We start from the raw sequence: 136,083 nt of genomic DNA on the forward strand, positions 1-136,083 counted from the left end.
TCTCTGCCCACATGAGCTTAGAGTCTAGAGTGGGGGAGAGGGTCATTAATATAAATAGATAAATTACAGATTTGTACACAGGTGCTGTAGGGCTGGAGTTGGGGAGAACAAAGAGAGCAAGTCAGGGTGATGCAGAAGGGAGTGGGAGAAGAGGAATGGGGGGCTTAGTCAGGGAAGGCCTCTTGGAGGAGATGGGCCTTCGGTAAGGCTTTGAAATGGGGGAGAGTAATTTTTCACCAGATTTGAGGAGGAGGATGGTCCAGGCTAGAGGCAGGATATGGGCAAGGGCTCAGCAACCAGATATATGAGATCAAGACAAAGTGAGAAGGTTGGAATTAGAGGAGCGAAGTGTGCCAGCTGGATTGTAGGAGGAGAGTAGTGAGGTAAGGTAGGATGGGGCAAGGAGATTGAGGTCTTTGAAGCCAATGGTGAGGAGTTTTTGTTTGATGTGGAAGTGGATGGGCAAACACTGGAGTTTTTTGAGGAGTGGGGAGACATGTCCTGAATGTTTCTGTAGAAAAATGATCCCGACAGCAGAGTGAAGTATGGACTGGAGTTGGGAAAGACGGGAGGCAGGGAGGTCAGCCAGGAGGCTGATGCAGTCATCCAGGTAGGATAGAATGAGTGACTGTATTAACGTGGATGGAGAGGAAAAGGCAGATTTTAACAATGTTGTGAAGGTGGGACCGACAAGATTTAGAGATGGATTGAATATGTGGGTTGAATGGGAAGGAGGAATCAAGGATAATACCAAGGTTATGGGCTTGCGAGACAGGAAGGATGGTGGTACTGCCTACATTAATGAGAAAGTCATGGGGAGGGCGGGGTTTGGGTGGGAAGATGAAGTGCTCTGCTTTGGACATGTTCAGCTTGAAGTGACAGGAGGACATCCAAGTAGAGATGTCTTGAAAGCAGAATAGATGAGAGACTGCAGAAAAGGAGAGAGATCAGGGCTGGAGATGTAGATTGAGATATTCTACTCTCCCAAGTGCCTAGTAGAGAACACCGCACACAGTAAGCGCCCCAAAATACGGTTGAATAATGAATGACTGAAGGTTCAGCGGTGGTTGAAGGAATCAGTTGAGCTCTTCCAATGTCAGAATGAAGAGCGAGCCATGAAGGAGGTTCAGAACAGCTACTTGAGGGGCATCCACATCCCCGTCCCCTGCCCCGCTGTGGAAGCGGGTTGGCGACCAGATTTGCGCACCTCGGGGCTTTTGTGGGCCAAAGGCTTCTGAAACCGAGCATGGCGTGGTGGCTACAGCCCGGGCCTGGGAGTCAGAAGGTCATGGGTTCTCACCCCCGCTCCGCCACAGGTCTGCTGTGTGACCTTGGGCAAGTCACTTCCCATCCTCTTTGTCTCAGTTACCTCATGTGGAAAATGGGATTAGATGCTGTGAGCTCCACATCGAACGGGGACTGTGTCCAACCCGATCTGCTTAGTACAATGCTTGGTACATAGTGAGTGTTTAACAAATGCCACAGTTTATTATATTGTTGTCGAACTGTGCATTCCAAGCGCTTAGTACAATGCTCTGCGCAGAGTAAGCGCTCAATAAATACGGTTGAATGAATGAATGAGGGACACCGTGGGGGAAGGCCTGGGCTCCCGGCCGCCACGAGGGGGCGCGCGCTCGCACTCCCGACTGCCGCCCAGGTCCCGGAGAGGAGGCGCAGGGAGCCAAACGTCCTCTAGGGGGCGCGTCTTCTTTTCCCTCACCGGAAGAGGGAGCCAGGCAGGCGGCCAGGTAGGCGCTCTAGCCCGCCGCTCCCCCCGTCTCGGTTGCCGCCAGGGACTCTGCCCAACCTAACATAATAATTACAATGTTGTATTTGTTAAGCGCTTACTATGTGTAATAATAATAATGATGTTGGTATTTGTCAAGCGCTTACTATGTGCCAAGCACTGTTCTAAGCGCTGGGGTAGATACAGGGTCATCAGGTTGTCCCACGTGAGGCTCACGGTTAATCCCCATTTTACAGATGAGGTAACTGAGGCACAGAGCAGTGAAGTGACTTGCCCACAGTCACACAGCTGACAAGTGGCAGAGCAGGGATTCGAACTCATGACCTCTGACTTCCAAGCCCGGGTTCTTTCCACTGAGCCACGCAAGACCACTGTTCTAAGCGCTGGGGGAGATACAGGGTCATCAGGTTGTCCCTCGTGAGGCTCCCAGTCTTCATTCCCATTTTCCAGATGAGGTCACTAAGGCACAGAGTTAAGTGACGTGCCCACAGTCGCACACCTGACAAGCGGCCGAGTGGGGATTTGAACCCCTGACCTCTGACTCCCAAACCCGTGCTCTTTCCACTGAGCCATGCTGCCTCCCCCGATTAGACTGTAAGCCCGTCAAAGGGTAGGGACTGTTTCTGTTACCGATTTGTACATTCCAAGCGCTTAGTACAGTGCTCTGCACATAGTAAGCGCTCAACAAATACTATTAAATGAATGAGTGAATGAATGAATAAATGCCGTGGTGCACGGAAAGGGGTGAGGGTGGATTTGACTTGGGGTGACGATGAAGTCGAGGAAGGATTGCTGTCCGAGGTGGGGTTTTGAAGTTGGCGAGGACCGCGGAGGGAGTCCCGAGCCCTAGGGACAACCGAGCAAGGGACTGGACGTGGGCAGTAGGAGAGCAGAGTATGACCAGGACGTGGGCTTGGAGGAGCAGAGCGCAGGCAAGGGAGAGCCCCGTTTGGACCACCCACCCTCCGGCCTGTTTTCCGCGGCGTCCGAGGCCTCCGTCGAGAAGAGGACCGATCGGAAGCCGCCGGCTGCCAAGGTTTATTTGCTGCCCAGGTGGCCCAGGGCGACCGGGGCCCCGGGGCTGGGGATCAAGCTGGATCGCAGAGGCTCGCAGAACTTCCAGGATGGCCACCTGCTGCCGGGTGAGCCGAGTCTGCCGCAGGAGGTTGGCGTGCAGACTGTCTGGCAGGCCCTGGCGCCTCCGGCAGCACGGCCACGGCTCCTGGGGGGCCACGGGGCCGGGGGAGGGCAATCCTTCTTACGAGGCGGCCATGCCCACCCCTGCCCCCGTACAGCCCTGTCTCTCAAACCTGGGTGACCCTTCTGCTCCGGAACACCTCCTCCAGGGGCTTCCCTGATTGATCACTCCAACTCCCCCACCCACCAGCACTCCCATGACCTGGCCTGACCCCCACCTCTCCTGGGCAGGCTGGGTCAATCTGATGCCCTGAGCTTCCCGGGGGCTTGGTTCAGGGTTCCCCCTTCAAAACCACTCTCGGGGATGGCTTCTGGGGAATCTGACTTCTGTCCGGCCCGTATGGGGTAGGTATGCCCCCCTTGCTGAGGCAGGGGACTCGACCTGATGCCCTTTGGGGGTTCCCCTGCCGTGCAGGTCCCAAGTGACCACCTCCACACCCCAGGCAGGGGGCTGACCGACCCACGCCCACTGGGCATTACCTGGCAGGAGCTTGGTCCCCGGGCGGGAGATGGGGGAGGGAGGTGGAGGGAGCTCGGGGCCAGCCTGGCTGAGCGCAGCATGTTGGTGGTTTCTGCTTTCCCTTTGGCTGGAATGAAATGGGGGGTCGGAGGGTTGGGAAGGAGGTGGGAGCATGGGAGAGAAGGGGGCCTGTGGGGAGGGGCTGGAAGAGGACTTGGTGAGGAAGGCCCTGGGGGGAGGGATGGGGACGGGCTTCAGGGAGGGCCCTGTGTAGAGCGACATCTCCCCCTCGCCACCCGCAGTAGGTTAGAGGACCCACCTCTCCTCTGGGCCGGGAACCGGGACGCCTGGTCCATCTGTAGGGCTGCCACCTGCTAGATGGGGTTAGGGCTCTTAGGGAGAAGCAGTGTGGCCTAGTGGATCGTACACAGACCTGGGAATCAGAAGGACCTGAGTTCTAATCCCAGCTCTGCCACGTAATAAGGAAGGCATTTGTCAAGCGCTCACTATGTGCAAAGCACTGTTCTAAGAAACTGGGGAGGATATAAGGTGATCAGGCTGTGGCACGTGGGGCTCCCGGTCCTCATGCCCATTTTACAGTTGAAGTACCTGAGGCCCGGAGGAGTGAAGTGACTTGCCCACAGTCACATGGCTGACAGGCGTGAGAGCTGGGATTTGAACCCATGACCTCTGACTCCCCAGCCCGTGCTCTTTCCACTGAGCCACGCGGCCCCACGTCTGCTGTGTGACCTCGGGCGAGTCACTTCACTTCTCCATGCCTCAATTACCTGATCTGTAAAATTGAGGATTAAGAGTGGGGATTACGAGAAGCAGCGTGGCTCAGTGGAAAAAGCCCGGGCTTGGGAGTCAGAAGTCGTGGGTTCTAATCCCGGCTCCGCCACTTGTCTGCTATATGATCTTGGGCAAGCCGCTTAACTTCTCTGGGCCTCAGTTACCTCATCTGGAAAATGGGGATGAAGATTGTGAGCCCCATGTGGGACAACCTGATTCCCGTGTATCTCCCTCAGTGCTTGGCACATATTTAGCGCTTAACAAATACCATCATCGTTATTACTGGGAGCCCCACTGGGCCGTGGACTGTGTGCAACCTGATCGGCTTGTCCGATCAGGTCCTTTTGACTCCCAGGCCCGGGCTTTATCACTAAGCGCTTAACAAATACCATAAAAAGAGGGCTGTGGACGCAGGGGCCGTCGTAAGGCAGTTTTCCGGGGACATATATGTAGAGGAGGTACAGTATTACTGTCCTTTTTCCTCTCCGGGAATGAATGTCCTCCACACACACCTCTGCCTGGACCACATTGCCCCCAGGGCTGCAGCAAAGAGCTGCCACCTTCTCCAGAAAGCATTAAGAATGATAATAATAATGTTGGTATTTGTTAAGTGCCTGCTATGTGCAGAGCACTGTTCTAAACGCTGGGGGAGATACAGGGTAATCAGGTTCTCCCATGTGAGGCTCACAGTTAATCCTCATTTTCCAGATGAGGTCACCGAGGCCCAGAGAAGTGAAGCGACTTGCCTACAGTCACCCAGCTGACAAGTGGCAGAGCTGGGATTCGAACCCGTGACCTCTGACTCCCAAGCCCGGGCTCTTTCCACTGAGCCACGCTGCTTCCTGAGTTACCCTCACCTTCCCCAGGCCTGAGGTTCGCCTGGGCCCGTGTCTCCCTGCGGCTCAACCTGAGAAGGGGGAGTAAGGTTGTGGGTTCAAATCCCCGCTCCGCCACTTGTCAGCTGTGTGACTGTGTGCAACTCACTTCTCTGTGCCTCAGTTCCCTCATCTGTAAAATGGGGATGAAGACTGTGAGCCTCACGTGGGACAACCTGATGACCCTGTATCCCCCCCCAGCGCTTAGAACGGTGCTCTGCACATAGTAAGCGCTTAACAAATACCAACATTAGAAGGCCTGTAGCAACTCCCAGCATGGTTTGGGGGGAGCAAGGGTCATTTCCCCCACCACCCACGCTTGGCCCGACTCCCCGTCAGCACGGGGCCAGAGGTGAATGAGGCAGACCCTCGCCCCTTCCCCGCCTCCCTCCTCGGCCTGGCCTGTGGAGAGGGATGAGGGGGAAGAAGAGCAGGGCACGCCATTGGCAACCTTCACCTCTCCTCAACCCAGCCCTCTTTTCCCCCCTTTCCTTTCCCATCCCCTCAGCACTGTACTCGTCCGCTCAACTGTATATATTTTCATTGCCCTATTTATTTTGCTAATGAGATGTACATCACCTTGATTCTATTTATTTGCTATTGTTTTAATGAGATGTTCATCCCCTTGATCCTATTTACTGCTATTGTTCTTGTCTGTCTGTCTCCCCTGATTAGACTGTGAGCTCGTCAAAGGGCAGGGACTGTCTCTATCTGTTACCGATTTGTCCATTCCAAGCGCTTAGTACAGTGCTCTGCACAGAGTAAGCGCTCAATAAATACTATTGTATGAATGAATGAATTTATTGCTATTGTTCTTGTCTGTCTGTCTCCCCCGATTAGACCGTAAGCCCGTCAAAGGGCAGGGACTGTCTCTTACCGATTTGTCCATTCTAAGCGCTTAGTACAGTGCTCTGCACGGAGTAAGCATTCAATAAATACTATTGAATGAATTTATTGCTATTGTTCTTGTCTGTCTCCCCCGATTAGACTGTAAGCCCGTCAAAGGGCAGGGATTGTCTCTATCTGTTGCCGATTTGTCCGTTCCAAGCGCTTAGTCCAGTGCTCTGCACATAGGAAGCGCTCAATAAATACTATTGAATGAATTTATTGCTATTGTTCTTGTCTGTCTCCCCCGATTAGACTGTAAGCCCCTCAAAGGGCAGGGATTGTCTCTATCTGTTACCGATTTGTCCGTTCCAAGCGCTTAGTCCAGTGCTCTGCACATAGGAAGCGCTCAATAAATACTATTGAATGAATGAATGAATGAATGAATGAATGAACCACGGCCTAACGGCCTCCTCAGAAGGAACAGCTCGCTTCTGCGCAGGCGCGCCCTCACGGCCTCCCATTGCGCCTGCGCCGCTCCTTCTCTTGCCCCTCCCATCCGGCCCGGCCCCGAGGGGCGGGAGGACGCAGGAAGACGCCCGCCGATTGGTCGACGCGGGTTCCGCTAGATGAGACGGGCGTGGTGATTGGCTGGGGCCGGGAGGGGAGGGCGGGGGTCGCGCGTGTGCCGGCGCGGCGGCGCAGACGAGGCCTCGAGGCCGCCGCTCCAGAAGGTTCCGGCCGGTGGCTGCTGCTCCTCCTGCTCCGCTGCAGCTCCGGCTCCTGCTCCCCCTTCCCGCTCCCCGCCATGATGGGCCACCGCCCCGTCCTCGTGCTCAGTGAGTCCCCTGCACCCCCCGGGCCGCCCCTCCCCCTCCCCGCACGTGGGCCGGTCCTTGCTCCCTTTTTTCTTGATATTTATTAAGCGCTCCCTAGGTGCGCAGCCCTCTTCTAATTGCTGGGGTCGACAGAGGGTAGTGAGGCTCACAGTCTTCCTCCCCGTGTCGCAGATGAGGGCCCCGGGCAGTGACTGGCCCACAGTCACCCGAGTGGTCGGGATTCGAACCCATGACCTCGGACTCCCCAGCCCGGGCTCGTGCCACTGAGCCCCGCTGCTGGCCTTGCCCCGGGGGCCCGATCCCACCCCGCCGTCTCTGTCCCCCTCCCCAGGTCAGAACACCAAACGCGAGTCCGGGAGGAAGGTCCAGGCCGGGAATATCAGCGCCGCCAAGGTAAGGACAAGGGTAACGGTGTCTGCTAGGCGCCTACTCTGTGCTAAGCACTGGTACCGCCCCAGCCACCTCCCTGTCAACCGTTCTTCCCAACCCCCCCACCTCGCCAAGTCCAGGCTGGGAATATCAGCGCCGCCAAGGTAGGATAACGGTGTCTGCTAGGCGCCTACTCTGTGCTAAGCACTGGTACCGCCCCAACCACCTCCCCATCAACCGTCCTTCCCAACCCTTCCACCCCACCAAGGTCCAGGCTGGGAAAATCAGCGCCGCCAAGGTAAGGATAACGGTATCTGGTAGGCGCCTACTCTGTGCTAAGCACTGGGGTACCGCCCCAACCGCCTCCCCATTTTTACGAGATGTTCTTCCCCTTGACGCTGTTTAGTGCCATTGTTCTTGTCTGTCCGTCTCCCCCGATTAGACTGTAAGCCCGTCAAACGGCAGGGACTGTCTCTATCTGTTGCCGACTTGTTCATCCCAAGCGCTTAGTACAGTGCTCTGCACATAGTAAGCGCTCAATAAATACTATTGAATGAATGAATGAACCGTTCCTCCCAACCCCCCGGCCACGGACCCCGCCCCAAGAGGCCCGTCATTTATTCCTTCAACTGTATTTACTGAGCGATAACTGTGCGCAGAGCGCTGTACTAAGCGCTTAGAAAGCACAGTTTGGCAACCGATAGAGACCATCCCTGCCCAACAACGGGCTCACAGTCTAGAAGGGGGAGACAGACAAGAAAACAAGTAGGGGCCGGCTCCGTCACGACGGTCTGGGGACGTGCCCCGATCGCTCCATAGATGGTGCAGGACCCTTTATTCATCTCCCCCTCCCAGCGCCATACCACTCACATACACGTATGTGTTTTCCTTATGCGTATTAATATCAATCCTTTCTTCTAGGCTATAAGCTCGTTGCGGGTAGGGAATGTGTCTGTTATACTGTAGTCTCCCAAACGCCTAGTGCAATGCTGTACACACAGCAAGCGTTCAATAAATACGATTGAAATGGAAAAAAAAAATGATCCCGCTGGGGCTGACGGCCTCATTTCTTCCCCTACCACCAATGCTGTCCGCCTTTTCCCTCACAGACCATCGCAGATGTGATCCGGACATGTCTTGGGCCCAAGTCCATGATGAAGGTAGGACCAGCTCTCAGACGACACCCCCCCACCCCCCAACTATCCTCCTCCCACCCCCGGGTGACCCTCAGCCCCCCGTGTGACCCTGCTCTCTTCCCCAGATGCTCCTGGACCCGATGGGGGGGATCGTCATGACCAATGATGGGAACGCTATCCTGCGAGAGGTGAGGTCCCTTGGGGCTCGGAGGGGGGCCTTGGTGGCCCAGTGAGAGTTGGGGAGGGGGAGGGCCCCAGAGGACATCACCAATCTCAACTCCCCCCCCCCCCCCCCCCACCAGATCCAGGTCCAGCACCCGGCGGCCAAGTCCATGATCGAGATCAGTCGGACCCAGGACGAGGAGGTCGGAGACGGGACCACGTCTGTCATCATCCTCGGTGAGGGAGCGGGATGGGGTGCCAAGGGGGAGAACCGCTGTTAGGGAAGGGCACGGAGCGGGGTCGCTATTTTCGGGCTCCAATCAGTCAGTTGTATTTATCATGCGCTTACTGTGTGCAGAGCGCCGTCCTAAGCGCTAGGCAGAGTACAATGTCTCCAGGGAGTGACCGCCTGCATTGAGGAAAAGCAAGGTGTAGCAGAGCACGGGCCCGGGAATCCTAGAGGGTTGTGGGTTCTCACCTCGGCTCTGCCGCTTGTCTGCTGTGTGACCTTAGGCAAGTCACTTTACTCCCCTGGGCCTCAGTTGCCTCCTCTGTAAAATAGGAATGGCGACTGAAGCTGTGAGCAGGGGCTGTGTCCAACTAGATTTGCCTGTATCCAACCCAGCTCTTAGTACAGTGCCTGGAACGGAGCGAGCGCTTAACAGATACCTCTAATGTCATTACCGTTATCATTCTTGTCACCCGCCAGCCGGGGAGATGCTGTCAGTGGCGGAGCACTTCCTGGAGCAGCAGATGCACCCGACGGTGGTGATCGGTGCCTACCGCAAAGCCCTGGACGACATGATCAGCGTCCTGCATGACATCAGGTCCGGAGGGCCGGCGGGAGATGGTTGGGGGGCGGTGGCCCGGGGAGGACTGGGAAGCATTCCCCCTAGCAGGCGGGGGGCCCAAGTCTCCTTCGGCCCCTGGAGCGCACATCCCCTCCGGCTCCCAGCTCCCCCGTGGACGTCGGCAACCGGGAGAAGATGCTGAGCATCATCGGCAGCGCCATCGCCACCAAGGCCGTGGGCCGCTGGTCCCCCTTGGCGTGCGCCATCGCCCTGGACGCCGTCAGCACCGTGCAGTTCGAGGAGAACGGCCGCAGAGAGATCGACATCAAGAAGTACGCCAAGGTGGAGAAGGTAGGTGCCGCCCCTCCGTCCCTCCGCGCGGGGGCCGGAGGGGAGACTGAGGCAGAGCTCTGTCCCCTCACCTGAGCGTCCCCCATCCTGTCCCCAGATCCCCGGGGGCATCATCGAGGACTCCTGCGTCCTGCGCGGCGTCATGATCAACAAGGACGTGACACACCCGCGCATGCGGCGGCTGATCCGCAACCCGCGCATCGTGCTGCTGGACTCCTCGCTCGAGTACAAGAAGGGGGAGAGCCAGGTGGGGTTGCGGCCATGGGCGGGTGGGGGCCGGCTCCGGAGTGGGTCGACCGCCGATCCGTCTGACCCGTCCCGTCCCACCTCCACCTGCAGACGGACATCGAGATCTCGCGGGAGGAGGATTTTGCGCGCATCCTGCAGATGGAGGAGGAGCACATCCAGCAGCTGTGCGAGGACGTGATCCGCCTGCGCCCTGACGTCGTCATCACGGAGAAGGGCATCTCTGGTACCTCCCCGCCGGCCTATCTGCCGCTTTCCCCCTTGCTCCCGGTCGGCCTGCCCGCTGGGCCTCCCTGCTTCCTGCTGTCCTGACAGTTGTCCCTCCCGCTTCTCCATCTGGTTGACCGCTCCCCACTTAGCTCCTCCCGGGTTCCCCCTACTTAGTGTTGTCCTGACCATTATTCTCCTGCTCCTCACCATCCTGACTGCTCTCCTCCCGCTTCCCCCTGCTCCTCACCATCCTGACTGCTGTCCGTGCTTCCCTCTGGATCCCCCTGTTGGCGGCATCCTGACGGCTTCTCCGTGCCTTTTGTCTTGGCATCAGACCTGGCCCAGCACTACCTCATCCGTGCCAACATTACCGCCATCCGCCGCGTTCGCAAGACTGACAACAACCGCATCGCCAGGTCAGCGGGATGGGGAGCAGGGGGGCCTCAGGAACAGCAGCCCGTGTGTAAGGCCTGAGGGGAGGGAGGGTTCCCTAGCAATCCATTCGCTCAGTCGTATTTGTTGAGCGCTTACTGGATGCAAGTCACTCTAAGTAAGCATTTGGGAGAGTACAGTACAACAGAGTCGGTCGATGTGTTCCCTGCCTCTAAGGGGCTGATGCTGTAGAAGGGGGGAGTTGGACACTAAAGCGTATTTCAGATAAGGGCATAAATGCTGGGTGGGAGAGGGTGGGCTGAATATTCAGTGTTTAAAGGGTACAGATCCACGTGCATTGGTGACACAAGGAGAAAGAGTAGAGGAGGTGAGAGCTTAGTTGGGGAAGGGGCCTCTTAGAGGAGTTGTGGCTTTTAAGAAGGCTTCGAAGGTGGGGAGGGTGGTTGTCGGTCAGATATGAAGCAGGAGTGAGTTTCAAGCCAGAGGGAGAATGTGGGCGAGGGGTCAGCGCTGAGACAGATGAGATGGAGGTGCAGCGAGCAGGTTGGCGTCAGAGGAGTGAAGTGTGCGGGCTGCATTGGAGTGGGAAATCAGCCGGGGAAGGTAGGAGGGACGAGTCCATTGAGGTGCTTTAAATTAAAACCAATGATGGGAAAGTGGTTCGGGCGGCAGGGTGAAGTAACTAAGTCCTGGAGTGGGGAGAGACAGAAGGAAGGGAGGTCAGCAAGGAGGCCGATGCAGTCGACAGAGCAGGAGAGGATAAATCCTTGGATGAATGTAGTAGTGGTTTGGAGAGAAGAAGAAAAAGGGGATTTTAACGATGCTGTGAAGTTGGTTAGTACAGTGACTGGCCCATAGTAAGCGCTTAACAGATACCATTATCACTGTTAGAACTGATGTGATTTAGAGAGATGAGTTGAGGGTAATGCCAAGGTCATGGGTTTGGGAGACCAGGAAAATAGCACCGTTGTCCACAGTGATGGGGAAAAAGGCAAGAGGATAGGGTTTGGGTAGGAAGATGAGCTCCTCTGGGAACCTTTTAAGGTGAGGCGTTGGCGGGACCTCCAAGTTGAGATGTCCTGCAGGTGGGAGGAGATGGTAGACTGCGGAGAAGGAGAGAGGTCGGAACTGGAGAGGAAGATTTGGGAATCGTTTACTTAGAGGTGGTGGTTTGAAGCCCCGAGTTCTCCGAGAGAACGGGTGTAGGTGGAGAAGAGAAAGGGACCTAGAACCGAACCTTGAACGGCTCCCACGGTTAGGGGGTGGGAGGCAGGGGAGGAGCCCACAAAAGAGAACGAGAATGAGCGACCGAGGAGATAGGAGGAGAACCAGGAGGGGACTGTCTGTGAAACCCGAGTCGGATGATGTTTTAGAAGGGGGTGGTCCACAGTGTCGAAGGCGGCCGAGAGGTCGAGGGGAATTGGGATGGAGTAGCGGGATGCCGAATTGTACATTCCAAGTGCTTAGTACAGTGCTCTGCACATAGTAAGTGCTCAATAAATACTACTGAATGAATGAATGGAGGCCATGGGATTGGGCAAGAAGGAGATCATCGGTGACTTTGAGAGGACGGTTCTGGTGGGGCGGAAAGGGCGGAAGCCAGATGGGAAGGGGTTGAAGGGAGGAATGATAGGAGGGAGATGGGGCAATAATGAGGGAGCCGGGGAGCAAGGGAAGATTTTTTTAGGAGAGACGTGAGCACGTTTGAAAGTGCGGCGAGGGAGCCATCGGAGAGGGCTGGGGTCCCGTGGACAGCGGCCCTGACGGGCGGGGGTCCCGGGGCCGGAGGGCGAGGGTGCCGGGCAGAGCGGGCCTGACGGCGCAACGGGCGCTACGTGCAGGGCGTGCGGGGCTCGCATCGCCAGCCGGCCGGAGGAGCTGCGGGAGGAGGACGTGGGCACGGGCGCCGGCCTGTTCGAGGTGAAGAAGATCGGGGACGAATACTTCACCTTCATCACCGAGTGCCGGGACCCCAAGGCCTGCACCGTCGTGCTGCGCGGTGCCAGCAAGGAGATCCTCTCTGTAAGCCACCCGGGGACATTCTGGGATGGGGGCTACCCCTGGGGAATTGAAGCCTCGGGGTCGCCGGGCACGTGGCTCTGCTCTCACTGCCCTTTCCCTCGCCCTCCCCCACCACCAGGAAGTGGAACGCAACCTGCAGGACGCCATGCAGGTGTGCCGCAACGTCCTGCTGGACCCTCAGCTGGTGCCCGGGGGCGGGGCCGCAGAGATGGCCGTGGCCCACGCGCTGACGGAGAAGTCCAAGAGCATGACGGGCGTGGAGCAGTGGCCCTACCGTGCCGTGGCCCAGGCCCTGGAAGTCATCCCCCGCACCCTCATCCAGAACTGCGGCGGCAGCACCATCCGCCTGCTCACCGCCCTGAGGGTGAGGCCCGGCCGTCTGCCCCCGCCTGGGGCCTCGGGGTCCCTGGGGGGGCGGTTGGGGGGGCTCCCGCACCAGCCCTGACAGCCCCTCCCCTCTCCCCCACCGCAGGCCAAGCACACCCAGGAAGGCTTCAGGACGTGGGGAGTGGACGGGGAGTCGGGCACGTTGGTGGACATGAAGGAGCTGGGCGTCTGGGAGCCGCTGGCCGTGAAGCTGCAGACGTACAAGACGGCCGTGGAGGTGAGGGGCCCGCGGGACCCACGGCGGGACGGGGCGGGGGGAAGAGGAGGCGGGGAGGGGAGGGCCGCCCCCGCCCCCGCCCCACTGACCCTCTCCTCTCCGCTCCCGGCCCCCAGACCGCCGTGCTGCTGCTGCGCATCGACGACATCGTCTCCGGCCACAAGAAGAAGGGGGAGGACCAGGGCCGCGCCGGCGGGGCCCCCGATGCCGGCCAGGAGTGAGGAGGGACCCCCGGGAGCCCGGGTGGGCGTCGCTGCCGGTTGTCCGGAGCGGGGCGGGAGTCACCCCCTCCCCCTCAACGCAAACACCCCAGCCCGCATCCCTCCTCCCTCCTCCCTCCCCTGCCCCCCGCATCCGGTGATTAAACGTGAATTGTGTTTGCCAGCCGTGCTCTGGTGTGTGATCTCTGCGGGGGGCTCCCAGATTCCAGCCGCTTCGGTTTGAGCCCCAACTCTGCCTCCCCCATACGTCCCGCTCCCCTGGCCGGCCTGGGGCTCTGGAAAGTCGGCAGAGGACCCCGGGGGCTCCCGTCCCTCGCACTCCACTCCCCCAGTCCAGGGGTCCAGGCTCCCCTCCGGCCCGGGTTGTCCCATCCTCCCTCAGCCCTTTCCACTTGAATCAGTAGTAGAGAACGAGCATGCGCCGTGTGTGCGCAGAGCATGGTCCTGACCCTTTGGGAGACTACAGTACAATTAGCAGACCTGATTATGCCCTCAAGGAGCTTACAGTCTAGCCGGGAAGACAGGCCCAGGACTAGAGAAGATAGGAAGGCGCAGTAGAGCATTAAGGGACGGACGTTACGTCGATGCCTACGGTGCAGGGGGAGGGTGAGCGTGTACCCAAGTGCCTCCGTGTCTTGAAAGGACCAAAGCGGCATGAGCAGGGGGTATAAGTACCATTATTATCAGTGAAACAACTCCTGTGGGCAAGTCACTTAACTTCTCTGTGCCTCAGTTCCCTCATCTGTAAAATGGGGATTAAGACTGTGAGCCCCACGTGGGACAACCTGATTCCCCTGCGTCTACCCCAGCGCTTAGAACAGTGCTCTGCACATAGTAAGCGCTTAACAAATACCAACATTCTTATTATTATTAACTCCTCTTCCCACCCAAATTCTGGCCTCCCCCAACTTCCCCCTCATGGTAGACAACACCACCATCTTCCCTCTCTCCCAAGCCTCATTATTATTATTACCTCAGTACTTAGAACAGTGTTGGGCACCTAGTAAGTGCTTAACAAATACCAACATTATTATTATTACTCCAGTGCTTGGCATCTAGGAAGCGCTTAACAAATACTATCATCATTTATATTGTCATTATTACCCCAGTGCTTGGTACAGTGCTTGGCACCTGGGAAGCACTTAAATACCATCACCTTTATAGGTATTATTGCCCCAGTGCTTAGAACAGTGCTTGGCACCTAGGAAGTGCTTAACAAACACCATCACCTTTATAAGTATTATTATCCCAATGCTTAGAACAGCGCTGGGCACTTAGGAAGCGCTTAAATACCATCATCATGATTACAGTTATCATTACGCCAGTGCTTAGAACAGTGTTGACACCTAGGAGGCGCTTAACAAATACCATCATTATTATTAGTTATTACCCCAGTGCTTAGAACAGTGTTGGCACCTAGGAAGCACTTAGCAAATACCATCATTATTATTAATCATTACCCCAGTGTTGGGCACCTAGGAAGCGCTTAACAAATACCATCATCATCATGGTTATCATTACCCCAGTGCTTAGAACAGTGCTGGGCACCTAGGAGGTGCTTACCAAATACCATCATTATCATTACCCCAGCACTTAGAACAGTGCTGGGCACTTAGGAAGTGCTTAACAGAAACCATAACCATCATCATTATTATTATTACCCCAGTGCTTGCAACAGTGCTTGGCACCTAGGAAGTGCTTAACAAATACCATCCTCCTCACTGTTATTATTATTATTAATAATACCCCCATGCTTAGCTCTGGGCACCTAGCAAGCGCTTAACAAAAACCATAATGGTCATTATTATTATTATTAGCCCGCTGGGCACCTGGGAAGCGCTTAGCAAATTCCATCATTAAGCCGCGTGGCTCAGTGGCAAGAGCCTGGGCTGGGGAGTCAGAGGTCGTGGGTTCTAATCCCGCCTCCGCCCCTTGTCAGCTGTGGGACTGTGGGCAAGACACTTCTCTAGGCCTCAGTGACCTCATCTGTCAAATGGGGATGAAAAGTGAGCCCCAAGGGGGACCACCTCCTCACCTTGTATCTACCTGTGGCCGAATTGTCCATTTGTCTGCACATTTGTCCATTTCAAGCGTTTAGTCCAGTGCTCTGCACATAGTAAGCGCTCAATAAATACTCTTGAATGAATCCCCCAGCGCTTAGAACAGTGCTTGGCACCTAGTCAACGCTTACCAACTACCATCATCAGAGTCATCATTACCCTGGTGCTGGGCACCTGGGAAGCGCTTAGCAAATAATAATAATACTGGTATTTGTTAAGCGCTTACTATGTGCGCGCTGGGGGAGATCCAGGGTCATCGGGTGGTCCCACGTGAGGCTCCCAGTTAACCCCCATTTTCCAGATGAGGACACTGAGGCCCAGAGAAGTGAAGTGACTCGCCCCCAGTCGCCCAGCTGACAAGTGGCAGAGGCGGGATTCGAACCCGTGACCACTGACGCCCCAGCCCGGGCTCTTTCCACTGAGCCGCGGCAGTGTAGTATCATCAGGAAGAGCCGCCCCCCCGGGACTGGATAATGGGGAGCGGCCCCTTTAAGGCCCCCCCCCCCCCGCCCCGCATCGCCCCTCCCCCCTTCCCCGCACCTCCCCCCCGTCAGCTGGGCGGGGTCACGTGTGCGGACACCGCATGGGGGGCAGCGAGGAGGTCGGGGGTCATGGGGGTCCATCGCCTCCCCTCCTCCTCCTCTTGCTCCTGGTCCCAGGGCCGGTCCTGGCCGCAGCCCCGCAACCCGGGGAGCCCCGCAACGTAAGACCCTCCCCCCCCCCCCCCGGGGGACCCCCGGGGTCCGGACCCGCCCCTGCGGGACCGGCCCACCCACTCGGAATCCTGATAATACCGTTGGTACTTGTTAAGCGCTTCCTCTGTGCAGAGCACTGTTCTAAGCGCTGGGGGAGGTCCAGGGTCATCGGGTGGTCCCACGGGAGGCTCCCAGTCTCAAGTCCCACTTAATAATAATAATAATGTTGGTCGTTAAGCGCTTCCTCTGTGCAGAGCACTGTTCTAAGCGCTGGGGGAGATGCAGGGTCATCAAGTGGTCCCACGGGAGGCTCCCAGTCTTAATTCCCATTTAATACTACTAATAATCATGTTGGTATTTGTTAAGTGCTTACTCTGTGCAGAGCACCGTTCTGAACACTGGGGAGATCCAGGGTCGTCGGGTGGTCCCACGGGAGGCTCCCAGTCTTAATTCCCATTTAATACTACTACTAATAATAATAATGTTAGTATGTTAAGCGCTTACTATGTGCAGAGCACTGTTCTAAGCCCTGGAGGAGATACAGGGTCATTGGGTGGTCTCACAGGAGGCTCACAGTCTTAAGTCCCCTTTAATAATAATAATAATAACAATGTTGGTGGTAGTTAAGCGCTTACTATGTGCAGAGCACTGTTCTAAGCACTGGGGGAGATAAAGGGTCATCAGGTTGTCCCCCTTGGGGCTCCCTGTCTTCATCCCCATTTTACAGATGAGGTCACTGAGGCCCAGAGAAGGGAAGTGACTTGCCCACAGTCACCCAGCTGACAAGTGGCAAAGCAGGGATTAGAACCCATGACCTCTGACTCCCAAGCCCGGGCTCTTGCCACTAAGCCACACTGCTTCCCAATAATAATAACAATGTTGGTATTTGTTAAGCGCTTACTATGTGCAGAGCACTGTTCTAAGCGCTGGGGGAGATCCAGGGTCATCAGGTTGTACCACATGAGGCTCCCAGTCTTAATCCCCATTTAATAATAATAATAATAATGTTGGTATTTGTTAAACAGTTACTGTGTGCAGAGCACTGTGCTAAGAGCTGGGGGAGATACAGGGTAATAATAATAATAATAATAATGTTGGTATTTGTTAAGCGCTTACTATGTGCCGAGCACTGTTCTAAGCGCTGGGGTAGACATAGGGGAATCAGGTTGTCCCACGTGGGGCTCACAGTCTTAATCCCCATTTTACAGATGAGGGAACTGAGGCACAGAGAAGTTAAGTGACTTGCCCACAGTCACACAGCCGGCAAGTGGCAGAGCTGGGATTCGAACTCATGAGCCCTGACTCCAAAGCCCGTGCTCTTTCCACTGAGCCACGCTCATCAGGTGGTCCCACGTGAGGCTCCCAGTCTTCATCCCCATTTTACAGATGAGGTCACTGAGGCCTAGAGAAGTGAAGTGACTTGCCCACAGTCACCCAGCTTGACAAGTGGCAGAGGGGGGATTCGAACCCATGACCTTTCACTCCCAAGCCCGGGCTCTCACCACTGAGCCACGCTGCTTCTCTACTCACCATCATCGTGACGGCATGTGCTCAGCGCTTAGGGGGCCAAGCCCTGTGCTAAACGCTGTGGCGGGGGCGGGATTCGAAGCAGCGAGGTTCCGTGGCAAGAGCCCGGGCTTGGGAGTCAGAGGTCATGGGTTCTAATCGCCGCTTGTCAGCTGGGGGACTTTGGGCCAGTCGCTTCACTTCTCTCAGTTCCCTCATCTGGAAAATGGGGAGAAACACTGGTAGCCCCACGGGGGACCACCTCATCACCTTGGATCTCCCCAGCGCTTAGAACAGTGTTTGGCACAAAGTAAGCGCTTAACAAATACCACCATTGTTATTATTATTCGATCGTATTTGTCGAGCGCTTAATGTGTGCAGAGCGCTGTACCGCAAGGATACGGCTTGGCTTTAGTGGAAAGAGCCCGGGCTTGGGACTCAGAGGTCGTGGGTTCTAATTCCAGCTCAGCCACTTGTCAGCTGGGTGACTCTGGACCAGTCGCTTCACTTTCCTGGGCCTCAGTTCCCTCATCTATCAAATGGGAATGAAGACTGTGAGCCCCCCACGTGGGACAATCCCATTACCTTGTAATTACCCCAGCGCTTAGAACAGTGTTTGGCACCTAGCAAGCACTTAACAAATACCATGGTGGTTATACAAGGGCATCACACTGTCCCACCTAGGGCTCACAGTCTTAATCCCCATTTTCCAGCGGAGGTAACGGAGGCCCAGACTTGCCCAAGGTCAAACAACAGACAAGTGGCGGAGGGGGGATTAGAACCCACGTCCTCCGATGCCCAAGCCCGGGCTCTTTCCACCAAGCCCCACTGCTTCTCAGTGATGATATCCGTTAAGCGCTTACTATGTGCCAGGCACTCGGTTGAAAGAGCACGGGTGTGGGAGTCAGAGGTCGTGGGTTCCAATCCCCCCTCCGCCACTGGTCGGCTGTGCGACTTAGGGCAACTCGCTTCACTTCTCTGGGCCTCAGTGACCTCATCTGGAAAATGGGAATTAAAACTGCGGGAGACAACCTGATTACCTTGTATCCCCACCCAGTGCTTAGAACAGTGCTTGGCACAAAGTAAGTGCTTAACAGATACCGTTGTTATTATATGCATTTGGATGGGTCACCTTTGGGCCGTTGATACTCCTCCCAACCTCAACCGCACAGCACTTATGTCCAGAGCTTTAAATTACAAATTATACATTATTCCTATTAAAGTCCCTCTCTCCCTTTAGATTCCAAGCTCGTTGCGGGCAGGGTATGAGACTGCCAACTCTGTTGTATTGTCCTCTCCCAAGCGCTTAGTACAGTGCTCTGCACAGACTAAATGCTCGATATATACCGATCGATCGATCGATTACTAAGGGCGGAGGAACCAGAGATGGCCGGTGGACTTGTATCGATAGGTGGTGTCGATTGAGCTCTTGCTGCGTGCAGAGCACTGTCCTAAGCGCTTTGGGCCAACGCCGTACAATAGAGTTAGTAGATACGGCCCCTGTCCGCAAGGAGTTTACAGGCAAATTTACTCAGGTAAATTTACAGGTAATTTACCAGTAAATTGTGAATTTACTGGGGAGCTGGGAGTTAATGGGGGACGGCTTGCCCAAGGATTCAAGGAGGGGGGGGTCTGGCGGATTTGGGGAGTTGCAGGCCGAGGAAGAGCATGAAAGGGGACAAGAGGCGCAGCAGCAAGTGGCAGTGAGACGGTAAACGGGGCGGGCGGATACAAAATTTGGTCTGGAGCAGCAGCATGGCCTAATGGCTAGAATCTGGGCATCAGAAGGACATGGAGCCCGTTACTGGACAGGGGTTGTCTCTCTCGGTTGCCGAATTGTCCATACCAAGCGCTCAGTACAGTGCTCTGCACATAGTAAGCACTCAAATACGACTGAATGAATGAATGACACGGCTTCTCCTCCCGGCTCCGCCACTTGTCTGCTGCGTGACCTTGGGCCGGTCACTTCACTTCTTTGGGTCCCAGTTCCCTCATCTGTAAAATGGGGATGGAGACAGGGAGACCCGTGTGTCCAACCCGACTAGCTTTTATCTACCCCGGCTCTTAGTATAGTGCCTGGCACGTAGTAAGGGCTTAACAAATACCGCTATTATTTTTATTATTATTATCTGATGGGCTGATGTCCCATCCGGCAGGTGACCCTGGAGCTGAGTCCAGGCTGGCCGGGCCCCGGTCCTCCCCCGAACGTCCTGCACGTGCGGGCGGCGGGGACGCAGTCGACCGTCCACGTGGTGTGGAGCAGCGAGCGGGGCGCTCCCACGGGGCTGCTGGTGGCCACGGACCGGCCGGACAGCGTCCTCCACATCAACTGGACCCGCCTGCTGGGCCCCGACCCCGCGGGGGCCCTGTCCGTGCAACCTTCCGCCTCCGTGCGCTTCGCTGCCGTCCTCCTCCTGACCAAGGTGTGTGCACGCGGGAGGGGGCGGAGACGGGGATGGACGAGCTGCGGCCTGGGACGGGGGGACCGGCCGGGGTCAGTCGCTCAGACCTATTTATTGAGCGCTTTACTGTGTGCCGAGCCCTGGACTAAGCACTTGGGAGAGCCCAGTAGAACAGAATCGGTAGACACATCCCTTGGCCGCAATGATCAGACTGTGAGCCCGTCCTTGGGCAGGGATCGTCTCTGTCGCCGAATTGTACATTACAAGCGCTTAGTATAGTGCTCTGCACTTAGTAAGCCCTCAATAAATACTACTGAATGGTCGAGCTGACGGCCTACAACGGGAGACAGACGTTAATCGAAATAAACGAATTACAGATAGAAACGTAAGTGCTGTGGATCTGGGAGTGGGGGATGAATATTGAACGCTTACTGTGTGCAAAGCCCTGGATTAAGTGCTTGGGAGAGTATGGTATTCATTCATTCATTCAATAGTATTTATTGAGCGCTTACTATGTGCAGAGCACTGTACTAAGCGCTTGGAATGTACGATTCGGCAACAGATAGAAACGATCACTGCCCAGTGACGGGCTCACAGTCTAAACAGTACAACAACAGACAGACGCATTCCCTGCCCACAACGAGTTTACAGTCCAGAGGGGGAGACCTCCATTACCCAGCGCTTAGAACGGTGCTTGGCACATAGTAAAGCGCTTAACAAATACCATCGTCATTATTACTATCGGTAAATGAATGGATCCGGACCCAAGTGCTTAGTAGAGTGCTTGGCGCACCCTAAGTGCTCAATAAATACGACCGAATGAATGAACAAGTGCTGGGAGTGGGGAGGAATAAAGGGAACAGTCGCCGCGCCAGGAGGGAGTGGGAGAAGAGGAAAGGAGGGCTTAATCAGGGAAGGCCTCTTGGAGGAGATGGGCCTTCAGTAAGGCTTTGAAACGGGGGAGAGTGGTCGTCCGCGGGCTATGCCTGGGTGGGGGGTCTCTACCTGTTGCCGAATTGTTCCTTCCAAGTGCTTAGTACAGTCCTCTGCACACAGTAAGCGCTCAATAAATCCGATTGGATGAACGGGGGGCCCTCACCGCCTCTTCCCTTCTCCCCCACAGCTGTTTGAGGAGGCCAACAGCTTGGGACCAGGCATCTACCCACCGTACCCGCTGACCAACTTCTCCTGGGACCAGCTGGGCCCCACCCTCAACGCCTCGACCCTGACGGCCACCTTCCGCGGGCGTCCGGCCGCCGACCCCGCCGCCGCCTTTGCCCGGGGCAGCCTGGCCCTCCGGGTAGGATGGGCGCGGGGCCGGAGCGGCTGGGCCGAGAGCGAGGTCGGGAGGTGGCGGGGCGGGGGGCGTCAGGGTTGTCTTTGAGGAGAGGCGGCGTGGGGTAATGGAGAGAGCCTGGGCCTGGGAGTCATATGGACCTGGGTTCGAATGCCACTATGCCACTTGTCCGCTGCGTGACTTGGGGCACATCGGTTCACTTCTCTGGGCCTCAGTTACCTCGTCTGTCAAAGGGCGATGAGTGTGAACCCCATGTGGGACAGGGACTGGGTCCCACCTGATTCACCTGTAATAATAATGTTAATAATAATGTTGGTATTTGTTAAGCGCTTACTATGTGCAAAGCACTGTTCTAAGCGCTGAGGGGATACAAGGCCATCAGGTTGTCCCTCATGGGGCTCACAGTCTTCATCCCCATTTTACAGATGAGGTCACTGAGGCCCAGAGAAGTGAAGTGAGTTGCCCAGAGTCACCCAGCTATCAAGTGGCGGAGCCGGGATTAGAACCCACGACCTCTGACTCCCAAGCCCGGGCTCTTTCCACTGAACCACGCTGCTTCTCTATCTACCCCAGCGCTTAGAAGGGTGCCTGGCACATAGTGAGTGCTTAACAAGTACCGTAATAATGATGTTTATTACCATCATCTCTGGCCGTCCCTTGTGCCCCTCTGCAGGTGCGGGCATTCGCGGACCACGGCCGCCCGCGCCTCCCGCCCCGCCTCCTGCACGTGCCCGGGAGCTGCCAACTGCAGCTGGAGCTGGACGGGGTCGCCCCCCGTGGGAACCGCTCGGTCTTCGGCCTGGAGGTGCTGACCCTGAGCCGCGGGCCCGGCCCCCGGCCCGGCCCCCTGCCCCGCCTGGAGGAGCTCAGCTCCATCGATGACGAGTACTCGCCCGCCGTCTTCCAGGTCAGTAGGTCGATCCTATTTATCGGGCGCTTACCGTGTGCGGGGCACTGGGCTAAGCGCTTGGGAAGCAGCGTGGCGAAGAGGATAGAGCATGGGGCGGGAGTCAGAAGGACCTGAGTTTTAATCCCAGCTCTGCCACTTGTCTGCTGCGTGACCTTGGGCATGTCACTTCACTTCTCTGTGCCTCAGTATCTCATTATAAATGGGGATTAAGAGTGCGAGTCCCATGTGGGACAGGGAGTGTCCAACCCGATTAACTTGTGTCTATCCCAGGGCTGAGACCAGTGCTTGGCACGTAAGTGCTTAACAAGTACCGAAATTATTATTATTCTTACAATATAACAATATATCAGGTACATTCCCTGCCCACAACGAGTTTACAGTCTAGAGGGGGAGACAGACATTAATACAAATAAATGACAGATAGGGACATAAGTGGTGTGGGGCTGGGAGGGGGCATTAATCAAGGGAGCAAGTCAGGGCGATGCAGAAGGGAGTGGGAGAAGAGGAAGGAAAGGTTTAGTCAGGGAAAGCCCCCTATAATAATAATAATAATGGCAATTTTTAAGCACTTACTATGTGCCAAGCACTGTACAAAGTGCCGGGATAGATAGACGATAATCAGGTCCCACATGGGGCTCACAGTTTAAAGTAGGAGGAAGAACAGGTATTGAATCACCACTTTCCAGGTGAGCGATCTGAGGCACAGAGAAGTTAAATGACTTGCTCTAGGTCACAGTGCAGGTGCAGGGCAGAGGAGGATTAGAACCCAGGGCCTCTGGCTCCCAGGGCCGTGTCTGTTCCTCTAGGCCATGCTGCTCCTGTCGGCTGGGCCGGGACAGAGGGATTCCAACCCCCGGAGAGCTGGAGGCCCCGGTGGTCCGTCTTCCTCTGCGCCCACCTCCCGGCTCTCCCCACACCCCGCTCCTCCCCGACCCTCCTTCCGCCTTTTTCCACAGCTGGTCCGTCTGCTCTGGGGCTCCCCCACTTCTGGCTTCCTCCAATGGAGGCCCGTGGCCTTCTCCTCACCGGGGGCCGAACGAGGGGGAGCCCTGCCGGCCCGGGTGGACGCCCCCAGCCCTGCCACGGGAGAGACCCCACCCTCGCTCCTGCTTCGAGCCTTCTTCGGCCCGGGCCCCTACCCAGACCTCACGGCGCTGAACCTCTCCTGGGGAGGGCCCGAGGGGGCCGCCTACGAGGACCACCGCTATCTCAGCTGGTGAGATCCAAGGGGCGAGGGCGGGGAGCTGGAAACAACGTGTGTATGTAGAAATGGGTCTTGGAGGAGGGAGAGAGATAAAGGGCAGGGTTGGGGGAGTGGGTGGGAGGGTTAGTAGGAGGGGAAGAAATCTGGGGAGAAGGGGGCGGGGGTTGAAAGTTCTTCCGTCGCCCTGCAGGTCAGCTCTCTTGGGTGTGGGCGCCCCCCCAGCTGATGACTTCTCCCCCCTGGTGTTGGGGATCACAGCCACGGCCCTGGGAGCCCCCGTCCTGCTGCTCTTGGCCGGGGGGCTCGCGTTGCTGCTCCTCCGCCGTCGCCAGTCCGAGTACGATCTCATCAACTGAGGCCCCGCCGCAGAGGCATGCTGCTTTTGGCCTCCATCTCTGCCAATCTCTGTGACTCCCTGGCCTTTCCCCTGCTCCCCTGGGCTAGGACAGAGGGGGTTGGGGGGAGGAGGGGAGGAGAATCCAATAAACTTTATTTTTTCACATGGCTCAGTCTCTGCCTCTCTGTGGGAATAATAGTAGTAACTGTGGTATTTGTTAAGCGCTTACTCTGTGCCAGGCACTGTGTTAAATGCTCAGGTGGATACAAGCAAATCAGGTTGGACAGTCCCTGCCCCACATGGGGCTCACGGTCTCCTTCCACATTTTACAGATGAGGGAACCGAGGCCCAGTAAAGTGTCTTGCCCAAGGTCACACGGCAGTCAAGTGGAAGAGTGGGAATTAGAACCCATGACCTTCTGACTCCCAGGCTCGTGCTCTAACCACGATACCATTACTCTGCCTCGATTTCCTCTTTTTGTCTGTCATCTCTTAAGGGGGCATCCACATCGCTAGCTCCTCCTCCCAGCCCGGCCCAAGTGAGCATTCTCTTAACGACTGTGCCCATGTGGGCCCTTTCAATCATCACCCCCTTGGTGGCTGGAGGTGAGGGGTGCCTCCACACAGGTCACCCCTGCAGTATCCGCCCCCCACTCAGACTCCCACTTTTGTCAGACTTAGCCCAGCTCAGGCTCCCCAGGCAGGTATGCAGGCAGTTGGGGGTGCCCTCTCTTGGCCCACACCGGGGGATGTCACCAGCTGCACCCAGGATGGGGGAGGTGGGCATTAGAACCCCAGACCTGCCCTTGTGATATTTGCTAAATGCTCACTATGGGCAGAGCACTGGACTAAGGGTGAAGGCAGATACAGAAGCCAGATCTCTCACAGTCTCCTCCTTATGAGAAGTGGGCAGGGAGAACAGGTATTGGACCCCCATTTTATAGATGAGAGAATGGAAGCACAGAGAAATTGGGACTTGTACTTGACATACAGGCCATGTTTCCCCACTCCGGAAGACCCTCCAGTGGCTGCCCATCAACCTCCATATCAAGCAGAAACTCCTCACCACCGGCTTTAAAGCAGTCAATCACCTTGCCCCTTCTCACCTCACTATTTACCTACTACAACCCAACCCTCTCACTGTACTTTGGTCTCATCTACCTCCTTGCTGACCCCACACCCTCCCTCCTCAAATCCGACAGATAATGACTCTCCCCTCCTCTTCGAAGCCTTATCGGCGGCCCATCTCCTCCAAGAGGCCTCCCCTGACGAAGCCTTCTTTTCCTTTTCTTCAACTGCCTTCTGAGTTGCCTTGGCTTGCTCCCTTTATACATTCCCCCCTCCCACCCCTCATGTCCACATCTGTCATTTATTAATGTCGGTCTCTCCCCTAGACTGAAAGGACTGTGTCTTTGTTATGGTACTCTCCCAAGTGTTTAATACAGTGCTCTGCTTGTATTAAACACTCAGTAAGTACTTTTGATTGACTGACTTGCCTAAAATGACACAGTGGGCCTTAAGCAGAATCTATTATAAATAGGATTATATTATATTCTATATTCTATTATAAAAGGGGCTGGGGGGCGGTCTCCTGCCTCCCAGTCCTCTGCCCCTTTCACCAGGTGGTGCGGCTGCTGCCCTGCCTGCAGGTCAGGAAAGCCAACTAGGGCCCTGCTTTTTTTTCCTCTTTAATGGTATTTTTTTTGAAGTGCTTACTATGTGTCAAGCATTGTTTGAAGCACTAGGTTAGATACAAGTGGATCAGGGTGAACACAGTCCCTGCCCCACATTGGGCTCGTAGGCTACGTAAAAGCAAGAAGGACTTTATCCCGGCTCTGCCACTTGCCTACTGTGTGATTTGGGCAAGTCCCCTCACTTCTAACTGCATTACCCCATCTGTCAAATGGGGATTAAAACCGTGAACCCCATGTGGGTTAGGGACTGTGTCCAACCAGATTTGCTTGCATGTAGTGCTTAGTGATGTGACTGGCACATAGGAAGCATTTTAATACCATCATTCTTATTATTTAATCCCCAATTTAAATCCTCAGGAAAGTGAGGCATAGAAGTGACTTGCCCAAGGTCACACAGCAGGCAAGTGGTGGAGGCAGAATTAGAACCCACATCCTCTGACTCTCAGGCCTTTGCTCTTTCCCTTAGGCCACAATGCTACTATTTAAAAAAAATTGAAGATAAATAGTCCCCACCTTTTTTTTTTTTTTTTTTTGCAATCTCCCATCTCCTCCAGCCTCCAGCATATCCCTCCATGGATATGCCACAGGCCCAAGCTCTACCTGTCCATAACTGATCTCATTTCTGCTGCCTGCCTCCCTCCTGCCTCTCATTCAACACCTCCACCTTCCTGCCCTCAAGCCTGCAACCTTGGTATTCTCTTTGACCTGTCCCTCTCTTTCAACTTCCACCTCCAGTCTGTCACCACATCCTTTCCCTTCTTCCACTAGCTCACATGTGGACTCTACCCCTTTCCCTCCATCCAGACTCGGGCAAGTGTTTGGGATATCCCAACCTGATTAGTATCTCACCCTCTTTTATGGTATTTGAGTGCTTACTATGTATATACCCAGCACTTAGTACAGTGTCTGGCACATAGTAAGCACTTAAATGCCATTATTATTATTATAACTTAATCAGGTTGGACACAGTCTATGTCCCACAGGGGCAGCTCAGTCTTTAATCCCCATTTTACAGATTTAACTGAGGCACTGAGAAGTTAAGTGAGTTGCCCAAGTTCACATAGTACTTAAGTGGTGGAGCTGGGATTAGAACCCAGGTCCTTCTCACTTTCAGGCCCATGCTCTTTCCACTAGGGCCTGTTAAGTATTTAAGCATCTAATAAGTTCCAGGCACTAGGGTGGATACAAACTAATCACTCTTGCACCTGGTGCTCACAATCAATCTCTATTTTACAGGTGAGGTAAGTGAGGCAAAGAGAAGTGAAGTGACTTGCTCAATTTCACAAAGTAATCAGAAGGCAGAGCTAGGATTTCCCCAAAGTTAGTAGATCTTTAAGCATTAAGACATTAATAATAATATTGTGGTATTAGTAATAAGAAGAATATGCTATTTGTCAGGCACTTAAATGCCAGGCATTGTACTAAGCCCTGGGATGGATACAAGCAAGTCAGAATGGACACAGCCCCTGTCCCATGTGGGTATAACAGACTCAATCCTCATTTTACAGATGAGGTAACTGAGGCACAGTGAAGTGTTGTGACTTGGCAAAGGTCACAGCAGATGACTGGTGAAGCTGGGATTAGAATCCATGACCATCTGACTCCCAGGCCCGGGCTCTCTCCACTCCACCACCCTGTTTCTCTGTTATTTTTATCAGCTCTATCCTATCAGCTCCTTTCTCACCTTACCTCAGCTCCCACCCTTCATTCCTCTCATCAAGTCAACCCATTCACCTAGCCTTGTTTCCAGCTCCTGCTGTTTATCTCTTGCTCACATCCTCCCTTCTGGCAGAGTTCCCACCCCAAACCATAGGCTTGTTGTAGGCAGGGAATGTGTCTGGCATACCGGTACATTTTGGACCCTCCCAATCACTTAGTACAGTGCCTTGCAGACAGTAAACACTCCATCAATACAATTGACTGTCTGTCCTTTCCTTGCACGTGCCCCCAATCTATATACTTGCCCCTCTGAACTCAATCCCCCCTCTGAGAGCACTCATTTAGCGAGCATTTACTGTATTCATTGATATTTATTGAGTGCTTACTGTGTGCAGAGCACTGTACTAAACGCTTGGGAAGTACCAATTTGGCAACAGAAAGAGTCAATCCCTACCCGACAACAAGCTGTCTAGAAGGGGCAGACAGACAACAAAAAAGTAGATAGGCATCAATACCATCAAAATAAATAGAATCAGATATATACTCATTAATAGAGTAATAAATATGTACAAATATACACAAGTGCTGTGGGGAGGGGAAGGGGGTATGCAGAGCACTGTGTATTAAGTGCTCGGGAGAATGACAACAACTGAAATTCCCTGTGCACAACGAGTTTATGGTCTAGAGGGGGAAGCAGACATTAATATATAAAAATAAATGACATATATACACAAGTGCTGTGAGGTTGGGGTGGGGTGCATAAAAGCAGCAAGTCAGGGTGATGCAGAATTGAGTGGGAAAAGAGGAAAGGTAGGCATATTCATTCAATAGCATTTATTGAGCACTTACTATGTGCAGACCACTGTATTAAGTGCTTGGAATATACAATTCGGCAACGGATAGAGACAATCCCTGCCCATTGAGAGACTCACAGTCTAAACGGGGGACACAGCAAAACAGAATGCAATAAAACAAGACATCATCAAGATGAATAGAATCAAGGAGATATACACCTCATTAACAAAATAAATAGAGTAATATATACAAATGAGCACAGTGCTGGGGGGAGGGGGAGCAGAGGGAAAGGGGGAGCTCAGTCTGGCTTAGTCACAGAAGACCTCTTGGAGGAGATGTGCCTTCAATAAGCCTCAAACAGGGTAGAGTTAGGGAGGACTGAGGAGGGAGAGCATTTCAGGCCCAAGGCAGGCAGGACTTGGGTGAGAGGGTGGTAACAAGATAGACGAGATTGAGGTACACTGAGAAGGTTGGCATTAGAGGAGCAAAGTGTAAGGGCCAGGTTGGAGTAGCAGAGCAGCGAGGTGAGGTAGGAGAGGGCAGGGGGATTGAGAAACCAATGGTGAGGAGTGTGATACCGCATGCCCAAGCCAGGGCAATCGACTACGACTACTTTAGGTAACTATACTCAGGTGTGTAAATTCTGTCATCTCCCTAGCGCTGATCTGCCTTGAAGGGCTTTACAAGCAGATATTTCAGGCTCCAGACTTTACCGCCTGCGACTTAAGCCTTCACTCCTTTCCACGTCCACTTCTTTCTCCTAGCAGCCATTGACTCAGGTGCCCATCTGTCCCCACTACTAGATGCCAAGCCCCTCAACCAATCGAATTTGAGTGCTTACTGTGTGACGAGCACTGGAATAATCACTTGGAAGATGTTTACTAGCTGTAGTCCTCTCCCAAGCACTCAGGACAGTGTGATACCCACAGCCAGTGGTCCCAGAGTTCTCTGATCCCCAAACCACCCCTGAAGGCCCCCTCCCTGACAAAGGATAACAGCTCAAGTCACACACACATGATTTATTCCATAACAAATATGGTTCAAATATGGAACCAAAGGGGAAACAGATGAAGGATTAGGGGGAGACAGATGTAATGGGTGGGAGTCAGAATGCCACAGCCTTTTGACTCTTGGCATATTTTCTCCTCTCCACAAATGGAGGGGGTTCTCCTTAGTGACCCCTCCCCTGCTCCTCCAGAAGGGGATAGACACCCACAGCCCTGATCTACTCACTCACACACACACACACACACAGCCCTATTCTTGTGCCTGGACAATCACACAGCCCTACTCCTGACATTGCTTCCCCTCTTAGTCCCCCCCTCCCCCATTGTCAGAGGGGAGGGTCTGGACTCAGTGGGCCAGAGCTGGGCAGGGGGTCTGCAGACCGGACTGCAGGGAGGGCTTGGCCTGTCTATAGAATTGAGGGCCCCAGGCTTCACCCAAGCCCTGCAGGCGGGTCCAAAATCGGCCGAGTCCCTGAGCAGAGCCCTGGCCCCTGAGTCCAGAACCCTCTCCCCCTGAGAGAGATTCCTCCTCCTCACTTCCTCCCATGCCCACTCTAGCCCCATAGCACGTGTGCACAGAAACACACACACACACACACACACACACACACACACATCCCCTTCCAGAGGAGCCAAAAATGACGTCAGGAGCTGGAGCCCATCAGTATTTGGGGCCCCAAGAGCCAGCATTGTCTACAGGTGTGAGGGCACAAAAGTGGCTGGAGAGCCGCTCTTCCACTGTCAGCACCTCCTAGACATCACTTGTGGCTACTCAGCAGTTTCAATTCACCACTTCCCTAGGGGAGAGAGAGATGAGCGGTGGTCCCCTGGGGGTTTCGTAACTGGGGGCCACAGGTACGGAGCCCCAGTCAAGGCCGGGGGAAGCCCAACCCAATCAGACCAAAGGCCCATCAGGGCCCCCCCGCCGCTTCTGGGTCTAGCAGTTGCTCAGGCTGTGGGCCTGCCCCAGGGCAGGGGCACCACTCTTTGTATTAGCAACTGGCATCTGCCCTGGGAGAAACTACGGTGGTCTACTGGCAGGGCTGGTCTGCTGGATGATCCGCTGGCATGGCTGGGCACAGCTGGTCTGCTGGATAGTCCGGTGGTATAGGTGGTCTGCTAGCATGGCTGGTCCACTGGATGGTCTGCCGGTACTGCTGGGCCTGGGCAGTCTGCTGGAGGGTCTGGAGGCATGGCTGGTCCGCTGGCATGGCTGGTCCGCTCGATGGTCCGCTGATCCCCTGGATGATCCGCTGGTACGGCTGGTCCCCTGGATGGTCCACTGGCACGTCTGGTCCCCTGGATGGTCCGCTAGATGGTCCGCTGGCACGGCTGCTCTGCGGGCATGGCTGGTCCGCTGGCACGGCTGGGTCCGGGTGGTCTTCTGCCAAAGCTGGTCCACTGGCCCTTGGAGACAACAGGAAGAGTGGCCCAGAGTTAGAGAGAGGGCCCAGCACCCCTTTCCCATTCCCGGACCTAAACTGCTTCCCCACCACTCCTTCACTCACCCCAAAAGGCCAGGGCCCCTCTCCCCAGGAGAGCAGAGAAATGGGAGTCGAAGCCCCAGAGAAAGGGATGGTTAGAAGGGTGGGGTGCTGGGACTTAGCGGGGAGGGGGCATTAGGCCAGGAGGGGTTTTGGGCCCCTTGGCCCCTCCCTCCCCCCTTGCAGAGATAGCAGAGGCCGCCCCCGCCCCGCCAGGAGACTCACCTGGGAAGGAGTTGTCCAGCAGACTCTATCCACCTCCACCACGCGGGTCCGACTCTCTGCCGGGAACAGTGGTCCAGGGCCGACAGGGCTGGGCACTTGGTTTTGATCCCCTTGCATGGAGCACAGCTCAGGCCCAGTCCCTCTCCCCTGCAAAAGCCCACTACCCAGCAGGGAGGAGAGGCAGTCCCACTCCGACCCCAACCCCGACCTGCCCGGCAGGGGGAAGGGGTCCGGCCCAACCCCCCTCCCTCTTGGCGGCCCTTGGCCTCGGCACAAGCCCCCTCCATCCAACGGCGGGTCCCCCTAGACCTTCTACCAACAACTACAATCCCTGCCCTGCAAGGGTTTCCACTCTGCTGACCCTCATGGGGCCCCCACTGCTTCATTCAGTCCTCTTTATCGAGCGCTTACCGTCTGCACAGCACTGAACTAAATAAACGCTTATGAGTACAAACACAACAACCGCCCTTTACTGCCACAGGAGCTCTGTCATTTCATGTCCCTGCCCGGAGAGTGGGGTGGGCACGGAGGTCCTACCCTCGGGGTAGGCCCAGACAGGGGCATGGCCCTTTGGGGTTGGGGGCCTGCACGGCCAAGCTCAGGTAGACATACAAACCCAATGCCACCCAGCCTCACCCACGCGTTAACGCTCAGTTCGGAGCCAGGGGGGCAGGGGGTGGAAATCGAGGCTGCGGGGCAGCGGCAGGCATATGCCCTGCTTAGGAACTTCGACGGCGGGGCTGCAAGATCCGGAGCGACGGGTGGTTCGTTCATTCATTCATTCCATAGTATTTACTGAGCTCTTATTAGGTGCAGGGCACTGGACTAAGCGCTTGGAAAGTACAATTCAGCACATAAAGACGATCGTTGCTCACAGTAGGGGGTCGGGGGGAAGAGACGGATATTACAAGTAACAGGCATCAATAAAGAGAATTATAGTTATACGCTTATACACCTTATGGAGGGAGTTGGGGTGATGCTGAAGGGAATGGGAGGTAGTGGGGGGCGGCGCAGGTATGGGGGGACACCTCTCTGCCCAAACGAGCTTCCAGTCTAACCGGGAGGAGGAAGAGGAGGAGAGGGGCCACAGACGCAGACATGGAGGCAGAGAGAAAGGGAGAGCCACCTGTCTCAACTATCTACTTTGCGACGCCCAGCACGGTCCTCCCTAAGCTTCAATCATCATCAGTCAGTGGTTTTTACTGAGTTCTTACCGTGTGCACAGCACCGTACGAAGCGTTTGCGAGAATACAACGGAGAAAGTAATCATTGTGGCATTTGTTAAGTGCTTACTGGGGGAGCGGGATACAAGTAAATGAGGTTGGACGCAATCCCTACCCCACATTGGGCGCCTGGTCTTAATTCCCATTTTACAGCTGAGTTAAATGAGGCACAGCAAAGTGAAGTGACTTGCCAAAGGTAATACAGCAAATGGCGGAGGGAGAATTAGAACCCATGACCTTCTCCCTCCCAAGTTCTATCCACTGCACCATGCCTCGGAACTAGGCTTCCCCCCCACCCCCACACACCTTAAATAACATCCAACTCAGAAGCAATAAAACATCAATATCCCTATAGTCAATGCTCCCCTCCCCAGACCCACACCCCACGACCCCATAAACATCAGAACCCTCCAGCAGCAGCAGAGTCTCACATTCGACCCATCAGTATCAACCCCTGCCCCCCAAAAGCCATCAATTATTTTTTCATTAGCAGTCATCATCATCCCAAATCCACAACAGCTGTGCCAAACCTCTAAAAAAGAAAGAACCCAGGAGGGAGTCAGCTAGCATAACTCCCACCTCACTCACCAACTGCCGGGAAGAAAGTGGGCAGCCCAGCTCTCGGCACAACAGCTGAGTGAGGGGCTTCATTGGCCCGGGACCCTTATATGGGGCAAGGAGGAGCCCAGCAGCCTATGGGGCCTTAAAGGCACAGCGCTTTGTGGCCCAATTAGGGGCACATGGGGGAGAGATCAGGTCCCTGGGAAAAGACAGCGGGGTCAGGGCCAGAAGAAGCTCAACTGTATATATTTTCATTACCCTACTTATTTTGTTAATGAGATGAACATCACCTTGATTCTAATTATTTGCTATTGCTTTAATGAGATGTTCATCCCCTTGATTCTATTTACTGCTATTGTTTTTGTCTGTCTGTCTCCCCCGATTAGACTGTAAGCCCGTCACAGGGCAGGGATTGTCTCTATCTGTTACCGATTTGTACATTCCAAGCGCTTAGTACAGTGCTCTGCACATAGTAAGTGCTCAATAAATACTACTGAATGAATGAAAAGAAGCAGCAGGGATTTAGGGGTGAGGGTATGGGGAGGGGGGGTTGTAGGATTGCGGGGGTCCACCCAGATCAAACTAAAGCTGCTCACCGGGGTCTTCACCTGCTCCCCTCCCCGACCCCTCCGCTTCTCCCCTTCTCCCTCTCCGTCCTGGGTCACCCTGATATAATTATGGTGTTTGCTATGTGCTTCCTACGTGCCAAGCACCGCTCTAAGCGCTGGGGTAGATACAAGGTCCTCAGGTTGGACACAGTCCCTGTCCCACGTGGGACTCGCCGTCTCAATCTCCCTTTTCCAGAAGAGGGAACCGAGGCTCAGAGAAGTGAAGTGACTTACCCAAAGTCAGACAGCGGACAAGTGGCGGAGGCGGGATTAGAACCCACTACCTAGCCCTAACACTTGGATTTGCAGCTTTTATTCTTTGTGATCCTCCGCTGGGCCCCACAGCGCCTCAGCCCTGATGCATCCTTTATCTATTTCTTTCTTTGTAGTCCTGTTTTTCCTCTCCCCCTCCCCCAAGACTGTCACCTCGTTTTGGGCAGGAAACACGTCTACCAAATGTCTCACCTTCACAACATCGCCAAGATCCGCCCTTTCCTCTCCATCCAAACGGCTAGGACGTTAGTACAATCACTCCTCCTATCCCGACTGGATGACTGCATTCCCCCTCCTTTCTGTCCTCCCAACCTCCTGTCTCTCCCCACTTCAGTCCATACGTCACTAGGATTATCTTTCTACAGAAACCTTCTGGGCAGGTCAGCCCTCTTCCTCAAAAATCTCCAGTGGCTGCCTATCATCCTCCGTATCAAACAACAACTCCTCACTCTTGGCTTCAAAGCTCTCCATCCCCTTGCCTCCTTTCTCTCCTTCTCCATCCCAGCCCGCACACTCCGCTCCCCTGGTGCCGCTCACCCAAATGGGCCTCGTTCTCACCTGTCCCACCAATGACCCCCGGCCTACGTCCTACCTCTAGCCTGGAACACCCTCCCTCCTCAGATCTGCCCAACTAGCAAATTTCCCCCCTTCAAAGCCCTTTGGAAGACTCACCTCCTCCAGGAAGCCTTCCCAGACTAAGCCCTCCTTTTCCCCCAGCTCCCCCTCCCTTCCCTTTGCCTCACCGTACTCTACCCCCCTCCCTGCCCCACAGTACTTGTGTATATATGTACATATCTATAATTCTATTTATTTATATTAATGCCTGCTTACTTGTTTCGATGGGTATATATCTCAGCGTGGCTCAGTGGACAGAGCCCCGGCTTGGGAGTCAGGCGCCATGGGTTCGAATCCCGCCTCGGCCAAAATAATAATGTTGGTATTTGTTAAGCGCTTACTATGTGCAGAGCACTGTGCTAAGCGCTGGGGTAGTTACAGGGTAATCAGATTGCCCCACGTGAGGCTCACAATCTTCATCCCCATTTTACAGATGAGGGAAGTGAAGCACAGAGAAGTGAAGTGACTTGCCCACAGTCACAAAGCTGACAAGTAGCAGAACTGGGATAGTGGCAGAGCTGGGATGACTGTGGGCAAGTAAGTCACTCCATTTCTCTGTGCCTCAGTTACCTCATCTGTAAAATGGGGATGAAGACTGTGAGCCTGCATCTACCCCAGCACTTAGAACGGTGCTCTGCACATAGTAAGCGCTTAACAAATACCAACATTATTATTATCTGTAATTCTATTTATTTATATTGATGCTATTGATGCCTGTTTACTTGTTTTGATGTCTGACTCCCCCCTTCTAGACAGTGAGCCTGTTGTGGACAGAGATTGTCTCAATTGGTTGCTGAATTTTACTTTTTAAGTGCTTAGTACAGTGCTCTGCACATAGTAGGCGCTCAGTAAAAACGATTGAATGAATGAATAGAGAGGAGCTCATCATCGATGGGGCAGTGACCTGACCGAGGACACCGAGAGAGATCTGAAGCAGAGAATGAGTCTTCTGTTTCTTCATGATCCGAAGCGCCAAAGCCATCCAGTGCCCAGGACAGGGCCGGGCAGGGGGGACGTGGAAGGGTGCGGGGCTCACCCGGCTCCTGAGGTACACGGAAGGGTACACGGAGGGGAGTGTAATTTTATTTATGTGTACTGATGTCTGTTTCTACCCCCCCTCTAGACTGTGAGCTCGTTGTGGGCAGGGAATGTCCCTGTTTATTGCTGTCTTGGACTTTCCCAAGCGCCTAGTACAGTGCTCTGCACCCAGTAAGAGCTTAATAAAGACGACTGAATGAATGAATGAGTGACACACGTGCCCCGTGAAGTACACGTGGGGGACGGGATGGGACAAGAGGACACACAGGCACACACGAGAAGCAGGCTGGCTCAGTGGAAAGAGGACGGGCTTGGGAGTCCGAGGTCAGGGGTTCGAATCCCGGCTCGGCAACTTGTCATCTGGGTGACTGTGGGCAAGTCACTTCACTTATCTGGGCCTCAATGACCTCATCTGTCAAATGGGGATGAAGACTGTGAGCCTCAAGTGGGACAACCTCATTACCCTGTATCTACCCCAGCGCTTAGAACAGTGCTCTGCACAGAGTAAGCACTTAACAAATACCGACATTATTATTATTATTATTATTATTATTATTGTTATTACAGGCCCCCTGAGCGTCACGGGGGAAGCGCGGGGTCACACGCCTGATCAGGTACATGGAGGGGAGCTCAGGGATACACAGAGGAGAGTGCAGGGGACACTTCCTACCCCCAGATCAGGGAAGGGATGAGAGGAGTGGGAGTCAAACAAACATGATTTTGCACATGAGGCTCTGCACCCCTGTGGCTATTGAACTTTCCCCAGCGTTTAGTACATTGCTCTGCACACAGGAAGCCCTCAGTAAATACGATTGAATGAATGAATGAATGAATGAATGAATGAATGAATAATGAGCGGGGAGGATCTCTGCCTCCACCACATAGGGAGAAGGAGGGTTATCACTGCACTTCCTTATCTGTATTATGGGGATTAAACACTTGCTGTCCTTCCCACTTAAACAACTGTGAGCCCCGCCCATGACAGAGATTGTGTCCTATCTGATTATTTAGTACCTCCCCAGCGCTCAGTACCTGCTTGACATATACACAAAGCACTCAATTCGTACCACAATTTTCATTATTATAATCCAATAGAGAAGAGAAGCAGTGTGGCCTAATGGATAGCATCCGGGCCTGGGAGTCAGAAGGACCTGGTTTCAAATCCTGGCTCTGCCTCTCTTCTGCTATGTGACTTTGGGCAAGTCACTGGAGGTCTCTAAACCTCGGTTGCCTTGTCTGTAAAACAGGGATTAAAACCGGTGAGACCCAAGTGAGATAAGGATTGTGTCCAATCTGCTGAATCTGTAACTACTCCAGTGCTTAGAACAGTGCTTGGCACCTAGTAAGCAATTAAAACGTACCTCCCAGCCCCACAGCACTTATGTCCACATCTGTAATATATTTATTTCTATTAATGCCTGTCTCTCCTTCTAGACTTTAACTGGCGGTGGGCAGGAAATTTATCTGCTTAATGTTATTCTCCCAAGCACCTAATACAGTCCTCTGTACACAGGAAGCACTCAAAAAATACAACTGAATGAATATTATTGTGATAATTATTACCCCATTTTTCCTCCCCATACCATGGATTTATCAGAAGCTTTCCCCTACTTCCCCTTCCTGCGAGCTCCTTGTGGGCAGGGAATGTCACTGATTATTGTTGCATTGTATTTTTCCCAAGCGCTTAGTACAGTGCTCTATAATAATAATGATGGTATTTGTTAAGCGCTTACTATGTGCCAAGCATTGTTCTAAGCGCTGGGGTAGATACAATGGCATCAGGTTGTCCCACATAGGGCTCACAGTCTTCATCCCAGATGAGGTAATTGAGGCACAGAGAAGTTAAGTGACTTGCTCAAGGTCACACAGCTGACAAGCTGGTGGGGTCAGGATTCGAATCCATGACCCCTGACTCCCAAGCCCGGGCTCTTTCCACTGAGCCACCCTGCTCACAGTAAGCACTCAAAAAATATGCTTGAATGAATGAATGAATGAATTTGGTTGCTTCTGGCCTCCCTCCTGGTTCTGTCCCAAGCCCTTCTCCTGCACTAGTTTCCTCCCAGATCCTCTCCCCTTCCACCCCACTTGGAATCTCTCAGCCCTGCTCTCTCCGGGCCCCCCACAAGTCCCTCAACGATGTTCCATTCCAGGCTCTGCCATGCTGTGCGGCTCCAGGGCTTTTGCGCCACCCCTCTGAGCCCTGGAGCAGAAGGAATGTGAGGGCCCGCAGAGACGCACAAGGATGAGGATGAGAGCAGATGGCTTGTGCTAGAGCGATTTATAGATCTATAGAACTCCAACCCACCCCCACCCCCGGACTTGAAGCACCGGGCCCAGAAGTGCCAGCTCACTGGAAATGCATCTACCAACTCTGTTCTACTCTCCCAAGTGCTCGGTTCAGTGCTCTGCACAAAGTAAGCGCTCAATAAATAAGATCGATGGCCCAGAAGCAGTAGTAGGGTGGGCGCGGCTCGCCCTTGGGGGTCAGTGCGTGGGAGGGGCAGCAGGACGGCTTCCGGGCCCCCTCCGGGGAAGGGGCCCACCTATCTTCGTACGATATGGTAACAGTCCCCGGGGTCGCTGAAGATTGGGGGCCTCCTGCCCCGGGGTCACATCGTCCCCGGCCCCCTCCAAGGCCCAGCGTCCAGAGGGAGACGGAGGTGGGAGGTCGAGGCGGGGGGCGTCAGCCCCAGGGCCGGGGGCCGGCCCGGGTGAGGTCGGAGGGGTCGGCGGGGGTGAAGAGGCGCTCCGGCTCCACTAGGAACATGTGGTACAGGTTCCACCCCAGCATGGCCAGCAGCGGCAGGAACGTCAGCCCGAACCCAAAGCCGCGGAAAGAACGGCCCATGGCGAAGGTCAGCCAGTACACCAGCCTGCGGACAAGGAGCAAGTGGTAAGGGTCGGTCAGGATACCCAACTGGGGGCATGGGGTATGGGTCAGGGGTCAGTCAGGACAGCAGCGTGAGGGCAGGGGGCATCAGGCAGGGGTCGACCAGGACACTGGCCTGCGGGCAAAGGGGCCCCGGTCAGGAGTCAGTCAGGACACACGTCTCGGGGTGGGGGGCTTGGGACAAGGGTCAGTCAGGGCACCAGCTTGGGGGCAGGGGGCATCAAGCAGGGGTCGATCAGGACACTGGCCTGCAGGCAAGGGGCGCCGGTCAGGGATCAGTCAGGACACCTGTCTGAGGGCGGGGGACTTGGGGCAAGGGACAGTCAGGGCACCAGCTTGGGGGCAGGGAGCATCAGACAGGGGCCGATCAGGACACTGGCCTGCAGGCAAGGGACGCCGGTCAGGGGTCAGGACCCCAGTCTGGGGGCGAGGGACTTGGGACAAGGGTCAGTCAGGGCACCAGTTTGGGGGCAGAGGGCACCGTCAGAGGTCAGTCCGGACTCCACCCTGCGGGCAGGGGGCACGGGTCAGGGGTCAGCTAGGCCCCCCAGCCTGGGAGGTGGGCAGGAACCCAGCCAGGCCGGGGAGGGGGCGGTGGACCGGATTCAGTTTCCGTGCGGGGCGGGCCCGGGGCGCACCGGGAGATGGCGAAGAGGCCGGCGAGCAGCGGGAGCAGCTTGAGGCGGTCCTGGGGCAGGTGGGTGGCCAGCACGGCCAGGTTGAAGAAGTAGAGGACGAAGAGCTGGACCGACTGACCCACGTAGCGGCGGTGCAGTTCCACCTCCGGCCGCGGGGCGGCGAACGGCCGCGGGGAGCCGAAGCACAGCAGGGACACGCCGTGTACCAGCAGCCCTGCCCGGGGGGTAATAATAATAATAATAATAATGTTGGTATTTGTTAAGCGCTTACTATGTGCCGAGCACTGTTCTAAGCGCTGGGGTAGACATAGGGGAATCAGGTTGTCCCACGTGGGGCTCACAGTCTTAATCCCCATTTTACAGATGAGGGAACTGAGGCACAGAGAAGTTAAGTGACTTGGGGTCAGCGCAGCGGTCAGCGCAGAGGCCGGGACCCTGGGAGGGGATCACCGCCTGGCCGACCACCAGGACCCACATGATGATGGCATTTATTACGCGCTTACTATGTTCTAAGCGCTGCGGGGGATCGGGTTGTCCCCCGTGGGGCTCCCAGACTTCATCCCCATTTGACAGATGAGAGAACTGAGGCCCAGAGAAGTGAAGTGACTTGCCCACAGTCACCCAGCTGACAAGCGGCGGAGCCGGGATTAGAACCCATGATCTCTGACTCCCAAGCCCGGGTTCTTGCCGCTGAGCCACGCTGCACATAAGGGATGGGAGGGGCGGGGGGGGGGAGCGGGGTCATCTGCCAGATAGGGGTCAGGGGTCACCGGGGGAGGGCCAGGGTGTCGGGCTCAGGGTCATGGGGCCAAGAGGGACTTGGGGTCAGGGATAATAACTGTGGCATCTGTTAACAGCGTGCCGACCACTGTTCTGAGCCCCGGGGTGGACTCAAGGTAATCAGGTTGTCCCCCTGGATCTTAATCCCCGTTTTACAGATGAGGGAACTGAAGCAAGGAGAAGTTAAGGGACTTGCCCAAAGTCACCCAGCAGACACCCAGGTGGCGGAGTTGGGATTAGAACCCAAGTCCTCGATGGAAGCGGGGCAGGACCGGGGACATGGGGTCGCGGGGTCAAGGGCAGGGTGCCAGGCCTCGGGAGGGCCGGGGTCAGGGGGAAGGTCCGGGCAGCCCTTTCCCGCCCTTTCCCGCCCTTTCCCGCCCTTTCCCGCCCCCTCGGCTCACCCAGCACTATGGGAAAGGTGGCGAAGACGCCGCAGCGCAGGGTGTAGACGAGGCGGGAGGCAAGAGTGGGCAGGCGCGGGGCGTCGAAGGGCAGGAGAGTGAAGGCGCCGTACAGTAGGCAGGGGAACAGCACCAGGGCGGCCCCCATGGACGCCACCGCCCTCCAGCCGTCCCGCTCGCCGCGCCCACCGCCCCGGCACCCCACCGGGCACCGGGACCACCCTACCCGCTCCCGCCCCGCCGCCGCCACCTCCCACTTGCGGCAGGAGGGCCCTGCCGTCGCGGCCTCCCACTTGCGGCCCGGGGACCCTCCCGCCGCGGCCTCCCACTTGCGGCCCGGTGACCCCCCGGTCGCGGCCTCCCACTTGCGGCCTGGGGACCCCCCGGTCGCGGCCTCCCACTTGCGACCGGGGGACCCCACCACGGCCGGGTGGGGAGGGTCCGGGGGGCGGCCCGTCTCGCTCTCGTAGCGGACGATGAGGTCGGCGGGAGGCCGTGGCGGGGCCGGACACAGCTCCACACACTGTGGGTCGATGGGCACCGCGGCCCGGGACCCGGGCAGGGTCAGCGGTTCAGAGGGGTCGGCCAGGGGCGCGCTGGGCTGAGGGGTCGACGGGGAGCGGGGGCTCCAGGGCAGGGTGGCCGCCTCGCTGGTCGCATCCCCCTCCCCTGCGCCGTTCACCCCTTCCCCGTCCAGTGAGCCATTGGGGGCGGGGGATGCCGCCGAGGGCTGGGGCAGGGGGTGGGAAGGCCGCTTCTTGGAGGGCTCCGGGTCAGGCGTCCCCAGCTCCAGGAGGGCCAGGGTCTCGGGTTCCACCATGCCGGTGGGGTTGGGGGCGGGAGCCGGGCGGGGGTCCTAGAGCCGCATCAGCCGTCACCCTGGGCAGGAAAATCTGTCAGTCCCTGCCCCCCGTCGCCGCCACCACCGTGGAGAGGGCAGGGGGCCGGGGCCGGGGGCAGGGGGTCGAGAGGGACGGGGAGCCGGAGGGGCGGGGACGGGGCAGGTATCCCAGAGGGGCAGGGGGTGGGAGGTGGGGACAGGGCTCACAGGGCGTTTGGGACAAGAAGGGCAGGGATTGGGAGTGAAGGCAGGAATTGGGGGTGAGGAAGAGGACAGGAAGATTGCAGCGGGGCAGAGACAAGGGTGGGGAAGAGAGTTGAGGGGGAGGCGGGGACCTGGGATGGGGCAGGGACAGGGGTGAGGACAAGAGCTGGGACCTGGTACAAGGGCAGGGGATGGGGGTCACCCAAGCTGGAGCGCCGGTTCCCACATCCCCCTGCCCTCCCCTTCCCCCATCCGACCGGGCCCATGGGGGAAGATGATGGGGAGCTGGTAGGGGGTCAGGGGCCGATGGGAGGGGGACCCCGCCCCCACCCCCACCCCGGTTCCGTCTCACCGTCGGCGGGTCCCTGCCGTCGGACGGTGCGGAGGGTCACGGGGGGCCGGGCAGGGGGCCGTCCGTCGGTCCGGGCGGCTCCGGCTTCTGCGGCGGCGACGACTCTGCTCCTCCCCGGACACCCCTTCCCCCCCTTCCCCCCTCGCCACCCCCCTCCAGGCCCGGCCCGGCCCGGCTCCGCCCCGGCTCACCTCGGCAAAACCGGCCAGACCGGGGCAGGTGCGGTCGCCTTAAAGGGCCCGGGCCGGGGCCGCAGGGGCGCCCCGGGTGGACCGCTGTGCCGAGTCCCCCATCTGGCCGTCGCTCAGTCAATCCTATTTATTGAGCACAGAACACTGGACTAAACCCTCGCCAGAGAGGAAGAGAACGGACGCCTTCCCTGAACGCAACGAGCTGACGATCTTAGAGGGGAAGGCCTACCCTTTACGGAGCCCCGTACCGGTTGCCTACTCTCTGCAAGGCATTGTGCTGGGCCGGTGGGGAAGGGTGGAGGGGTTCTTAGATCGTGAGCATTCGGCGGGCTCACGCTAATCCCCACCCACGTCTTCCTGCCCAATGCTCAGCACACCGTTCTGCACATAGACGCCATTTCTACTTCTAGAAAAGCAGTGTAGTCTAGTGGAAAGAACACAGGCCTGGGAGTCAGAGGATCTGGGTTCTAATCCCCGTGCTGCCACTTGCCCGCTGTGTGACCTTGAGCAAATCACTTCCCTTCTCTGGGCCTCCGTTTCTTCGTCTGGAAAAACGGGGATTAAATCCAACGCCCTCCTACTTAGACTTTGAGCCCCACATGGGACAGGGCCTTGTATCAATCAATCAATTGTATTTATTGAGTGCGTACTGTGTGCACAGCACTGCACTAAGCACCTGGGAGAGGACAATATAACAACAAACAGACCCATCCCCTGCCCACAACGAGCTTAGAGTCTAGAGGAGGGGGAGACAGAAATGAATATAAATCAGTAAATGCCAGAGGTGGACATAAGCGCTGTGGGGCTGGGAGTGGGCGTGAATAAAGGGAGTGAGTCAGGGCGAGGCAGAAGGGAGTGGGAAAAGAGGAAATGAGGGCTTAGTCAGGGAAGGCCTCTACCCCATCTATCCCAGTGCTTAGAACAGCGCTTGGCTCATAGAAGAGGCTTAATATATTATTATTACTATTACTATTCCTATTAGTATGTGCCAGGTACTGTCCTGGGTGCCTGCTCTGTGCAGTGCTGAAGTGGGTGACGTGGACTACAGTCTGCCCACAATTCAAGGGGGAAACTGTCGGATAATAATAATATAATAATAGTAATAATAATGGGATTTGTTAAGCGCTATGTGGCTGGCACCGTACTAAGCGCTGGGGTATTTACAAGCAACTCAGGATGGACACAGTCCCTGTCCTGCGTGGGGCTCACAGTCTCAATGCCCATTTTACAGATGAGGTAACTGAGGCACGGAGAAGTGAAGTGTCTTGCCCAAAGTTCATTCATTCATACATTCAACTGTTTTTATTGAGCACTTATTGTGTGGAAAGCACTGTACTAAGCGCTTGGGAGAGTACGATATAACAATAAACAGACATGCTCATTCATTCAACCGTATTTATTGAGCGCTCACTGTGTGCGGAGCACTGTACTAAGTGCTTGGGAAGTACAATTCAGCAACCGATTTCCTGCCCACAACAAGCTTACAGGCTAGAGGGGGAGACAGACATTAATATCAATAAATAAATGACAGATATTCATTCATTTGATTGTATTTATTGAGCACTTACTGTGTGCGAAGCACTATACTAAGCGCTTGGCTGAGTACAACATAATAATAGACACATTCCCTGCCCACAATGAGCTTTCAGTCTAGGGGGAGATCTACAGTAATAGAAATCAATAAATGAGAGATAGGGACAGAAGTGCTGTGGGGTTGGAGTTAGGGGGATGAATAGAGGGAACACGTCAGGGCGACGCAGAAGGGAGTGGGAGAAGAGGAAAAGAGGGCTTAGTAGGGAAGGTTTCTTGGAGGAGACGGGCCTTTGACGTCTTCCAGGTGGGGGGATGGAGGCGATGACCTCTGGGGTGCCCCCTTTGACCTCAGAGACCCCCCCCCCCCATTCCTGTGTTTTGTTGGTCTTTCCATGTCGTGAAGCCTGAACTTTTCTCTAGGGTGCATGAAACCAAGCTAGACTATTGCATCAGTCACCTTGCTGGCCTGTCTTAGTGGACAGAACCTGGGGCTGGGAGCCAGAAGGACCTGGATTCTAATCCCCACTCTGCCTCTTGTCTGCCGCGTGGGTTCTGTGACCTTGGGCAAGTCCTGCTTCTCCCCCAGATTGGAGCTGCCCTAGCTCCTGCTGCTCCACTGGACTGGAGCTGGCAGACCACAGCTCTACCCAAACTCGAAACCCTCCTGAAAGTCTACTTCCTCCTTTAGTAATGTTGGTATTTGTTAATCGCTTACTTTGTGCAGAGCACTGTTCTAAGCGCTGGGGTAGATACAGGGTAATCAGGTTGTCCCACGTGAGGCTCACAGTCTTCATCCCCATTTTACAGATGAGGGAACTGAAGCCCAGAGAAGTGAAGTGACTTGCCCACAGTCACCCAGCTGACAAGTGGCAGAGCCGGCATTCGAACCCATGATCTCTGACTCCCAAGCCCGGGCTCTTTCCACTGAGCCACGCTGCTTCTCTAGTACACCTGGCACATAGTAAGCGCTTAACAAATACCATAACAATAATAATTATTATTATCAAGCCTTCCCTGATTCGCTTTCAGCCCCACAAGGTTTATAAACCCACCAGATACCTCGGGCACTCGGGTGTGTTCCCGCCACATAATAATAATACTAATAATTGTGTTATGAGTTAAGCGCTATGTGTCAGGCACTGTACTAAGCACTGGGTTGGATACAAGAAAATTGGGTTGGACACAGTTCTTGTCTCACATGGGACTTGCAGTCTTAATCCCCATTTTACAGATGAGGCAACTGAGGCACAGAGAAGTGAAGTGACTTGCCCAAGTAGCGGAGCTGGCATTAGAATCCAGGTCCTTCTGACTTCCAAGCCCGTGCTCTATCCACTAGACCCCGCTGCTTCTCATATGCTTCACTAGAATCCAGCACTTAGAACAGTGCTCGACATATAATAAGCGCTGAAACAAATACCAAAATAAGAGGGACAAGGGCCTCTAATCCTGGCTCTCCCACATGTCATTCATTCATTCATTTTGCTGTGTGCAGAGCACTGTGCTAAGCGTTTGGGAAAGTACAATGCAACAACAAACAGTGACAATCTCTGCCCACACCGAGATCACAGTCTAAAAGGGGGGAGGTGGACATAAAACAGATGAATAAAATTGCAGAGATGTATAAATGAGTACCGTGGGGCTGTGAAGGAGGGGAAGAGCAAAGGAAGCAAGTCAGGGGACACAGAAGGGAGTGGGGGATGAGGAAAAGTGGGGAAGGGAAGGCCTCTCGGAGGAGATGGGCCTTCAGCAAGGAACTGAAGGTGGGGAGAGTCTTTGTCGGGTGGATTTGAGGAGGGAGGAAGGTGAGGCAGGCGAGATGGAGGCAAAGTGAGAAGGTTAGCTCTAGAGTAGCGAAGTAGACGGGCTGGGCTGTAGAAGAAGTGAGGTGAGGGAGGAGGCGGCAAAGTGATGGACGGCTTTAAAGCCGGTGGTGAGGAGTTTTTGTTTGATATGGAGGTGGATAGGCAACTACCGGAGATTTTTGAAGCGGGGGTGATGTCCTGATCGGGTCTGTAAAATGATGATCCGGGCAGCGGAGTGAAGTAAGGACTGGAGTGGGGAGAGGCAGGAGGTTGGGAGGTCAGCAAAGAGGCCGATGCAGTAATCTAGGCGGGATAGGATGAGTGATTGCATTAGCGTCGTAGTAGTTTGGGTAAAGAGGGAAGGGCGGGTTTTAGTGATGTCGTGAAGGTGGGACCGACAGGATTTGGTGACGGATTGAATACGTGGGTTGAATGAGAGAGTCAAGGTTAACGCCAAGGTTACAGGCTTGTGAGACAGGAAGGGTGGTGGGGCTGTCTCCAGTGATGGGAAAGTCCGGGAGAGGACAGGGTTTGGGGGGTAATATAATAATAATGTTGTTATTCGTTAAGCGCTTACTATGTGCAGAGCACTGTTCTAAGCGCTGGGGTAGATACAGGGTCATCAGGTTGTCCCACGTGAGGCTCACAGTCTTAATCCCCATTTTACAGATGAGGGAACTGAGGCACAGAGAAGCTAAGTGACTTGCCCACAGTCACCCAGTTGACAATATGAGGAGCTCTGTTTTGGATATATTAAGTTTAAGGTGACGAGAGGACATCCAAGTAGAGAGGATTTGAAGGCAGAAGGAGATGAGAGCCTGGAGAGAGATCTGCTGTGTGACCTTGGGCAAGTCACTTCACTTCTCTGTGCCCCCGTTACCTCACGAGGAAAATGGGGATGGAGAGTATGAGCCCCACGAGAGGTAGGAGTTACGTCCAACCTGATTTGCTTGTACCCGCCTCAGCGCTTTGTAAAGTGCTTGGCACACAGAGAAGCAGCATGGCTCAGTGGAAAGAGCACGGGCTTTGGAGTCAGAGGTCATGAGTTCGAATCCCAGCTCTGCCATTTGTCAGCTGGGTGACTGTGGGCAAGTCACTTCACTTCTCTGTGCCTCAGTGACCTCATCTGTAAAATGGGGATTAAAACTGTGAGTCCCACGTGGGACAACCTGATTCCCCTGTGTCTACCCCAGCGCTTAGAACAGTGCTCTGCACATAGTAAGCACTTAACAAATACCAACATTATTATTAAGCTCTAAGCAGCACAGCAGGGAACAGGGAAGCAGCATGGCTCAGTGGAAAGAGCATGGGCTTAGGAGTCAGGGGTCATGGGTTCGAATCCCGGCTCTGCCACCTGTCAGCTGTGTGACTTTGGGCAAATGACTTCACTTCTCTGGGCCGCAGTTCCCTCATCTGTCAAATGGGGATGAAGACTGTGAGCCTCACGTGGGACAACCTGACGACCCTGGATCTCCCGCAGCGCTTAGAACAGTGCCCTGCACATAGTAAGCACTTAACAAATACCAACATTATTAAATACCATTGAATGAATGGGCCTCATCTGTCAGCCCCACAGGGGACAACCTGATCACCTTGTATCCCCAGTGCTTAGAACAGTGCTCTGCACATAGTAAGCGCTTAACAAATGCCACCATTTATTTTATTTTATGGGGATGAAGACTGGAACAACGTGGACAACGTGGTGACCTTGGATCTACCCCCACACTTAGAAAAGTGATTGGCACATAGCAGCGTGGCTCAGTGGAAAGAGCCTGGGCTTGGGAGCCAGAGGTCATGGGTTCGACTCCCAGCTCTGCCACTTGTCAGCTGTGTGACTGTGGGCAAGTCACTTCACTTCTCTGTGCCTCAGTTACCTCATCTGTCAAATGGAGATTAACTGTGAGCCTCCCGTGGGACCACCTGATGACCCTGGATCTCCCTCAGCGCTCAGAACAGTGCTCTGCACATAGTAAGCACTTAACAAATACCAGCATTATTACATAATGAGCGCTTGACAAATATAGCGCGGCTCAATGGAAAGAGCCGGGGCTTGGGAGTCAGAGGACATGGGTTCGAATCTAGCCTCTGCCCCCCTGTCAGCTGGGTGACCGTAGGCAAGTCACTTCACTTCTCTGGGCCTCAGTGACCTCATAATAATTCATTCATTCAATAGTATTTATGGAGCGCTTACTATGTGCAGAGCACTGTACTAAGCGCTTGGAATGGACAAATCGGTAACAGATAGAGACAGTCCCTGCCCTTTGACGGGCTTATGGTCTAATCGGGGAAGACAGGCAGACAAGAACAATGGCAATAAATAGAGTCAAGGGGAAGAACATCTCATAAAAACAATGGCAGCTAAATAGAATCAGGGTGATGTACATCTCATTAAACAAAATCATAATAATGTTGGTATTTGTTAAGCGCTTCCTATGTGCAGAGCACGGTTCTAAGCGCTGGGGGAGATCCAGGGTCATCAGGTGGTCCCACGGGAGGCTCCCAGTCCTCATCCCCATTTTACAGATGAGGTCACTGAGGCGGGGATGAAGATTGGGAGCACCTGATGACCCTGTATGTCCCCCAGCGCTTAGAGCAGTGCTCTGCACATAGTAAGCGCTTAAAAAATCCCAACATTATTAAATATCATTATGAGGACGACTGTGATTAGGTGCGTCCGTCGAAGGTGGCCCTGCCCCTCAGAGGCTGCCCTCCGGCCATGAGGGGCGGGCGAGTGCTCTCGCGAGATCTGCCGGGTCGCGGCCGGTCTCGCGAGAGTTCGGTGCGGGCGCAGGCGCAGAGGCCGGGAAGAGGAGGGCCGGGGGGGGAGGGGGAAGGAGGGGGCAGCCGCCTCACAGCGATGGCGGCTGGGCAGGGCCGGCGGAGGCGGCGGTGGCGGGCGGCGGGCGGCGGCGGCGGCGGCCTGTGAGCGGGGCGGCCCCCGGGCCCCGGCCACCATGAGCCAGGGCCCCGCCCCCGCCGACGGCAGCGAGCCCGAGGCCAAGGTCCTGCACACCAAGCGGCTCTACCGGTGAGCGCGGGGGGGCGGGGCCTGCGGCCCGAGGGAGGGGGCGGGGCCGGCGTGCGCGGACGCGGGGCCGACGTGCGCGTGGCCGCGCCCTGAGGGAGACGGGGGGCGGGGCCGGCGTGCGCGTGGCCGCGCTCTGAGGGAGACGAGGGGAGGGCGGGGCTGGGGGAGGAGCAGGGCGGGGCCTTCATTCATTCAATAGTATTTATTGAGCGCCTACTAGGTGCAGAGCACTGGACTAAGCGCCTTTTATGGACAAATCAGCAGCAGCATCATGGCATTGGTTAAGCGCTGACTCTGTGCCAAGCGCTGTTCTAAGCGCTGGGGGAGATACGGGGTCATCCTCGTGAGGCTCCCAGTCTTCATCCCCATTTGACAGATGAGGGAACTGAGGCCCGGTGAAGTGACGTGCCCGAAGTCACCCAGAAGACAAGTGGCATAGCCGGATTAGAATCCACAACCGCTGACTCCCATGCCTGGGCTCTTTCCACGGAGCCACACTGCTTATGATTTTTGTTGAGCGCTTACTCTGTGCCAAGCACTGCTCTGAGCACTGCGGAGGAATACAAGGTGATCAGGTTGTCCTACCATGGGGCTCCCAGTCCCCATCCCCATTTGACAGAGGAGGGAACTGAGGCCCAGTGAAGGGACCTGCCCAAAGTCACCCAGCAGACAAGTGGCGGATGCGGGATTAGAACCCACCACCAGTGACTCCCAAGCCTGTGCTCTTTCCACAGAGCCACACTGCGTATGCTTTTTGATAAGTGTTTACTCTGTGCCAGGCACTGTTCTGAGCGCTAGGAAGGATACAAGGTGATGAGGTTGTCCCCCCCTTGAGACTCCCAGTCTTCATCCCCATTTGACAGATGAAGGAACTGAGACCCAGTGAAGTGACGTGCCCAGAGTCGCACAGAAGACTAGCAGCGTAGCCAGGATTAGAACTCACGACTGCTGACTCCCAAGCCTGGGCTCTTTCCACTGAGCCACGCTGCTCATGGTTTTTGTTAAGTGCTTACTCTGTGCCAAGCACTGTTCTGAGCACTGCAGGGGGATACGAGGTGATGAGGTTGTCCCCCCATGGGGCGCCCAGTCTTCATCCCCATTTGACAGATGAGGGAACTGAGGCCCAGAGTCGTGAAGGGACTTGCCCAAAGTCACACAGCAGACAGGTGGCGGCGCCGGGATTTGAACCCATGACCTCTGACTCCCAAGCCCATGCTCTTGCCACAGGCCATGCTCCTTCCACCTCTTGTCCCTTTAAACTCCCACAAGCCAGGACCCCTTCTGTACCCAAGTGGGGAGCAGTCAGACAATCAGTGGTACTGAGCGCTGACTCTGTGCACAGCACTGTACCAGGCGGTTGGGACATTACGGTATAACACAGTTGGTAGACCAGGGCCCCGTCCACAATGCGCTGATAGTCTAGCTGCCTTAATTAATTAGAGGAAGGGTCTCTAATTAAGAGGAAGCAGCGTGGCCTGGGAGGCGGGATAACTAGATTCTCATTCTGGCTCTGCCGCTTGCCTGCCTGGGGATCTTGGACAAGCCGTATAGCTTCTCCGTGCCTCAGTTTTCTCAGCTTAAAATGGGGATGTAAACTCTCTCGGAATTCAGGGAGGCCAGCATCCTCGCTCCTACGCCTCCTCCCCGGCTCTTGCCTTCTAGCCTCACTCCTTCCCACTGTAGGCTCAGCGTGCACCCCCCCCCCCCCAAACCCCCGGCCCCAACGACATAGCCATCGGCTAACTGACCCCGAGTCCTGTTTGGGCCCCGTCTGTCTGAACTTCCCTCTGTCTGTCCGTCTGGCAGGGCCGTGGTGGAGGCGGTGCACCGGCTGGACTTGATTCTGGGCAGTAAAACTGCTTATCAGGAGGTGTTCAAGCCCGAGAACATCAGCCTCAGGAACAAGTGAGTCCGTCCGTCCATCCGTCCGTCCTGGCGACCCAGGCCTACCCTATAGCTGAAGGAGGAGAAGGAGGTCCGGTCCCTGCTCTGGAGGGGCTGGCAGGCAGGGCGGGGAGGCGGGGCACACGCGGATGTACACGCGTGCCCCCCAGCCGGGGGTGGGAAGGGGGTGGCTTGAGTCAGCCGGACTCAGGTGGTCCCCGGAGAGGGCGGGATGGACCTGAGCGCCCGCCCTCCGCTCCACCCCCAGGCTACGGGAGCTGTGCGTCAAGCTCATGTTCCTGCACCCTGTGGATTATGGGCGCAAGGCGGAGGAGCTGCTGTGGCGGAAGGTTTACTACGAGGTCGTCCAGCTCATCAAGACCAACAAGAAGGTGCCCGGCGGGGGCGGGGCCGGGGCCGGGGCGGGAGAGGCCGAAAGGCGCGCTGGGTGCCCGGGCGACCGCCTCCACCGGCCGGGGCTGACTCGCCCCCTCTCCTCCCCGTAGCACATCCACAGCCGCAGCGCGCTGGAGTGCGCCTACCGCACCCATCTGGTCGCCGGCATCGGCTTCTACCAGCACCTGCTGCTCTACGTTCAGTCCCACTACCAGCTGGAGCTGCAGCGCTGCATCGACTGGACCCACGTCACCGACCCCTTGGCCGGTCCGTGCACCGCCCCTGGGCAGGGGAGGGCCGGGGGTGGGGCGGAGGGGCCGGGCGGGGGCCTCTCTCCCGCTGCGGACGGACGCCTCCCTCAGTGCAGGCCACCCTGGCTCGCGCCCCCGCAGGGCTCAGGAAGCCGGTGTCGGCCTCAGCGAAGGAGATGGATTGGGCCCAGATGGCCTGTCACCGCTGCCTCGTCTACTTGGGGGACCTGGGTGAGGACCCCGACCTTGTCCCGTCTCCCCCCCCCCCATCATACCCGTGACCCCGTCCCCGGGCCACCCCTCCCGGCGTGACCCCATCCGAGGGGCCGGGGCGCCCTGTCCCCAGCCCTGGGAGGACTCCTGGCCCCATCCGCCCATCGCTGGCGGCCGGGCTCTCGGTCCCCCACCCCGACCCCCGAGTCGGGGGCCTCCACGGGCCGAGGGCGAAAGGCAGGGCCGCAGCAGTGGCCCCTCCCCTTCTCGCCCCCAGCCCGTTACCAGAACGAGTTGACCGGCCTGGACACGGAGCGGCTCGCTGAGCGGTTTTACTACCAGGCCCTGTCTGTGGCCCCCCAGATTGGTACGTGGGCGGGGACCCCAGGGGCGGGCCCCCGGAGGGGGAGGAGGGAGGCGGTGGGCTCACAGACTGTGACTGGTTTCACCCCCCAGGCATGCCCTTCAACCAGCTGGGCACCCTGGCCGGCAGCAAGTATTACAACGTGGAGGCCACCTACTGCTACCTGCGGTGGTGAGTGGGACCCTCTCTTGCCAGGAGAGGGGAACGGGTGAGAGGGAAGCCCGGCCTGACCCCCTCACCCCTGGGCCCTCCCCTCCGCCCTCACCGGGCTCGCCTGCAGGACCAACCCCGGGGCCAGACGGGTCCGTCCACCCATTTCCCGGAGGGATCCCCCTTCCCTAGCCGCGCCCTTTCCTCCTCGGTGCAGGGCGCTGTACTGAGCACCGGGGAAAGGATGTGACACCGTGACAGCACTCGGGGAGTCAGTCGGTCAATCAGTGGTATTATTGAGCGCTTACTGTGTGGAGGGTGCTGTACTTTAGGGCCCGGGAGAGTACAGTATAACAACAAATGGACACATTCTCTGCCCACAACGGGCTTACAGTCTAAAGCGGGAGGCAGACGTTAATAGAAATATCCCCGAAGTAGACGTCAGCTAGGAGGAAGCGATAGAGTGTAGAGGCACGGACCGAGGGGCGTTAAGGGTGCCCAGGAGCCAGGTGTCGTGGAAGTGGCAGTCGGGGGGTGACGGGTTGGCCGGGGAGGCCGCCTGGAGGCGGTGTGAGGGTCGGAGGCGTAGTCTATGCGGAGAGTCGGGGGCCTGTCGGGTGAGAAGGGGGTGAGGTTTCCACAGCGGGAGAGGCGGGCCCGGGCCAGATGGACCTAGTCCTTACCTTCAGCAGAAAGAAAACGCGAGCCGGGGTCAGGTGAGAGAAGAGAGCGGGAGATCTGGCGAGGATGAGAGAGAGCCGGGTTACAGCGGGCCAGGGTGACGTGGGGACACGGCCCCGGTCGGCCCGGAGCCCGGGTCCCCGCCGGGTCCCTGGGGAGCGGCCCGTGGGAATGCCCCGGGGAAGCCGGGCGGGGCCGTGACCCCGCCGCCCTCCCCTCAGCATCCAGTCGGACGTGTCCTTCGAGGGGGCGGCCGGAAACCTGCAGCGGCTGTTCGACAAGGCGGCCCGGACGTACCGGCAGCTGCACCGGGGAGAGACCCGCAGACTGCCACCCGGCAGGAAGCGGTGAGGTCGGGGGCCCCCGAGGGCGGCGGCCGGCGGGGCCGGGGCGGGCGCGGAGCCGGCCGTTCCCCGGTCCCGGCCGCCTCGGACCCTGGAAGAGACCCTCCTCTGGCCATACAGGCACTCCCGTCCCCCTCCCCCCGGGGGGTCCCACCCCCTCCCATCCCAGCTTCTACCCCGGAGATTCCCCCGCCTCCCCGGTTTGGACCCCACCGAGGCCCCATCCCCCTGCTCCGACAAACGCTGCCGCTGAGGACCCCCCCCCCCAACCCCTCCGAGACCCCTCCCCCGGCTCCACCCCCGCCGACCTCCCCGGCTCTGACCCGGGGCCGGGGGGTGCTGGGCCGCAGGAGCAGAGACATCAAGCGCCTCCTGGTCAGCTTCATGTACCTGCAGAGCCTGCTGCAGCCCAAGGGCAGGTGAGGGAAGGGGCCCGGCCGGTCCGGAGGGGGCGGGGCGGCAGAGGGAGGGGGCGCCACCCGGTCCTCGCCATCCACCTCCTGCCCCGCGGAAGTCCTTCCCGCTGTCCGACCCCCAGCGCTCCTGCTGTAGTGGATGCATCTACCCCGCCCCGGCGGACCCTCCGCCTCCCTGCCGCTGACCCCGCCGCCCGTCTCCCCCGACCGGCACAGTTCCGCCGACGCGGAGCTGACCGGGCTGTGCCAGGCGGTCCTGGAGGACTTCAACCTGTGCCTGTTCTACGTGGCGGCGCCCCCGGGCCTGGGGCCACCCGGCGAGGAGGAGGAAGAGGAGGAGGAGCGCGACGGAGGGGCCGGGGGCTCCTTCCTGCCGGACCTCCTGGTCTTCCACATGGTGGTCACCTGCCTCATGAGCGTCCACAGCCTGAAGCGTGCAGGTGACTGGGCCGACCCCTGACCCTCCCGCCAGCCAGGCCGAGGCCATCCAGGCCTCGCTGTCTGGGGACCCAGAGCCCCCCCTCCCCGCCTGGGTCTGGAGGGAGCCCGACCCCCCTCCTCACTGCCGGCTCCCCGACCGGCCCCGGCCCTGTCCTTGACCCGCCCCCCGCCCACAGGCTCTAAGCAGTACGGCGCCGCCATCGCCTTCACCCTGGCCCTCTTCTCCCACCTCATCAACCACGTCAACATCCGGCTGCAGGCGGAGCTGGAGGAAGGGGAGCCGGCACCCGTGTTCCAGAGGGACGGGACAGGTAGCTGGACGCCCCGGACCCTTCCCCCGGACGAGCCCCCAGGGGCCCGGCGTGGGGAGCCGGCCTGCCAGAGAGAGCGGAAGGGGAGCGGGGACCCCCCCCGGGTTCTTCCTGCACCTTTCTGGACCCCCGCCACGGGTGGGCCGCGGGGACGCGGAGGCTCGGACCGGAACCCGGGCTGAAGCCCCGCCTTCCCCTCCCCCCGCCGCAGACGAGCCGGAGCCCCGGGAGCCTTCGGGGGAGGGCGCGGAGCAGGAGCCGACGCGGCCCCCCCCCGGCGCCGGACCCCGAGCCGGACCCCGAGCCGGCCGCCTCGCGGAAGGGCCGCCGGGCCTCGCGCCTGACCTCGCGCCTGTCCTGCATGCGCCGCCGCCGGGCCCCGGCCCGCGGGGAGGACCAGAGCGACCTGAGCGAGGGCTTCGAGTCGGACGCCAGCGGGGAGTCGGGCCGGGGCAGCGCCGACTCGGGCAGCGGCTCCGGCCGCAGCGGCGACGGGGCCGGGGCCGCCTTCGGCGCCGACAGCGACTCGGACATGAACAGCCAGGAGTCGCGCTCGGACTTGGAAGACATGGAGGAGGAGGAGGAGGAGGACGAAGAAGAGGAGGAGGAGGAGGAGGAAGAGGAGGAGGAGCAGGAGCCGGAGCTGGGGGAGCAGGGGGAGGAGGCGAGGGAGGGCGGCGGGGGTCCTCAGGCCCCCGAGCTGCCCAACGGGCCGCCGGCCCCCAGCGAGGCCATGGCCAGCAGTCTTCAGGCCATGTCCACCCAGCTGTTCCAGAACCGCCGCTGCTTCCGGCTGGCCCCCACCTTCAACAACGTGGTCCTCCGGCCCCCGCCCCGGCCCCCGGCCCGCCAGCCCTGCCTCAACGGGGGGCCGGGGGCGCCGGCCGAGCCTGGTGAGCGGCCGGGGGGGGCGGGGAGGCGGAGGGGTCGGTGGGCGGGAAGCGGCGGAGGGCGCGATGGCGGGCCGGGCTCCCCGGGGGGTGCTGACTCGGCCCCGCCCGCCCCCCCCGCAGCGTCCGACGAGGGGACGGAATCGGAGGGGAGCGTGTCCAGCGGGGGCTCGGGCCGGCCCGAACGAAGCGTCCAGGAGAAGCTGTGGATCTTGGCGGCCGAGGGGCTGCTGCCCACGGTCAAGGTGGTCCTGGACTGGCTACGCACCAACACGGACCTCATAATCATGTGTGCTCAGGTGCGTTGCCCCCCCCCCCCCCCCCCCCCGGCGCCGGGGCTCCTCTCTGGGAGTGCCCGTGTCTTGGGGGTTTTGGCGCCCATGGGGTCGTCCTTGCCCTGGATTATCCAAGCCCCCCCCCCCCCGAATCCTTTTATCCACCTGGGCCTCTGGTCACTGACCGGTCTGACCCCTTCCCCGCTGTCCCTCCAGAGCTCCCAGAGCCTGTGGAACCGTCTGTCCGTCCTGCTGAACCTGCTGCCCGCGGCCGCTGACCTCCAGGAACCCAGTAAGGGGGTGCCGGCTGCCTCTCCTCCTCCCGGGTTAACGTTTCCCCCCGCCGACCCCCGAGAGCGTGTGTGTGCGTGCGTGTGCAGGGGGTGGGGGCCAGGGGGTGATGGGGGAGTGTCGGTTGGGCGTGAGTGCGGATTACCCTGCCTGGGGTAACCGGATCCCGGAGCAGGGGGTGGCTGCACCACCAACGCCCTGGGCCACGCGGTAGCCAGTGTGCTCCCGGCCCCTGGGCCCCCGACGGGGAGGGGTCGCCGGGCCGTGAGACCGCGGGCCACAGGCTCGGGGTTCCGCCCACAGGCCTGGCCCTGGGCCCCGAGCTGCAGGACCTGCTGTCGGGCTGGGAGCTGCCCGACCCCCCGGCCTGCCCGCTGCTCCCCGAGGACATGGCCCTGCGCAACCTGGCCCCGCTCCGCGCCGCCCACCGCAACTTCCGCTTCGACCGGGCCTGGCCGGCGCTCAGCGCCGTGGAGGAGGTGCGGCCCGGGCCGGGGGCGGGGCCGGGGGCGGGAGGGGAGGACCCCGGCCCGCCTCTCACCCCAACTCCCCGCAGTCGGCCGTGCGCGTCTGCTGCATCCGCAGCTTCGGCCACTTCATCGCCCGCCTGCAAGGCAGCGTCCTGCAGTTCAACTCGGAGGTGGGCATCTTCATCAGCACCGCCCGGGCCGTGCCCGAGGCCCCCGCGCCGCCCGCCCAGGCTGAGCAGGACAGCGTGCTGCAGCAAGCCCAGGCCCAGTTCCGCATGGTGAGGGGGCTGCTCGGGGGGCGGGGCGGCGGTCCGGGCCCCCGCAGCGAGGGGTCAGCCAACCTCTCTGCCCCGGTTTCAAGGGGGAGAGGGGACAGGATCGAGGATCGGGTCCCCCGACACCCCCGTGTCCCCCGATCCCAAACCTGACCCGGCCCCACAGGCCCAGGAGGAGGCGCGGCGCAACCGTCTGATGCGTGACATGGCGCAGCTCCGGCTGCAGGTGGGTGACGACGCCCCCCGCCCCGGCCCCTCTCACCCGCCGCCCCGGACCCCTTCCCCGTACCCTCTCCACTCCCCTTCCGGCCCCCCTCCGCCACCACTCCGTGTCCCCACGACCCCCGCCTCCCCACGTCCGTCGGCCGTGCCGACTCTGAGGCCTCCCCCGCAGCTGGAGGTGTCCCAGCTGGAAGGCAGCCTGCAGCAGCCCCGGGCCCAGGCGGCCATGTCCCCCTACCTGGTGCCCGACACCCAGGCCCTGTGCCAGCACCTCCCGCTGCTCCGCCAGCTGGCCACCAGCGGCAGGTTCATCGTCATCATCCCCCGGGCAGGTACGGGCGGGGTGGGCCGAGGGGGGAGGCCAGGGGCGACCCGCGGTCCGACCTTCATCCTGCCTGCCGCTCGGGTCCCCGAGGGTCGGGGTCGCCGGCCGACCCCTGACCCCCGTCCCCTGCGGCACAGTCATCGACGGCCTGGATTTCCTGAAGAAGGAGCTGCCCGGGGCCCGGGACACCATCCGCTTCCTGGAGGCCGAGTTCAAAAAGGGAAACAGGTGAGTGGGGGACCGCGGGGCCACCCCCCACCCAAATCACCGGCCCACTTGCTTCCCAAAGGGACCTCGTGGGCAACTACTGTAGCCACGTGGGCCCGGGGAGGATGACCGGAGGTGTAGACTGACCTTTCGGGTGCCCGGAGGGGTCTCCTGCTGGGTCAGCCTGGCCGGAGGCCCGGGGCTGAGGCCGTAGATGAGGAGGAACGTGGCGGGCAGACCCCCGGGGGGTGGAGGTCCATGGTCGGGGCCTGCCCTGCTTGGCGGGGGCGAGGTGGGTGTCAGTTTCCCAATCTGCCGGGATGGGATACGGAGGAGATTTCCATGTGCAGACCCTGCCCCGGCCCCTCCCCCTGGACTCATTATCCACAGGTCGGGGAAGGGCAGCCCGCAGAGACGCTCGTTCCAGCAGTTCGGGCCCCGTCCCAGCCCCCCCTCCCACCCCTCCGGCCTTCACCCTCAGGAGGGACAAAGGAGGCCGGGCGTCTCCGGGGGCCGGCCCGGCTCGCGAGCCTCGGCCCCACAACGGCCCCTTTGTCCGGAGCGGAGGGCCCCACCGACCCTCCCCCCGTTCCTTGGCCGCAGGTACATCCGTTGTCAGAAGGAGGCCGGGAAGAGCTTCGAGAGACACAAGTTGAAGCGGCAGGACACCGATGCCTGGTAGGGCCCCGCCCCCCTCGTCCCGTCTCCCCCGCGTCGGCCCCGCAGCGGGCGGGCCGGGTGTGGCGGGGGCCGGGGGGTGAGACGGACCCACTGTGCCAGCGGCCCCTGGCCCCTGGCGGGAGGAGGGGTTGGGGCAACAGGTCGAGCGCCGTCTACCCCCAGGACCCTGTACAAGATCCTGGACAGCTGCAAGCAGCTGACCGTGCCCCAGGGGGCCGGAGAAGACGACCCCTCCGGCATGGTGACCGTGCTGACCGGCCTCCCCCTGGCTGACCCCGGCGCCACCTCCGGCCCCGTGCAGGTCGGTCTCGGCGCCCGTGCCCGAGGTGGGGGGGACGAGGGGCCGGGGGGTGGGGTTCGTCCGCCCGGCCGACCGCCCCCGTCTCCTCCCCTCAGGCGGCACTGCAGGCGGCCGCCCACGCCTGCGTGGACGTGCGGAATATCGTGGATTTCTACAAGCAGTGGAAAGAGATGGGCTGAAGGCAGGGCGGGGCCGGGTTTGACTCGACGATCTCTCTTCTCTGCCCCCTCCCCAGCCGGCAGCGGCGGCGGCGGGGGTCCGGGGGGGCCTCCCCTGCAGACCCGCACGCCCTCCAAAGGGCCCCCGCCGGGGTGGACAGGGCCGAGGAGGGGCCGTGGGAGGGCCCGGGGGGCTCCCAGCTCCCTCAAGGTGTCGGACACACAGGCAGAGAGTGCCCGGGGGGCTCCGGCGGCGGCGCCCCCTCCCCCGATTCCCCCGATCCCCCTTCCTCACCCTGCGGCGGGGGCCGGCGCCCCCGGGTCCGGCCCCTGCCGCCTCCCCGCCCCATCCCCCTCGCCCCCCAGGGACGCCCGGCCGTGGGGTTCCCGCGGGAGGACGACCTGTCGCGGGGCCTGGGGAGCGGCCGGAACCCGGGCCCGCTCCCTCCTCCTCCTCCTTTCCTCCTCTCCTGCCCCTGTCCCCAGTTCAGTGTTAGCCCCACCCCCTCCTCCTCCCTTCACCTCCCCTGCGGGATGGAGACCCAGCGCCGCCCGGGGCAGGGGGCCAGGAGGGACCAAGGCGGGACCCCCTTCCCCGGCGGCCGTGGCGAGTCCGTGGGGATCGCGGGTCGGGGGCTCCCCGAGGGGGCGAGCCCGAGGGGCTGGCGGTGGAGGAGCCGAGCGGCCTCCCCCGGCCACCGGGAAGGGGACGGAGATTAATAAACGGGCCCCACCCGCCCACCCCCACCCCGGGGCCTCCTGTCTCTGTTTCCTGGGGGGGGGGGTGGCGGCTCGTCGGCCGGCGGGAAGTCGAGAAGGGGAAGTGGGGTGGTCATCAGGATCCCCGAACCCTGTGCTGGGCCGGCTTCCGGGACCCCCCGCCCCCGTCCACACGCTGGGCTGGGTGCCGCCTGCGCCAGGAGGAACAAAAGCCCTGGTGCCTTGCAGTCGGCGCTTCACAAAGCCGGCATTGTCCGTTACCCCCTCCCCAAGTGGGGCTGAGGGGCACGGGAGGGGGACAGGCCTGACTGTCTTCCCGGAGGGGGAGAGGGTGGGGTGCACCGTGGCCGATGTCACGAGTGGGGAAGACCCCACCCTGCTCTGGGGACTCCAGCCTTTTTTTTTTTATCTTGAAGGTGTCTGTTAAGCGCTTAGAATGCGCCAGCGCCATAGTGAGCACTGGGGCCGAGGCAAGATAAGCAGGTTGGACACGGTCCGTGCTCCACATGGGGCTCGGGGGCTTCCCCCATTTTACAGACGAGTTGACTAGGCGCCGAGAAGTGAAGTGATTTGCCCAGCGTCACACAGCAGACAGGTGCTGACAGCAGATGAGCACACAGGCAAACCCAGGTCCCTCGAGTCCTCGGGCTCTACCCACTAGACCACACTGCTCTTCGGGTCCCTCGCAGGTTCCGGAGGGGAAACCCTGTGGGGGCTTTGCGCTCTGACAGTCAAATCCGGCCCACCCCCTCCTATTTTCTTTGATAATATAGACGCGACCCCTCTGCCTCCACCACCCAGCAGCCATATCCACGGAGACCGGGTGTGCAGGCACAAGCGCGCGCACGCTCATTCAACTGACCAGAGGACCCCCTCTCCTTACTGGGGGATGATGGTGAAGCCGGGAGCCCCAAGTCCCAGGATGGGGGAGAAGGAGGCCAGAGTGACCATTTCCCCACCTCCGGGCTGGCCCAGTACCCAGCGAGGAGGGGTGTGGAGCTAAGGCAGAGGGCCGGATGGGCTTTTGGACCACTGGGAACATTGAGGTCTGAACTGGACGGGTAGAAGGATGGACACATACGCTCCCCACCCCCTGCCTGGTGACGAAGGGTTGGGGGTCCCATCGGGGAGGGGCACAGCTCTCCTTCACCCTCTGCCCAAGCAAGGAGGGGTCATTCATTCCCTCGTAGTTACTGAGCACTTACGGTGGGTAGAGCACTGTACTAAGCACTTGAAAAGTAAAGGATAACAATGCAACAGACATTCCCGGCCCACAAGGAGCTTAGGGTCTTGAGGGGTCGTGGCAGGGGACTTGAGGTGGGAGTGTGTTGGGGAGGGTTGAAATGAAAGGAAGGAAGCACTTGAGACCCCAAGGTGGGGGAAGGGGGCTGAGTCCAGTCTGGCGAGTGGCCACTCTCCCCTTCTCCCCATTCTCGGGGAACTGGGGAAGGCTTGGATCCCAGGCGGGGTCAGGAAGGGAGGGGAGCAGAGCTGCGAAACTTAGCAACGAACTGCCCCAGCTCCACGGGGTGGGGGGGGGGGGACGGGGGGGACGACGACGGGGGACTGACAGCTCCTTCCTCTTCATCTCATTCGTGCTCCTGCACCCGAGCCAAGTGTCACGACAGCACCCTGAGACATACACACATACACCCCCCCCCCTTCCTCAGCACAGGATGGGGATGCTGTCCCTGCAAATACAGAGCTCAGCAGGTCTTGGGGGAGGGAAAAATCTCCAGGTCGGGGCCCACCCTGACCCCGATCGTCCTCAGTCCGGAAATCTGCCAGTCCATCCGGTGGAGGGAGGAGGCCGTGGATCAAGGTCCAGCTAGTCTGTGACCCCACCCTCGGGCCAGGTGTTCTGGGGCGGTGACATCACCTCGGGTTACCGCCCACCTACCAGCTCAGCCGTGGGCTGCATCCTCAGTTTCTTCCAGATGACCGATGAGGCGGTCAACATCTGGACGCACTTCCTACCCATCTGGTGAAGGGTGGGGAAAGAGGCCCCTTAGCCCCTAACCCTGTGGATCCCTGGCTTTGCTGACCAGTCGCTCGTATTTATTGAGCACTTATTGTGTGCAGAGCACTGCTCTAAGCACTTGGGAACGTATGCTACAACGGTCAACAGACTTATTACCTGTCCTCGATAAGCTCGCGATCTAGGGGAGAGACACGTATAAATAAATGTATGACAGATATGGACCTAAGTGCTGTGGGGCTGGGAGGGGGAATAACGAATGCAGAAGGGAGTGGGAAAAGAGTAAAGGAGGGGTCAGTCAGGGAAGGCCTCCTGGAGGAGATGGGCCTTCCATAAGGCTTTGAAGGAGGAGTCACGTCCGGGGGTAGGCACCGCCACGCTCAACTCCCCGCTGTGCGCCGGCCCGTCCTGCTAACCCCCCGGTACCCCCTCACTGGAATGTCCTGCTACCCCGGGCCCCAGCCGGCCTAAACCCCAGCGGGATTCCCCTTCCCCGTGACCCTGTCCTGCACGAGGACCCCTCCCCGCCCCTGCCAGCTTCTCGGAATTGGAAAATCCACGGCTCAGTAAAGCATTGCGCACGGTGGGCTCCGCCTATCCGTTCTGCTTTGACAGTCTCCCGCTCTTCCACCGGATACCGGGCAGGGAGCGGGGAATGGAGAGAGGAGGAGGAGGCGGCCTGATTTTGACCCCAAGCACCTGTTGCCGGCAGCAGCTTCCTCTGTCCCCCTGCCTCGCCCAGTCCCCAGGCCGCTTCGTCCACAGCTGATGCCGGGGGCTGGGGACTGAGGGTTCCCGGGCCCAGAGGAGCCGGACCCCGGCCATAGGATACCACCCTCACTGCTCACCAGCTGTTGGCCACGCACGTGCCCTGGGATGCTTCAACGACAGCGGTGTTGGGGGAGATGCTGCAGGGCAGGCCAGGGTGGGGGCGGTAATCCGGTCCCTTCCCCCAGCAGGAGGTGGACCCCAGCTGTTCCACATCTCTGCCGGGCTCGGCTCGCACTTCCAAATGGAGGCGGTGCTGGCCGACACAGGAGCCCGGCGGCCCCGTCGCCGGCGGCCGCCGTGGACCCCGTGGCTGGGAACGGGGCCATCATTGCAGCCTTCACCGGAGCCCCGCGGACCGCTCGCCTGCTGCCGGTGGCCGCCGACCCTCCGCCCCGGCCCCAAACCCGACAGCGGGTGAGGCCAAGACCCCAGGCTCCCCCCGGCCCCCAACCAATGCACGCACACACATTCAGCCCCCGGCCGCCCTCCCGAGTCCCAAGGGGCGAAGTGAGCCTGGAACCGAGGGGGGCAGGGCCTGGGGAGACAGGGGTGAAGCCCACAGTAGAGCAGAGACCCCTTCGCCCCCCCCCATCTCTGGTCCCAGGGTAGTGAGAGAGATGACAAGTGGCCTAGGGAGGGGGCGGAGATTTATTCACAAGGTCCAGGGCCGCAGAGCAGGGACCGGACAGACAGGGTAAGGGGGACGGGGAGGGGGGCGGACAGACGGAAGGAGGAGCGGGTCGGCGGCGGTGGGTACCGGGGCCGTGGCCGCTCACTTGGGCCCCCCCAGGCTGGTCACCAGCTCCCTCTGGTCCTGGCTCAGCGCCTGCAGTGGGGGGAGATGACCAGTGAGAGACAGCTGCTCGTGACTGTCCGTCCGCCTGCGGGCGGGTGAGGGGGTTCTCGGGTCCGGGGCTGAGGCGGGGGACTGGGAGCGGTGGTTGGGGTTTGGGCAACCCAGGAGTCCCTTACCTGCCAGGCGGCGCTGCGGGCCTGAATGCGCTCCTGCAGGGCGTGGATGCACTCGCGCCCGTCCAGCACGGCCTGTGCCAGCCGCCGGTTCTCGTCCTGCTGGCTGCGGAGGGCCCGCAGCAGGCCCGCCCGCTGCTGTTGGGCGCAGGGCACCAGGATGCTGCCCGTGTCGGCCTCGGGGTCCCCGCTCGGCCGCCTGCCGGGGACGCGGACAAGGGTGTCAGCACGGGACCCTTTCCCGCGGATGGGAACCGTGCCCGGGCCCTCTACCCGACCCTCCCACCCCGCCGGGACGTTCCCCTCCGGAGCCCCCGGCCCCTACTCACCAGGCAGGTCCAGTCTGGCCCTGGGCCTCCTCCACTATGGCATCCAGGGCATCCAGGACCGGCCCCAGGTTCCCCTCCTCCTTGATATCCGAGATCTCATCCTGTGACCGGCGGGGGGTGGGGGGAATTGGCCAAGGAAACGGGCACCTTCCACGGTCTCTCCTACCCCATCGGGGGCATCACGGTTGGGAGAGAGGGGCTGGGGTCACAGGTCAGGGGTCAATGGATATTTTCACTCCCAGCAAGGCCCTGGACAGACACGGGATTGCCTCCACGGGTCCCTGCGGCTGACCAAGAGGCTCCATCTGTGGGCTGCTACCTCCCTGCCAGGTGGTGGCCGGGTAGGAGGAGGGCAAGGGATTCTGTTGGCCTGGGTCAAGCAGCGCCCTGTCCCCTCGTCCCCCCGAGGCTCCCCGCCCTGTACCCGGATGGCCGCCTGGAGCTGCGCCACGAACTGGTCGTAGATTCTCTGCGTCACCTCTGGCTGCAGCTGGTGGAAACGCCGGTAGCAGCTGGCAAATCGCTGGTAGCTGCCGAGGGGAGAGAACCCGGTGGTCGACCGGCCGGCTGACCGGCCGGACCGGCGGGGGAGGCGGATGGGCGAGGCAGGCGGACGGGTGCCCCATAGAGGAAGCACGGGGGTGTAAACAGTAGAGGGGCAGCGGGACCCGGAGGAAAGAGCCCGGGCTTTGGAGGTGGAAGACCTGGGTTCCGATCCCAGCTCCACAGCTCGTCTGCTGCGCCACCTTGGGCCTGTCGCTTCACTGGGCCTCAGTTTCCTCGCCTGTAAAATGGGCGTTCGATACCTGGTCTCCCTCTGACTTGGACTGTGAGCCCCGTGTGGGACAGGGACTGTGTTCAATTTGATTGCCTTGTACCAACCCCAGCGCTCAGAACAGTGCTTGGCATATACTAAGCGCTTAACAAATACCATAATTATTATTACTTACTGGGCACTTACTGTGTGCAGAGCACTGGACTAAGCGCTTGGGAGAATAGAGTACAACAAGAAACAGTCATACTCATAGAAGCAGCGTGGCTCAGTGGAAAGAGCCCGGGTTTGGGTGTCGGAGGTCATGAGTTCTAATCCCGGCTCTGCCGCTTGTCTGCTGTGTGACTTTGGGCCAAGCCACCTCACTTCTCTGTGCCTCAGTTCCCTCATCTGGAAAATAGGGATGAAGACTGGGAGCTCCATGTGGGACGACCCGATCACCTTGTATTCCCCCCAGCCCGCAGCGCTTAGAACAGTGCTTCGCATATAGTAAGTGCTTAACAAATACCAGCATTATTATTATTATAGTCCCTGCCCACAACGAGCTTTCAGACTAGAGGGGGAGACAGACATGAATAGAAATAAATAAATTACAGACATGGACATAAATGTGTGGGGCCGGGAGGTGGGGATGAATAAAGGGAGCAGTCAGGGTGACGCGTAAGGGAATGAGAGATGAGGAAAAGAGGGTTTATGGCATTCGGGACAGGGACAGCCTCTCTACCCCAGCGCTTAGTACAGCACCTTGCATACAGTTAAGTGCTTAATAAATATCTTCAAAATAAAAAAAAGAATATAACTATGAAAATGATTTAGTGCTCTCTTAGGCCCAGCATTCTACAAAAGTTGGGACTCGGCTGCTCGGTTGGGGAGCCTTGTGTATGTTTTAGGGAACAGGCTGCCCCTTATCCAAGTTCCTAAATGCCCCGGGGGATTCAGCTTGCACCGGGCCACAACCTCTCACCTCCTCCAGGAGGTCTTCCCAGACTGAGCCCCCCTTTTCCTCTGCTCCTCCTCCCCTCCCCATCGCCCCGACTCCCTCCCTCTGCTCTACCCCCTCCCCCCGCCCCACAGCACTTGTGTACATATTTATTCATTTTATTAATGATCTAATATTCTATTTATCTATTTTGATGGTATTGATGCCCGTCTACTTGTTTTGTTGTCTGTCTGCCCCCTTCCAAAATGTGAGCCCACTGCTGGGTAGGGATTGTCTCTCTCTGGTGCCAAATTGTAGATTCCAAGCGTTTAGTACAGTGCTCTGCACCCAGTAAGTGCTCAATAAATATGATTGAATGAATGACCCCATCCCCAGCTCAGTCACCGCCAACCCACGAGGAGCGGAATGGCTGGAGGCAGCAGGAGAGGAGGCAGCATGGCCTAGTGGTTAGAGCACAGGTCTGGGAGTCAGAAGGATCCGGGTTCTAATCCTAGCCCGGGTACTGGTCTGCTGTGTGACCTTGAGCAAGTCACTTCACTTCTCTGGCCCTCAGTTCCCTCATCTATAAATGAGGATGAAGATTGTGAGCCCCACATGGGACAGGGACTGTGTCCAACCCAATTACCTCGTATCTATCCCAGCACTTAGTACTGTGCCCGGCACCTTCTAAAAGCTTAACACATACCATAATTACAGTTATTACGATTAGATAAGGGGGAGCCGGCTGTGGGGGCTGGTGCGGGGATCGGCTACTGGCCTTGGAGGGGCGTCTCCAGATGCTGGGCGAGGAGTGGGGAGCTCAAGCTAGATCCCTTCTGGGGACCCGTTCCTGGTGGCCGGCGGCGGGGAAGGGGAGCTTGCCTGGACCGTTCTCCTCCTCCTCCTCCTCACAAGCCCATAATCCTGGCATTATCCTCGACTCATCTCTCTCCTGGCACCCACATATTGAGCCTGTCACCAAATCCTGTCCTTTCAACCTTCACGGCCTCTTTGGAACCCACAACCCTTCCTCTCCATCCAAACGTCCGGCACCCTCATCCAAACATCTGTCCTACCCCTCCTCATCTACTGTCTCACACTCCTCTCCGTCCTCCCTCTTTCTTGTCTCTCCCCTCTCCACTCCATACTTCACTCCGTTGCCTGGATCATTTTCCTTAAAAACAAAACAGAAACAACCTTCGGTCCACGTCTCCCCACTCCTCAAGAACTTCCCAGGCGCTTAGTGCAGTGCTCTGCACATAGTAAGTGCTCAATAAATACGACTGATTGATCGATTGCTTTTCCATACTTCGCTCTGTTGCCGGGATCATTTTTCTTAAAAACAAAAACAACTTTTGGTCCACTCCTCAAGAACTTCCCAAGTGCTTAATGCAGTGCTCTGCACATAGTAAGTGCTCAATAAATACGACTGATTGATCGATTGCTTTTCCATACTTCGCTCTGTTGCCAGGATCATTTTTCTTAAAAACAAAAACAACTTTTGGTCCACTCCTCGAGAACTTCCCAAGTGCTTAATGTAGTGCTCTGCACATAGTAAGTGCTCAATAAATACGACTGATTGATCGATTGCTTTTCCATACTTCGCTCTGTTGCCGGGATCATTTTTCTTAAAGACAAAAACAACTTTTGGTCCACTTCCCAAGTGCTTAATGCAGTGCTCCGCACATAGTAAGTGCTCAATAAATACGACCGATTGATCGATTGCTTTAAGGATCAGGGGGAGCTCTCCCCCTCCTGCAGAAAACTTACTAATCTCCTCCTCCAACCCATCCACTCGGCTCCTCTAATGCCAACCTCCTCTCCATACCTCGAGCTCACCTACCCAAACACCGACCCCTTGCCCACCTCTGCCCTCAGACCTCTCCCGCTTCCAACATCCCACCGCTCCCCCCATCCTCAAAATCCTAAAATCCCACCTCCTCCAAGGAGCCTTCCCTGACTAAGCCCTCGTTTTCCCTAGCTGCTCGTTGACTGTGCAATTGTCAGCGTCTCCTTTACGCTTTCTGACACTCCCCATGGCGCTTAGGAAGGCATCCTTCTAATCTATTTCCCCTATTTGTAATTTATTTTAAAACCTGTCTCCCTACTAGGACTGTTCTCGTGGGCAGGGAGTGTTCTATGTGCTCTGTACACAGGAAGCGCCCAATAAATACGATTGAATGAAGGAAGGAAGTGTGTCTACCTACTCTACCAAACTCTACTTCCTCAAGCGCTCAGTACACCCTTTTTTAATAAACCCCTGGTGGACTGATGAGAGGTGCTAGACAGAACCCTTGCCCTCAAAGATAAATGTCTAGCAAATAATAATAATGATGTTGGTATTTGTTAAGGGCTTACTACGTGCCAAGCACTGTCCTAAGCGCTGGGGGAGATCCAGGGTCATCAGGTTGTCCCACGTGAGGCTCCCAGTTAACCCCCATTTTACAGATGAGGTCACATTGAGGCCCAGAGAAGTGAAGTGACTTGCCCACAGTCACACAGCTGGCAAGGGGCCGAGCCGGGATTCGAACCCATGACCTCCGGCTCCCAAGCCCGGGCTCTTTCCACTGAGCCACGCTGTTTCTCTAATAATAATAAGGTTGATATTTGTTAAGCATTTACTATGTGCAGAGCACTGTTCTAAGCGCTGGGGGAGATACAGGGTGATCAGGTGGTCCCACGTGAGGCTCCCAGTCTTCATCCCCATTTTCCAGGTGAGGTCACTGAGGCCCAGAGAAGGTAAGTGACTTGCCCAAAGTCCCACAGCTGACAAGTGGCGGAGTCGGGATTGGAACCCACGACCTCTACCTCCCCCGCCCGGGCTCTTTCCACTGAGCCGCGCTGCTTCTCACTGGAATCAGCTTGTCTCCACCGGGCGCTCAGTACAGTGCCCGGCCCTGAATAAACGCTCGGTAAAGACCACGCTGCTGCTGCTGGCTGTTGCCCAACTGCACATTCCAAGCCCAGTGCTCTGCACAGAGTCAGAGCTCAATAAATCCCGACCGAATGAATGAATGCTGACGACGACGACGGTGGTGATTACCTGGCGGCGGCCAGCAGGCGCTGCAGGAAGGTGTCCACTACGGCGTCCAGCAGCTGGGCCCGGGCGGGGGCCGCCTCGGGCCTCCGCTCCTCTTGCGGAGCCGCCGCCATTTCCCGCCAAAACCCAGCGCGCGCGCCCGCGAGCGCCTCCCTCCGGCCGGCCCCGCCCCCCCCCCCCGCCGGCGATGGGCCGAACCCGCCTCCGATTGGCCGAGCCCGCCGCCCCGCCGCCTCCCCATTGGACGCGACGCCCGCGCGCTCTGGGCGGGAAGAGGCGCCTCACGGGGCGCGCGCCGCCCCTCCCCCCCCCACGCCCCAAGCAGCGACGCCTCCAACGATAAAAACATTTTTAATTCCACGACAGGGGCGGCCCCTCCCCCCTCCAGCGTGCTCTTCGGGGAGGGGGGAGGGGCGCAAACACTGGGCATGGTGGGTGGGGGGGGGGGGCCGGTCCTTCCCTCCCCCCAGAGTCTAGCCGCGATCCCTCCTGCTGCGGCCGGGGGCCCCGCCCCCTAGCGCTGGTGATGGTGGGGGTGGGGGCGGGCAGGAACGAACGTATTTACAGCCAGGGTGGGGGCCGGGGGGCGAGGGTCCCCAGGGGTCGGGCGCCATCGACGGGGGGGCAGGGCCGAGGAGGGTCCCCCCGCGGCGTCGGCTACCAGTGTCGGGAGTCCACCAGCTCGGGCCGGAGGCTCAGCTTCTTGAGGGTCTCGTAGCCCACCACCACCACGATGGTGGACGGCGTGGCGGCGATGATCCGCGCCGACAGCCCCTTCGTCAGCCCCCACGGTCCCTCCTCGGCCATCAGCTGCCTGAACGTCTGCACGATGGAGTCGCGGCCCTCCACCTGCGGGGCGGGGGAGGCCGGGCTCACGGGCCGCCCCGCCGCCCCCGGCCCGGGCCCGGCCCCTCCCAGAAGCCCCCGGGGCCCCTCCGGGCAAGGGGGACGGCGGCCCCGGACCCCCCGAGCCCCGCCGCGCTCCGCCTCCGGCGTTCCCGGTGGCGGGGGCCGCTCACCTGGACGCGGGCCCGGATGACATCCATGGGGTTGGTGAGGGTGGAGGCGGTGGCGGCGGCCAGGGGGCCCGAGATGGCCTGGAGCAGCAGGTGGGGGCAGTCCTTGGGGCACAGGCGGGACAGCTGCTCTGGAGAACGAGGACGGCACCGTTTCGGGGCCGGGCTCCCTCCGCCCCGGACCCTTGGGTCGGTTGACGCGAGTGCCATCGCGCAACTTCCCACGACCCGCCCGCGCCCGCCGAACTAGCCCCTCAGCTCCTCAGCCCAGCGCTCTACACGCAGTAAGCGCTCAGTGATGACAACGACGGTATCCGTGAGGCGCTTACTACGGGTCGGGCACCGTTCTCGGCGCCGGGGCGGACACGGGCCGACCGGGTTGGACACGGTCCCTGTCCCCAGACGGGGTTCACAGTCTCTTAATCCCCGTTTGAGAGATGAGGGGACTGAGGTTCGGAGAAGTGAAGCGACTCGCCCAAGGTCACGGAGCAGACAAAAATGGCGGAGCCGGGTCCTTCCGACTCCCAGGCCCGTGCTCTATCCGCTAGGCCGGGCTGCTTTTTGGAGAAGCAGTGTGGCTCAGTGAAAAGAGCGTGGGCTTCGTGATCAGAGGTCAGGGGTTCGACTCCCGGCTTTGCCACTTAGCTGTGTGACTGTGGGCAAGTCACTTAACTTCTCTGTGCCTCAGTTACTTCATCTGTAAAATGGGGATTATCTGTGAGCCTCACGTGAGACAAACTGATTACCCTGTATCTGCCCCAGCGCTTAGAACAGTGCTCTGCACATAGTAAGCGCTTAACAAATACCAACATTATTCCCCTAATAAATACGATTAAGTAGTTACTGTCTGTCTTAAAGGCATCCCGTCAGAATGGCATAGTGGCCTGGGAGTCGGAAGGTCGGGGTTCTAATCTTGCTTCCGCCACTTGTCTGCTATGTGACCTTGGGTGAGTCACTTCACTGCCCCTTGGCTCTGTTCGCTCATCTGCAAAATGGGGATGGAGACCGGGAGCCCCACGTGGGACAGGGACTGTGTCCATCCCCATTTGCTCATATCCAGCCCCAGCGCTTAGTACAGTGCCCACATCTAGTAAGCGCTTAAACGCCATGATGATTATTATAAGAAGGAGCTGCACAGCCTAATGGAGAGAGCAAGGGTCTGGGACTCGGGGGACCTGGATTCTAATTCCGACTCTGCCACTTGCCTGCTGTGTGAACTTGGGTAAGTCACTTCTCTGTGCCTCAATTCCCTCCCCTGTAAATGTCTGTTCTCCCTCCCCCTTCCACTGTGAACTCCATCCGGGCCAGGGACCGTGTGAACCCCACCCAGCTTGTCTCTACTCCAGCGCTTTGTGCAGCGCTTGGCGTATAGTAAGCGCTCGACCAATACCATAGTGATGATTATTAGCATTCTCCTTCCTGCCTAGCCCCACTTGGGCCCAGCTGGTGCCCTTCATTCCCCTCAAGCCCACCCACTCGCCGTGCCCCGATCTCTCTACCCTCCGACCTTTGCCACCTGCCCCCGTCCCCCTTCCCATCCGGCAGACCTCACCTCACCACACCAAAGCTCCTCAGCCCTTGGGAGAGCACCCCTCCTCCAGAAGGCTCCCCAGATTCATCTTTCTTTCCCCCGACTTCTGCAGCACTTTGACCTTCCCCACTTCCCTCTGCACTTTTGCACACATCCATTTACACACTCCACGGAAGCCCTCCTTCCTCCCCGTTGTCAATTATCTTCCGTCTCTCCTGCTGGACTGTTAGCTCCTCCAGGGTCGGGAGCATGTTTCCTAACTCTTATTGTGCTCCTCCATGTGCTGAAGACAGTGTTCTGCACACAGTTAAGCGCTCAGCAAATTGAGCCGACTGAACTGCACGTTTGATGACTTACTGCAATGGTTCTAGTTGTAACTACTTTTCTGTCTTTCTGTTCTGTTACTAATAATAACAGTGATCAAGACGGGCTGTTCCTCAGTCACTTGCATTTATTGAGCGCTTACCGTGTGCAGAGCATTGTACTAAGCACTGGGGAGATTACAGTGTAACAATATAATAATTGCCCTTCCACCTCCAACAAAAACTCCTCACCATTGGCTTTAAAGTCCTCCATCACCTTGCCTTCTCCTACCTCACCTCGTTTTTCTCCTTCTACAACCCGGCCCACACACTTCACTCCTCTAGTGCCAACCTTCTCGCTGGGCCTCGGTCTCGCCTGTCTCACTGCGGACCCCTCACCCCCGTCCCGCCTCCGGCCTGGAACGCCCACCCGCCTCAAATCCCACACACAATGACTCTCCCCCACTTCAAAGCCTTATTGAAGGCACATCTCCTTCAAGAGGTCTTCCCAGGCTAAGCTCCACTTTTCCTCCTCTCCCCCTCCCTTCTGCATCCGCCTGCCTTGCTCCTTTTGTTCTTCCCCCCTTCTCAGCCCCACAGGGCTCGCGTCCCCATCTGTCATTTTATCTCTTTGTACTGATGGTCTTTCTCCCCGCCTCTAGACTGTAAGCTCGTCGTGGGCAGGGAATGTCGCTGCTCTGCACACAGTAAACGCTCAATAAATAAGACTGAATGATTGAGTTTGTGAAGCGCTTACTATGTGCCAAGCACTGTACTAAGCGCTGGGGTGGATAAAAGCAAATTGGGTTGGACACCGTCCCTGTCCCATGTGGGGCTCCCAGTCTCAATCCCCATTTTACCGATGAGGTAACTGAGGCCCAGAGAAGTGAAATAATGACTTGCCCATGGTCACAAAGCAGGCAAGAGGCGGAGCTGGGATTAGAACCCATGACCTTCTGACTCCCAGGCCCGGGCCCTAGCCGCTAGGCCACGACCAGGGAGCGTGTGCCTCCGGCGCCTGGAGCACTTCCGCGAGGGCTTCGTTCGGGTACCTTCAACCGGGGGAGGCAGACGGAGGGGGCGGGACGGACCCCGGCCCTGGCCGATCCCAACCGCGACCGTCCCGTCCCGAGTCCTCCGGGCCGGCCGCCGTCTCCCCGGCCTTCCGCCCGCCCCTCCCCGCCGGCCCTGGCGCGCGCCGCGGCTACCTGCGTAGAAGTGGTAGAAGGGCCACCAGGCAGCACTGTTGGGGATGTAGGTGAGCAGGGAGGCCACGTAGCCCCGGTAGAAGCCGCGCAGCCCGTCGGCCCGGAAGATCTGGCGGACGACGTCCCGGGTGCGGCCGAGGGTCCCGCGGGCCCCGGCCCCGCGGGCCAGCTGGAAGCGGCCCAGCTCCCGGCTGGGGTCCCGGCGCTGCACCATCAGGTGCTGCGACACCACGTCGATGGGGACCGTGATGCTCTGAGCCACCAGCGAGGCCGAGCCGCCCGCCAGCAGGGACCGCAAGGCGTTGCTCTGGCTCAGCTCGGCCGCCCGGGCCCGGGTCAGCTCGTAGGTGGTCACGTAGCACTGGCCCGACACCAGGGTCAGCGTGTTGACCAGGAAGCCGCGGTAGAGGCCGCCCACGCCGTCGGCCCGCAGGATCTGGACGAAGGCGTCCCAGGTGCCGCGGTAGAGCGCCTTGCCGCGCTGCACCTGCAGGCAGGTGCGGATCAGCGTGAAGGGGTACACGCTCACCCGGATGGCCATGGTCATGCACACGCCCAGCACGTAGAACTTGCGCTTGTCCAGGTGCTCCCACTCGATGATCTGGATGTTGCGCTTGTCCTCCATGGTGCCCCCCGCCGGCCCTGGCCGGGGCGGGTGACGGTCGGGACCTGGAATCGGGGGGGAGGGGCCGGCGGGACGGTGGGGGTCAGCGAGGGGGGGCGGTGGAACCGGTGGGACCCACCCCCCAGTGTCCAGTAGAAGGGCGGCCGCATCCTCCGACCCACGATCCATGCTGCAGGAAGCCTCCTCCTCTCCCCAACTCTGTCGCCTTCCACGGTCGGTCCTCCCCTCCCCTCCCCAACGTGACCCTCTGCCCCTGGACCTCTGGGGGAGGAGCCATGTCTGACACGGGATGGGACAGGGATAACTGGAAAGAGCTTCCTTGGCCACCTCACAGTCCATCCGGTGGGACAAAGGTCACACCAGTTCTTCATTACCCGCTCACATGCCCCGGAGAACAGAGCCAGGGGGCAAGGGTGGCCCGCCCGGTGTTCAGCCTGGTGTCCGGCCTGCAACGAGTGGGGACCGATGGGGCCTTGGGGCCGGCCTCCGGATCGCTCTCGGCCCCCTCCCGCCCCTAAGCCATCTGTTTGCCCAGGGCAAACAGAGCCACCCCACTGCCAGCTGGACTTCCTCCCCCTCAGACCCCCAGCCTGAGCCCCCCTCCCCTGCCAAGGCCCAGCCGGGGCAGCGGATGAACGTGACATCTGTCTGGGTCCAGTGCAGCCCCTCCTCACCAAGTCCCGATGAAAGGAAAGGGCCAGGAAGCCCGGGGCCCCTCTACATTGAGCTCCCAACGCCAACTCTTCGATAAACCGATTCCACCCCTTTAACCGGACGTTGGCATCCCCGGGCACCTCCTCACCAGATTGCAGCTCTTCAGGACGGCCCTCCTTGTACCCTTTAGAATTCTCCTGTGACACCCCCCGACCCCTTTTGGCACCCCCTACCCTTTGCCTCAGCCCAGCCCTGGGAAAAAACCCTTTCACCTACACCAACCACCTGAGCAGAACTGGACTCAGCCCTGTCCGAGGTCCCCTCGTCTCCCCGCGCTGGACTCCTGGCCCCTACAGGACGCAGCTCCCTCCAGAGGACTCCATCTCCAGGTCCCCTCGCCCCGTAAGTCACTCTCTGCCCCCCAAAGCCTCACCCTGAGCTCCCACAGGCTTCTAGGGAAGCAACATGGCCTAGTGGGTCGAGCGCAGGCCTGGGAGTTGGAAATCATGGGTTCCAATCCCGACTCCGACACTCGTCTGCTGTATAGCCTTGGGCAAGTCACTTTACTTCTCTCTGCCTCGCTTCCCTCATCTGTAAAATGGGGATTAAGACTGTGAGCCCCATGCGGGCCAGGGACAACCCGATTATCTTCTGTCTACCTCAGCTCTCAAAACAGTGCCTGGCACTGTTTACAAATACCGTAATTGGGGGGGGGGTCTATTTCTGTAGACACCCCCCAGGTTCCTCCTGGCCCCCCCGAGACGCCCCCCCTTACACGTCCTTCAGAATCCTCCACCAAATCTCTCACCCTTCAATTGGAAGGAGGATGGAAGGAGATGACCCCCCCCGTCCCCCTGGCTTCCAAGGGGAGAAGCAGCGTGGCTCAGTGGAAAGAGCCCGGACTTGGGAGTCAGAGGTCATGGGTTCTAATCCCGACTCCGCCACCTGTCAGCTGTGTGACTTTGGGCAAGTGGCTTGCCTTCTCGGTGCCTCAGTGATCTCATGTGGAAAATGGGGATTAAGTCTGTGAGCCCCACGTGGGCCAACCTGAAGACCTTCTATCTACCCCAGCGCTTCGAGCAGTGCTCGGCACACAGTAAGCGCTTAACAAATGCCAACATGATTAATTATTATTATTATTCCAGGGGGTCGCCTCCTACACTTTAGAGACCTCCCCCAGCCCCCCCCCCCCCCCCCACCAAACCTGCCCCTGCCTCTGAGCCCCCCGGGGTCCTCCTGGACGCATCCCAGGTCCCCTAAGCACACGCCGCTCTGTTGCAAAAAAACAAGCGTTTAGTAAATAGTAGCACGTCTACCTCGGGTCCCTGCAGAGCCACCTCCCGGGCCTCGGGCCCCCTAGGCCTCGGCTGCTGCTCCCTCCGCTCGGGCAGCGGGAGCATCTTCCTCCATCGCTGGCCGGTGCCCTGTGAGGCCGGAAGCGGAAGGGAGCGCGGCCCTCCCCCCGAGGGGGTGGGGCTGAGTGACGGGTGGGCTCGGCCAATGGCGAGGCGGGATGGCGGGGAGGTGCTCGGACGCCATCTTGGAAGAGGGCCTCCCTCTCGGCTTCGCGTGCCAGGATCCAACAGGGCGGCGGGCTCCAGGCGAGGCGCATGCGTACTCCGCCTCTCGCCAGTCGCTCGTTCGAGGCCCGTGCCCTCAATCTGCCCAGGCCCCAGCGTGTTGCCCAGAAGGGTCTTCCCCCCGCCCAGAATCCACCCGAGGGAAAGCTTTACCCATCGTGACGAAAGGGGTCCCTCCCCCCTTCTGTCATTCACATCCCAAAGCACCACACTTGGGTCGTTTTGTCTTTTTAATAAAAAATAAACCGGGGCTCTGAAGCGGGGGGCACTTTGTCACAAGGATTAGGGTGATGCTGACAGGAGGTCGGGGGAAGCTTCTGGAATGAGGGCAAGAAGAGGTGGGGCGGGGGCGTGTGGAGATTTGGCTTGGTTTTCTCTCCCTGACCCTACCAAGGCCCGGGCAGTGGGAGGGATAAGGGCTAGACTAAGTAAGGCAGGGGCTGGAGGCGGGGCACCGGGAAGGGAGAAGGGTGGCTTTGACCCCCTCTCCTCCCCAGCGCCCAGCGAATCCAATAAGGGGCAGGGGACACAGTTGAGGATCCGCAGACGCCTGGCTCCCGAGGAGGCCGAGGGGGAGGGAGTGCCGAGCGACGGGAAAGCACAGGTTCCCCCCAGAAGGGACGACAGCACAGTTGTGATGGTGATACTTGTAAAGCGCTCACCCCTTGCCAAGCGCTGGGGTGGGTAGACGTTAATCAGGTCGGACACGGTCCCAGTCCCACGTGGGGCTCACAGTCTAAGTAAAGGGAGAAGGGGTACTTCATCCCCAAGTTGGAGGTTAGGAAACAGCGCAGAGAAGCGACCTGTGCGAGGTCACCCAGAGGGGAAAGGATGGAGCTGGGATTAGAACCCAGGTCCTCTGATCGCCCATCCTCCCTCCCCCCTCCCCAGGCGAATATATACTCTCCCATAGGCCACGTCACTTCTCTGGGGAAACAGTACGGGCTGCCATCCCGGGCGGAGGGCTCAGATCCACACAGGCAGCACCCCGGCACCGTACGTACCACAACGGGCCGCTCTGCTGGGGTCTCCTCCCGGGTCTGTCACGGTTCCCCTCCCACCACAGTTTGGAACGGTTGGGTCTCCCCTCACAGTCTGTAATGGTAAGGCCTCTCTCCCCGGCTTTCCACAGTCTGTAAAGGTGGGGTCTCCCCTCACAGTCGGCAACGGTAGGGTCTCTCTCCTTCCCCCTTGCCCCAGTCCGTAATGGTAGGGTTTTTCCTCTAGTCTGTAAAGGTAGGGACTCCCTTCACAGGTGCAACGATATGGTCTCGCTCCATCCTCACCCCCACATAACAGTAAGAGTAGGGTCCCCCACCCCAGCAGTTCCTTACGGTCAGATCCCTTTGGGGTCCCTCTCCCTCAGCACATCGGTGGACATCACTTCCAGGGCGCCCGAGTGCTCTCTGTCAGAGTGCTGGGAGGTATGGGGACTCCCGGGACTGAGGAGTCCCTTCTCCCTGGGGGCGAGGGGGTCCCCCTGGACCCTGCCCTGCGCCCGCAGAGCGGCCAGGCGAGGGACCAGCAGGGCCACCAGGCAGGCGGTCACCAGCAGGGCCAGGAGCACCGTGACGACCAGGAAGTGTGGCCAGTATGAGTGGGAGCCGGCGGGGGCCACCTCCCCGCCCTCCACCACCGCCCAGGGCTTCACCGGGACCCCGGCCAGTGAGGGGTCTGGCGGCTGGGGCCGGTCCGGGCTGTGAACCCAGTAGGTGGCCACGGGGTGTCTGTAGCCGGCCTCCTCGGCCCAGCACTGGTACAGTCCGTCGGCCTCCGGCCCCAGCAGCAGGTCACCAGTGGAGGACCCGATCCGGCTGGGGATGACGGGGTCCGGGGGGACCCCCTGCGTCCACTGGTAGGAAGCCAGGGCCGAGGCCCGGGGGCAGGGGAGTTCCACCAGGGCGTGGCGGGCGGCCAGGACCTCCAATACTGCAGGGGACGGGCGGATGGACGGGTGGAGCGACAGAGAGAAAAAGAGAAAGAGGGAGACGGAGGGAGACAGAGCCTGATCTCAAGTCACAGCGGCAGCCTGGTCCACCTCCAACCCCCAAGCCCAGCCCCGTCTTCAACCCCGTGGACAAGGGGCTGGGCTCCCCACCTAAACATCTACTATGCTGATCCAAGCACTTAGCAAATCTCCGCCTTGACTATTGCATCACCTTTAGGCTGTAAGATCATCTTGACTGTCAGCATTATGGGCAGGGAATACGTATGCTAGTTCTGTTGTATTCTCCCAAGCCCTGAGCTCTGCACATGGCAAACGCTTAATAAATACCATTGATTGGTCAGCCTCCTCGCCCACCTCCCTGCCTCCTGCCTCTCCCCTCACTCGTCTGTATTTCACTCCGCTGCCTGGATTGTTTTTCAAAAAAAAAAACAACCCAACAATTCGGTGCGGGTCGCCCAGGTCCTCAAGATCCCCCAGTGGCTGTCCATCTACCTCTGCTTTAAATAGAAACGCCCAACCGTCAGCGCAATCTCCTCGCCCCTCCTACTTCACCGTGCTAATCTCCCTCTACAGCCCAGCCTGCACGCATCTCTCCTCCGATGCTAACTGGCTCACTGTGCCTCAATCTCATCCATCTCGCCATCGACCCCCTTGCCCACATCCTCCCTCTTGCCTGGAACTTCCTCCCCCTTCACCTCTGACAAACGACCACTCTCCTCATCTGCAAAACTTTTTTAAAAGCACATTTCCTCCAAGAGGCCTTCCCCACCTCGTTTCTTCTACTCTCACTCATTCGTTCATCCATTCAATCATCTTTATGGAGCGTTTACTGTGTGCAGAACACTGTACTAAGTGCTTGGGAGAGGACAATACAACCATAAACGGTCACATTCCCTGCCCCCAACGAGCTCACAGCAGGGAGACAGACCTCAATACAAATAAATAAAATGAGAGATAGGGACAAAAGTGGTGTGGGGCTGGGGGAGGGGAAGAGCAAAGGGAGTGAGTCGGAGTGACGCGGAAGGGAGTGGGAGATGAAAAAAGTGGGGCTTAGTCTGGGAAGGCCTCTTGGAGGAGATGGACTGCCCATGTAACTTGGGTCTGTGCCCTACAAACACTTGATATTCACCCCACTCTCGGTCCCAGAGCTCTTACGTACATAGACGTTATTTATTACATATCGGTAATTCATTTTAATGTCTGACATCCCCTCTAGACCGTAAACTCGTTGTGGGTAAAGACCGTGTCTACCAACTCTTGATGTACTGTTCTCTTCCAAAGCTTTAGTTCAATCAATCAGTCGTACTTACTGATTGAGTTCAGGGCTCCGCACACAGACGGTGCTCAATAAATACGAGGGATTCATTCATCAGGGACTGGGTAGTTTTGACGGTCCCCCCCGGCCCACACAAGCATACACCCACACACACAGACACTCGCCCACGGGCTTACCCACGTCAGGTTTGACAAAGTCTTGCGACAGGAGGCTCCGGCCTCTTTCTCCACCACAGGCGTACCTTGGGTTTCCCCTGTCCACATCCTGATGCCATGGGGACCTACGGGGTGAGGAGGGGCTGCTGTACAGACGTCAGGGGGTCGGGAGGACCGGGGACAGGGTGAAGACAGAGGTGGGATCGGGGGTGGGGCTGGGGACAGAGTGGGGGTGGGGAGCAGGGACAGAGCATGGACAGGGATGGGGACAGGGTGGACAGGACGGAGCGAGCCGGGGAGACTCACCGGCCAGAGTGGGGTCCCGGGGGCAGGTCTGGGGAGGAGCTGCAGACGCCTCGCTCCTCCTGCCAGGCGCAGTGCGGGTCCCGGGCGAGCACGCAGTCGGCACAGGTCGGGTAGACGGAGCAGTTGGCCCTCGGGATGCGCACCAGGCCCTGGGCGGAGCCCACCAGCAGCACCCCCTGTGGGGGCCAGGAACATGAGGCCGGCCCATCGGCGCCCGCCTGACCTCTTCTCTGCCCCCGCCCCTCCGGCTCCTTCTGTCTCTCTGGCCCCCCACCCCCGTCCCCCCAGTCCCGCCACCTCTCTAGACTCCCACACACTGGCTCACCCCCGCCCCGGCCCCTCCATCTCTCTAGCCTCTTACCGGGTCCCCCCCACCGGCGACCCTTCCCTCTCTCTACCCGCCGGTCACCTGGTGGGGATCCAGCAGCAGCTCCCGTACGGGGGTGGGCTTTGGAAACAGCTGGATCTCCTCCACCAGGTAGGCCTCCCGGGGCGCCACGCCCCTGCCGGAGTCCGCCAGCACCACCTTGTGCAGGCGGCCCGAGTCTGGGGAGGGGAGGGCGCCGTCAGTGGAGGTCACGACCCCCGGGCGGGGCAAGGGAGGCGGCCCTCCCCGGGGGATCGGCTCTGTCCGGGGCCGCATCTCCCCCCCGGCCACGTCCCCTCACCGGTGCCCAGGTAGAGGACGAGGTAGGGGTGCCCGTCCAGCCCCCGTGCCAGCTCCGCTGCCAGGCGCGTGTAGGTGGCATCGGCCTTGGCCAGGAGGAGGGACCCGGTCACCTCCTTGTCCATGAGGAAATGGTTCTTCACGAAGGTCAGCACCTTGTCGGAGGAGGGGCCTGTGGAACACTGAGGAAGCACGGGTCGCCAGCTCAAAGGGTCGGAAGGTTCGGAGGGGTCACGGGAGATCGGGAGGGGCGGGTCACAGAGTAGGACAGCAGAGTCGGGGCACGGCGGGAGACCAGGGGATCGGGGCACTGTCGGGGCAGCGCGACTCAGTGGGAAGAGCCCGGGCGTGGGAGTCAGAGGTCATGGGTTCAAATCCCAGCTCCGCCGCTTAGCAGCTGTGGGAATTTGGGCAAGTCACTTCACTGCTCTGGGCCTCAGAGACCTCATCTGGAAAATGGGGATAAAGACTGTGAGCTCCACGTGGGACAACCTGATTACCTTGTATCAACCCCAACGCTTAGAACAGTGCTTGGCACAGAGTAAGCGTTTAGCAAATATCAACATTATTATTATTATTATTATTGTGGAATTTGGGGGGATTTGGGGGGATTTGGGGGGATTTGGGGGTCTTCCCTTCTCTGCTGCCTCCGGGTCTCTCTCCAGGGATCCCAGGCCCTCCTGCCCGCCCCCTGGGCTACACGGCCAGTCCCCGGCCAGCCCGCGGGGACTCACCGTGCCGGGCCGGGGCGTGGGTTCGGTGCCGGTGAACGGGGTCCATTGAGAACTCCCCTGATTCATCTCTTTGAATCTCCCTGCGAATGCCTCCTCCATGGCCTCCAGGGGAAACTCACAGACGGCGGAGCCCCCTGTCTGCCTGGGGGGACGCAGGGGGGGTGGGAAGGACGACTACGTTCCGGGCCCCCACTTCTCCCTGGCTAGAAGGCTCCCCCCCGCACGAGAGTCCTAAAACTCCAGAGCCCCCGGACACCAGGGCCCGCCCGCACGGATCCCTTCCGGGCCAGATCCCGCCGAGCATTGGAGTGATCCTGGGCCTGGGACGCCTGGACCCTGGGACCGAGAGCCCGTGACCCCAAGACTGGAAGCCCGTGACCCCGAGATAGAGTGACCGTGACCCCAGGCCTGGGAGCCCCCACCCTGAAACATGCCATCTCAGGCTCTCCCACACCCTAGCTCCTTCCCGCACAGGCCCCTTTGGGCTCTGGACCCCAGGGGAACCACATCCCTCAGTTACCGGATCCCTCACAAATGCTTAATCTTCCGGGCACCAGAGCCCCCGTGCCTCGGATGCCCCAGACACCAGCCCCCGGGGGGCGGGACCTCCCGGGTCTGGACAAACCCTCCCCGCCTCCAGCCCACCGGTCCCCCCGCCCCCACCCCCATACCACTGGTAGGTGAAGGTGGCAATGACGCGGGTGGGGGCCCCTCCGGCGACGGCGGGCAGCAGCACGGCATGGCGGACCACGGCGCAGGGCAGCTGGCCGGGTACCTTGCACGTGAGCGGGGCCTTCAGGAAAGTTGTCCATTTCTTCTGCAGCAACTTCTCCCCGCCCTTGTCATTCTGGGGGTGGGACCAGAAGGAGTCGAACCCCGCTCTCGCCACCTTTCCCCCCAGCGCCCGCCCCAACCCCCCGCCCGCGGCTCCTGCGGCCCTGCGCCGGGCCCACCTGACAGACGCGGGCCACGCGAGACACGGTGAGGGGCTCGAAGAAGTGGAACTCACTGGCCGTCTCCGAGAACAGGAAGTAGATGAAGGAGCCATTGGAGAAGGAGGCAGCGAATGCTGCATCCGCTGGAGGGGGAACGGGTAGGAAACGGAGAGAACCCCCTGGTCCCCCACCCAACACACAAACGTCCCCCAGTCCCATTTAAGCAGGGGTCGTGGGGATCAGGGGAGAGGCGTGTGTGAGGGGAGGTAGGGCCCGGGGGAATGGACAGAGCCTGGGGGACTGTGGAAGAGAGCCCTGGCGGCAGGGGAGTCAAGGGGAAGGACAGGGATGCCCAGAAGGAAGCCCTCTAAAGAGTAAGCTCATTGTGAGCAGGGAAACTCTTTTTCTAAGGTACTCTCCCAAATGCTTAGTACAACGCTCTGCACACTGTAAGCGCTCGATAAATACGACTAATAACTGTGGTCCTGAGGCGGCAGGTCCACAGGGGTGGGAGGGGAATGGGAGGCAGGTGTAGGGGGCCGGAGGGGGCGGGGTCCGAGCTCACGTTGCAGCCAGAGGAGGAAGTTGTCTGTCTTGAGAGGCGGCTGGGTCCCCAGGGACCGCAAGAGGATGGGTTCATTTCCCAAAAAGTTGTTCATGGTCCCCGAGTACAGCTCTCCGCCTGGGGTGGGGGCAGGAAGGGGGTCACACAGGGGTCAGGGAGACAGAGAGAAGTGAGAATTAGGCAGGGACCCGGGGGGTCTTTCCCAGAGACGCCCCACACCCCGGGCCCCGGTTCCCCCTCCCCAGAGTCCCCTCTCTCTATCTTGCCTCTTTTTGTTTTGGTTTGGTTTTTTTATGGTATTTGTTAAGCGCTTACTACGTGCCAGGCACTGTTCTAAGCGCTAGGATAGATACAAGGTAACCTGGTTGGGTTTACAGTCTCAATCTCCACTTCATAGATGAGGTAACCGTAGGACAGAGAAGTGAAGAGATTTGCCCAAGGTCATACGGTGAACAAGTGGAGGAACTGGGATTAGAACCCAGGCCCTTCTGACTCCAAGGCCCGTGTGCTCTCTCTACTAGATAACGTTGCTTTTCTCGCCTCGCTGCTTCTCGTCTCTGTTTCCCTGTCTCTCCTCTCATCTCTCTGTGCCTCTGAGCCTCTCTCTGTCCCCCGAGTCTCTCTGTCCACAAGAGAAGCAGCATGGCCTAGCCGAAAGAATAATAATAATAATGTTGGTATTTGTTAAGCACTTACTATGTGCAGAGCACTGTTCTAAGCGCTGGGGTAGATCCAGGGTAATCAGATTGTCCCACGAGAGGCTCACAGTCTTAATCCCCATTTTACAGATGAGGTAACTGAGGCACCAAGAAGAGAAGTGACTTGCCCAAAGTCACACAGCTGACAGGTGGCGGAGCCGGGAATCGAAACCATGACCGAAAGGACCTGGGCCGGGGAGCTGGGGGACCTGGGTTCTAACCCGGGCTCCGCCACCTGCCTGCTGTGTGACCTTGGACAAGTCACATAACTGCTCGGTGCCTCAGTTTCCTCATTTGTAAAATGGGGATTCAGTATCCGGTCTCCCTCCTCCTGTGTTCACCCCGGGGCTTAGTACTGTGTGGCACATAGTAAGTGCTTAACAAATACCACGGTTATTATTATTACTTAGGCTGTGAGTCCCCATCAGACCTGATTATCTTGAATCTACCCTAGTGGTGATGATGATGGATTGGTTAAGTGCTTACTATGTGCCAAGCACTGTACTAAGCGCTGGGGTAGATACAAGATAATCAGGGTTGGACACAGTTCCTGCCCTACATGGGGCTCACAGTCTTAATCCCCATTTTACAGATGAGGGAACTGAGGCACAGAGCAAGTGAAGTGGCTTTTCCCAGGTGGCACAGCCGACAAGTGCTCAGTACGGTGTGTGGCGTTTAGTGAGCCTTCACAAACACCCCAGTTATCACCGCCCGTCTCTCCATCCGCCCCCGCCCAAGCTCCCAGGGCCTCCCCGGCCGCCTCCGGGCCAGGGGTTGGGGGCTGGACGACTCACCGACCATAACGGCTGTGTGCTTGTGAGCAGGGTCAAAGGGCGATTGCCCCTTCCCATCCAGGGGCTGCCCGTGGGGCATGTGGGCCAGGCTGAAGTTCAGCAGATCCTGGGGAGGACCAGGCAGTGGTTGGGGTGGGGATGGGGGTGGAGGGCGGTCTGAGCAGTTGGGAGGGAAGTCGTGGGAAGGTGGGAGGGGGTCACAGGGGTTCAGGGAGGCGGGCTGGGCAGGTGGCTCCAGGCTGGGGAAGGGTCCTGAGGGATCTGGGAGGAGACACAGGGGTGCTCGGGAGGGGTACGGGTTAGAATTGGGGGGGGGGCCTCCGGGGAGAGGTTCGGGCAGGGGAGGGGTCCGGGTGGGGTGGGTCCACGCCAACTCACGACGTAGGTGCAGGCGGGGCTGAAGGCTCCGGTGCCACAGGTGTACAGGTGGGAGCTGTTCACGGGCACCAGCACCCGGATGAAGTTGAAACACTCGGTCTGGGGAGAGAGCGGGGGAATGGGGGAGGAGGGCCATCCGCCAAGCCCCCTCCCAGGACCCCCTCTGCACCCCCACCCGACAGCGTCTTCCCGCCTATATTCAAACGAGATGCAAACGGGCCTGCAGATTGGCCTCTGTAGTATTGGGGGGGAGGACGCCACCCCCATCCCCCAGGTGGGATTTGAACCCCTCCTCCCATCCCCCTCACCTCTTGGCTTTTCTTCTTAAAGATACACTCGGAGATTTTCTCTTGCCTGGCGCTCCATGGGACCTGTCGTGGGGGAGGAGGGGGACGGTTCATTTCAGCCATCCCACTGCCTCGGCCACCTGGCCATCGCCTTCGCTCAATCCACCGGTACCTACCTGTGCCAAGAGGCTCGGTCACTCGTCTAAATTGAGCGTGGGAGGGCAGGCGGCCGATGGGCACTGGGAACGGGGGCGGGGGAGCAGTGGGTTGAATGGAGAAGGGGGGGCCGGGAAATGGAGAAATGAGGGGAGAGGGAGCGTAACGACGCTCTCCGGAGGGCCGGAGGAGACGAGGGTTGGGGGTGTGGGGTAGTCCCTTACCGAGTTCTGCAGGATCAGGGGTCCCGGGCCCCCCACCTGGAGCGCCAGCAGCATGTCCCTCGCCCCCACGTAGAGCGTCTCCCCGTCATCGGACAGCAGGAGCGTATCGAAGTCCTGGAGGCCTTTCAGGTGGAAGAAGTCCACTGCCCGCCGCCCGTCGCCTGAGGTCAGGGAGCAGGGGGAGGGGTGCTAGTCAGGGGCAGTGTGGGGGAAGGAGGAGGAACTGGGCTGGGGGTCGGGGGGAACCCAGGTGGTGGGGGAGAGAAGACTGGCAAGGAGCCTGGCTGGATTGGCAGTCAGGTCCCTGCCTGGGCACCGCCAAATGCCAGTTGGGGGAGGGGCGGGACCTGGGGGGATGGGGAGGGAAGGGGCGGTGAGGGCAGGGGAGCAGCACAGAATAACCGGTGACTGTGGGACAGAGCAGAGCAGAGGAGACAAAGATGGGAGACGGGTGGGGAGAGGGGCGGAGGGAGAAGGACAAAGACAGGGAGAGACAGAGTCGGAGAGAGAAGAAGAGATAGTCAGAGATGGAGAGACACAGAGACTCAGAGGGACCGTCAAGAGAAAGCGTCTGAGAGAGGGAGAGGCCCCGAGGCGGGGAGAGATGAGGCGATCGATTGATCGGGGGCGGAGAGATGGTTGAAGACGGGCGACCCGAAGGAGAGGCCCAGAGACAGTGAGACCATCGCAGACAGACAGGCTGAAGGAGGGAGGGGCAACGCAAAGAGAAACGGATGTAGCTGCCCCATCTCTGGCCCAGGTCTCCCCCGCCGTCTGCCCCCAGAAGCGAGAGGAGCTGGTTCCCCCAACCCCCCGGCCCCGGATGTCCTGTCTCTCTCTTCTCATTTCCTCTTGGGCGAGGGGTGAGCGGGTGGCTGGCCGGGCAGAGGGAGAGATGTTGCCATCTTCCCGGTCGGGGGGCCGGGGTGAGCAGACCCCTGGTATCTCCCTAAATCAGAGGGCGCAGTCGGCGAAGCAGGGAGCCGGCTTTCGGGAGCACCCCCTCCCGCCCCCGCGACCCCCCTCTCCGCTCCCTCTGCGGACCCCGGTGTCTGCCTGTCCTATTCTCTGTCTCTCTTCTCCCCCAGGTCTCTGGCTGACTGTCTCCACTTCTCTCCCTAGCTCTGTCTTTGTGTCTCTGTCTTCTTCTCTCAGCATTTTCCCTCTTCTTCTCTTCCACATCTATGAGTAGTAATAATAATAATAATAATAATAATAGCAATAATAATAACTGCGGTGTTTGCTGAGGGCTCACTATGTGCCTGGTTCTGTAGTAATCGCTGGGGTGGATACAAGCAAGTCATCCCTGTCCCATGTGGGGCTCAGAGTCTCAATCCCAATTTTACAGACGAGAGAACTGAGTCCCAGAGAAGTGAAGCAATTTGCCCAAGGTCCCACAGCGGACAAGCGACGGAGCCGGGATTAGACCGCAGAACCTTCTGACTCCCGGGGCCACGCTCTACCCATGACGCCACGAGAGGCCGGGCCTGGGAGTCAGAAATCCTGGGTTCTAATCCCGGCTCTGTCCCTTGCCTGTTGTGGGACCCTGGCTAACTCATTCCTCCGCCTCCTCTTCCTCATCTGTAAAATGGACATTGAACATCCGTCCTTCCTCTCCCTCATTTCCTGCCCCACGTGGGACTCACCGTCTGCGTCGGACCTGATTATCTTGTATTTATCCCAAGGCTTGGCACTCAACAAATAAGACAGTCGTTCTTATCGACTCTGTCGCTCTGTAGGCCTCTGTGTCCGTCCGTCTCTGCCCTTCCTCCTGCTCGCCCACCCCCACACCTCCCCGTCCTCCCTTGCTCCTGCCCACCCACCCGCCCGTCCTCCGGCCTCACCTGTGGCGTAGCTGACCCTGGGGACGAGGGCCGGGAGGGCGGCCACGGCGGACATCAACACGGGGAGAAGCAGGCTCAGGCCCAGCGGCGGCGGCGGTGGCGGGAGGCCGTGGAGGGGGGCGGCCATGGAGGCGGCTCGGCGAGGCTCGCGGGGCTCTGGGGACGGGGATGGGTGAAGTCCAGAACCCGGGGGTCCAACCGAGGATGGTGGGGGGCGCCGCGCCTCCCTTCTTCCCCCGTTCCCCTCTCCCACAGTCAAAAAGCGGGGAGGACCGCCGAGGACCGCTGCGGGGCCTGCGGCCCCCGGTCCTGTGGAAAGCGGATCCGAAAAGGGGCCCTGCGGTTAAACCGTCTCAACCCTGCCTCCTCCCACCCCCCCCGGAAAGGCGCCGGCCCCAGCCCCGGGAGATCCCCCTCCCCACTCAAACCCACCTCCTCAATCTGATACCTTTTCCCTCCTCGGGCCTCCCTCCCGCCGGGAAGGCCTTCCCAGCCGGCACCTGGTGCCCCTTGCCCCCGAGGGTCCCTGATAGGGGTACCAAACCCCCCGCTCTCCGCCCTCGGCATTTAGCGGCCTCTGCCAAGGTTCCCCACCCCCCAACACCCCGTCTCTGACCGGAGGGGAGGGGGCTCCTATCAGTTCGCCCTCCAGCCCCGTCCTTCCCTGACTGTGGCCTCTGCCTCTCCCCATCTCTGGATCTCTGTGAGCCGTCCCCCACCGTCCCTGCTTTTTTGTCTCTGTCAAGGTCTCTGGGTGGCCGTGACCCTCTCTCCTCCCGTCCCACGGCCTCTCCGGGTCCCCGTCCCCGTCCCCGGCCGTCGGTCCTTCTCCGTCTCGTCCACGCCCGGGCTCTGTCTCCTCCTCCTAGGCTCCCCAAGCGTACCCTCTCGGCTCCCCCCACGGCCACCCCTCACCTGCCCCAAGGCGGAGGGTCGGGGACCCCGGAGTCCCGGGGTCCCGGGGTCCCGGGCTCCAGGCGGCGGGGCCCAAGGGGCCAGAGCGGAGCGGAGCGGAGCCGAACGGGCCGAGGGGCGGACCGGTAAAGGCGGGCCCCGTAAAGGCAGGGCGGGGGCAGAAACCTGTATTTCCGCCTTCTTTCCCCCCCCCCCCGCCGTCGAGTTGCTACAGGCCCGGCCTCGAAGGAAGGAAGGCAGCCCGGGGTTTGGGGGAGCCTGGCGGGCGGAGGGAGGGACGGGGGGACCCGAGACCAATAAAGCGGAGATCAAATAAGCCCCTACCGCCCGCCCCCGCGCCCTCCCCGCGTCCCTCCCGCTTCCAGGTCAATGCGTCCAGCCCTCCGCCTCCGCGCCGCCCGGCCCCGAGCCCTGAGCTACCTCCTTTCCGCCGTCGGGTCAACGGCTCCATCCTCCTGCCTCCGCGCCCTCCGCCCGCCCGCCACCGCCCCACGCATTCATCTATTCGGTCGGTATTTAATGAGGGCTTGCTGTGTGCCGAGCCCTGCGCGAAGCGCTGGGACCAAGGCGCTACGCTTGCCGACCTTTCGCGTCCATCCCCCCGCCTCCGCCCGACTTCGCTCCCTGTCGGTGCCCCGCCCCCATCCAGGATCTCCCCATAAACCAAGATAACGAGGATCCAGAGAGCACCTGTCGCCTCCTCTAAGGCCGGGCCCGTCCCCTGCCCCCTGTCCCCTGCCCCCTGCCCAGGCCCGGGCGGGTGTTTCCCGGGGAAGGTGGTCGAGGCCTTCCGTGGGGAGGGGTCTCGGCCCGGCCCACCTGGGCTTTCTTCCACCCCGGAGCCGGCCCCTGCCCATCTCACTGACCCCGCGCCCAGCGCACCTGGGACCCCCCCAGCTCAATCCTTCTACTTCTCCCCAGCTCCCCCACCCCACTAGTCTATCGTCCATCCCTCCCACTGCGAGGCTGGGCCGGGGGGGCCGGGAGCCCCGGGGGATCCCCCTCCCTCTCCCCGAGCTCCCCCAGCCCCTGGTCGGCTCGTTCCTCTCCGCCCTCCCGCCGGCCCCAGAGAAGGCCCGGTCGGGGGTCCGGGGGTCGGGGGTCCGGGGGTCGGCCCGGGCCGCTTCCCGCCGTTTGGGCGGTCCGGTCCTGGGTTTCTCCACCGCTCGGCCCTCCTACGGTGGGGATGGGGGGTGGGGGTCGGGGGTGGGGGTCCCCCCCTTTGGGCCCCGGGGGGCCACCGCCCCCGCCGCCGCCAGCGGGAAATCCCGGAGCGGAGGTCCTTGTCTGTCTCCAGCCGGAGGAGACCCCGGCCCCGAAGCCCCGGCCCGCCCCTTGCCCCTTCCCTCCCTCCCCGGCCCGGCCCGGCCCGCCCCTAACCCCCTCCCCCTTTCCGGTGTCCCCAGGCCCCGCCCGCCGCCACCGGTCGTGCCCCGGGAGTCTCCGGGGGGTCTCCGGGCACAATAAATGGGTCGGACGGCGCCCCCGGCCCTGGAGTCGCCCCCGCCCCCTCCGCTCCCCTTCCTCCAGGCAGCCCCCCCGGCTCCGGTTACCTGCGCCCGGAGATGTGGGGCCCGTCTCCTCCGGTGCCGCCGCCGCCGCCGCTGCCCAGACGCCCTCCGCCCCCTCCCTCCCCCCTCCCCCTCCCTCCGCCCCTCAAGTCCCCTCCAAGGCTCTGCCTCGCTGGTCCTCCGTCGCCATGGCAACCCATCGGCCGCCTCCCCTCCCCCCGCCCTCCGCCTCCCTCCTGCCTCCAAGCCCCCTCCCCACCCCCCATCCCCGGCCCCCGGCAGGGGAGACCCAGGCAGCGGGGGGGATCGGGGTTGGGGGGAGACCCGGAGGCGGCCTCAGATCCCCCTGGGGTCAGGGACCCCTCCCCAACCCAGTGGAAGCCAGACCCCCGTCCCCTGTGGGCCGGGGGGCGATGCTGTCTGTCCTTTACTGGGGGCTGCTGTCTCTGGGCCGGGGGTCTAGGCTGGAGCAGGGGTAGATGGAGGTGTGTGAATGTTGGTGGGAGAGGGGGCTGGGGGGTTGCAGAAAAGGGGGAGGGTCTGCTGTGGTCTCGGATGGGACCTCCAGGATCCAGAGTCTGCCGGCCCACAGCTATTCATTCATTCGGTCGTATTTATTGAGTGCTTACAGCGTGCAGAGCACTGGACTAAGCGCTTGGGAGAGGATAACTCAACAATAAACAGACAGGTTCCCTGCCCACAACGAGTTAACAGTCTAGAGTGGGGGAGACAGACGTGAATAGAAATAAATAAATGAGGGATGTGGACATAAGGGGCGCGGGGCTGGGAGGTGGGGATGAGTAAGGGAGCCATTCGGGACGACACAAAAGGGAGTGGGAGAAAGGGAAAGGAGGGTCCTAGTCTGGGAAGACCTCTTGGAGGAGATGGGCTTTCAGTAAGGATTTGGAGGGGAGGAAGAGTCATTGTCTGGGGGATTTGAGGAGGGAAGGAGGAAGGGCCTTCTGGGCCACCCGTGGGTGAGGGGTCGGGGGTGAGATGGACATGATGGAGGCACAGTGAGAAGGTTGGCATCAGGGGAGCAAAGTGTGCGGGCTGGGTTGGAGTAGGAGAGCAGCGACGAGAGGTAGGACGGGGCAAGGTGGTAGACGGCTTTAAATAATAATAATAATGATGGTATTTGTTAAGCACTTACTATGTGCCATGCACTGTTCTCAGCACTGGGGGCTTACAAGGTAATCATGTTGTCCCTCGTGAGGCTCACAGTTTTCATCCCCATTTGACAGATGAGGGAAATGAGGCTCAGAGAAGTGAAGTGGCTTGCCCAAAGTCACACAGCTGACGAGTGGCAGAGGGGAGAATGGAACCCGCGACCTCTGACCCCCAACCCCGGGTTCTTTCCACTGAGCCACGCTGCTTCTCTTTAAAGCCAATGGTGACGAGTTGCCCTTTGAGGCGGAAGTGGCTGGGCAGCCACTGGAGTTTTTTAAGGAGGGGGAAGACATGTCCTCATCATTTTTGTAGAGAGATGATCCGGATGGCAGACTGAAGTATCCACTGAAATGGAGAGGCCAGCGAGGAAGCCCATGCAAGTCAACCGGGCAGGAGAGGATGGCAAATTCTATGCAAGTTCTATGCAAATAAGGCTAGTGGCGGGGAAGAGGGGCAAGGAGGTGGAGGAACCAGGTGAGCTCCTCCCTCTGTATCACACCTGGGTCATACCTGGCCCGAGGCCTCCTCTACGAGGCCCTAGATGAAATGGCGGAAGCTGCAGCAGGAGGGAAGGAGGGTAGACTGCGAGGAGGATTTCCTGGCAGCTGAGGTGGTAGCTGGCAGAGAGGAAAGAGGGGGAGGGTCCGAAGCTGCAGCAGGAGGGTGGGAGGGTGGATGGCGAGAAGGACTTCCCGGCAGCCGGGGTGGGGGTGGGAGGGTTGAAGGCAAATTTGAGAGGGAAGTGGAGGAGGGGCCGCCCCGCACGTTTCCGGTGGGTAGAGGCCGGGGATGCTGAGTCACGCCTGGCATGCTGTTGGGAAAACAGAAGTGACTGCCCATCCTTGCCCTCTCCCCCCAACCCCCGTCCAAGAGAAGCCTCCACATCCCTGCCCTGTGGGGGTAAACTGAGGCACAGCAGGGAGAAGAAGCGAGGTCCAGGGATGCTGCAGCAGAAGGGACTGTGGTCTGAGTCCAGAACGGCCTGCCCCCCGCCCCACACCTGTGATCCGTCTGGATCCAGGCTTCTGCCAGCTCCTACTCTCTGGGGTCAGTCAATCGTATTTTTTGAGCACTTACCGTGTGCAGAGCACTGTATTAAGTGCTTGGGAGAATACAATATCCCAATAAACTTAAACCACATAACGTCTCCTTCTCAGTGACCTCATCTGCCAAATGGGGATTCAGACCGCCAACTCCACGTGAGACAACCTGATCACCTTGTATCGACCCCAGCGCGTAGAACAGTGCTCGGCACATAGTAAGCGCTTAACCCATACCATACTAATAATAAACAGACACATTCCCTGCCCACGATGAGCTTACAGTCTAAGAAGATGGGGGGAAGCGTCGCGGGAGTGGGGGAGGATTCAGGGAAGGAGGAGGAAGATGGTGGTGGTGAGGAAACCCAGGCTTCCGGGCTCCCAACTGAGCACAGAGCTGGAAAGGGAAGTGCCGAAGGGGTGTCCTCCCCTCTATCCAGAAGTTTTCAAGGGTTGCTTCTGAGTTTCCAGGCCCGGGGAGAGGGGCCCTCTGTCTCCCGATATCTCTGTAGGTTTCCGTCTCTTCGTCTCTTCCTTTGCCCCTCTGTCACGGTTTGGCCGTTTCAGGAGAGGCCGGTGCCGGTGCCCGCACACTCTCTCTGGAGCTGCGGTTCCAGAGCGGAGCCGGCGAGTAAAGGGGAAATGGGGAAACGGGGGCAGGATGCCTGGCTCCTCCGGTTCGGACGAGGGAGGCAGAGCCGGAGAGACCGACACCGGGAAACAGAAGTAACGTGGCTGACTGCAAAGGTCACGGGCCTGTGAGTCAGAGGCCCTGGGTTCTGATCCCAGCCTCGCCACTCGCCTGCTCTGTGACCTAGGCCTCCCTCTCTAGACACTAACATCGTTGTGGGCAGGGAATGTAGTAATACTAATAATAATAATAATTGTGGTATTGAATGAATGAATACGATTGAATGAATGAATGGTCTCTGTTAAGTTCTTACCATGTGCCATGCACTATATTAAGCCCTCGGGTGGGTATGAGCAAATCAGGTTGGACACTATCCCTGTCCCACGTGAGGCTCACAGTCTCCATCCCCATTTTACAAATGAGGAAACTGAGGCACAGAGAAGAGAGTGACTTGCCCCAGGTCACACAGCGGACAGGTGGCAGGGCAGGAATTAAAACCCAAGTCCTTCCGACTCCCAGGCCCGTGCTTTATCCACTACGCCATGACTGAGCCCGACGTGGGACGCGGACTGTGTCCAACCTGATTATCTTATAGTACAGTGCTTGGAACATAGTAAGCACTTAAAAGATAACATTTTTAAAATACTTCACACATAGGGCAGCAAATGTGTTTGATGTTCTATTGTACTCTCCCAAGTGCTTAGTAAAGTGCTTTACCCATCGTAAGCACGCAATACGGCTATTTAATAATACGGTTATTTAATAAAATGCTATTATTCATAAAAATAATCATTATTGTTATTAATAAACAGTTTAAAAGCCTAATAGAAAAAAGATGACTGTCAGAGACAAGGCCGAGCTGTGCGCTGGCGCCGCCTCGTGGCGAAGAGCGGGAACGCAGGCGAAGGGCCTGAATCGCGGACACAATAATAATAATAACAATAATAAAAATAATAATAATAAATGATGATGGGATTTGGTAAGCGCTTAATCTGTGCCAAGCACTGTTCTAAGCGCTGGGGTAGATACATGGTAATCAGGTTGTCCCACATGGGGCTCACAGTCTTCATCCTCATCTTAGAGATGAGGGAACTGAGGCAAAGAGAAGTGAGGTGGCTTACCCAAAGGTCACACAGCAGACAAGTGGCGGAGCCTGGATTAGAACCCACGACTTCTGTCTCCCAAGCCCGGGATCTTTCCACTAAGCCACACTGCTTCTCTAATGTCCTGTCGGGACCAGGGGGCGGGGGGCGAGGGGAACAACCCGGGGCCATTGAAGGAAGTGGGGGGTGGGAGCCGGGCCCCGTGGTTCCTTGGGAGGAGGAAATTCTGTTAATCTTTATAGTGGCAATGTTAATAGCATTTGTTGGACACTTATAACAATAACAATAATGCTGGTATTTGTTAAGCACTATGTGCCAGGCATTCTATTAAGCGCTGGGGTGGATACGAGCAAATCGAGTTGGACACGGTCCCTGTCCTGCGTGGGGCTCACAGTCTCGATCCCCACTGTAAGAAACTGAGGCCCAGAGAAGTGAAGTGACTTGCCCAAGGTCACACAGCAGACACGTGGCAGAGCTGGGATTAGAACCCATATCATTCTGACACCCAGGCCTGTGCCCTGTCCATTATACCATACGCCTTCTCTATTATGAGTCAAGCAGTGTCCCAAGCTTAGAGTCCTTTAGATGGAACATTCACTGTGGGCAGGGAAAGGGTCCTTTTAGTACAGTGCTCTGCACACAGTAAGCACTCAACAAATATGATTGACGGGCTAAGCACTGGGGTAGATTCGAGTTAAGCAGGTTGGACGCAGTTGTCATCCCACCTTGGACTCCCAGTCTAAGTAAGAAGAAGAACGGGAATTGGATCCCCGTTTTGGGAAATGAAGTGACTTGTGTGTGTCCCCACCCCAGCCCACCTGAGCCACCCTCCCCAATCCCCCTGTAGCAGCCTCCCCCCACCCCCGCTGTCCTCTGCCCCCAGAGACCCTGAGATGGGGCAGGCCCTGCTCCACTCTGACCTCTGGAATGACATCAACCAATGTAGACAAATCTAGTGTGTTTATTGAGTGCAGGGAAAGGGGGCCAATACAGCAGCGGGGAAGGGGAGCAGCAGACGGGCTGGGGGGTGGGGGGGATGGGGACACTACCACCTTTAGTGTTTGCTCAAGACAGACTCCCTCCGCCTCCCCCTGCAGCCCTCACCCCTTCAGAGGGGATCAGGAAAGGCTGCGGACGGCGGCGAGCTCGGGCTGTCCCGGGTGTAACTCAAACCCAGAGCCACCTAAGGCGCCGGCCCCCCCACCCCTCTCGTCCCGTCTTTTGTCTGATTAAATGGAGGGCGCAGGGTCCTGGAAAGGGGCGAGGTGGGTGGAGACCCAGGCCTCCCCTCCGTCCCCCCCCATTCTCCCAAGGTCTCCCATCCCCCTCCTCTCGGCCCTAGGTCGAGGGGGAAGAAGCGTCTGAGGGCCGGGAGACCCTGAAGAGAAGGGGAGGGCTGCAGAGGAGGAGGAGGCTCTCGTGCCCGGCCCGAGGGGCATCAGGCAGAAAGAAGAAGTAAACTCACGGTGGGAGAGGGTCCCTGCACCTCCCTCCTTGCCCGGTGTTTGGGTGGGTGGGTTGGGGGGCGGGGAGAGGCGGGCAAAGCTCTTTGGTTTGGCGCTAGCGCTGGCAGAAAAAGAAATCATCTGAAGAAAAATAGACTGGTTTTTGGTTTCTCTCGGCGGGGAGGGGGCAGGGGAGGGGAGGCAGGCAGCGGCAAGGCACGCGACAAGTGGGATTTGGATATTTTTCTCTTCAGTATAAAACTGTCGTAGAAAATTACATGTTTCTTAGAAAAAAACACAAGACAAAAAACTTAGAGGCTTTTTTGGCTTCGGGAGACCCCCCCCCACCCCAAATTGGGGAGGGGGATGTGGGTGGGGGGTGGGGGGCAGCTGCCAAGCCCCCCACCCCAGTCCCTCCACTGACTGCTCACATGATGCTGCAGTTTTGCGGCGTCTGAAAAAGGAAGAGAGAGGGTGAGGTCGGAGGGGGGCAGTCCTCGGGACCACCTCTCCCCGCGGGCACCGGTCGAGGGCACAGTCGTTTCCCACCCTCTCCGCAGTCTCCCCACCCCGGGAGAGCAGGGGCGAGTCAGACTGCGGAGGAGCAGGCTCGCCCTAATAATAATGATAATAATAATAATAATAAAAGTGGTATTTGTCACGCTTACTATGTGCCAGGTGCTGTAACAAGCACCGGGGTGCATACAAGTAAACCGGGGTTGGACAAAGTCCCTGTCTCATAAGGGGCTCCCAGTCTCAATCCCCATTTTATAGCCGAGGTCGCTGAGGCCCAGGGAAATGAAATGACTTGCCCAAGGTCACGCAGCAGGAATGTGGCGGAGCGGAGATCCGAACCCAGATCCTTCTGACTCCCAGGCCCCTACTCTCACCCCTACACCCCGCTGCTCCCTCCCTCCTTCCTGCGGTGCCCGGGGGAGGAGGGCAGGGAGGGCACTGACCTGGGTGCGGGGGGCGCCATTGCCCAGGACGTAGGAGCGGGTGACCAGGGAGTCCCCGAAGCCACCGCCCCCGCTGCCCCCGACGCTCCGGAAGCTGCGGGTGATGGTGACGCTGGAGGCCGAGGATCCGGAGGACACGGAGCCGCCCGCCGCCTGCGCCCCGGCCCCCGCCCCCGACGCCTTGTCCGCCGGCTGACCACACGTCCCGCACAGCACCGTGCGTGACCGCAGGTTGTACTCGGCCGGGTCCCCGGAGCCGGTGCAGTGAGCGCCCTGTGGGTGGGGGGGAGGATTCGGGGGAAGGGAAGGGGTGGGGAGGGGGAGACAAGGCTCAGGCAGGAGAGAGCGGGGGGCTGCCGCCTGGGGGACGAGCTGGGCCTCCTGCCCGTGTTCCAGGGGGACGGGAGGACCGGCTGGGAGAGGGGCCGGGGGGCTGCTGCCTCCCGTCTGTCTTCCGGGGTCAATGGGAAGACCAGGCTCGGGCAGGAGGAGGTGGCTGAGCTGCCATGCGGGAGTGTCAGGGAGCCCGGGGGGCCGGGGAGCCTCCTGTCCTTCCGTCAAGATGAGAGGGGACAAGGCCCGGGCGGGACAAGGTGGGGGCCGCCGGTCTTTGAGGACCAGCCAGGGGCAGGCGTGGAGCTAGGGTCTGTGCGGCACCCCCAGGGAAGGTTGGGGGAGGGTCCCCCGGTACAACACGGCTTCGGCTCGGGCACCGCAGGCGGCCGGAACGGCGACCCGGCCCAGGGCCCGGCCGAGTAGCCGCCCCCTCCTCCGAAACCCCGACCTCCTGGGGAAGGGGGAAAACTCTCAGCAGCACCCGCCCGGATGCCCGGGCTGGAGCCGGCGGCAGCAGCGGTTCAGGGAGAGGGAGGGAGTGGATGGGGTGGGGGTCGGGGGGCCGTCAGTGGGGTGGGGAGCCCGGGCAGAGAGAAGTCAAAGGTGTAAAAAAAAGAGACAGAGAAACTGCAGTGCGTAGGCATGGGTGGTGCGGCGGAGGGGCCCGGCGGGCGGGCGGGCGGGCTCAGCGTCGGGTGCCACTCACGTGGTGGTGGTGGTGGTGGTGGTGCAGCACGGCGTCCCCGTCCTCCTCCTCGTCGTCGTCGTCGTTGGCCAGAACCACCGAGCGGACCAGCTTCCTCATGGCCACCTCCTGCGGCGGCGGGAAGGGAAGGGCCCGGGGCGGGGCTGAGCCCAGTGGGACCGACCGGGGGCGGGGCGGGGGGGCAGAGGCCACCGAACAGCAGCAGAGAATACGGGGTGGGGGCTCCCGGGGGTGGGGGCTGAGGAGGCGGAGGCCACGGACGCCCTCGGCCACCCGGCACCTCTGTCCGCAGCGTAATTTATTTGTATTCAGGTCTGTCTCCCTCTCTTGGCCGGAAGCTCGTGTGAGCAGAGAATGTGTCTGTTCTACGGTTCCTGAGCGCTTAGTACAGTGCTCTGCACACAGCAGACGCTCAGTAAATATGATCGATCGGCCGATGAACCCCGGGAGGTGCATCGGTGTGGATCATGTGGCGGGCGCAGCTAAGGACGGGGGCGCCCGGGGCCCGCATCGCTGCCGTCTCCGAGCCAGAGCGGCTTAGTTACAACCTCCCTTCTCTCCTCCTCCATCCCAGCCCGCACACTCTGCTCCTCTGCCGTCGCTCACCTCTTCACTGGGCCTCGTTCTCGCCCGCCCCGCCGTCGAGGCCCGCTTCCTATCACTGACCTGGAATGCCCTCCCTCCTCCCAACCGCCAAACTAGCCCTCTTCCCCCTTTCAAAGCCCTGCTGTGAGCTCCCCTCCTCCAGGAGGCCTTCCCCAACTGAGCCCCTCTTTTCCTCTGCCCCCCTCCCCATCTCCCCCACTCCCTCCCTCCGCTCTACCCCCTTTCCCGCCCCACAGCACTTGTGTATATTCGTACGTATTTATTATTCTATTCATTTTATTCATGGCGTGTTTATATCTAATTCTGTTTATCTATTTTGAGACTGATGATGACCGTCGGCTTGTTTTGTTTCGCTGTCTGTCTCCCCCTTCTAGACTGTGAGCCCGTTGTTGGATAGGGATTGTCTCTTGCCAAATTGGACTTTCCAAGCGCTTAGTCAAGTGCTCTGCACACAGTAAGCGCTCAATAAATACGGTTGAGTGAGTGAGTGAGTGAGTGAGTGAGTGAGTGAGTGAGTGTGAGTGAACCTCTCGCCGCTAGAGGGCAGCGGTGGGCAGGGCGGGGTCGGGGTCCGCCCGGCGGCCATCTCCAGCCCAAAGGGGCGCAGCTCCAACCTCCAGCCGCCAGAGGGCAGCGGTGGCCGGGCGGGGCCGGGCTCAGTTCCAGCCTCTCGCCGCTAGAGGGCAGCGGCGCCCGGGCTCAGTTCCAGCCTCTCGCCGCTAGAGGGCAGCGGCGCCCGGGCTCAGTTCCAGCCTCTCGCCGCTAGAGGCGCAGCAGCGTCCGGGCGGGGTCCGGGCTCAGTTCCACCCTCTCGTCGCTAGAGGGCAGCAGTGACGGGCCGGGGGGGTGGGAATCGGAGGTTCATTCATTCATTCCATAGTATTTATTGAGCGCTTACTCTGTGCAGAGCACTGTATTAAGCGCTTGGAATGGGCAATTCGGCAACAGATAGAGACCATCCCTGCCCAGTGATGGGCTGGCAGTCTAACCGATGCAGGTTGGGGGTTTTGGGGGTCGGGGGGTAGGGGCGCGGGGCACTGACCTCTCCCGTGGAATTGATGAGAGCCGTGCGCAGGCTGTTCCCGCAGCCCCACGAGTTCTGCGCCTTCCACACCATGTCGGTCGGGGGGCTGTGAGTGGCCCCGGCGCCTGAGGCCCAGATCTAGGGAGAGGGAGGAGGAACAGAGGGATTAATAATAATAATAATGATGATGTTTGTTAAGCGCTTACTATGTGCAAAGCACTGTTCTAAGCGCTGGGATAGATACAAGGTGATCAGGTTGTCCCACGTGGGGCTCACAGTCTTCATCCCCATTTCACAGATGAGGGAACTGAGGCCCAGTTACCACGCTGGATGGTTGGGCCGAGACCGCCCCCACACCCTCCCCCAGCTTCTAGACTGTAAGTCGGGGGGGTGCGGGGAATGTGATTCATGTGATTCTTTATCATTGCTTTGCCCTCTCCCAAGCACTTAGCACAGTGCTCCGCACACAGTAAGCACTCTGTAAATGCGATCGAGTGAACGAATGAACGACTCACCGTCACCACCTGCCCGGCCTTGAGGGTGAACTTGGGGGGGAAGCGGTAGGTGAGCAGCGGGTCGTCTCCGTTCTGGCGCTTGATCTGCCAGTTACCCAGGGCCTGGTCCTAAAGGGGATAATGATAATCACAATAACTGCGGTACTCGTTAAGCACCCACTATGTGCCGAGCACCGTCTTAAGCACTGGGGTAGCTACACGGTCATCAGGTTGGACTCGGGTCCCTTCCCACATGGGAATCCCAGTCTTAATCCTCATTTTACGGTTGAGGGCACTTGAGGCACAGAGACGTGAAGCGACTTGCTCGAGGTCACACAGGAGACAAGTGGCGGAGCGGGGATTAGAATCCACATCCTCTGACTCCCAGGCCTGGGATCTTGCCACTAGGCCATGCTGCTTCTCGTGGTTCTCCCCGCCTTCTCTCTCCCAACTCCACGCCACTTATGTCCGTATCTGTCCATATCTATTAATGTGCGTCCAGACTCTAAGCTCAGTTGTGAGCAGGGAATGTGTCTGTTTATTGTTCTATTGTCCTCTCTCAAGCGCTTAGTACAGTGCTCTGCACACAGTAAGCGCTCAATAAATACGACCGATCGGATGGTTCTGCTCCGTGGTCCTGCACAGAGGAGGGTCACTAAAAACGGGAGGGAGGCCGCGAAGGGGGGGACCCGTCCCCGCCCCCGCCCCACACGGACCTCGTTGGACTTGTTCCGCAGCCGGACGAACTTCCCGTCCTCATCCACCTCCTCGACGGCCACGCGGCCGCTGGTGCGCGCGTGCTGGGAGAAGTTGCTGCGGCTCTCGCTGGTCTCCAGCTTCCGCTTCTTGGTCACGCTGCCGGTGCCCGCCCCGCTGCCGCTGCCGTGGGAGGCGGCCCGGCCCCGGCTGCGCTGGGTGTTGGGGCTGGGGGACAGGCGCAGCCTGGACGGGACACACAAAGGACGGTCAGGAGCCCGTCCCCCGCCTTTTTGTCACCGTATTCGTCCGTAATAATAATAATTGCGGTATTTGGTGAGTGCTTACTGCGTGCCCGGCCCTGTACTGCCTGTCTACTTCTGTTTTGCCGTCGTCTCCCCCTTTTAGATTGTGAGCCCGTTGTTGGGCAGGGATTGTCTCTATCTGTTGGCCAATTGTCCATTCCAAGTGCTCAGTACAGTGCTCTGCACACAGTAAGTGGTCAATAAATACGATTGAATGAAAACTGAGCACTGAGGAGGGGACAGGAAAATCGGGTTGGACACACTCCCTGTCCCACAGGGGGCTCACAGTCTCAATCCCCATTTTTACAGATGAGGGAACTAAGGACAAGAAATGACTTGTCCAAAGCCACACGGCAGACAAACGGTGGAGTCGGCATTAGAACCCATGACCTTCTGACTCCCAGGTCCGGGCTCTATCCGCTAAGCCACGGGAAATAATGTGCGCCAGACACCGTACTGAGCGCTGGGGTAGATACAAGGTAGTCGGGAAGGACGCAAGCCCTGTCCCATTTGGGACTCATAGGGCGGGGAATGTTTTTGTTATATTGTTATAGTATACTCTTTTTTTATGGTATCTATTAAGTGCTTATTATGTGTCAGGACTGTACCAAGAATTGGAGTAGATACAAGATAAGGTCGGACACAGTCCCTGGTCCACACGGGACTCCCGCTCTTCGTTATTTACTACCGTGCTCTGCACGCGGCTCTCGATAAACGCGACGGATCGATCCATCTTGATCCCCGTTTTACAGATGAGGTTTGTAACTGAAGTGTCGTTTCCCAAGTGCTTAGTACGGTGCTCCGTCCCCAGTAAGCGCTCAATAAATATGATCGACTGGTGGGTAACCGAGGCCCGGAGAAGTGAAGCGACTGGCCCAAGGTCACGCAGCACAGACGTGGTAGAGCGGGGGATTAGAACCCGGGTCCCGCCAACTCCCAGGTCCGGGCTCTATCCGCTAGGCCCCACCCTTCCCACCAGGCTGGTGCCCGCCCCCCCCCCCCCCCCCCCCCCCTCCGGTGGCCCCCCGCTACCTCTCCTCCTCGCCCTCCAGCAGTTTGCGGTAGGCGTGGATCTCCATGTCCAGCGCCAGCTTGATGTCCAGCAGCTCCTGGTACTCGTCCAGCTGCTGCTGCATGCGCGCCCGCATTTCCGCCATCTCCCGCTCCTTCTCCGACAGCAGCCGCCGGCTGGTGTCCCGCTCCCGGGCCAGGGCGTCCTCCAGGTCCCGCAGCTTCGCCTCCCGGGCCGCCAGCTGCGGGGGGCGGAGAGGGGACCGTCAGAGGGGCGAGGGCGCTCCCCGGGGCCGGAGGGACCGTCCTGGCCCCCCACTCCTCCCTCCCTCCCTCCCCGCACCCCCGGCCCGGCCCCCGGGGCCTACCTGCTTCTGCAGCTGGCTGAGCTGGGCCGACAGGCTGTCGATGCGGATGCGCGTCTGCTGCAGCTCCTCGTGCGCCGCCCCCGCCAGGTTGCTATTTCTCTCGGCCGACTGGCGGGCGTTGTCCAGCTGGTGGCGGGGGGAGGCCGGAGTCAGTGCCGGGGGGACGGGGATCGGGGAGGTGGGAGGGAGCGACGTCTGCCTCCCCCTCTAGACTCACCACGTTATTGACGGGGAACGCGTCTGCTAATTCTGTCGTCCTGGGCTCTCCTCACCACCGGCTTTCAAGCCCTCCATCTCCTCGCCCCCTCCTACCTCACCTCGCCGCTCTCCTCCTCCAACTCGGCCCGCACACTTCTCCCCTCTAACGCCAACCTTTTCACGGTCCCTCCGTCTCGTCTATCTCACGGCTGACCTCTCGCCTCCTTCTGGCCTGCAACACCCTCCACCCCCAAATCCGGCATTGACTCTCCCCCCACCTTCAGAGACTCGTGGCTTAGCGGAAGGAGCCCGGGCTCGGGAGTCAGAGTTCATGGGTCCTAATCCCGGCTCTGCCACCTTTCTGCTGTGTGACCTTGGGCAAGTCACTTAACTTCTCTGGGCCTCAGTTACCTCATCTGGAAAATGGGGATTGAGACTCGGACCCCCTGTGAGACAACCTGATTACCTTGTATCTATCCCAGAGCTCAGAACAGTGCTCAGCACGTAGTAAGCGCTTAACAAATACCGTAATTATGAATATTATTATTAGTGAAGGCCCATCTCCTCCAAGAGGCCTTCCCTGACTAAGCCCCCCCTTTCCTCTTCTTCCCTTCTGCCTCACCCTAACTTGCTCCCTGTGTTCATCCTCCCGCAACACCACACCATTTATAATGTCCGTCTCCATTCAATTCAATAGTAGTATTTATTGAGCGCTTACTATGTGCAGAGCACTGTACTAAGCGCTTGAATAATGTTGGTATTTGTTAAGCGCTTACTATGTGCCGAGCACTGTTCTAAGCGCTGGGGTAGACAAAGGGGAATCAGGTTGTCCCACGTGGGGCTCACAGTCTTAATCCCCATTTTACAGATGAGGTAACTGAGGCACAGAGAAGTGAAGTGACTTGCCCACAGTCACACAGCTGACAAGTGGCAGAGCTGGGATTCGAACTCATGAGCCCTGACTCCAAAGCCCGTGCTCTTTCCACTGCGCCACGCTGTCTCCCCCTCTAGACTGTGAGTTCGCTGCTGGCAAGGAATGTGTCTGTTATGCTGTACTTGCCCAAGCACTTAATACAGTGCTCCATAAATAGTAAGCACTCAATAAGTACCAGTGGATCGGGGCGAGGGAGGTTAGGGGATGCGAGACAAAGGGGCGGGCACCTTGGCGGAATAGGTCTTTTCCAGATCCTTCTTGTACTGGTCCACCTGGTCCTCGTGCTGGGCCCTCAGGTCCTGCAGGGCGTCCGCCAGCTTGTTCTCAAACTCGCGCTGCTTCCCGCTGTCGATCTCCACCAGCCGCGTCTCGTGCCGCCGCTTCGTCTCCCGCAGCTCCTGGATGGGGCGAGGGGGAACCACCGGAGTTCAGCGACCCCTCGGCCCCGGCCCCAGGAGCCTCCCCCGCCCGGCCGCGAGGACCACCCCCAGCCCGGCCGTCCCCGGACCTCGCTGTAGATGTTCTTCTGGAAATCGAGCTCCTCCTTGAGCGTCTGCAGCCGGTTCTCGGCATCCACCCGGCGCAGCATCTCGTCCTGCAGCTGCTTCTTGGCCTCCCCGAGCGCCGCCTCCAGCTGCGGGAGGAAGGAGAGACAGGGTGGGAAGAGCCCGGGTCGGGGGTCAGGGACCCTCGGTGCTCCCTGCCGATCCTGCGGGGAGCCTGGGAGAACGGAGGGACCCGTGTAGGGGGGAGATCGGTGGGGGTAGGGTGCAGGGGGAGTGGAATGACCCTCGAGAGGTCGGGGGGAAGACATGGAATGACCCACAGGAGGTTGAAGGGAAGAGGTGGAATGACCCAGGAATGGTGTGTGAAGGGGGAAAAGCGGAATGACCCACAAGGTGTGTGGAGAAGGGGAAGAGGTGGAATGACCCTTGGGAGGTTGGGGGGGATAGAAGTGGAATGACCCACAGAAGGTGGGGAGGGGGCGGGGGTGAAATGACCCGGGGGGAGTGGAATGACCCACAAGAGGTGGAGGAGCAAGGGGTGTAATGACCCCTAAGAGGTGAGGGGGGGAAGGGGGGGGCGGCCCACGGGAGGAGAGTGTGGAAACGACGGTGGAGGTGGCGGTGCGGGCCCGGGGGAGGGCCGAAGGGGTTGAGGGGAGGTTGTTGGGAGTCTGACCTTGGCCACCTGCCCCCGCAGCTCATGCAGCTCCCCGTCCAACGTGCGCTTCTCGCTCAGGGCCGTGCTGAGCGCCGCCTCCTTGGAGTTGAGCAGGGCCTCCAGGTCCTTGAGCCGGGCCTGGGCGGCCAGCAGGTCCCCCTCCTTCTTGGCATTGCTGGGGGCGGGAGCGGGGAGCCGGGGTGAGCCGGGGACGACGGAGGGAAGGATGGACCGTCCTCTCCCAAGCGCTCAGTACAGTGCTCCTGTACTGTAACTAAACGCTCAATGAAGAGGATCGCATGAAAGGGAGGGAGGGAGGGAGGGAAGGGGCGGCCTCCGCCTCGCTGTTTCCCGCGGAGCCAGCAGAGGGCGCCCTCGGCGGGGCTGAGGACGGGCGGGGGGGGAATCCGCGACCCCCTCCTCCCAATGCAGGACCCCCCCACCCTGGGGCCCCCTCCCCCAGTGCAGGACCCCCATCCTGGGACCCCTGCCCCCCAGTGCAGGACCCCGCCCTGGACACACGACCCCCACCCTGGACACAGGCCCCCCTCCCCCCAGTGTAGGACCCCCAACCTGGACACACGACCCCCTCCCCTCAATGCAGGACCCCCACCCTGGACACAGGCCCCCCTCCTCGCAGTGCAGGACCCCTGCCTGGACACACGACCCCCTCCCCCCAGTCCAGGTCCCCCCACCCTGGACACGGGACCGCCCTCCTTGGGCTCAGGCCTTCCTGCTCCCCGTGGGGCAGAGTGGTCTCTTCTCACCCCTGCGACCACCGCCCCCTCCCCCAGCCGGCGCAGACCTCCGGGGAGGGCGGGGGATGGGGCGGGGGGTCGAGTTATAACGACGGAAACTCCTTTCCATCGGCTTAAATAAAGCGCTTCAGCAGCTCTGTCTCCGTCCTGCCTGGCCCCGCAGGCCTCCGACTCCAGCCCAGCCCGCACAGGCCGCTTTTACAACGCACCCCCTACTCCCTGCACCGCAGCCTCGTCTACGTCAAAGACGACCCCCACCCCGACATCCCCCCTCTGGCCTAGAACTCCCTCCCCCTCCAGGCACACTATGCTTACTATGTCGGCCACTTGTCAGCTGTGTGACTTTGGGTAAGTCACTTCACTTCTCGGTGCCTCAGTGACCTCATCTGTAAAATGGGGATGAAGACTGTGAGCCCCACGTGGGACAACCCGATTCCCCTGTGTCTACCCCAGCGCTTAGAACAGTGCTCGGCACGTACTAAGCGCTTAACAAATACAAATACTAACTACTAACTAAACGCTGGGGTAGATGTAAGGTCATCAGGTTGTCCCAGAGGGGGCTCACAGTCTTCATCCCCATTTTACAGATGAGGTTACTGAGGGTCAGAGAAGTGAAGCAGACCAGCGGCGGGGCCGGGATTAGAACCCAGGTCCTCTGACTCCCAAGCCCGGGCTCTTTCCACTAAGCCACGCTGCTTATTAAGGTCATATCCCTCCTAGAGGCCTTCCCCAATTAAGCTCTCTTCCCCTGTTCCCTTTCCCTTTCATTCATTCATTCAATCATCTTTACTGAGCACTTACTATGTGCAGAGCACTGGACTAACGCTTGGGTGAGGACATTTTACCACCATAAACAGTCACATTCCCTGACCACTTGTCGTTTATGCTCTTGGGCCTGTGACCCCTGGTCACTGGGTATTAGACCCACAGCCCTTAACAATCAATCAGTCAGATTTATTGAGCGCTTATTAAGTGCTGAGCACTCTACTAAGCACTCGGGAGAGTACAGAGAATTAGCAGACATGTTCCCTGCCCAGAAGGTGCTAGAGGGAGAGATGGATGTTTATATGAGTAAACAAGCTATTTATAATACATAACAAAGATATATACAGAAGTGCTGTGGGGTTGGGGTTATGTACATATCTATAGTGGGTAGAGCCCAGGCCTGGAAGTCAGCAGGACCTGGGTTCTAATCCCAGCTCCACCACTTGTCTGTTGTGTGACCTTGGGCAAGTCACTTCACTTCCTCTGGGCCTCTGTTCCCTCCTCTAAAAATGGGGATCGAGACAGGTTGCCCCATGTGGGACGGGGACTGTGTCCAACCCGATTTGCTTATTTTCACCCCAGCGCTTAGTAATAATAGTGGCGATGATGATGATGGTATTTGTTAAGCGCTCACTATGTACCAAGCCCTAAGTGCTGGGGTAGACCCAAGGTAATCAGGTTGGCCCACGTGGGGCTCACAGTCTAAATCCCCATTTTCCAGATGAGGTCACTGAGGCACAGAGAAGTGAAGCGGCTTGCTGAAGGTCACACAGAGATAAGTGGCGAAGCCGGGATTAGAACCCACATCCTCTGACTCCCAAGCCCAGGCTCTTGCCACTAAGCCGGGCTGCTTCTCTAAAATGGTGAGTACAGTATCACATACTACAGTATAGTACAGTGACTGGCCCCTAGAAAGCGCTTAACAAGTATCATAACTATTAATATAAATGATTTATGTATATCAATGTCTGCTTCCCCCTCTAGACTGTCAGCTGGTGTGGGCAGGGAACGGGTCTACCAACTCCGTAGCGGTCGGTCTTCCGAGCATTAAGTCCGCTGCTCTGCACTCAGTAATCGCTCAATAAATACCACCGATGTGATGATGATAAATACTCCAGCCTGGGAGGCCCCCACCCCACCCCACCACCGGTTCCTCAGATGGCTTGCAAAGCCCCCAAGCCCTACCGACATCCGGCTCCAGATGTGCCACATGTGAGACCCCATCTGGACCCCAGCCCTGGGGGGTCTTTGCGGGCCTGGGCTGGGGGAGGAGGCCTCTGGGCCCCCTCCCCTCCATCAGTATTAAAACCCACCCAGGCGGGGCCCTGGGACCACCCCACCCATCCCCTGCCTCCAGCTTGGGGGCCGGGGGCGCCCCAGGAGCCGGGCTAGCGCACTTGGGACCCCGGCCGGCCCTGGGTCGTAAGAGGATGGGTCCCCCTGCCCCCCCCCCACTTTCCCCCACGCGGGAGGAAGGAAACCCTGTCGCCTCCACCGCAGCCACGGAAGCCCCAAGCCGCAGCGGAGGGGGTGGGAGGGTTGTGGTTCGACAGGAGGGCTCCCACCGCGTCGAGGTGGGTGTGGAGGCAGCGGGATAGCCGTGGAGACCTCGGCCTGGCAGGCTGGGAGAATTGGAGGGTGGGGGGCGCGCAGAAAAGCCAGGCCGAGGCTGGACTGGGGACTCGAGGGCCCCAACCCAGCTGTCCCCGGGGGTTGGGGGTTGGGGGCGGTATTCGGGGCTGGGCCGTCCCTCCCCGCCGGAGCTATATATAGAGGCCTGGTCTTGGCCCGCTCGCAGCCCGCAGCCTCCGGCCCGCCAAGACCATAGTTTTCCGTGACTTCAGCGCGGGGCAGGGGGAGGAGGCCGGCTCTCCGCCGGGAGGGGATCGCCCCTCCCCATCCCCCCCGCCCCATCCCCTCCCTCTCCCCGAGACGGACGATGCCCGGCTCCCGCTGGGGCCCGGCCTGAGCCCAGTCCGCTTCTGCCCAAACTGTTGCGGAGGAGGTGGGCGTTGGGGAGTAGGGGGCGTTGTCCAGGGCTTCCCCCAAGGAGGAGCCGAAGCCTCGGGGCTCCCCGTGGCCTCGGGCCCCACCCAAGATGGCGGCAGGGCCAGCCCAACCCTCTGCCTCAGTTTCTCCGTCGGTCCCGGCCTGGGTCCCCAGCAAGGGATGGAGGCCAGGCTGGGAGTCCTGGGGTTTTTTTTGGAGGGGGGGCTGTGGAAATGGGGGGCCAGGGAGAAGGGGGAGCCAGGGGGAGGGGGGACCGGCGGCGGGAAGAGCCCAGCCCGGGCCGGGTGCCAAACCCTAAACCCGCCCGCTGAGTCACTGCCCGGGGTGTGTGGGGGAGAGGGGAGGGCCGGGGCCGCCCCGGTTTGGGCCTCCTTGTCCTGGGCGACTGGGGAGGGGGCACAGAGACGCCGGTGGACGGGTGGGCGGGGAGGGGGCCAGCAGAGGGACACAGCGACAGACGGACAGACGGAGGTCGGCCGGGCCCGGCCCAGCCCAGCCCTGGGAGGGCGAAGCTGCCAAGAGGTGTCTGCTCAGTTTGTGTGCATGTGGAGGCCGGGGGATGAGTAAGAGGCCAGCTATGTCAGGGAGCAAGGCCCCATGGGGATGACGAGAGGAGGGAGACACACACACAGAGACGGACACACAAGGCGAGCAGAGAGAGACACAGAGACAGGCAGACACACAAGGTGAGGAGAGAGACCGAGACAGAGCAAGGTGAGGAGAGAGACAGAGACAGAACGCGGTAAGGACAGAGACAGGCGAGGAGAGAGACAGAGACAGAACAAGGCGAGGAGAGATACGGAGACAGAACTAGGAGAGGAGAGAGACAGAAACGGATCAAGGCGAGGAGACAGAGACAGACAAGGCAAGGAGACAAGACAGCGACAGACAAGGTGAGGAGAGAGACAGTGACAGAGACAGATGAGGAGAGAGAGACAGAACAAGGCGAGGAGAGAGACAGAGATAGATCAAGGCGAGGAGACAGAGATAGATCAAGGCGAGGAGAGAGACAGTGACAGACAAGGCGAGAAGAGAGACAGTGACAGACAAGACGAGGAGAGAGACAGTGACAGACAAGACGAGGAGAGAGACACAGACAGACAAGACAAGGAGAGTGACAGAGACAGAACAAGGCGAGGAGAGAGACAGAGACAGATCAAGGCGAGGAGAGAGACAGAGACAGATCAAGGCGAGGAGACGGAGACAGAACAAGGCGAGGAAAGACAGAGACAAATCAAGGCGAGGAGAGAGACAGAGACAGATCAAGGTGTGAATAGAGACAGAGACAGATCAAGGTGTGAATAGAGACAGAGACAGAAGAAGGCGAGGAGAGAGACACAGGGCAAAGAGAGGCGCCCAGTCTCTGTGTATGTCTCTGTTGCCCCTTGGCCTGGGCCGCTCCGGGCCAGTCCCGGGCAGGGCGGGGTGGGATGGGCCGGTCCCGGGACAGTCCCGGGACATTCGGTGCGGTCCGGTCCTCCCCAGCTGAGGCCTGTCGCAGGAAGGGGACCGCGCCCATCCCCGGGCAACGCCGGGCCTGGCCTCCACCGGACTGTCGGAGGGCCGGGCCGGGGCCGGGGCCGGGGCGGGGCCGCCTGAGACACGTTGGGGCCGGGGGAGCCGGGAGAGCCGGGAGCCGGGACTCCGGGGGCCGGGCCGTGACTCATTGCGGTTTCTCCATCAACGTGGCATTGTCTGGCTCTGGCCCGCGTCGCTTGGTGCGTTCCGGCGGGCAGGGAACGGGCCTGCTCCTTCTCCTCTACTGGACTCTCCCAAGCGCTTAGTGCAGCGCCCGGCACCCAGGAAGCCCTCGATAAATACCACTGACCGCCCCGGTACCACCCCCGCTTCCCTACTCCTTCGCCGACGGCCACAGAGATAGGGTGGGGAGGGGCAAACCGAGGCAGAGAGGGCTTCCCCCCCCCCGCCCCCCAGCCTGGGCCTTGGGGCCGTAGGGCGGGGCCGGACCATAGTTCCCGCTCTCAGGGCGGGCGAGTGGGTGAGAGGGCGGGCGAGCGGGCGACGCCAGGCACCGACCGACCTGTCCGGCCCTCACTGCGACCCGAATGTCGACCCCCCCCAAATCGCCCCCCTCCTCCTCTTGTCCCCCAAATCCCCCTCCCCTCCCCGCTGCTCACCTCTCCGCCCTCTCTCCTTCTGCGGGTGCTCCCTAGCCTCGCCCGAGAGGCCTTCTTGGCCATCCCCCTGCCTCTGGCCAGCTGCTGTCGCCCCTCCGCTCCCCTAGTCCGTCCCGTAGGGGGTCCGCCGAGACCCCCCCGGCTCCTGGTCGACTGCCTCATCTTCCCCCTCCCGCTGGTCTTCAACCAGCCTTCCCCCCTCCCCACACACACATACACAGACACACTCCCTACCCTCTCCTAAATTTCTGAGTCAGCGTCCCGACAGCCTCCCCCTCCCACCCCCGGGCGGGCGGCCAGGGCTATTCTAAGCTCCGGCCGGCGGAATCGGCGGAATTCCAACTTCCGGCGGGAAAGCTGGGAAGGGGGAATCTCCCGGGACCGATAAAGGCCGAGGCGCCCCGTTAGACCGACGGACGAGGCCGGGGGGGACGGGGACTTAGAGGGATGGACGACGCCTCCCCCCCGCCCAACCCCAACACGGAAAAATAATATTTGGAGCCTCTCGGCGGCCAGTCCTTCCTCCCGTCTGCCCTCCATCCCTCCTGCCGTCGTTTCCCGGAGATTGGGGACAACTGTTGGGCGGAGGCGGGGACAGCTGGGCCGGGGGCCGCGAAGCCCGGGGCCCCCACCCCGCGCCCGCCCTCGGGGCGCCTGGCGGACCCCTCCCCTTCCCCCCCCCACCCCCGGGCGACCCGACCCCTTTGTCGGCTCACCTGTCCCAACCCCAGCTGTCTCGGACACAGCGCCTATTCACGGCCTGTCCCCGTCCCTCCCCCCCCAGGATCTCCAAGCACCCCGAGGCCCTGGCATCTGCCCCGCCCCCGCTCCGGGAGGCTCCCATGGGCCCAGACAATCGGGTTTTTGTCCCCTCGATAGGGCACGGGGCGCTCGGGGTGGGCAACGGTCTCACGCGAAGACTGGGAGATGCACACCCACGTGCCAGAGGCCAGGCCCACAGAGACACGTGCTGCAACCAGAGACGGGGAGGAGAGACACTGTCGGGGCCACCCACGCACCGGGATTCCCCCCCCCGCCCCCCCCCCCCCCCCGGGAGGAAAGGCGGACGGGTCCGGACGGGAAGGACCGGTCCTGCCCTCGGGACCCGGGGAGGAGGGGGGAGGACTCTCTCCCAGGGCCGGGGTTTCGGAGACTATTTGTTTGGGGGCGGGGCCGCGTCACCGTGACAACCGGGGGAGGTTGGGGAGGGGGGCGGTGATAGAGGAAGCAATCGAATATCCGACCGAGGGTCGGTTCTGCTTTTTTTGCGGGGGTGAGGATGCTCGGGGACTCCAGGAAACGAATGGGGGGGGACGGGGACAGGCTGCCCCCCATGTCGACTGTCCGTCCCTTTCTAGGAGCCAGTCCTTTTCCAGCCAGAACCTCGGAAAGAGAGAGGCGAGGCCCCCACCCACCCCGGGTCGGGAGACAAGTGACAGCCGATTTGAACCCTGATCCCTGGTTAAACTTTACCCGTCCGAGTTCCGGCCACCTGCGCTAACGGTGCGGTTGGCCGGAGTTGCGGCCTTCGGTTATCTCACCCAGGTGTGCGGGAAGAGAGGGGGACACAGACGGACTCCGGCGGGGACAGCCGACCCCCCCCTCCCACACCCCCAAATCACCGTCACCACCGCCCACCCCCGAGCCGTCCCGGCCCAGCCCCCGGGCGGGGGGAGGCCGGGGGGATGTCAAAGCGCGGCTCGGGACACGGAGGGGACCGTCCCCGGAGCGAGAAGAGAGGGGGAGGACGGAGGAGGAGGGAGAGAAGAGGGGGGATGGAGAAAGGGAGGAAGAGAGAGAGACGGAAAGAGAGTGACAGTGGGAGAGGGCGACAGGGAAAGTGGGAGGAAGGGGGGGATGGAGAGAGAGGGCGGGGGAGACACAGGGAGAGAGAGATAAAAAGAGACAGGGAGAGAGACAGGGAGAGAAGGGGGAGAAGACAGGGGAGAGAGAGACAGGGAGGGACAGACAAGGAGAGGGAGAGAGAGACAGGGAGAAAGAGATAGGGAGACAGGGAGGAGACAGGGAGGAGACAGGGAGACAGGGAGAGGGAGGGAGGGAGGGAGGAAAAGTGGCAGAGCGTCAGGCGAATGGGAGTCGAGCAGCCCGACCCCGAGCCGAAGATCAGATCCCGTGGAAGGACAGCCTGAGGCCGGGCGGGCACCGCTTCCCTCCGCCCCTCGGCGGGAAAGGGAAAGCAACGGGCGCGGAGGTGGGAGGCCCGGGGGGGCCGACGACCACCCTGCCCGGGACCTCTGCTCCCGGTGGGCGCTCAGCCCAGTGCTCTGCCCACAGATGGCATCATAATGACGCCGGCCGGCGAGAGGGGCACGGGGGGCGGGGGGGGAGGGGGGGGCAGAGGGACTCACCGCGCCTTGAGCTCCTTGAACTCCTCGCGGACCTTGCTGAGCTCCAGCTGGAGGCGGGCGCGCTCCTTGGCCACCGAGTCGAGGGTCTTGCGGGCGTCGCCCAGCTCGGCCTCGTAGGCGGCCTTGATGCCGGACACCTCCCGGGAGACCACCTCCTCCGACTCGGTGATGCGCAGCCGCAGCCCCGCGTTCTCCGACTCCAGCGAGCGCACCCGGTCGATGTAGACGGCCAGGCGGTCGTTCAGCTCCTGCAGGTCCTCCTTCTCCTGCAGACGGGTGATGCGGTTGGGCGACAGCGGCGTGCTGGTCCCGGGGCCGCCGCCGACCCCCCGGGGGGTGGCCCGGCGCTGGGCGGGGGTCTCCATGGCTGGCTGGGGAGGGGGGGGGCGTCGGGAGGTCGGGCGATCCTCCGCTCGGGACCGGCCGCCGTCCGAGGCCTCGCTGACGGTCTGAGTCACCGGGGCCGGGCCTAAAGCTGAAATATGCCCGGGGTGGGCGGGAGGGGCCCGGGGGGCGGGCCGTGGGCAGGGGGGAGGGCGGAGGGACCGGCCGGGGGGGGGGGGCGGGAGGGGGGGGCGGGGCTGCCTCTCTTAAAGGGCCCTCCCTCCTCCCCCGCCCCCCCGCCCTTGGGCCCGGCTGGATAGATCTCTAATTCTATTATTTAGTCACTCGATAGCACTGACTGAGCGCCCACTATGTGCAGAGCACTCCACTAAGGGCGAGGAACGTCCAGGTCGACCGATGCGGTGGAAAGAGCCCGGGCTGGGGGGGCAGGGGTCGTGGGTTCGAATCCCCGCCCGGCCACTTGGCAGCTGGGGGACTGGGAGCGAGTCACTTCACTTCTCTGGGCCTCGGCGACCGCATCCGTAAAAGGGGGATGAAGACTGGGAGCCCCATGTGGGACAATCTGATGGCCCTGTATGTCCCCCAGCGCTTAGAACGGTGCTCTGCACAGAGTAATAGTAGTGTTGGTATTTGTTAAGCGCTTACTATGTGCCGAGCACTGTTCTAAGCGCGGGGGGAGACACAGGGGAATCAGGTTGTCCCACGTGGGGCTCACAGTCTTGATCCCCATTTTACAGATGAGGGAACTGAGAAACCGAGAAGTTAAGTGACTCGCCCAAAGTCACACCGCTGACAAGTGGCAGAGCAGGGATTCGAACCCGTGACCTCTGACTCCAAAGCCCGTGCTCTTTCCCCTGAGCCATGCTGCTTGACAAATACCAACATCATTATTATTGTTATTATGGTTCTTTTCAGGCGCGTTTATCCGTAATTCCGATTTATTGATATTGATGTCCGTTGACTCGCTTCGAGGCGTACACAGCCGTAATTCCGTTGGCTTCTGTCGATGCCCGTTGACGTCTTTTGATGCCTCTCTCTCCCCCCTTCTAGGCCGGCAGCCCGGTGTGAGCAGGGGTCGGTCTCTCTTTACTGCCGAATTGTACTTTCCAAGAGCTTGGTAAGGTGCTCTGCACCCACTCGGCGCTTAGTACAGTGTGTGCACGCAGTCAGCGCTCGAGAAGTAGGGTTGAATGAATAAATACGAATCGAATGAATGAATGACGAGGTGGGGCATCCTGGGGGCGGGGGGTGGGGAGGGTCCCCGAAACGGAGACCCGCCCCGCGAAAACCCGCCGGGGGGGTTCGAAGGCAGGCGGGTCGCTTCCTGGGGGGGGGGGGGGGGGCGGGGGGAAAGGGACCGTTCCCCCCCACCCAGCCTCCCGGTGATTCATCCCTCAGCCTCCCTCCCCCATCTGCCTCCGCCGTTGCCATGGCAACCGTGAGTCACAGTCTCCAACAGCCCCCAGGCCCTTGTCCGTCCCCACATCTGATGGGGGGGGGGCCTCGGTCCGTCCCCCCCGCGTCCCTCGAGGGCGTGGGGGGGGTCCCCCGGCCCGACGCCCCCTCCCCAGGCGAGCGCCACGGCCTGGACCCTCGGGGTGCTGGGTGGTCCCCGACGAGGGGCAGGGACTCCTGGGTCCCTCCTCCTCATCTCCCCCCACCTCCGCCCGAGGTTGGCATTTCGGTCTAATTCGAAACAGACCTCCGGCGCCCGACGTGCGTCCCTTTCCCGGGGGTCTCCGCCCCGGCCCCTCCCCAATTCCCAAATTCCTGTGGTCGCCCGGGCCCCCGGCAGGAGGAGAAGCGGGTGGGGGCTCCTTTGGCTCGAGAAAGGGAGGGGGCTTGGGCCAGGTGTTCCCTCCCTGGGTTCCAGATGGGGACACCCCCCCCATCCTCAGGCCTACTCGTCCCCCTCCTCCATCCCCCTCCCCTGCCCTTCGCCCCTCTGCCGCCAGAACCCAGGAGCGGGGCGGGCCTGCCCCCACCCACCATCGCCCCTCCCACCCCCCAACCCCGCCCTCCCCCCCCCGTTCGGAAAAATCCTCTGGAATCTCCAGTTTTCCCTAGATGAGGCCTCGAGGGATGGGGAAGAGCGGGAAGTGGGGGGCTCGGGGTGGGGCGGGGGGACCTTGAGGATGTAGGGGTGAGGAGGGGGCGCACCTCGGGCCCAAAGTTCCCCCGATTCCCCCCCCCACCAGGCTCGTCTGGCCTCAGTCCCCCTCCCCCCCAAACATACCCGGGAGTCGAAGAGACCCAAGCGTCCGGGCGCCCCGCCCCCGCTGAGCCCGGTTTTCCGATCCCCTCTGCCAGTTCCCAGCCTGGGGCGGGGGGCGGGGGGCGGCACGTGAGACACGGAGCCTGTGTACCCTGGGCCCCCCGCCCCTGGCAGCATGCCCACCCCAGCCTCCGCCCTTAACCCCTCTCTGCCCGGGCTCTGCCCTGCTCCCGCCCCCGGCCCTTGACCCCCGTCGCTGACCCTCTCCTCGCCCCGTCCCCTGCTCCGGCCTGTCTCTCTCCCCCTGCCCCCCAAAGCTGGCCCCGTGCCCCAGCCCCGTACCCCAAGTCCCACCACTCTCTTCTTCCCCCAGGAAATGTTAGCAGATGCCCCCACCGAGGCCCTGTTGGCCTCAGCGGGGCGGCGGCCTTGCTGGATGCAGAGTTTCACGCCCCTTCCTACGCCATCTTGCGTCTCCTCCTCTCCATCTAATAATAATAATAATGGTATTTCTTAAGCGCTTACTCTGTGCCAAGCACAGTTCTAAGCGCTGGGGTAGATACGAGGTCATCAGGTTGTCCCCCGTGGGGCTCACGGTCTTCATCCCCATTTGACAGATGTGGAAACTGAGGCCCAGAGAAGCCAAGTGACTGGTCCAAAGTCACACAGCTGACGAGTGGCAGAGCCGGGATTAGAACCCACGACCTCAGACTCCCAAACCCGGGCTCTTGCCACTAAACCCATACCTATCTCTGCCCCCGCCTCTGTCTTTTCATCTCCATCCCTGCTTCCCTGTCCCTGACTCTGTCTCTCCAACTCGGTCCCTGTCCCTCCAGTGCTGTCTCTCTCCCCCATCTCTGTCCTTGTCTCTCCATCTCTGCCCCCGTCTCTTCCTCTCAGTCCCTGTTTTTCCCTCTCCTCTGTCTCTCCATCTCCTTCTCTACCTCCCCACCTGCCTCTCCATCTCCATCACTCGTTCATGCAGTCATACTTATTAAGCGCTTCCTGTGTGCAGACACTGTCCCGAGCGCTTGGAAAAGTCCAATACGACAATAAACAGTGACATTCCCTGCCCACAACGAGCTCACAATCTAGAGATGAGCTCCCATCCGCATCGGCGTCCCCCTCTGTCACTCAAAAGCATTTTCGTAGTGTCCTACCGCGCGAGGAGTACTGTACTGAGCACTTGGAATCCCGGCCCTCAAGGAGCTTAAAATTTCTCGCTATGACTGTCGCTGTCATTGCCCATGACTGTTTTCCTGTTGCTTCCTCCCGCCCCAACACCCCCTCCTAGGGTGCGCGCACGCCTGCAGTGCCGGGGATATTTAGTGAGCTCGCACTGTGTGCAGAGCACTGTACTGAGCGCTTGGGAGAGTAGGTTGCAACAATACAATGCGTGTATATGCATGTAGGTGTCCCGCCTACTCCATCGGGCCCTCGGGGCAGGGACATTATCTCCTCACCGCACTGTCCCGCCCCCCCCCCCCCCCGCCCAGCACTCTGTGTGTGTGTGTGTGTCTGTGTGTGTTTCTGTGTGTGTCTGTGTGCGGGATCGCTTCCCCATCTCCCTCCTCCGCCCCCCCACTTCAGGCTGGAAGCTCCTCGAAAGCTGGGACCGTTTCCCTTCCTCTTCTGTCCCTCCCACGGCGCCAGCGGCCTCGTCTCTGTGTGTGTGTGTTTGTGTGTCTGTGTGTGTCTGTGTCTCTGGAAACCCCTCGAGGGTTGGGACCCCGGGGACGAGGTCCTGGGTAGGGGTGAGGCACTTCCCCCTTCTTCTCCTTCCCCTCCTCCTCGTCCTCCCCTTCCTCCTCCTCCGCTGAGAAGCAGCCCGGCTTCGTGGCAAGAGCCCGGGCTTGGGAGTCAGAGGTGGTGGGTTCTAATCCCGGCTCCGCCACGTACCGGCTGTGTGACGTTGGACGAGTCACTTCGTTTCTCGGTGCCTCAGTTCCCTCATCTGTCAAATGGGGATGAAGACTGGGAGCCCCACGTGGGGCAACCTGATCACCTTGGATCTGCCCCAGCTCTTAGAACAGTGCTTGGCACATAGTGAGCGCTTAACAAATACCATTAGCAGCGCTTAGAACAGTGCTTGGCACATAGTGAGCGCTTAATAAATACCATTATCAGCGCTTAGAACAGTGCTTGGCACATAGTGAGCCCTTAACAAATGCTGTCATTAATATTCCTCCTTTTCCTCCTCTTCCTCCTCCTCCTTTTCCTCCTCCTTCTCCCTCTTCCTCCTCCTCTTCGTCCCTTCTTCTCTTCCTTCTCCCTTTCCTCCCTCCTCTTCCTTCTCCTCCTCTTCCTCCTCCTTCTCCTCCTCCTCTTCCCTTCTCCTCCTCCTCCTTCTTCTTTTCCTCCCTCCTCCTCTTCCTCCTCCTCCTCCTCCTCCTCCCCACCTCCTCTCAGTCAGGCGAGGACCCAGGGCAGCGGGCCTAATTAGCAGGGTAATCAGGGTAATTGGCCCGTTACGATGGGTAATGAGGGGAAATCGACCATTAGTCCCATGGAAATGAGGAGATCTGGCTGGTGGAGGGGGAGGAAGGGGTGGGACGCTTAGAGATCCGCCGGACCACGGGCGGACCAGGGAAGGACCGGCCGGCCTCGGCGTCGCCGTCTCGGGCCTGAGATTCAAGAAGGACACCCGCTCGCTGTGTGACCTTGGACCAGTCACTTCATTTCTCTGGGCCTCAATCCCCTCATCTGTAAGAAGGGGATTTTAGGTTTCGACGCCCCCACCTGGGACAGGGACTGAGTCCAATCCGATTTGCTCGTATCCACCCCAGCGCTTAGTACAGCACAGCATGCAGTAGGCGCCTAACAAATACCATTACTATTATTATTATTGTTTTTATTATTATTATCTCCGCTGTCTGACCTGATTCCCTGGGGTTCCCCCCCCAAGTGTGCCACCCACGGGCACCCGACGACTCCCACCCCTTGCTCACTTGCTCTAACCTGTCTCCCCTCCTTTTACTTCCCTCCCCGCCTCTAAGCCTTCTCTCCCCTGCTCTAACCTTCCCTCCCCTGCCCTAACCTTCTCTCCCCTGCTCTAACCTTCCCTCCCCTGCCCTAACCTTCCCTCCCCTGCCCTAACCTCCCTCCCCAACCTTCCCGAGAAGCAGCGTGGCTTAGTGGAAAGAAACCCGGACTGGGGAGTCGGAGGTGGTGGGTTCCAATCCCGCCTCCGCCACCTATCAATCAGCTGCGTGACGTTGGAGGAGTCACTTCACTTCTCTGCGCCTCAGTTCCCTCATCTGTCAGATGGGGATGAAGACCGTGAGGCCCACGGGGGGACAACCTGATCACCTTGGATCTACCCCAGCCCTTAGAACAACGCTTGGCACACAGTAAAGGCTTAACGAATCCTATTATTATTATTCATTATTTCCTTCCCCGCTTTGACTCCCCTTCCCAGCTCTTCCATCTTTCGTCTGCTCTAACTTTTCTCCTCCGCTCTTCCCTCCCTCCCTTCCCCGCAGCTCTTCCTTCCTTCCCTCCGTCCCTCCCGGCCTTAGCAACGGCGGCGAATAAATATTTCCCCTCGGTCCGGGCCCGCGTCACATCTGGGGCTGGTCCCGGCCCGGCGGCATCTGCCCGTGGAGGCGGGCGCATCTGGGGGCGTCCCCCTGCAGCCCCCCTCCTGATCCTCCTTCGTTCAGCCGATCGTATTTACTGAGGGGCCCAGCACTGTACTAAGCGCTCGGGAAGGACCATTCGGCAACAGAGACGATCCCTGGCCACAACGGGCCCTGCCCTCGTCCCCTTCTGAGCAGGGGCCTGGGGGGCGGGACGTGGGGAGGCGAAGGGGGTAAAGTGAGGCCCATCTGGACGGGAAGGACTCGAACTCAGCCCCGCGGGAGAAAGGGGCGAGGCATGCCCCTCCCAGCCCCGCGCCAGTCCTCCCTCCTCCTGCCAGGAAACGGCAGGTCCGGACTGACTCACCAATTCTATCTGTTTCCTCCGGGCGTCGGGGCCGGGGTCTCCCGAGGGGGCTCGGGCATAACGGGGTGGATGAAAGGGATTTCAGGAAACGGCTCCAAGTCTGGGCCCACCCCCCTCCTCTCTACCACCCTCCCACCCCCCCTCGGAACAGAGGAAACAGATTCGGGGTGAAACCAGGGCGGGGGGGGGGCGGGGGGTAGAGCAAGCCCCTTCCCTCGGATCCGTAGAGGAGGGGTTAAGCATTCCGAGGTCGCTGCTTTTTTTTTTTTTTTAATAGTGCTGGTTAAACGCTTACTACGTGCCGGCCACTGTACTAGACGCCAGGGTAGACACCAGCTGCTCAGGATTGGACTGGGGGTCCCAGCTGCAGCCCCCATTTTACAGGTGAGAAGCAGCGTGGCTCAGTGGCAAGAGCCCGGGCTCGGGAGTCGGAGGTCACTTAAGTCACTTCACTTCTCGGTGCCTCAGTGACCTCATCTGTAAAATGGGGGTGAAGACTGCAAGCCCCACGTGGGACCACCTGATGACCTTGTATCTCCCCCAGCGCTTAGAACAGTGCTCGGCACATAGTAGGCGCTTAACAAATGCCAACAGTATTATTATTATTATTATTAAGTCACTTCACTTCTCGGTGCCTCAATTCCCTCCTCTGTAAAATGGGGAGTGAGACTGTGAGCCTCACATGGGACAAGCTGATGACCCTGTATCTCCCCCAGCGCTTAGAACAGTGCTCGGCACATAGTAGGCGCTTAACAAATACCAACATTATTATTATAACTGGGGCGGAGAGAGAGGAGAAGTGATTTGCCCAAGGTCACCCAACGGATCCGTGGCAGGGCTGGGATTAAGAACCAGGTCATCCGGTTTCTGATTCTCAGGCCTTGTCAGAGAGGGAGAGAGAGAATGAGAGTGTGTGTTGGGGTGAGTGTGTGTCACAGAGACAAAGATGGAGACAGAGAGACAGAGAGAAGTAATAATAATAATAATAATGTTGGTATTTGTTAAGTGCTTACTATGTGCCGAGCACTGTTCTAAGCGCTGGGGTAGACACAGGGGAATCAGGATGTCCCACGTGGGGCTCACAGTCTTCATCCCCATTTTACAGATGAGGTAACTGAGGCACAGAGAAGTGAAGTGACTTGCCCACAGTCACATGCCCACAGTCACACAGCTGACAAGTGGCAGAGCTGGGATTCAAACTCATGACCTCTGACTCCAAAGCCCGTGCTCTTTCCACTGAGCCACGCTGCTTCTCTAACCATGGATGGAGAGGCCCAGGGTCACCTCCCTCCCCTCCCCCTCAACGGGGTGGGCCGGCGGGACCGGTTTGCCCTGTCGGCTGGAGCGTGGGCGAGGGGAGCCCTTACCCCGTCACTCTCCCGCCCCGGGCCCTGGGCCTACAGGACCCACAGACTCTTATCGATTATAATAATAATAATCTTGGTATTTGTTAAGCACTTACTATGTGCACAGCACTGTTCTAAGCGCCGCTGGGTTTTCCTGGAGCCCGCCGCCCAGTTTCCGATAACTGAGTGAACAGAGTCTTGAAGATTAATCATAATAATAATCGGGAGATTTGTTAGGCGCTTACTCTGTGCCAGGCACTCGAATAATCCACTCATTCTTTCAATCGTACTGACTGAGCGCTTCCCATGTGCAGAACACTGCACTGAGCACTTGGAATGGACAATCCGGCAACAGATAGAGACCACCCCTGCCCGACAACGGGCTCACAGTCTACTGACGGTATTGTGTTAAGCACTTACTGAGGGCTAGTATTGTGTTAAGCACTTACTGAGGGCAAAGCGCTGTTCTAAGCCCTGGGGGGATACAAGAGGATCGGGTTGTCACAGAGTTAAGTGAAGTGATTTGCCCAAGGTCACACAGCAGACAATAATAATATAATAATAATTGTGGTATTTGTTAAGCGCGTACTACATGCCGGGCACCGTGGTAGATACAAGCAGATTGGATTGGACACAGTCTCTGTCCCATGTAGGGCTCACGGTCTCATTTTACAGATGAGGTGACTGAGGCCCTGAGAAGTGAAGTGACTTGCCCGAGGTCACACAACAGACATTTGGCAGAGCTCGGATTAGAACCCATGACCTCCTGACTCGCAGGGGGCGTGGGGACTGGAACCCGGATCCTTCTGACTCCCAGGCCTGTGCTCTATCCACTGGACTATGTTGCTTCTCAGGAAGGCTGTCAGCAAAATGACAGAGGCAATCAGCACCACTGGGCAAGTCCATAATGCCCGCCATTTATCATTCAGGGCAGCATTCTGGCACCTGCTCAGGTATTTGCACAAAGTCCTCGTAAGGTAAAGGATTGAGCGCACTGCCAATCTTTGCAGACTTGGCAAATAGTCTCCCCAAAGTTCAGTGTTGGATGCTTCCAATTAGGGAGTGGGCCTGCCAGCTGTGACAGTGTACTCTCCGAAGTGCTTAGTACAGCACTCTGCACAGGGTAAGCGCGCAATGAATACCATCGATTGATTGATCGATAAGCCTGGCATTCAATAGGCCCCCTGCCCGAGTTCCCCTGGGCCCTGCCGGCGACGACCCGTCTCGGACGAAGAGAGGAGCTCCCTGGCCCTGCCTGCCCCGGCCATGCTCGGTTTACGACCCAGATAATAATAATATGATAATAATAGTAATAATGGCATTTGTTAAGCGCTTACTATGTGCAAAGCACTGTTCTATGTACTGGTGATCAGTGTTTAGCAAGGTGATCAGGTTGTCCCACGTGGGGTTCACGGTCTTAATCCCCATTTTACAGATGGGGTAACTGAGGCACAGAAAAGGGAAGTGGCTTGCCCAAAATCACAAAGCTAAGTGGCCGAGCCGGGATTTGAATCCATGATCTCTGACTCCCAAGCCTGGGCTCTTTCCACTGACCCACGCTGCTTCTCAGTTCCGCAGCCTCCTCCCGACTCCTGGGCAGACAATCAGCCAATCGTATTTATTGAGCACTTACTGTGTGCAGAGCACTGTACTGAGCGATCGAGAGAGTGCAATTGAACAGTAACTTGACACATTCCCTGCCCGCACAAGCTTACAGTCTAGAGGGGGAGACAAACATTAATAGAAATAAATGAATTACAGATATGGACACAAGGGCTGTGGGTCTCCAGGGCCCCAGCCCCCCCCACCCAGCGTCCCCTCCTCCTCCTGCCCATGCCATCATTCATTCAGTCATTTAATCGTATGTATTGAGCGCTTACTGGGTGCAGAGCACTGTACTAAGTGCTTGGGAGAGGACAGTAGAACAATAAACAGACACAGTCCCTGCCCACAACGAGTTTACAGTCGAGAGAGGGAGACAGATATTAATAGAAATAAATGACAGATTTGGATAAAAGTGCACAAGATCCGGGATGGTGGCCCATCCCGCCGAGCAGCTGACCTTCCCGTGCCATGCCTGGGACCTTTCATTCATTCATTCATTCAATCGTATTTATTGAGCGCTTATCGTGCACAGAACACTGCACTCAGCATTTGGGAGAGTACTATATAACAATAAACAGGGAAATTCCCTGCTCACTACAAGCTTACAGTCTGGAGGTGGGGTGAGAGATATTAATACAAAGAAATTAAATGACAGCTGTGGACAAAAGCGCAGTGTGGCCGGGAGGGGGGAGAGCAAAGGGAGTGAGTCAGGGCGACGCAGAGGGGAGTGGGGGAAATGGGGCTTAATCTGGGAAGGCCTCTTGGAGGAGATGGGCCAAGGAGGAACTGGAGGACGGAGGGATGGGTGCGCCACCTGGAACCCGCAAGGTCAGACCGCTCGTTTGCTTGGCTGTTTGCATGGGCAGGAGATTCAAATCTCTTCCTGCCCCTCCCGTGGGTCCTGAGCTCCTGGATCCTGGGCACTCCCTCGGCCCCGGCTCCCTGGCACCACCGATCCCCTGGACTCTGCCCCAACTAACTGTATCTCCATCTCAAATATCTGGATGCTGACCCCTCGCCTGCATCCCGCCTCTGGCCTGGAACGCCCTCCCTCCTCATTTCCGACAGGCAGTGACTTCCCCCACCCTGTTCAAAGCCTTACTGTAGGCCCACCTCCTCTAAGAGGCCTTTCCTGACTGAGCCCTCCATTCCCCTTCTCCCACCATCTCCTGCGTGGCCCCGACTTGCTCCTTTTATTCATCCCTCCCAGCCCCACGACACTTAATAATCACGATGGTATTTGTTAAGTGCTTACTACGTGCCAGGGACCGTACTAAGCTCTGGAAATAATAATACCTTGGTTTGCTATAGAGCTTTTATTACCAAAACGCTCTTACATTAATTAGTTCATTTCAACCCTCCCAACACCCCTGTGAGGCAGGTATTATTATCCCTCTTTTACAGGTGGGGAAACTGAGATACAGAGAAGTTAAGTCACTCGCCCACGGTCACACGGCAGACTGACGGCTCGGCTCGGGCTCAAACCCGGGTCACTCCGGCTTCTAGACCGGCTCCCCGCCCTTTCAACACAAAGTCCATATCTGTAATTTATTTATTGCTTTTAATGTCCATCTCCCCTCTAAACTGTAAACTCGTTGTTGGCAGGGGATGTGTGTGCTTATTGTTGTTCTGTAATAACAATGATTGCGGTATTTGTTAAGCACTTACTACGCGGCAGGCACTATACTAAGACCTGGGGTGGATACAGGCAAATCGGGTTGGACGGAGTCCGCTGTCCCACATAGATTTCACAGTCTCAATTTCCATATTACAGATGAGGAAACCGAGGCCCAGAGGAGTGAAGTGACTTGCCCAAGGCCACATAGCAGACAAGACGTGGGATTAGAACCCATGACCTTCTGACTCCCAGGCCCGGGCTCTCTCCGCTAAGCCATGCTTCCTTTACTTGGTACACTGCTCTGCACACAGTAAGCGCTCCATAAATAGTATTGAAGCGTCCTGGCCCAGTAGATGGGCCTGGGGGTCGGAAGGGCAGCGCGGCTCAGTGGAAAGAGCCTGGATTTGGGAGTCAGAGGACATTCATTCATTCAATTTATTCAAGAGTATTTATTGAGCACTTTCTATGTGCACTGCACTGTACTAAGCGCTTGGAACGTACAGTTCGGCAACAGATAGAGACAATCCCTGCCCACTGAAGGGCTCACAGTCTAATCCGGGGAGACAGACGGACAAAATCAAGACAACCTAATCACAATAAATAGAATCAAGGGGATGTACACATCATTAACAAAATAAATAGAGTAATAAAAAAATATTCAAAGGAGCACAGTGCTGAGGGGACGGGAAGGGAGAGGGGGAGCAGCAGAGGGAAAGGGGGGAAAGGGGGCTTAACTGAGGGGAGGCGAAGGAGGGAAAGGGGAGGGAGCAGAGGGCGGAGGGGGAGCAGAGAGGGAGCAGAGGGAAAAGGGGAAGCTCAGTCTGGGAAGGCCTCTTGGAGGAGGTGAACTCTCAGTAGGGCTTTGAAGAGGGAAAGAGTTTGGAGGAGGTGAGGAGGGAGGGCGTTACAGGACCGCGGGAGGACATGGCCCAGGGGTCGACGGCGGGATAGGCGTGAAGGGGGACGGTGAGGAGGTGGGCGGCAGAGGAGCGGAGCATGCGGGGTGGACGGTAGAAAGAGAGAAGGGAGGAGAGGTAGGAGGGGGCAAGGTGATGGAGAGCCTCGAAGCCCAGAGTGAGAAGTTTTTGTTTCGTGCAGAGGTCGATGGGCAACCACTGGAGGTTTTTAAGGAGCGGAGTGACAGGCCCAGAGCGTTTCTGCAGGAAGATGAGCCGGGCAGCGGAATGAAGAATAGACTGGAGCGGGGAGAGACAGGAGGAAGGGAGATCAGAAAGAAGGCTGACACAGTAATCCAGCCGGAATATTATGAGAGCTTGTACCAGCACGATAGCCGTTTGGATGGAGAGGAAAGGGCGGATCTTGGCGATATTGTAAAGGTGAGACCGGCAGGCCTTGGTGACGGATTGGATGTGTGGGGTGAACGAGAAAGCGGAGTCAAGGATGACATCGAGGTTGCGGGCTTGAGAGACGGGAAGGATGGTCGTACCGTCCACAGTGACAGGGAAGTCAGGAAGAGGACGGGGCTTGGGAGGGAAGATAAGGAGCTCGGTTTTGGCCATGTTGAGTTTTAGGTAGCAGGCGGACATCCAGGTGGAGACGACCCGGAGGCAGGAGAAGATACGAGCCTGAAGGGAGGGGGAGAGGACAGGGGAGGAGATGTAGATTTGTGTGTCATCTGCGTAGAGATGATAGTTGAAGCCGTGGGAGCGAATGAGTTCACCGAGGGAGTGAGTGTAGATGGAGAACAGAAGAGGGCCGAGAACTGACCCTTGAAGAACCCCTACAGTTAGAGGATAGGAGGGGGAGGAGGAGCCCGCGAAGGAGACCGAGAATAAATGGCCAGAGAGATGAGGAGAACCGGGAGAGGACAGAGTCCGTGAAGCCAAGGTGAGTTAAGGTGTGGAGAAGGGGATGGTCGATAGTGTCAAAGGCAGCTGAGAGGTCGAGGAGGATTAGGATAGAGTAGGAGCCGTTGGATTTGGCAAGAATCCAATCCAATCCAAGGACATGGGTTCTAATCCCGACTCCGCCACCTGTCTGCCGTGTGACCTTGAGCAAGTCCCTTCACTTCTCTGTGCCTCAGTTACCTCATCTGCAAAACGGGGATTAAAAGTGCGAGCCCCACGAGGGACAACCTGATGACCTTGTATCTACCCCGGGGCTTAGAACAGTGCTTAGCACATATTAAGCAGCGTGGCTCAGCGGAAAGAGCACGGGCTTTGCAGTCAGGGCTCATGAGTTCGAATCCCAGCTCTGCCACTTGTCGGCTGTGTGACTGTGGGCAAGTCACTTCACTTCTCTGTGCCTCAGTTCCCTCATCTGTAAAATGGGGATTAAGACTGTGAGCCCCACGTGGGGCAACCTGATTCCCCTATGTCTACCCCAGCGCTTAGAACAGTGCTCGGCACATAGTAAGCGCTTAACAAATACCAACATTATTATTATTATTAACAAATACCATCATTCTTATTATTCTTCAGGGCACGGGTTCTAATCCCAGCTCTGCCACTTGTCTGCAGCGTGGCCTTGGCCAAGTCACTTCACAGGGCCTCGTTTCCCTCCTCTGTAAAAGAGGGGTTAGGACCGTGAGCCTTATTCGATCATATTAATTGAGCGTCTACTGTGTGCAGAGCACTGTACTAAGCGCTTGGAAAGCACAACAGCGGGATGGGGACTGTTTCCAACCTGCTTTGCTTGGGGCCATTCCAGCGTTCAGTACAGTGCCTGGCACCTAGTAAGCGCTTAACAATGATGACAATTACTAGTATGATGAATGAGTGGATGAAGGCTCCCGGCCGTGACCCCCTCCCCCTCCCCAACCCAGGGGTCGGCGCAGCGCCCGCAGCGCCCCCTCGTGGTCCCGCAGGCTCCTGCCTTCTGATCCCGACTCTGCCACTTTAATAATAATAATGATAATAATAATAATAATGTTGGTAATTATTAAGCGCTTACTATGTGCAGAGCACTGTTCTAAGCGCTGGGAGAGATACAGGGTAATCAGGTTGTCCCACGTGAGGCTCACAGTTTATCCCCATTTTACAGATGAGGTAACAGGCACAGAGGTTCTAAGCCTCTACCCAGGTCACCAGGTTGTCCCCCGTGGGGCTCCCAGTCTTCATCCCCATTTGACAGATTGAGGTCACTGAGGCCCAGGGAAGTGAAGTGACTTGGCCAAGGTCACACAGCTAGATCCAAGGGTCTTCAGGTTGTCCCCCGTGGGGCTCACAGTCCTCGTCCCCCTTTTATTCATTCATTCATTCATTAGTATTTATTGAGCGCTTACTATGTGCAGAGCACTGTACTAAGCGCTTGGAATGGACAAATCGGTAACAGATAGAGACAGTCCCTGCCCTTTGACGGGCTTACAGTCTAATCAGGGGAGACAGACAAGAACAATAGCAATAAATAGAATCAAGGGGATGAACATCTCATTAAAACACTAGCAAATAAGGTCACTGAGACAGAGAGAAGTGGCTTGCCCAGGGTCACACAGCGGACAAGGGGCAGAGGCGGGATTAGAACCCACGATCTGTGACTCCCAAGCCCGGGCTCTTGCCACCCAGCCACGCTGCTCCACTTGCTTGCTGTGTGACCTTGGCCATGTCTCTTCGCTGGGCCTCTCTAAAATTCATTCATTCATTCAATAGTATTTATAGAGCGCTTACTATGTGCAGAGCACTGTACTAAGCGCTTGGAATGGACAAATGGGTAACAGATAGAGACAGTCCCTGCCCTTTGACTGGCTTACAATGGGGATGGAGACAGTGAGGCCCAGGGGGGACAGGGACTGGGTCCCCCCCGACTTGCTTGTATCCACCCCAGCGCTTAGAACAGTGCCTGGCGCATAGTCAGAGCTTTAACAAAGACCATCGTTACTGTTATTATCATTTCCCCACCCCGGTTTCCCGGGGCCCAGCCTCCCTGGAGCAGGGGAGCAGGGAGTCGGGGAGGGAAGATGGCGCCGAGGTCGGAACTACAACCCCCACAAGGCACCGCGGCGTCCCCAATCCGGCGGGACGAGAGGAGCGCGCGAGTTCTCGCGAGACTTTCCGGGCCCGAAGCTGGGCCGCCGAGGCCCGCAGGGCAGCTAATGTCCACCCCTCCCCCCCCGACATTTGTCTGCTGCGTGACCTTGGTCGAGTCACTTCACTCCCCTGGCCCTCAGTGACCTCATGTGGAAAATGGGGATGAAGAGCGTGAGCCCCATGTAGTACAGGGACGGTGTCCGACCTGATTGACTTGTTTCTAGCCCAGTGCTTAGAACAGTGCGTGGCGCATAGTAAGCGCTAGAGTCAGGGGGTCATGGGTTCTAATCCAGGCCCCACCGCTAGTCAGCTGTGTGACTGTGGGCGAGTCACTTCACTTCTCTGGGCCTCAGTGACCTCATCTGTAAAATGGGGATGAAGACTGTGAGCCTCACGTGGCACAACGTGATGACCCTGTATCTACCCCAGTGCTTAGAACAGTGCTCTGCACATAGTTAGCGCTTAACAAATACCAACATTATTAAATAAATTCCAGATATATTAACAATAATAATGGAGCTTGTTAGGCGCTTACTATGTGCCAAGCACTGTTCTAATAATAATGGAGCTTGTTAGACACTTACTTTGTGCCAAGCACTGTTCTAAGCGCCAGGGTTAGATTGGACACAGTCCCCATCTCACATAGGGCTCACGCTCTTCATCCCCATTTTACAGATGAGGTAACAGGCCCGGAGCAGTTAAATGACTTGCCCAAGGTCACACAGCAAGCAGAGCCGGGATTGGAACCCATGACCTTCTGACTGACTCCCAGGCCCGATCGTTATCCACTGCGCCACACTGCTACATAATAATGATGTTGGTATTTGTTAAGCGTTTACTATGTGCAGAGCACTGTTGTAAGCGCTGGGGTAGATACAGGGTAATTAGGTTGTCCCATGTGAGGCTCACAGTCTTCATTCCCATTTTACAGATGAGGTCACTGAGGCACAGAGAAGTGAAGTGACTTGCCCACAGTCATACAGCTGACATAAGTGCTGTGGGGCCTAAATCCCAGCGCTAAATCGGAGGGTCCTGTATCTGTCTCAGAGCACTGTCAATACGGTGATTGTTTTTGAGGGAGAGGATGTTAGTGGGACAGAAGAGTAGAGGGAGGGGCCTGGGGATGGCCTTGGGCATTCCTTCGCTGTGGGATTCATGGGGAATGGCAGGGAGATGGGGCAACTGACCCATCAGAAGTGGGAGGGAAGGAGCCTAGGCTGGGGGAGAGGGCAGAGGTGCCAACCAGATGGTTGAGGTGAGGGAGGGAGATGGTCCAAGGGGCGGAGGTGGCGGGGTGGGGGGGTGAAGGCTGGTGGGTGCCGGCTTTGTCCACGAGCTGGGGAGGAAGGGGTGGGGGGCCGGGGAGCCAGGATGCAGGGAGGGAAGGGCATGGCAGCCCGCCCGGCTTCTGCAAGGGCAGAGTTGTGAGAGTCGGAAAAATTCATCCCGGCTGGGGCCACTTGAGGGTGTTGGCCAGGAGCCACCCGACCCAGCACAGGAAGCAGATGGGCTGGGCTGGGGGGTGCCATGGCCACCGGCTTCCTCCGGCCAACGCCGCCAAAGAGGATTCGTTCTCATTCATTCAATCGCTCGTGTTTACTGAGTGCTTACGGTGTGTGGAGCACTGTACTAAGCGCTTGGGAGAGGACAATACAACAATAAACGGACACATTCCCTGCCCACGAAGACCTTACAGTCGTGAGCCGGGGAGACGGTTATTAATATCAACAAATAAATGAGAGACATGGACATAGTGGTGTGGAGCTGGGGGGTGCGGGGAGAACAAAGAGAGCGAGTCAGGGTGATGCAGAAGGGAGTGGGAGAAGAGGAAAGGAGGGGCTTAGTCTGGGAAGGCCTCTTGGAGGAGACGGGCCTTCAGTCAGGCTTTGAACGGGGGGAGAGTCGTCGTCGGCTTTGGGGAGGGAGGGCGATCAAGGCCAGAGGTAGGACGTGGGTGAGGGGGGGTCGGTGTCAAGATGGAGGCCCAGTGAGAAGGTTGGCATTGGAGGAGCAAAGTGGGCGGGCTGGGTTGGAGAAGGAGAGTAGCGAGGTGAGAAAGGAGGAGGAGGAGATCTGGGCTCTGCTCCGCCCGAGGGGAGGTTGCTGGAGACCAGCAGGCCACACGCAAACTCTCACCCCCCCGCCCCCCTTGCTAGCCACCCAGCCGCCCGCCCCCTCGGACCGGCCAAATGCCCAGTCGGGGATCTGGAGGTGACATCCCTGAGGCGCCCATGCCTCTCGCTGGGCCCCGGGCGGGCGGCCTTGACAGCTGCCGGAACACTTAATCCTGCTGGGGGGGGTGGGCCAGACACAGCATGCATGCCTGTGTGTGTGTGTGTGTGTGTGTAGGAGGAGGGGAGAGGCAGGGACAGGTGGGGGCTGCCCCCCCCCCCCAACCACAGGACAGCCCAGAAATCCCAGTTTCCCCTTGTATTAAGTTTTCCCACTGTATTAAGCGCTCAGGAGAGGACAACAGACCAATAAATAGACACGTTCCCTGCCCACAACGAGCTCCCGGTTCCCTCAGCCCAGTAGAGGGTGGGGGGTCCCACCCCAAGCCTTCCCTTAACCCGTTCAGCTTCCTTGGGCACCGTTGGGGGGAGAGAGGGGGGCTGCAATTCTAGCAGCGACCCTCACTGCCCCAGGGACCCCCAGAGCTCCCTACCCTTACCTGAGATCACCTCCTCCCCACCTGTGGCAATCTCCCCCTCCCCCGAGCCCTGACCACCCGAGGCTCTGACCTCCAACTGCCGCCTGGGCCCTGCTCTGCATCCAATAACTGCTCAATCAATGCCATTGACTGATTGACTGATTGGCCGATTATGATGTGGTCAGACCCCTAGCCCCTAGAATAATTATAATAATAATTATGGTATTTGTTAAGCGCTTACTGTGTGTCAGGCACTGAACTAAGCGCTGGGGTGGAAACAAGCATATTGGGTTGGACCCGGTCCCTGTCCCACAATGGGGCTCACAATCTCAATCCCCATTTTCCAGATGAGGTCACCGAGGCCCAGAAAATAATACTGTTGGTATTTGTTAAGCGCTTACTATATGCCATGCACTGTTCTAAGCGCTGGGGTAGATACAAGGTAATCAGGTTGTCCCATGTAGGTCGCACAGTCTTCATCCCCATTTTCCAGATGAGGTCACTGAGGGCCAGAGAAGTGAAGTGACTTGCCAAAAGGTCACACAGCAGACAAGTGGAGGAGCCGGGATTGGGACCCAAGACTTTTTGACTCCCAGGCCCATGCTCTATAATAATAATTACGGTATTTGTTAAGCGCTTCTTATGTGACAACCACTGTACTAAACACTGGGGTAGATACAAGGCCATCAGGTTGTCCCAGGTGGGGCTCACAGTCTGAAGCCCAATTTTCCAGAAGGGGGGACTGAGGCCCAGAGAAGTGAAGTGACTTGCCCAGGGTCACAGAGCAGGCAAGTGGCGGAGTCAGGATTAGAACCCATGACCCGATTCCCAGGCCTGTGCTCTATCCACTACACCATGCTGTTTCTCACATAAGCCATCCAGTCTCATGCCTCTCACCCATTCCCTTGGGGAGCTCGTCAGCTGCCATTTCTATCCATCAACAAATAATATTTACGGAGCACTCACTGTAAAGAGAACACCCTATCAAGCGGTTGGGAGAGTACATCGCAGCAGAGATGGCAGATGCGCCCACTGCCCACAGGGAGAAGCAGTTTGGCCTAGCGGATAGGGCCGGGGTCTGGAAATACAAAAGCCCTGGGTTCTAATCTCAGCTCTACCACTTGTCTGCTGTGTGATCTTCGGCAAGTCGCTTCACTTCTCCGGACCTCAGTTACCTCATCCCTAAAATGGGGATTCGTACTGTGAGCCCCATGTGGGGGCAGGGACTGTGTCCAACCTAATTACCTTCTTATCTACCTTGGTGCTTAGAAGAGTGCCAGGCCCATAGTAAGTGCTTAACAGATGATGACGATGATGACGTGAAAGAAAAAACAGAAGAAAATATGAACATCGGGGAGAGTTACGCAGTACAGGCTGAAACCAGGCCCGACATCGAAGATCCGAAGGGCCGGTAAGTGGCCTAATGGATGAAGCAAGGACCTGGGAACCTGAGCATCCGGGTTCTAATCCCGGCTCCTCTCTGCTGTGTGACCTTGGACAAGTCACTTCAATTCTCTGTGACTCAATTTCCTCAACTTCTTCCATTTCGATCCTGGTTCTCCCTCCTACTTAGATTGTGAACCCGATGTGAGGCAGGGGCGGGGCCTGACCTGATTAACTTGGGCTTAGAATGGTGCTCGACGCGTTGTGAGTGCTTAACAAATATATCATAGGGAAAAAGAAACCAAGAAAAATGAGGAAACTGGGAGGAACAGGCTGGGAGGAGGAGGAGGACCAGGAGGAGAAGCCAGGGTGGTGGGCGGGGGGAGGGTGGCACAGAAGCGGGAGGAGCAGGAAGAGAACACTGGAATGTCATGATGGGAGGAGGGGGAGGAGAAGGGGTGGCACAGAAGAGGGAGGAGGAGGAGGAGGCCATCGGGGCTGGTACGGTGGGAGGAGGAGGAGGCCACTTGGGGTGTCTTGGTGTGAAGAAGTGTCCGGGGGTGGAGGCAGAGGGCAGGAAAGATCGGAGGCGGTGTGGGAAAGGGAAGAGACCACAGTGGCGCAATGGGAGGAAGAACCTGGGGGGAGGGAGGACGATGACGAGGAGGAGGAGGACAAGGACGAAGAGGAGGAGGAGGACAAGGAGGCTGAGGAGGAGGAGAAGGAGGAGGAGAAAGAGGGCAGAGGCAGCAGGTCCCATCAAGGTGGGAAGGATCTCACGCAAGCAGGGCTGCAGTTCACCATAACGTGGAGTTCCGTGTGTCTGTCCGCGGGGCCGACGGCAGGAATCTCGCCGGTGCGTGGCTACAGCACGGGCTTGGGAGTCAGAAAGTCGTGGGTTCTAATCCCAGCTCTGCAACGTGTCTGCGGTGTGACCTGGGACAAGTCACTTCATTTCTCTGGGCTTCATTTCCCTCGTTTGTCAAATGGGGATTTCCCATGTGGGACAGGGAATATGTCCAACTTGATTTGTTGGTATCCACTCCAGCACTTAGAACAATGCTTGGCACACAGTAAGCATTTAACAAATACCGCAATGATGATGATGATGATGATGATTAGGAGGAAGGCCAAGCTCTGGCGGAAGGCCTCGCTGTGGTCGGGGCACTGGTGCCGGGTCAGGACCCAGTGCTCCCGGCAGGCCCGACCTCTGGCCGTGGGCGGGAGGCGGGGGTCGGACTTCCTCTGGCCGAGGGGTGGGGAAGCGGGTCCCCCCCCAGGCCGAGAGGCGGGGGGCAGGTGTCCCTGAGGCCGGGGAGCAGGGGCACGGGCACAGCGATGGCAGGTGAGGGCCAAGGGCATGCGGGAGGCCAGGCCACAGTGAAGGCAGCTGCTGGACCAGGTTGAAGAGGCGGTGGCTGGAGGTCTTCATTCATTCTTTCGTTCATTCAGTCGCATTTGCTGAGCACTTATTGTGTGCAGAGGACCGTACTAAGCGCTTAGAAGAGTATTAAAGAACAATGAACAGATACACTCCCTGCCCACAATGAGCTTACAGGCCAGAGGAGGAGATGGACATTAATAGAAATAAATGACAGATAAGGACATAAGTTGTGCGGGGGTGAATAAAGGGAGCGAGTCAGGGCGACGCAGAGGGGAGCGGGAGAAGAGGAAAGGAGGGCTTAATTTGGGAAGGCCTCTTGGAGGAGATGGGCCTTCGATAAGGCTTTGAAGTGGGGGAGAGTCATTGTCTGTTGGAAAGGAGGAGAGAGGGCGTTCCAGGCGAGGGGCAGGATGAGGGCGACGGGTCAGTGGCGAGATAGATGAGATGGAGGGAAGGTGAGAAGGTTGGCATCTGGGAGTGAAGTGGGCGGGCTGGGTTGGAGTAGGAGAGCGGCGAGGTGAGGTAGGAGGGGCGAGGGGATCGACGGCTTGAAAGCCAACGGTGAGGAGTGTCCGTTTGACACGGAGGTGATAATAATAATGTTGGTATTTATTAAGCGCTTACTATGTGCAGAGCACTGTTCTAAGCGCTGGGGTAGACACAGGGGAATCAGGTTGTCCCATGTGGGGCTCACAGTCTTAATCCCCATTTTACAGATGAGGTCACTGAGGCACAGAGAAGTTAAGTGACTTGCCCACAGTCACACAGCTGACAAGTGACAGAGCTGGGATTCGAACTCATGAGCCCTGCCTCCAAAGCCCGTGCTCTTTCCACTGCGCCACGCTGCTTCTCAAGGGCAACCATGGGCAACCACTGGAGGTCCTGGAGTGGGGAAACATGGAAAGAAAGTTTCTGTAGAAACAAGGGCCCCTCGACCATGTAGGTGGATATGTGCCACTTCTGGTCTGCCTGGCGCGCCAGCCTCCGCCCACAGGTGCCGCACGGGTACCCGGCCCAGCCCGGAGCCGGGCGGGGGGCCCACCAGTTCACCCTCTTAGCGCTCCACCTTCACCCTGACTGGAAGCTGGGCCCCCCAGGCGCGGGCTCCCCACTCTCCCCACGGACGGTCCCGCCTCAGTCCTGGGGCTGGGCAGCCTTATGGGCGACTCCTCCCTCTTGATCCCGCGTTTGCCATCTGCAATGCAGAGGAGAAACGTCCAGGGCGGGCAACGGCAGAGGGGTGGGACCGGAGGGTGGGAGGATGGGAGGACGGGAGGGGTGAGGGTGGGGACGGTTAGGATTGAGGGCACCACCACCTCCCAGCACGACCAGTAGCTCCAGTTCTGCAACAGGACTGGAATGGGAAATGGAGAGGCAGAGCACCTCCCGCGGAGACTCTTCAATAATAATAATTATTGTGGCATTTGTTAAGTTCTTAGTATGTGCCGAGCTCTGTACTAAGCGCGGGGGTCGGGGGAGGGGGAATACTAGGTAATCAGGTTGGACAGAGTCCCTGTCCCACATTGGGCTCACAGTCTTAATCCCCATTTTCCAGGTGATGTAACTGAGGCCCTGAGAAGTGAAGTGACTTGCCCAAGGTCACACAGCAGACAAGTTGTCAGAGTTGGGATTAGACCCCATGAACTTCTGACTACCAGGCCCATGCTCTACCCACTAGGCCATGCTGCTTCTCCAGCCCCTCCCCATCAGGCCACCCTCCCGGCTCAGTCCCGCGAATGACTCCACTTCCACCTAATGAGAATAACAGTAATAATAATTCTGGTATTTGTTAAATGCTCACTATGTGCCAGGCACTATACTAAGCGCTGGGGTGGATACAAGCAAACGGGGTTGGACACAGTCCCTGTCCCACCTGGGGCTCACGGTCTCAAAACCCATTTTACGGATGAGGTAACTGAGGGCCAGAGTAGTGAAGTGACTTGTCCAAGGTCACACAGATGACACGTGGCAGAACCAGGATTAGAAACCGTGACCTTCTGACTCCCAGGCCCCTTTAGACCCCCCTCCTCCCTCATCCTCCCTTTCTGCCCGGCCCTGCCCCCACCCCCTGCCCCCTACTTTCCATCTCCCATTGGGCCTCTCTGGCAGATTCTGTGCTTTCCTGCTCCCCTCCCACCCCGCCACCCCCCCAGGGCTCTACCTCCTCTCATTCATTCATTCTTTCATTCCTTCAGTAGTATTTATTGAGCGCTTACTATGTGTATAGCACTGTACTAAGCACTTGGAATGGACAATTGGGCAACAGATAGAGATAATCCCTGCCCGATGACGGGCTCACGGTCTAATCGAGGGAGATTAGACCGTTTCCCACCCCCAGTGGGCCATTACCCAGCCACACCCCGCACGCTTAGTTCTCCAGCATCAGGTCCCTGTACAGCCAGCCCCGGGCCGAACACCCGCCCTCTGCCCGCGTCAGGGGCACCCTCAGGTCTGCCAACGTCATCGCCGCCACATTCTCCATGCCCGGGACTGCCACACGGCTGGGAGAGGGGAGGGCCCGGGGTGGGAGGTCCGTGGCTAAGAGGCGGCGGGCAACAGGACCTACACTGGGAAGAGGGCCAGGCCCAGCTCCCCCCCGAGAAAAGGATGGGGAACTGTACTCACCTTGGATGGGGCCGGCAGGGGTATCGGGCACTGGGCACTGCCATCGCACCGCGTCCGGGGGCCAGGCAGGACCTGGGGTCCGGGGGAGGCAGGGGAGAGGATGTCAGACCAATCTCGCCCCCCCCCCGGCATCCCCAGACCCCACTCCATCCACCAGGGATGAGACAAACACTCCGCCCTCTTCAAACCCAAATCTCCCGCTGAACAAGCAGCGTGACCTAGTGGCTGGAGCACAGTCCTGGGAGTTCAAAGGACCTGGGTTCTAGTCCCGGCTCCGCCACTTGCCCGCTGTGTGACTTTGGGTAAGTCCCGTCACTTCTTTGGGCCTCAGTTCCCTCATCTGTCAAATGGGGATGAAGATTGTGAGCCCCAAGTGGGACAGGGACTGTGTCCAACCCGATTAACTTGTATCTACCCAAGCACTTCGAACGGTGCTTGACGCATAGCAAGAGCTTAATAGATACTATCATTATCACTGAAGTGGCCAGAAGTCGGCCTGATGCCTAGATTTCCACCAGCAGCGCTCTGCGGCTTGTGCACCGGACCAAAGGAAGCCAACTGTGGAGGTGATCCAGAGCTGTGGGCTCATGGTACGAGACCGACGAAGGGAAAGGGGAGCGAGGGCCTTGAGTTTAGTAAAGAGGGAAGTGTTGAGCGTGATAAACTCAGCCCCCCTTCCTGCAGCTTGTTACCTGCCCCCTGACTCCACCATCCCTCCCCTTCCACTGCCCCACCCGCCCGCTTTCCCCTCCCACCCATGACCCTGTCCCTTTCCCTCAACTCTTCCACCCAGCACCCTGCCCTCACAAGAATAAACACAATGATGGTATTTGTTAAGTTCTTACTCTGTGTGAGGCTCTGTTCAAAGTGCTGGGGTAGACAACAAGATAATCGGGTTGGACGCGGTCCCCGTCCCACATAGGGCTCACAGTCTCAATCCCCGTTTTACCGATGAGGGAACCGAGGCACCGAGAAGTTAAGCGACTCGCCCAAGGTCACCCAGCACACCAGTGGCCGAGTCAGACTTAGAACCTGTGACCTTCTGCATCCTAGGCCCGTCTTCTAACCATTAGCCTCTGCTGTTTCTCACCTCCCAGACCATCCATTCATTCAATCGCATTTATTGAGCGCTTGCTCAATACTAAGCACTTGGGAGAGTACAAGAGAACAATAAACAGAGATTTCGAGAAGCGGCGAGGCCTAGTGGATCGATCACAGGTCTGGGAGTCAGAAGGTCATGGGTTCTAATTCTAGCTCAGTCACTTGCCTGCTGTGTGACCTTAGTCAAGTCACTTCACTAGGCCTCACTTCCCTACTCTGTAAAATGGGAATTAAGACTGTGAGCCCCTCGTGGGACTGGGGCTACGTCCCACCCGATTCGCTTGTATCCACCCCAGCACTTAGTCCTTGGAGAAGCAGCGTGGCTCAGTGGAAAGAGCCCGGGCTTGGGAGTTAGAGATCATGGGTTCGAATCTCTGCTCCACCAACCTGTCTTTGGGCAAGTCACTTCACTGGGCCTCAGTTCCCTCATCTGTAAAATGGGGATTAAGTCTGTGAGCCTCACGTAGGACAACTTGATTACCCTATATCTCCCCCAGCGCTTAAAACAGTGCTCTGCACATAGTAAGTGCTTAACAAATAGCAACATTATTATTCTCAGTGTCTCAGTGACCTCATCTGGAAAATGGGGGTGAAGACTGTGAACCTCACGTGGGACAACCTGATGACCCTGTATCTCTCCCAGCGCTTAGAACAGTGCTCTGCACATAGGAAGTGCTTAACAAATAGCAACATTATTATTATTACAGTGCCTGGGAAATAGTAAGCTCTTAGCAAACACCATAATTATTATTATTATTCCCTGCCTTCAACGAGTTTACAGTCTAGAGAGGGAAAGAGACAGTAACATAAATAAATGAATTAATGGTAATGTACATAAGTGTAGTGGGGTTGGGGGGGGGATGAATAAAGGGTGCCTCCTTCTTCCCATAAGGCCTCGGGCCTCTGCCCACGTACAGAGCTTGAGGCGCGCCCACCGGAAGTGCGTCACGGCACAACCAGCGCGACGAGGGGAAGTGAGAGAAAGCGGCTCCACCCTGCGACCATTTCCGGTCCCCTCTAGGCGCTCGGAGGACTCCGACTTTCTATGGCGATCCGCCTAAGGGAGGGGGCGGATTACGACGCGGGGCGCGGCCCGACGCTTAAAAACCGACAACGGGAAAACTAACTGCTCCGGTTTCCCTCCGACCTGGAAAAGTGGCGGGAGGGAAACGCGACGCCGACCACGTGACCCATCGGTCGCGGGAGGGTCCTCCGCTAGGGAATGCTGAGGGAGGGGCAAACCGGAAGTGGGCGGGTGGCACTTCCGCTTTGGAGCTCGCGGCGAAGCCCCGCCCACCGCGGCTCTCAACCAATGGGGAGTCGAGTCCTGCAGGGTGGGGCGGGAAGGGGCAGGCGGACAAAGGAGTCATTCATTCATTCGTTCTTTCATTCATTCATTCGTCTCGATTGAGCACTTCCCGTCTACCAAGTAATAATGATAATGATGGTATTTAATAATAATCATAATGTTGGATTTTTTTTAAGCGCTTACAATGTGCCAAGCACTGTTCTAAGCGCTGGGGGGGGCTACAGGGTAATCAGGTTGTCCACATGGGGCTCACAGTCTTCATCCCCATTTGACAGATGAGGGAACTGAGGCCCAGTGAAGTGACTTTGCCCCAAATCACACAGCTGACAAGCGGCAGAGCCGGGATTCGAACCCATTCATTCATTCAACAGTATTTATTGAGCACTTACTATGTGCAGAGCACTGTACTAAGCGCTTGGAATGAACAATTTGGCAACCCAAGACCCCGGACTCCCAAGCCCGGGCTCTTTCCACTGAGCCGTGCTTCTTCTCTGTATTAGTACTGTACTAAGCGCTTGGGGGAGTACAATACAGTAACAAACAGAACCATTCCCTCCCCACAACAAAGGATATAAGGGAGGAGGCGGTATCAATCAATCATATTTATTGAACACTTAGTATTGAGAAGACGCTTGGCTTCGTGGAAAGAGCATGGGTTTGGGAGTCAGAGGGTGTGGGTTCTAATCTTGAATCTGCCATTTATCACCTCTGTGACTTTGGGCAAGTCTCTTAACTCCTCTGTGCCTCAGTTACCTCATCTGTAAAACGGGGATTAAGACTGTGAGCCCCATGTAGGACAACCTGATTACTTTGTATCTACCCCAGTGCTTGGCACATAGTAAGGGCTTAACAAATACCATTATTATTATTATTATTACTGGGTACAGGACACTGTACTAAATGCTTGGGAGAGTACAATGTAACAGACACAGTCCCTGGTCACAAGGAGCTTACAGTCTAGAGGGGGAAGCAGACATTAATCTAAATAAAGAAATTACAGATGTGTACACAGCAATAATAATTGTGGTATTTGTTAAGCACTTGCTATGTGCCAGGCACTGTAGTAAGAAGAAAATATGGTATTTATGGTATGTACTAAGAACTGGGGTAGATGCATAAGGTAAGATACGTAAGAGCTGTAGGGCTGGGAGGGGGTATAAATAAAGGGAGCAAGTCAGGGCAACGCAGGAGGGAGTGAAAGACAAGGAAAAGAGGGTTTAGTTAAGGCCTATTAGAGATGTGCCTTCAGTAAGGCTTTGAAGCAGGGGAGAGTGATTGTCTGTTGGATATGAAGAGGAAAGATGTTCCAGTGGGATAAATAAAGGGAGCACGTCAGGGTGATGCGGAAGGAAATGGAAGAAGAAGAAAGGAGGGATTAGTCAGGGAAGGCCTCCTGGAGGAGATGTGCCTCAATAAGCCTTTGAAGCAGGGACAAGTAATTGCCTAACGGATAAAAGGAGGAAGGGCGTTGCAGGTGAGAGGCAGGAGATGGG

The 136,083-nt window shown here is 58.8% G+C and overlaps 9 protein-coding genes across 10 annotated transcripts; 4 read left to right on the forward strand and 5 right to left on the reverse strand.

The window, feature by feature from the left end:
* Positions 1-6,704: 6,704 nt before the first annotated feature.
* On the forward strand, positions 6,705-13,403 carry CCT3 (chaperonin containing TCP1 subunit 3). Its single transcript, XM_029055646.1, has 14 exons — positions 6,705-6,735; positions 7,067-7,128; positions 8,214-8,264; positions 8,366-8,428; positions 8,543-8,639; positions 9,112-9,229; positions 9,358-9,544; positions 9,642-9,791; positions 9,884-10,016; positions 10,335-10,416; positions 12,235-12,415; positions 12,534-12,779; positions 12,888-13,019; positions 13,136-13,403. Exons 1-14 carry the CDS (start codon positions 6,705-6,707, stop codon positions 13,238-13,240), a joined length of 1,638 nt encoding a protein of 545 aa, XP_028911479.1. The 3' UTR covers positions 13,241-13,403.
* A 2,451-nt stretch (positions 13,404-15,854) lies between these two features.
* LOC100077145 (glycosylated lysosomal membrane protein) lies at positions 15,855-23,819 on the forward strand. Its single transcript, XM_029055647.1, has 6 exons — positions 15,855-16,003; positions 19,658-19,924; positions 21,027-21,203; positions 21,874-22,107; positions 23,067-23,326; positions 23,505-23,819. Exons 1-6 carry the CDS (start codon positions 15,884-15,886, stop codon positions 23,668-23,670), a joined length of 1,224 nt encoding a protein of 407 aa, XP_028911480.1. The 5' UTR covers positions 15,855-15,883; the 3' UTR covers positions 23,671-23,819.
* Positions 23,820-37,105: 13,286 nt separating this feature from the next.
* On the reverse strand, positions 37,106-40,364 carry TMEM79 (transmembrane protein 79). The gene is made up of 3 exons (XM_029055455.1): positions 39,545-40,364; positions 38,361-38,574; positions 37,106-37,705 (listed from the first exon to the last, which is right to left on the reverse strand). The coding sequence occupies exons 1-3, from the start codon at positions 40,362-40,364 to the stop codon at positions 37,516-37,518; spliced, it is 1,224 nt and encodes a 407-aa protein (XP_028911288.1). The 3' UTR covers positions 37,106-37,515.
* Positions 40,365-47,410: 7,046 nt separating this feature from the next.
* Positions 47,411-57,777, forward strand: SMG5 (SMG5 nonsense mediated mRNA decay factor). Its single transcript, XM_029055960.1, has 23 exons — positions 47,411-47,495; positions 49,302-49,400; positions 49,648-49,771; positions 49,886-50,042; positions 50,168-50,257; positions 50,517-50,606; positions 50,696-50,774; positions 51,656-51,781; positions 52,129-52,197; positions 52,411-52,634; positions 52,812-52,946; positions 53,158-53,167; positions 53,202-53,839; positions 53,960-54,135; positions 54,328-54,403; positions 54,706-54,881; positions 54,959-55,150; positions 55,314-55,373; positions 55,542-55,701; positions 55,832-55,922; positions 56,505-56,579; positions 56,745-56,883; positions 56,979-57,777. The coding sequence occupies exons 1-23, from the start codon at positions 47,422-47,424 to the stop codon at positions 57,060-57,062; spliced, it is 3,144 nt and encodes a 1,047-aa protein (XP_028911793.1). The 5' UTR covers positions 47,411-47,421; the 3' UTR covers positions 57,063-57,777.
* Positions 57,576-60,928, forward strand: PAQR6 (progestin and adipoQ receptor family member 6). Its single transcript, XM_029055456.1, has 4 exons — positions 57,576-57,665; positions 59,618-59,745; positions 60,277-60,380; positions 60,699-60,928. The coding sequence occupies exons 1-4, from the start codon at positions 57,576-57,578 to the stop codon at positions 60,926-60,928; spliced, it is 552 nt and encodes a 183-aa protein (XP_028911289.1).
* A 211-nt stretch (positions 60,929-61,139) lies between these two features.
* On the reverse strand, positions 61,140-66,670 carry LOC114807946 (polyamine-modulated factor 1). Its single transcript, XM_029054853.2, has 5 exons — positions 66,543-66,670; positions 62,233-62,338; positions 61,809-61,909; positions 61,483-61,678; positions 61,140-61,336 (listed from the first exon to the last, which is right to left on the reverse strand). The coding sequence occupies exons 1-5, from the start codon at positions 66,650-66,652 to the stop codon at positions 61,283-61,285; spliced, it is 567 nt and encodes a 188-aa protein (XP_028910686.1). The 5' UTR covers positions 66,653-66,670; the 3' UTR covers positions 61,140-61,282.
* Positions 66,671-66,947: 277 nt separating this feature from the next.
* Positions 66,948-73,318, reverse strand: SLC25A44 (solute carrier family 25 member 44). The gene is made up of 4 exons (XM_029056363.2): positions 73,192-73,318; positions 70,597-71,265; positions 67,559-67,686; positions 66,948-67,388 (listed from the first exon to the last, which is right to left on the reverse strand). The coding sequence occupies exons 2-4, from the start codon at positions 71,219-71,221 to the stop codon at positions 67,197-67,199; spliced, it is 945 nt and encodes a 314-aa protein (XP_028912196.1). The 5' UTR covers positions 71,222-71,265; positions 73,192-73,318; the 3' UTR covers positions 66,948-67,196.
* A 353-nt stretch (positions 73,319-73,671) lies between these two features.
* Positions 73,672-84,730, reverse strand: SEMA4A (semaphorin 4A). 2 transcript variants are annotated; one of them, XM_029056059.2, is made up of 14 exons: positions 84,423-84,730; positions 82,579-82,739; positions 82,220-82,282; positions 81,912-82,010; positions 81,534-81,639; positions 80,042-80,158; positions 79,495-79,619; positions 79,213-79,388; positions 78,542-78,683; positions 77,809-77,989; positions 77,550-77,686; positions 77,141-77,316; positions 76,856-76,959; positions 73,672-75,384 (listed from the first exon to the last, which is right to left on the reverse strand). In XM_029056059.2, the coding sequence occupies exons 1-14, from the start codon at positions 84,547-84,549 to the stop codon at positions 74,792-74,794; spliced, it is 2,307 nt and encodes a 768-aa protein (XP_028911892.2). In that variant the 5' UTR covers positions 84,550-84,730; the 3' UTR covers positions 73,672-74,791. The 2 variants fall into 2 exon arrangements, with proteins under 2 accessions (XP_028911892.2, XP_028911894.1); XM_029056061.2 differs by having other exon boundaries at positions 76,856-76,977.
* Positions 84,731-91,735: 7,005 nt separating this feature from the next.
* LMNA (lamin A/C) lies at positions 91,736-109,527 on the reverse strand. The gene is made up of 12 exons (XM_029055818.2): positions 109,079-109,527; positions 101,057-101,213; positions 100,383-100,508; positions 100,102-100,272; positions 98,743-98,868; positions 98,396-98,616; positions 97,079-97,304; positions 96,384-96,491; positions 95,887-96,006; positions 94,239-94,346; positions 93,197-93,469; positions 91,736-92,691 (listed from the first exon to the last, which is right to left on the reverse strand). The coding sequence occupies exons 1-12, from the start codon at positions 109,441-109,443 to the stop codon at positions 92,665-92,667; spliced, it is 2,028 nt and encodes a 675-aa protein (XP_028911651.1). The 5' UTR covers positions 109,444-109,527; the 3' UTR covers positions 91,736-92,664.
* Positions 109,528-136,083: the final 26,556 nt, after the last annotated feature.

Source organism: Ornithorhynchus anatinus, chromosome X5, assembly GCF_004115215.2.
Source record: "Ornithorhynchus anatinus isolate Pmale09 chromosome X5, mOrnAna1.pri.v4, whole genome shotgun sequence".
Classification (NCBI taxonomy): Eukaryota; Metazoa; Chordata; class Mammalia; order Monotremata; family Ornithorhynchidae; genus Ornithorhynchus; species Ornithorhynchus anatinus.

Bases quoted from the DNA above. Each gene is read 5' to 3' on its own strand.
- CCT3 (XM_029055646.1), top strand. From the start codon at position 6,705: ATGATGGGCCACCGCCCCGTCCTCGTGCTCA. The intron at 9,545-9,641 runs GTAGGTGCCGCC...TCCTGTCCCCAG, and splicing joins AGTACGCCAAGGTGGAGAAG to ATCCCCGGGGGCATCATCGA. The intron at 12,780-12,887 runs GTGAGGCCCGGC...CCCCCACCGCAG, and splicing joins GCCTGCTCACCGCCCTGAGG to GCCAAGCACACCCAGGAAGG.
- LOC100077145 (XM_029055647.1), top strand. From the start codon at position 15,884: ATGGGGGGCAGCGAGGAGGTCGGGGGTCATGGGGGTCCATCGCCTCCC. The intron at 19,925-21,026 runs GTGTGTGCACGC...TCTCCCCCACAG, and splicing joins CCGTCCTCCTCCTGACCAAG to CTGTTTGAGGAGGCCAACAG. The intron at 21,204-21,873 runs GTAGGATGGGCG...GCCCCTCTGCAG, and splicing joins GGGGCAGCCTGGCCCTCCGG to GTGCGGGCATTCGCGGACCA.
- TMEM79 (XM_029055455.1), bottom strand. From the start codon at position 40,364: ATGGTGGAACCCGAGACCCTGGCCCTCCTGGAGCTGGGGACGCCTGAC. The intron at 38,575-39,544 runs GTGAGCCGAGGG...CCCCCCGGGCAG, and splicing joins CACCTTTCCCATAGTGCTGG to GGCTGCTGGTACACGGCGTG. The intron at 37,706-38,360 runs GTGCGCCCCGGG...CCTTGTCCGCAG, and splicing joins GGCCTCTTCGCCATCTCCCG to GCTGGTGTACTGGCTGACCT.
- SMG5 (XM_029055960.1), top strand. From the start codon at position 47,422: ATGAGCCAGGGCCCCGCCCCCGCCGACGGCAGCGAGCCCGAGGCCAAG. The intron at 49,401-49,647 runs GTGAGTCCGTCC...CTCCACCCCCAG, and splicing joins AACATCAGCCTCAGGAACAA to GCTACGGGAGCTGTGCGTCA. The intron at 50,607-50,695 runs GTACGTGGGCGG...TTCACCCCCCAG, and splicing joins GTCTGTGGCCCCCCAGATTG to GCATGCCCTTCAACCAGCTG.
- PAQR6 (XM_029055456.1), top strand. From the start codon at position 57,576: ATGGAGACCCAGCGCCGCCCGGGGCAGGGGGCCAGGAGGGACCAAGGC. The intron at 59,746-60,276 runs GTGAAGGGTGGG...CGCCCCTGCCAG, and splicing joins ACGCACTTCCTACCCATCTG to CTTCTCGGAATTGGAAAATC. The intron at 60,381-60,698 runs GCAGGGAGCGGG...TTCCCCCAGCAG, and splicing joins GCTCTTCCACCGGATACCGG to GAGGTGGACCCCAGCTGTTC.
- LOC114807946 (XM_029054853.2), bottom strand. From the start codon at position 66,652: ATGGCGGCGGCTCCGCAAGAGGAGCGGAGGCCCGAGGCGGCCCCCGCC. The intron at 62,339-66,542 runs GTAATCACCACC...TCCCCTCGGCAG, and splicing joins CGCCTGCTGGCCGCCGCCAG to CTACCAGCGATTTGCCAGCT. The intron at 61,679-61,808 runs GTGAGTAGGGGC...CGTCCCCGGCAG, and splicing joins GGCCAGACTGGACCTGCCTG to GCGGCCGAGCGGGGACCCCG.
- SLC25A44 (XM_029056363.2), bottom strand. From the start codon at position 71,221: ATGGAGGACAAGCGCAACATCCAGATCATCGAGTGGGAGCACCTGGAC. The intron at 67,687-70,596 runs GTAGCCGCGGCG...CTCGTTCTCCAG, and splicing joins CTTCTACCACTTCTACGCAG to AGCAGCTGTCCCGCCTGTGC. The intron at 67,389-67,558 runs GTGAGCGGCCCC...CCCGCCCCGCAG, and splicing joins TCATCCGGGCCCGCGTCCAG to GTGGAGGGCCGCGACTCCAT.
- SEMA4A (XM_029056061.2), bottom strand. From the start codon at position 84,549: ATGGCCGCCCCCCTCCACGGCCTCCCGCCACCGCCGCCGCCGCTGGGC. The intron at 77,990-78,541 runs GTGAGTCCCCGC...GTGCTTCCTCAG, and splicing joins CCACGCCCCGGCCCGGCACG to TGTTCCACAGGCCCCTCCTC. The intron at 76,978-77,140 runs GTGAGTCTCCCC...TCTGTACAGCAG, and splicing joins CCGGGACCCCACTCTGGCCG to CCCCTCCTCACCCCGTAGGT.
- LMNA (XM_029055818.2), bottom strand. From the start codon at position 109,443: ATGGAGACCCCCGCCCAGCGCCGGGCCACCCCCCGGGGGGTCGGCGGC. The intron at 96,492-97,078 runs GTCCGTGTGGGG...TATCCCCTTTAG, and splicing joins TGCGGAACAAGTCCAACGAG to GACCAGGCCCTGGGTAACTG. The intron at 94,347-95,886 runs GTCAGTGCCCCG...CCGCCGCCGCAG, and splicing joins TCATCAATTCCACGGGAGAG to GAGGTGGCCATGAGGAAGCT.